This window comes from Struthio camelus, chromosome W (genome assembly GCF_040807025.1).
Source record: "Struthio camelus isolate bStrCam1 chromosome W, bStrCam1.hap1, whole genome shotgun sequence".
Taxonomy (NCBI): Eukaryota; Metazoa; Chordata; class Aves; order Struthioniformes; family Struthionidae; genus Struthio; species Struthio camelus.
Window position 1 is genome coordinate 138,357 of NC_090981.1, and position 144,179 is coordinate 282,535.

The following is a 144,179-nucleotide window of genomic DNA, read 5'->3' on the forward strand; positions in this document are numbered from 1 at the left end:
GCCGGAGTGCTGAGCATGACAGATGCCATTGATCTACAAGATCATCCAGCTTGCCATGTAAATACATGGATCTGGCTCGCACAGCGATCAGCTAATCTCTCTGCTTTCTGTATTGCAGGAGGACGATTAGTGGATGATGTCTTAACTACGTGTTACATAGGCGTACTGACTCCACTTGTGGTATTGCAGAGTTAATTTTGATATTTCTGTTACTCCCATGAATTTATATGATTTAGTTATTGTTTCCCAAAAGCTGACACCTTGGACTTACTCTTTTTGTATAGTTAACCTATCTAAAGCAGATATTTGCTTTTGCTTTGTAAATGCTACTTCTGTTCTGCGGAATGTAACCAATACCCAGTTAATTTGTAATGACACTATGAATATTGCCTATGCGTCTGCTCACCTGATGCTACCACTAGGATGGTTCCTTCTGTGGGGCACTACAACATATACATATGTGTTGGCCAATGCCACAAGTGGCCCATGCACTGCAGGTCGTGTTACTTTTGAGCATCCTTCCCTTTATGATGGAGCGACGAAGGACCCCAGGGCATGTCCTGGATGCCACTTGTAACCCCCATATAAGTTTATTTTCTCATGCAGAAGCCTTAGGCCTATTGTTAAGCCTGGTTGGGATCCCGGGGGTGGTGGCGCATAATTATAAACAGAGCATGTGGCCTACCCTTTAGCTCAAGGCTTAAATTGGACATCTAGGGCCATTGCCTCTTTAAATAAAGAGTTGGGAGCAGTATGGCAAGGAACACTGCAAAGTCGTCTAGTGATCAACTATCTCCTACTGCGACATAACCATGTCATGACTTCACTGGGATGTGCTGTTTTAACATCACTGATGAATTGGCATCTATTGAGAATATCAGGCACTTGCAAGATATTATCCAACACATCTGGCAGAACAACGGAGACGCCTGGCTGGCTAATTGGTTTGACTCCCTAATGGGACGGCTGGGCCACCTCATACAGGAGGACTCTTGTTTATCTTTGCTTTGTATCATGTTATGTTTTAATTTCGTTGCTTTATAAACTCCCTTGCCCTCACACTCCGCACCCTTCTGAAGATTGGGACGGCCTGTAACTAACTTTCCATGGCAGGGGTGGAGTGTATGGGAAAATGCAGAAGAATGTGGAGGAGATAGGCAATGGAAGCTAGCCAGACAGTTCTGTGGGAAAAGGAGCATCAACAGGGCATGGTGACCCATAGTCATGCGGCTGAGCCCGTGCCAGTGTCACGTTATACCTGGGCTTTGAATCGGAAGTAGCGATGAGCTCAATATGCTTACTGCGCATGTGTGTAGGCCATTAAAACCTCACATAGTGCCCCCCCCCCCCGGTGTTCCTTGCAATGGACTGAAGCTCAGCGGTGCCAGGGACTCTTCCACTCCGTTATTGCCTCAATCGGGAATTCACTGGGGAAGCCCCACTCAGACGCAGAGGTAATAAATGCTCAATATTGACCCTAGTGTGCCTTGTGTTTGTGTATCTGTCCCTGCTGGGAGTCCAGGCGGTACCCCTGCCTTACCCTTACATGTCCCCAGTACAAGAGAGCCATGGAGCTCCTGGAGTGACTCCACCAAAGAGCTACGACAATGATCAGGGGACTGGAGCATCTCTCATATGAGGCAAGGCTGAGAGAGCTGGGACTGTTCAGCCTGGAGAAGAGAAGACTGAGGGGGGGGGATCTCATCAATGTATACAAATATCTAAAGGGAGAGTGTCAAGAGGATGGGGCTAGACTCTTCTCACTGGTGCCCAGTGACAGGACAGGAGGCAACGGGCACAAACTGAAACACAGGCAGTTCCATCTGAACCTGAGGAAAAACTTTTTTACTGTGAGGGTGACAGAGCACTGGAACAGGTTGCCCAGAGTGGTAGTGGAGTCTCCTTCCCTGGAGATACTCAAAAGCCATCTGGACACAATCCTGGGTAATATGTTCTATGTGACCCTGCTTGAGCAGGGAGGTTGGACTAGATGATCTCCAGAGGTCCCTTCCAACCTAAACCATTCTGTGATTCTGTGATAAGGACAAGGAAAGGGCAAGAACGGTCATTGTACTGTGCATCCATAGTTTAACCATAGAGCTCTGATATGTGTATTCTATTTTTAGTTCTTTACTATATTTTTTAGCTTTGTTATACTTGTAGATTGTCTGCTGTTAATTGTTTAGTGTTGTCCAGTGTCCGTCATATGTGTAGAACTGCTTAGCTCTAATAGATTTTCATACTTGACAAATGATGATCTCTTGAGTTCAGTGCAACTAACCCTGGAATCTGAAAGAATCCCAGACGCCCCTCTAGTGTTGTGTCACAGCTACACTGACATTCAAACCTGCAAAACAAGCAGTACCTAAAACTACATTGAGTAAATTACATGAGGTTGCGCCTACTGGAAGAAATTAATGACCCCTAATTCTTCTGTGGTGCCTTTTTAGATTTGCCTTATGGTAGACTCTGATAGGAGTAACAAGGGTCAGTGTGTTGCCTTAATCCTTTTTTAAGTTATCATGACAATTTTCTATGCAGTTTACAAAGTTGTTAATATTGTAATAGCTTTAGCTGAGATCAAAGTATATAGAAATGTTTATTAATGATAATTACACTTTTTTACACTGATTAATAATTGCATTTAAAAAAAATAGATGTGTGAAACTATCACTGTTCTCTTGTCAGTGTCTGCCCTTTCTAGTGAACAATTTACTAGGAAAGAAGCATGAGATTCCCTGGAAACATGTTGTTAACAGAGGTAATTAACACTCAGAATATGCAGAGGTAGAAGACACCACTCTGGAGTAAAGTAATTAGATATTTATTACCTTGAAATCCCTGAATCACAAGGGGAACCCCAGGAACCTTGTGGGGAAGCGACTGGGCTGTCCCAGGCACCGCAGAGCATCGGCCCATGGTGAGGTTTGGGGGGGGGGGGACATGGGTTTAAGGTGAATTAATAGACTACAATGTGGGGATGTAGGGTACTGCGCATGCGCTACAGATAACAAGGGAAGCCATAATTCTTTAGGTATACACACGTCCAGACTGGCACCTATGTGGTTTAAGTCTAAGGGTCGCGATCTGCTGTTTCTCATGGATTCTACACACCAAATGTTTTTGCAGCTGGAGTAATTGATTGATCAGCATGCTCCTGTCTCCTCACCAATCTTCCACTGTTTACCCACTACAAAGGCAAAGAAGGAATTTGGATCTTCAATTAATATCATTTATCAGATTCCATTCTTAATACTGATGGTATGATCAAGGTGCAGTGTAGTTTACCTGTGTGAAGTCATAATAAGTTATTTACTCTCAGCAGACTAGTTTCTCTACTTGACTCTCTGTAAAAGACCTTGAAAATGAAACAAAGAGCATCTCTGACTGCTAAAATATGACCATGAAGAAAAAAAATCAAATCATGCCTTTGTACTAATCTTCTGATATAAAGCCATGAAAATATCAAAACTTAAATGAATGCATCTAATTGTCAAAACTTAACTTGCCTGGTCAAGAAATCTTATAAGACACCATTTCTTACTTCCAGATGGAACAGATGTATGGCAAAAATAACTTCTCTCATGAAATTTGGCTGACCTTTTTTCATCTCACTAACATTACTGTAAATATAGGCAGTGCATGATTTATTCTTTCTGTCCCAAGGAGCAGAGACAAATGAAAATCTAAATAAAAAATGTTAAGTTTAGCTAAAAGGGTTCATTCAGGTTATAGGAAAAGAGATATTTTATCAAAATAGGTTTCCATCATTTAAATTCATCATGCAACTACAGACCTGTGGATAAAATCTGGGAAAGAAGTACCTCACTGATAAGGAATCTGGCTCTGAACTGACATGCACTGAGAATTAGAAGAGTTCATTTGGGCTGCACACAGTTAATGCAGCAAGGGCTGTCTGTTCCCTAAAGGACAAGGAGTTGGGAGCCAAGTGTGGTAACAAGGTCAGCAGGGCAGGGGCCTCACCAGCCAGGGCCCAGTCCCACAGTACTCAAATGAGGTGAACAGGGCAGGCCCAGGGGCAGCAGCTGGGGTCAACCAAGAGTCCAGATCATGAGACAAGTTTGTGATGACAAGGCAGGTCAAGATCAGGTGTAGTGACAGTAACCAGAGTCAGACACAGTCCAGAGATCATCAGGCATGTCCACAACAACGACAATGAAGATACACCCAAGGTCAAACTGGGAAGTCAGTCCACAGATTAAGATCTGGATGAACAGAGTCTACAACTAGGCACAAGCATGGCTGCAGCTGAGCTAGAGCCAAATACACCTACAACATAGCTCAGGCAGGACTGAAGACTTAAGGCTTCAGTCTGAGCTTAAATGGAGCTCCTGGGCCCATGGGCAGGGTGTGTGGGTGGAGGCCCCAGGTGAAACCAGTCAGGGTTATTAAGGCCTATTAGTGCACTCAGGGTCCTGACAGTATCAAATGGAACTGAATGAAATATAAATAAGAGTATAGTATGGTGAACCAAATCCAGTGTGTGTGTGTGTGTGTGTGTGTGTGTGTGTGTGTGCGCGCGCGTGCATATACATGCATGTGTGTTTGTGTATAAAGTTTAATATACGTATTTATACACACAAATAAAATTATGTTAGGTATATGGCAGGAGGATGAGAGACAACAGATATAAGCTGAAACAAGAGAGGTTCTGACTGCATATAAGGAGAAATTTTTTCATCATGAGGACAGTCAAGCATTGGAACAAGTTGCCCCGAGTTTGTGCAGTCCCCATTCCCCAGAGGTTTTCAAGACCAGACTGGACAAAGCCCTGAGCAACCTGGTGTGACCTCATAGCTCATCCTACTTTGAGCAGGAGGTTGGACTAGAGATTGCCTGAGGTCCTCCCCAACCTGAATTATTCTATGGGTATAGATACATATTATATACATATGTCCTTCCTTTTCTGATCTGTTACTTTTTCAGATCTTTGTTTTCATACCTGTTAAGTTTTATTCAGATAAAAGCATGTGTGAGGTTGAATAGACCTTCCGCCCAAAAAACATTTTGCAAATTTGTTCCTTTATTCTAATCATAAAATCCATTGTGAATTACCCTCATTTTAGCTAATCCAGCTCTTCTCTATTCTTTGCAGGCTATAATTCTTTTTCATTAGAAAATATTTGGAGGAATATGTTTTCTGAGATGCAGAGACGGACAGAAAGACAGAGTGACAGAGAGACAGAGAAAGCCAGTGAGACAGAGATACAGAAAGAGAGACAGTGAGAGACAGAGGGAGAGAGAGAGAGACAGAGAGATGGATATAGGCAGTCCAAGACACAGAGAAACTGAGAGAGACAGAGACATATATATGTATATATAGAGAGAGAAACACAAAGAAAGACTGAAAGAGAGAGAGAGAGAGGTGGAGATGGAGAGAGAGCCAGAGCCAGAGTAAAAGAGACAGGGAGAGAAAGACAGAAACAGAGAGAAAGAGAGAGAAAGAGAGAGAGAGAGAGAGAGAGGGAAAGAGAAAGACAGAAATGGACTGTGACAGAGGCAGAGAGAGAGAGAGAGAAAGACCTAAAGGGGGGGAGAGAGAAAGAGGGAGAGAGACAGGAAAAATACCTAGAGAGATTGAGAGATGGATAGAAAGATACAGGTAAAGACAAAGACAGAGAGTCAGACAGAGAGGGAAAGAGACAAAGAGACAGAAGGAGACAGAGACAGGGAGAGAGAGACAGAGACACACACACACACAGAGGCAGAGAGACACAGAGAGATAATGCTTGAGTGCTTGTCAATCTAGAGAGTGAGGGCATGTGTGTTTTCACTACTGAACTTCAATCCTGACCCACCAGAGAGGAGGAACAGCACTGGGCTATCTGTACTTATGTTTATGTGATTGTTGTTGGTGTTTATGTGGGTGCTGGTAAAGTCATTGCTCTGTCTGTGGCAATCTGTGTGACTGGCCGTGTTAGTATCCTGTGTGTGTGTGCACACGCACATGCGCACCTCTCTGGGATACATGCTCAGCATTGCTACGGGGGGTTGAGCCTGCAAATCAGAACAGCATCAGCTCAGACTGGGATGAAAAGACCTCCTGGGATTCAGAGTGCACTGGGCTGGGCTTCAGTGACCAGAAAAGAGGAATCCCAGGGTCGCAGAGTCTGTGGGATTTGTCGGCTACTGTAACATCCTTAACATCTGGCACAGCAAGCAGGGCCCAGTAGAGCTGTGAGCATTCCTGAGATGATTGCTATAAGCTCCTGATGTGATGATGGGACTGATCTTTTTTGCAAATGTACCCAAAGCATTAAAATTTCTAACCAAACTTATAGATCATTATGGGTGCACCCAAATGGGACCTGCTTCAGGAACCTCTTGGAATAATTGGTGTAACTGAATTGAAAACATATATTAACAGAATAGAAGAAGAATGAGAAGAAGCATAAAGTGGACTTGCTGCCGGGTCTAGTGGATGAGATTTGTACCTTATGGAATGAAAGTAGTCACTTAACATATGTACAAGACCTCCTGGAAGCAATAGCTAACCACAAATTATTAAATTTACAAATTATATTGGCTATAGAGCAGGCAGAAAACCAAGAGAAGCACACAGGCAAGCGTGGGATTCTGGATAGTGCAGCCCATAGAAGAGAGGTTTGCTCTGGGGTGCTCCCCAAGAGTTAACGAACCCCGGGTGCACCACGACTGGAGTCACCACACTGTGGGGTTGCTGTAGCCTGGGGGCACACCCTCCAACGACCCCATGATTGACAAGTCCAGGCAAAGAAGAAGTGGCACTGCAGCCTCACACCATAAACACGTCGGTGTTGTGAAGCCATTCCCCACAGAATGACCTGTTAATGGGCATATTGTTACTAACTAAGCACTGTTTGTGGGCTGAGCACTAGGTCACCTGGTGATATGCACACTGTTATTGACTGAGGCCCTACTGCTTTTGTGTAACTGTGGGCTGGCATTGTTTTGACTGGCTATAAAAGAGAGTAAGCCATATAGGTTTGTTGTAGACTCCTGCGGTCAGCTGGCCTGCGGACCGAGGACCCACCCATCAGCGGGGATGGCCCTGATGTCAACAGCGTGGTGAGGAGAATCTGGGGAAAATTATACCGGAGGGGTTGCCCATAAAGGGCGAGAGCAATAAAGGGCGAGAGCGGAGGGGTTGCCCATAAAGGGCGAGAGCGGTCGCTGTACCAGGCATCCGTGATTTAACTATAGAGCTCTGATATGTATATATATTTTCAGTTCTCTTTCTAGCTTTACTTTACTTTTAGCTTTGTTATAACCTCTTATCTCTAATAAATTCTCATACTTGACAAATGATGATGTCTCAAGTTCAGTGCAACTAATCCCGGAATCTGAAAGAATCCCGGACACCCCTCTATTGGTGCATCACACTCCCCCATTTGGAGGGACTGGGATTTTTCTTCTCATCCACATTTAGGACTTGAGTTTGCTCTCTGAGGTTGTGGTTTTTCCCTTTCTCCTGGCCTGAGTGTTTATCTAAGCAGATTTCTTTTAGGTGGCATTTTCCTATGCCTTAGCCTCCCTCCTGGAGATATGAGTGTGTCTAGGGATTTGCAGCTGCCTTTACTTCTCTAATTTTGACTTGGTAATCTGCACCCTTGACTCTGTTAGGTTTTTTTTTTTTGTGGCTTTTCCTTTGTGTGAGGGTACTCAGACTGAGTCATTGGACAGCCTGATATCCCCTACAGACACTATAGTGTCTGTCAAAAATGATTACTTCTCAATTCCTGTACAGTGAATACCCTGTCTGGAATGAACATTGCAATTACTTCTAAGCCACAGTGAGTGGCAGTTGGAGAGCCCCAATGCAGCAGAATTGATGGCATTCAATTCCCATGAATCAGCTCCCACCCCAAGTCATCAAATTGGTAAACAAACAAACAAAAAAGCACCCATGAGACATTTAAAACTTTTTTTGTTTTACCTTTTCAGTCTTTTTCATGCATCTGTAGTGAACATGTGGGTTACAAATTCAAGCTTTTCTCCACAGTCACTAGGACTCTGCCTGTGTGTAGGTATATTTCCGCATGGCCTGATTCAGGACTGCCTATATGAGAAGTGTGTAGCACTGAGTGTTTTTCAGAGAAGCTTAGCTCCTAATTAAATAACAATGAGCAGATTAGGTCTGAAATCTGTTTTGAGTAACTGAAATTCTGCTAAAGAATGGAAATCTTTACCTAATTGAATTAAATTCATTCCTTAAATTAGCTTGAGAAAACATTTTATTGGAGTAAAATTAAAGCATCAATGCATTTCAGCTTAAATCCAGTGTATTAAATGCACTATGCCAAATGCTTTTCTGGCTCCATGTCCCTGTATGTTCAACCATCAAGAAGACATGCTTCATGAAAAGCCTATTGAAATACAAGCACACCTATTGACTTGAGATAGTACTTGAGTCTGCATAACAGGAATGTTTACCTTATGCCTAAGCATTAAGGATGAGGCTACTGCTTTGCACTGGAATGCTCTATTAGTCTTGCATCCTGATGACAAAGAATGTTAAAACTAATAAATTCAGGCCTCTCTGCTATAATGTGCTGAAGTGCACAGCCCTGCCTTGATAAGGGGAGATTTAGGCACATCCTCTTTCATCAGTGCTAATGGCAGTCATTCTTCACTATGTCAGGATTTTCTAAAGTAACTACCAATTATGGATATCCAACTTGACATATTTCAGAAAAGTCTAAAAGACCTGTCCTCCAAAAAGTCAGGTCCCTGCAGCTGTATCAGGTTGATCATCCAAAGGGCACTCATCTAGACAGTACTTTGGAAATCTCATACACAATACTCCAGCCTGCCAGGATGAGAATATGACCCTTGGGTCACAGAGTTGTTTGATCTGGGAGGGATAAATGCAAAAGAAAATGTCTGCAATTAACTCTGAACATAGAACTCTAGATCTGGGAGTCCTGGTGGACAACAAGTTGACCATGGGCCAGCAATGTGCCCTTGTGGCCAAGAAGGCCAATGGTATCCTGGGGTGCATGAGGCAGAGTGTTGCCAGCAGGTGGAGGGAGGTGATCCTGCCCCTCTACTCAGCCCTGGTGAGGCCTCACCTGGAGTCCTGTGTCCAGTTCTGGGCTCCCCAGTACAAGAGAGACATGGAGCTCCTGGAGAGAGTCCAGCAAAGCACTACTAAGATGATTAAGGGACTGGAGCATCTCTCATATGAGGCAAGGCTGAGGGAGCTGGGCCTGTTTAGCCTGGAGAAGAGAAGACTGAGGGGGGATCTGATCAATATGTACAAGTATCCGAAGGGAAGGTGTCAAGAGGATGGGGCCAGACTCTTCTCAGTCATGCCCAGTGACAGGACGAGAGTCCACAGGCACAAACTGAAACACAGGAAGTTCCATCTGAACATGGGGAGAAACTTCTTTCCTGTGAGGGTGACAGAGCACTGGCACAAGTTGCCCAGGAGAGGTTGTGGAGTCTCCTTCCCTGGAGATATTGAAAACCCACCTAGACACGATCCTGTGCAATGTGCTCTAGAGGACCCTGCTTGAGCAGGGAGGTTGGACTAGATGATCTCCAGAGGTCTCTTCCAACCTTGGCCATTCTGTATTCTGTATATATGCATGAAACAAATATCTACAGCTAAACCTGGATCTAGCTTGGATCTAGATCCAGATTTCCCCAAACATCAGTCATTTAGATCCACAGACACCTATGATAGACGGGGACCTCCAGTAAATTTCTAATGTGGTTTGCCTCAAATTTAGCAGTGTTTGCACTGCAACACCAGAGGGATGCTTGATTCAGTTCTATTTCTACTCTCTAGCTGTCAAATCAACATGAATGCATCAACATGCTTGTGGACAAGGGCCAGTGTGGAAGACCCATGCTTGAGGCTTCTTCATACTCTGCCTGCTTCCAGGCCTCTACCCAAACTTTGTTTCTGAATAACCTTGGAGTCTTGGAAAGAAGCTGCATGTTTGTCTAATCACCTGAGAAGCAATGAAAACCCTATGGTACAAGGGTGCCAGGATAGAACTGACCTATTTGACTGGCTGTCACTTCTTTCACACCAACAGTAGAAGTCCAGTCTCGGAAAAAGCAGGTGAATTCTTGTCCTCTTTGAAGTGAATGAAGGTTTTACCACTGGGAGTCTCAGTGTATGCAGATGTCTGACCTACAGTTTAGACTTTAGACTGTACTTTTCCAGTAATGCTCTAGCTGTGAAAACTTTCCAGTCCTCCCTTGCATTGAGACATACTTAAAACTCCACAAATCTCTTAAAAGAGAGAATTAAACTGATTATAGTGAGGTGCTTACAGTAACAGGAGGAAAGGAGAGACAATATTGCCCTCAATTCCTCTAATCTGAGAATTGAGAAAAAAAAAAAATCAGAAAAAAAAATCCCCCAGCATTTTCTTTGTATGATCACAGTATTTATTTGAGCCATCAAATGTCACTATCACATACAGACTCAATTGATTTGCTGACACAGGGTTTAATTCAAGGCTCTCTGCAAATGCCTTGCAGAGGACACAGAAGACTGCAAGTTTATATAGCAGCAGGCTTCCTACAGGAGAAGAAACTTTAGAACTTAAAATTAGACTTCTTGACTTCAGGAGTCAAAGGGGGATGAAAAGCATTTGGCAATCAAATGTTCTATCACATCTGACATTCATCTACTGCTCCTAGCAGGTTCAGCATGCACTGTCTTTACTCTCTATACCACCAAAACTTTACTTCATCCAACTGCAGCCTTGCATTCCATCACACCATCACTAATCTGGCAATGCTGAAGCATGCCTCCAGTGTCTTTCAAGGAGACAGCTCATCTCATCCTTATATATTGAATACTAGTATCTGACATGCCTCTTAGTGCTCTAAAAAGTCTCTGTTGTCATACTGAAAATGTTGGTCACACTTCTCTCCTCTTTTTCCTTTTATTTTCTTCAGCCAAGAAAATGTCTTAGATCAACCTAAGAAACCCACTTAGTTTTAAAAATGTGAGTAGCCCCACAGGATTAAAGGCAAGCACAGGGCTTATGTACTTCACTGGGTGGGGGCCTCAGGTACAGCTCTTATTTCGGTGTCTAACTCATTTTGATGGGAATGAAGTCTCTAAATGATGTGTGGATTTGAGTTTCAGTGGCTGGCTTTCAGAACAGAAATCATGCCCCATGAGGGATAAGCAGTATATTCTTCGGATAATGACAAAAAAATCTTGTCACATGGCAACATTATAAGGACAGGGTTTGGCAAAAAAGTTACATGCCCAGAACTCTTTTGTGTCAGTGTGGATTTCCAGGGTACTGGGTCAGGCCCAAAGCCAACAAGACATAAGCTAGAAAAGATTATAGCTTCATAAGAGAAACTTGGACGGTCCCTGAGACCATGAGAACCTAAAGGCTCAACTCCCATATTTTTTCAACCCTACTTCTTTGAACTTTATGACAACTTAATTTGACTAGAGGAGCTGGCTCCAGCCACTCCAAACAGCATTTTGCTAGGTTTGTTGACCTTGGTGATGTCCATGTAACCCTTGATTCCTTTGGTCATGCACCAGTATCTCCACGCATTGCGAGCATAAATGGTAACCTTGGTAGTTTTGGGGCTCACAGCACTGATGCAGTTGAGGTCATCATCAAAATTAAAGATGGGAAACTTGAGTTTAGTCAAGTATGCTAGAAACCAAAAAAGGGGATAAAAAATGTCAGCCTTGTGACACTGTCATAAACTCTGGCTAATAGCAACTTGGAATTGTTCACAAAGCACAAGGAATGTCAAAACAAAAAAAAACCCAAATCAAAGTCCCCTGAAGCTCTTAAAAGCTTGTTCATTGGAATGCTAGAGTGTGTGTGGGGGGCAGAATTGACATGGAGTCATCCTGAGGTCACCTCAGAATTAAAAACATTGAGCTGAAAAAACAGGGAACCCTTTATTTAGATAAGGAAGAAAAACAGTGAGAGAATGACAATGGCAAGAGTTTTTACTTTATGTGTCACCTCAGGAGGATGGGAAAAAACTTGGCCTATTGCATGTATAGCCTGATTCTGTGTTGTATATCTCACACTGTCACAAGTATCTGTGCAAATTGGATATGCAACATTAACCAAATACAATTTTCCACTCACTCTCACTTTGTACTCCCTGCAAGACAGTACAGGATCAGGTCCTGTTGTTTCAGTGGGCCAAAGGTAGGCATGACTTGATCAACAGCATGAGCTACAGGAGGTATAAAGATACTCAGTGTATATTTCTTAAATGGAGAACCTCAGCCTCACAGGATGGAACTGAGTTTAAGTCATTACTAAAGCTTGAAATCTCAGCCATTTCAGAAATTGATAACTGTGAGCATAATGTGCAGCTCAAATATTTGCAAGAAAAAAGTGTATGTGTAATAAAATAAAATAAAAATGAAACGATAAGATAGCAAAGAGATGGCAGGTGTGTATCAGCTACCATCTGTAAGAGTGCTGTATCATCAGACAGTTGGAAAAAGAATCACATGATGTTCCACTATTGGGGGTATAGATCATTCTTGCTTCTATTTTTTTATTGATATAATCAATATTTGCTTTCTCCTGCCCTATTTTCCAGGAGAAAGCAATTTATTCTATTCATTCTGGGAGAAAACAGAAAAGGAAAAAAGGAAAGGGCTAGGACTCTGATTTAAAACTATGCTAAAGCACATGCTCAATTTAAACATAAAAGTATTCCTATCCTTTATTCAGCACTAACTTTACTGTCTATGGACAAACCCACAAAGTTCTTTAGCATGTTTGTATCCAAGTTAGACACATGTTGGAGTGCTTTTTTGAATCCTGCCTACCTCAGGAGATGCCTATAGCTGTAAGAAGACAGTTTATCTGTTTTCCTCTGTATCACTGTGACATGCCACTAGAGAGGCGTCTGGGATTCTTTCAGATTCCGGAATTAGTTGCACTGAACTTGAGAGATAATCATTTGTCAAGTATAAGAATTTATTAGAGCTAGGCGGTTCTACACATATGACGGACACTGGACAACACTAAACAATTAACACCAGACAATCTGCAAGTATAACAAAGCTAAAAAGTATAGTAAATCTAGAAATATATCAGAACTAAACATAGAATACACGTATCAGAGCTCTACAGTTAAGCCACGGATGCACGGTACAATGACTGTTCTCACCCTTTCTTTGTCCTTATGGGGGTCACCCTTCCAGTATAGTTTTCCCCGGATTGTTCTCACCATGCTTGAGCTGTGCCAAGATGATTCAGGTTCTCCCTGGCAGTTGGCATCAGGGGCGTCCCTGCTGATGGGTGGGTTGTCGGGTCCACAGGCCAGCTGACAGTGAGTCCGAGTCCACACCAGAGGTATGTGGCTTACTTTCTTTTATCTTCCCCAAGCTTAGTTCATTATCCATTCAAACAATGCCAGACCACAGTTACACAACAGAACAGATGGCCTCAGTATGGTCAACAGATAGCAGTATGGATGTTCAACAGATAACAATGCATATATTCAACAGATAACCCAGTGCAAAGTTCTACAGTACCTAGATGCTTACAGTGTGAGTCTGCAGTGTCACTTCTCCTTTGCTGACCAGGTTTGCTCAGTAATCATGGGGTCATAGGAGGGCTACAGCAACCCCACAGTGTGGTGACTCCAGCCATGGTACACCCGGGGTCCTTTAACTCTTGGGGAGCACCCTAGAGCAAAGCCCTCTACTATGGGCTGCACCATCCTGAGTCCCATGCTTGCCTGTGTGGCGCCTATCCATCACATAGACCAAATCCTCCTTGCTTTCATCACTCTCAAACCTCAGTGATTTTGTGTACTTTTATTCCCTAACCGCCTGTCAACAATAGGAGGATGCTTTAAGAGTTTAAAATGCTATTTGAACACCTCATGGAACACATGAAGGGTTTCAGGCACTGGAAGGAAACACTAACAAACTCTAGACGCAACACAGTGAGCAGACAGGAATTCTTACTGGGACCTTTCAGACAGAATTTGGAAGATCACCAAGTGGCCTGGAGCCACATACCATTTTCAGAAGTGCCTTAGGAACAATGAACCTGAAAAAGCATACTCCAAAGTATAAGCACATTGATCCTTTGAGGTTCTGGATCTGAGTTTCAGTGAGACTGCATTTTCATGCATATGACACATAGATCATCTGAGAAAGGAAACAAGTTCTGATTTATTAGCATTGTAGATAAGACATGAATGTGTGACACGCACAGATGCTATCCTGCCCTTGGGCCTCTCTGTCTGTTCCCTCTCCCCTAATACGTATTTTGCCTCCATTTTCCTGGAAGTTATTTCATGACTTACTTTTAAGGAACAATACTTTGCAGAGGCTATACAGGCTCTATGTGTGAAAATGCAGCACTTGAATTTCTCAGTAATCATGGTTCCTTTGGAAAAAGTCACCCTTATTTGATTCACCCAATAGCATTCCAACAATGCTTATATTTCTTACAGTACCTTGCAAAATTATACAGAACAGACACCTGTGCAGACACAGAACCTAATTGCCAAATTACTATCACCAAGATGATACGTTCTATAAGGGAAAGCTATATTTGTTATTTCTTACCAAAAACATGTACATGCCCTAGGTCTAGCCAGACAGCTGGATAGTTCACAGGTGCCACATGCCAGAGCATTTAATTTTAAATACACATCCTGGATGTCTAGACACCTAATGTTCTGCTCTACACTGGGGTGGAGAGTTGTCTTACGTGTTTTAGGTGAGGGAGGAAGCAGAGTGTTGCTAGACAGGTTAGTAAAATGCTACCAGAACTGGTGAATTCTCAAACTTGATTTCTTTTTTAAATCTCTGCATTCCTTCTAACCTCAAAAGAAAATATAGTTCCTCACCATCTCATGTTGCCATTCACCCTGCAAATTAACAATCACAGTCTCAGGTAGAACTACATCAACAAAGCCAAGGCACTGTTTTCATGCTCTCTCAAAGAAAGCAGACATACTAATCTACCACCCATCTACCCTAAATACAAGTGAGCAAAAGCTCTGCTGGGCAGTTTGGCAACCATAGAGAGGCACGGATCTACATACATGTAAAGAACCCCATTTCCAGAAAGGTCTCAAAACCCTGCATGCACTGGGCTATGTGGAAGAGGTGAAAAGAAAGTGCCATCAGGTAGCACTGCAGAGTACCTACTGCTTAGGTATTGTGTTTTGTAGGATCAGTAATACTTGTGTGAACAGCTTTCTCAGAGCAGATCTTTATATTAGAGCAGCATCTGGCAGCACCACCCCTGAGCCTCCACAGATATTTATGAGTGTCCCTTGTCAAGGTCCAGACACACAGAAATCTTTTTCCAAATGCAGATGAATAGCATCATGTTGTATTTACCAGGTTAACTGCTTCATGACTGATAGAATCCTTCCTGCCTGATATTTAAAACTTCTGTCTGCTTTTCCCAGGGTATAAGTTTTAAGCAGCATTGCTGTCATAACAGCTTTTCTTGCATCTTTTTTCTTTTCCCTGCCACCACAGTTTTTATTTCCTATTTTGCACCAGGACAAAAATAATTTAGAAAAATGACCGAAATATGAAAATACAAGAAGAGCTAAAGTAAATAATCATACTATACCTAGGATTTTGCTTTCAGACTTTTCTCAGGAATGCTCTTGCCATGATAGGTACCTAGTATAGTTTCTCCACAGCTTTTGGAGGGTTAGCAGTAGTAAGTGTGTGTCCTATGCTTCCAACCTATTTTCTGTCAGGCAACTACAAGAATTTAGCTCTACAAACAGAACATTTGCATACAAATGGCCATAATTATTTATGTTTTGAATTTTTTTAAAGCATTTTCCTCAATAGGTAACCTGCACTGGAAATAGCTAAGGTTATTACACAGAAAACCATTGGGTTATTCTAGTTTTGCATAGCTTCCCAGGGATAGCTGCCAAGTTACGCTGTTTTTACCATAAATTACAAAGTAAACCGCCAACTAGTTTCAAACCCCACTTCGACAATGTGTGAGTTGCCATTTCCTGAGCATGTCTGAAGAAGTATTGTGTCATAACACATCTGAGCAACTTCCACATGAATTATAGCAATGTGTCAGGGTACAGCAAGGGATGCTGCTCCCTAAAGGATGAGGAGCCAAGCACAATAACAAGGCCAGCAGAGCAGGGGCCTCACCCAGCCATGGCTCAGTCCCACAGTACTAGAAAGAGGTGAGCAGGGCAGACCTGGGGGTGGTAGCCAGGTTCAAACAAAAGTTCAGCTCATCAGGCAAGTTTGTGGTGATGAGGCAGGTCCAAGGTCAAGCTGGGAACACAAGTCAGGAAATCAAGATCAGAGCCAGTGAGGGTAATCAGTACTGATCAGTAATCAGTCCACTAATTGCCAAGCAAGACCATAGTGACAAGACAAGTCTAGGGTCAGGTCAGGAAGTTTTCAAACCTTTTAATTTTAAAGCCTCATATTTAACAGGGAAAGATCAAACTTGGGAAGCAACTGTCTTACAAGATTTCTATCCCTAGATGCAAGTTTAATTTGACTGTAGGCTGAAATCAAAATACAATTTTGTGAAGGGCAGACCTTACTATTGAAAATCTAAATAGAACATTTGAAGCCAAAATATGCCTTGAAATTCATGTAAACCAACCCCAGGTCCAGATTCAGGAAAATATCTTTATTCCAAAAAGGGCCTTAGAATGTAGGCTTTCAGTCTTACTGAAGTCAAAATTAAATAAGCCCATAGTTAAAGTCAAGCTTGCTCTTAAGTACATTCCTGAACAGGGACTTAAGCAATTGCCTAAATGTTTTCCTGAATCAGGGCCCTAGAAGTTAAACAGAGGACAGCAACTATTTCTTGATGTGCATATTTCTACTTTGCTACACAAAATGGTTCACAGGCCAACAGGAACTTTCTAACTATGCTGAAATTCATACTTGAAAAACATGAAAGTGTTGGATTCTTTTCTATATTGTGTTTCAAAATGTCAAATAAATTATTTTCATTTGACTAAAGAAAGCAGTCAACTTCAGAGAATACAGTTTATTAAATAAATGAGAATTGGTCACTAAACCTAATTACAGACAAAATACTGACTAAAGCATGCACTTATCACAGATATCGATGATTTTATCAGTTAATTACTTCTGAAATGGTATTTTAATGCTATAAGTTTAATTCTGTACCAATACAATTATTTAAAAACAATAAAAGGTCACATTACAGTAGTAGTAAACATTTTGCAAACAGTGAAATTAATCTTGTAAGTGTATGTGAAATGTGAGAGCATCTGCTTCATTAAGGTTATCTGATCAAGGATCTTTTCAGTGCAAAAGGATAAGAAGTAAAGGGGGGGGAGCAGAAACAAAGGAAGGAGAAACAAAACACACAGAGACACAAGCATGCTAGACAAGGGATAACAGAGACACTAACAAAGACCAGAAGGCTCCAGTCACTAATTGATGGGCCATTAGGCAACTACAAGTATAGTTTTGGAGGGGGCCAACCTGGACTTTGTAAGTGATAAAAAGGCAGACATGATGATTTCCAATTGTTCGTGGGGAGAGACTGTGGGACTATGCAAAACTTTCTAAGGAATGTTTGGGGAAGGGGATTGGTGAGGAACAAAGAGAAGAATAGAGAGGAGGAGGTATAAAATGGGCTGGTTGCATATAAGCAGTTGCTGGTCAGTACACTTATCTGACTGGGCCCCGTGCCTGATCACTGAAGTCTATTCTATCTTCTTATTAAATCCTTTCTTAACGCTCTTTCCATGTAATCTCACTCTCTACCCCATGTGTAAGTGCTGTAAGGACTAGGTGCCAGCAACTGGAGAGACAAGAGCGAGTGAATTCAGACCAGCAACTGGAGTCAGACTCTGAGTGTGGGGGCCCTTGTGTCTGTGGTGCCAGCAACTGGAGCAAGTGGGAGTCTCAGCGCCAGCAACTGGAGCAGGTGAGGATCTCAGTGTCAGCCACTAGAGTGGGACCAGGGGTCATAGGGCCTGTGTATCTTGCGTGCCAGCTACTGGGGGAGCCGAAGTGAGTGAAGTGAGGGTCTCAGCATCAGCAATTGGAGTGAGGACCATGGGTCATAGGGCCTATGTGCCTGGGCACCAGCTACTGGGGGGAACAGAGTGTTTGCATTTTTCCTGGTGTGCACAGAGGTGTGCATGTGTAATTCACTAGCAAACTTCAAGCTGGACTGGCAAAAAAGTAGGAAGCCCAGGGTCCAGGCAGGGATATCAGATGGACAGAGGGGCCATGCTGATATTTGAGGGATCCATGAGTGTGGGGATGCTTGTGAAGTAGAGTGAAGGTGTGATCACAAGGCAGGAAAAGGAGGGTTGAATACTGGCATAGAGAGACACTCAAGATATCTTACATCATGTAGTTCTTGGAGTAGGCGCATCATCTTCTGGACATCAGGTTAAATGTGCTTACTGCAATGTTGTTGGCATTCCAACTACCGTCAGTGTACAGAGTTAGGATGGAGAGCAGCAATGTCATGGCTCCACTCAGCACGTTCATCAGGTCACGGTTCTCTGGGAGAGAGTCTCTTAGAGGGAATATAGACTGGGACACTTTCTCCTTTGATTAGTACCAGGTGGCTGTCCTCTCAAAATAGTAACAGCCATTTTAATGTATAGGGCCACTCAAAAGAAATGGGACCCCACTGAGTATTTATTGTTTTTCCCCAGAGTATACCGATGCCTAAAATACACTCAGATAGGGGCCACCAACACCATTATTCACTGTTGTCCCCCATGAGTCCAGTAAATTTCAATTGGGACAAAAGGGCAATGGTTCCCCATTATATATTGTCTAATTTGGACAGGGGATGGGGGGGACCTGCCCCCCCCCAAAATATTGATCTGGCAGCTTCCACTCTGTGCACACTGCTGGCGGGGCAGTAGGTGTTGTGGGTTCCCCCTTGTGCTCGCCAGACTGCTCGCTGTGCTCCCCCACCCCCAGGGGCTGGGTGCGCTGCTCCAGCTGAAGCTGTGGTTTTCCGTCCACCTCCTGCCATGGCATGCCTGTGCACAGCAGGTCTTGTAACAGTGCCACAACGCACCCTTTCTTCCTTTTCCACGTTTACCCGCCTGTTTCCCGACTTCCCATCTCTGCTAACAGAAGACACCTCTGCTAACTGAGATAGCAGCACTGTGACTTCCCCCACTGTACCCGCCCCTCACCAATCACAGGTAGCACCATCGCTTTAAGATGAGGGCAGTTCACAGCATCTTAGTTTGGATGGTTTTGCTCATGGGTATCTGATTCGGCCTGGGAAACTCAGGGGAGTAAATTCCGGACAACATTCCTAATTGCCGCAGCTGACTTATTCCTGCTGCAACAGTAGTCCACCCAGTGAGCCTGTCATTGATGTCCGCGGCAGCCGGCCAGGTTAACCACGCCGCGCCCAGCATCCACTCCATTAGGGAGGGGGAAACGCTTTGATTTTGCTGCTGCAGGGTACAGAGGGTGTTGCGCAGCCTGGGATCCTGGGATCCTGGGATCCTGGGACCCTGGGATCCTGGGACAGAGCCCCCATTCTGTTGAGCTCCTCTTTGGTCAGATAAACTGCATCTGCACCATCTGCAACCCCCCACTGTACCCACTCCCCCCCCCCAATCATAGATAGTACCATCACTTTAAGATGGGAATTGTTAAGCCACATGTTAAAAGCACTGCTCAAGATATTGCAAAAAACATGTTTGGACATATTTCCAAGGCTGTCCTGGACAAGTTGGAAACACCAGCAAATCAGGATGGCTCAGGGCTTGTTTATATTCAAAGAAAAAGCCTTAAAAGAGAGAGTCATGTCACACCCCCAGAGGCAAGGCCTGCCCTGGCCCTTTAAAAGAAAAAGGCCCTTTAAAAGAAAAAGGATGGGGGTTGCCAGATAACAGTCTAGCAAGGACAAGAAGAAGAAAAAGAACAACAAACCAGGCTGAACAGTGCAAAAGAAACAGAAAACCAAGAGAAAGAGGGTCCATTCTACTGCTAGAAAAGGAAATATATTTTAACAGGGTTGGCTTTTTTTCATGGCTGCTCAGAAGAATGTACCGAATCCAAGCAGGATTTGTTTGAAGCAGGCCCGATGCAGGCCAGCACTGAGAAAAGCCTGTTTATTGAGGTGCCCCCACTTTCCAGTATTGCAGAGTCTGCACCTCTGGACTTTTTCATAGCTTTGAATGGGGAAGATGACATAGAGTTGAACAACACTGCTGTACCTTTGCTGTAATCTTGTAAAAGCTGACGGGTCCAACCTCGGTGCTGGTGAGTCCATGGACCTTGTGAATTACCCACTGGCTTCTGTTTTCAGCCAGCTGGACGTTACACTAGGGGACTGACTGATAAGCCAGAGCAACAATTGCTACCCTTACTGCGCCTTCACTGAGTTGCTTCTCAATCACAGCTATGACACACTGTCCATGCATTTCTCCACAGGTCTGTTCTACAAAGACAAAGCCAGTCAGCAGGAAGCAGTCACACTGGATGGCCTCAGTAATCAGGGATTTAGGCAACGCTTGAGTCTAACGGCCCAGAGTAGGAGGATCAAACATTTGGGACCCCTCCACAGTGATCTGTTCTTTCAAGACAAGCTTCTGCTGAACGGCGTGGATGTAAAAATTAAGCTGACGCACAGCAAAAACAACTTTTGTTTGATGAGCTCCCTGGCAGCGTCTGCAAGCTGGTTATTACCTATGACTTGCTGTTTGCGAATAAGTGGCAGCTGGAGTGCATTTGTGCAAAGCTGAGGTATTACGGTCAACACTAAAGACCTGGTGGACTGGGTGGGCATTCTCCTCAAGCCTGCCAGTGAGGGGGAAGGATGGGAAGAGGAGTAGATGGATTTTCCAAGTTAACAACTGGCTGCACTGCTGGTGCTGGCAGCAGGGTTTTGGTTTCTATGATCATGGGGCCCTGTTTGAAGGTCGACAACTGATGGGGAAAGATGGGATCCACCTCACTAAGTGGGGCATGCGTGTCTTTGCCAACAGGTTGGCCAGCCTGGTAAGGAGGGCTTTAAACTAGGGAAGATGGGGGAAGGGGAGTGTTATAGAGACAGCAAAACGCAGCTCAACTGGGGATGCCTCCAGCGGGTGCATGCAGCCAAGGAAGTGTGCATGGGGCATGGCTATGGAGGATCCTCTTGCACCCCTCCTGGGAAACCTGCATGCTCGATTACCTCTCTGAAATGCCTGTACACCGATGCACGCAGCATGGGGAATAAACAGGAAGAACTAGAGATCTGTGTGTGGTTGCAGGGCCATGATCTTGTTGCGGTTACAGAGACATGGTGGGATAGCTCACATGACTGGAATGCTGTCATGGATGGCTATGTGCTTTTTAGGAAAGACAGGCCAAGAAGACGAGGTGGTGGAGTTGCCCTTTATGTGAGGGAGCAACTAGAATGTGTGGAGCTCTGCCTAGGAGGTGGATGAAGAGCAAGTTGAGAGCCTATGGCTAAGGATTAAAGGACAGGCTAACATGGGTGACACAGTTGTGGGGGTTTACTACAGGCCACCTGATCAGGAAGAAGTAGTCAATGAGGCCTTCTACAGGCAGCTGGAAGTAGCCTCACGATCACAGGCCCTGGTCCTCATGGGGGACTTGAACCACCCTGACATCTGCTGGAAAGAAAGCACAGCTAGGCACAAACAGTCAAAGAGGTTCCTGCAGAGGATTGATGATCATTTCTTGACCCAGGTGGTGGAGAAGCCAAGGAGGAGAGGTGTGCTGCTGGGCCCTGTACTAACAAACAAAGAAGGGCTGGTTGGAGATGTGCAGGTTGGGGGCAGCCTTGGCTGCAGTGACCATGAGATGGTGGAGTTCAGGATCCTGAGAGCAGGAAGCAGGGCAATAAGTAGGATCGCAGCCCTGCACTTGAGGAAAGCAAACTCTGGCCTCTTCAGGGACCTACTTGTAGGAATCCCATGAGTTAGGGCCCTAGGAGGAAGGGGGATACAAGAAAGCTGGTGATGAAGGAAGTATACAGAATGTGGAAAAGGGGACAGGCCACTTGGGAGGAATACTGGGACATTGTCACAGTATGCAGGGATGCGACAAGGAAGGCTAAGGCCCATTTGGAATTAAATCTGGCAAGGTATGTCAAGGACAACAAGAAGGGCTTCTTCAAATACCTCAGTAGCAAAAGGAAGACTAGGGGAAATGTGGGCCCGCTGCTGAATGGGGCGGGTGCCCTGGTGGCAAAGGATACAGAGAAGGCAGAGTTGCTGAATGCTGCCTTTGCTTCAGTCTTTACTGCTAAGGCCAGCCCTCAGGAATTCCAGACCCTGGGGACAAAAGAGGAAGGCTGGAGAAAAGAAGACTCTCCCTTGGTCGAGGAGGATTGGGTTAGAGATCATTTGGGCAAACTCGACATCCACAAATCCATGGGCCCTGATGGGATGCACCCACGAGTGCTGAGGGAGCTGACAGACATCATTGCTAGGCCACTCTCCATCATCTTTGAAAGGTCCTGGAGAACAGGAGAGGTGCCTGAGGACTGGAAGAAAGCCAAGGTGATTCCAGTCTTCAGAAAGGGCAAGAAGGAGGACCCAGGGAACTGCAGGCCTGTCAGCCTCACCTCCATCCCTGGAAAGGTGATGGAACAGCTCCTCCTGAAGGTCATCACTAAGCATCTGGAGGACAAGAAGGTGATCAGGAGTAGTCAGCATGGATTCACCAAAGGGAAATCATGCTTGACCAATCTGATAGCCTTCTATGACGGAATGACTGGCTGGGTAGATGAGGGCAGAGCAGTGGATGTTGTCTCCCTGGACTTCAGCAAGGCTTTTGACACTGTCTCCCATCACATCCTCCTAGGTAAGCTCAGGAAGTGTGGGTTGGATGAGTGGACAGTGAGGTGGATTGAGAACTGGCTGGATGGCCGAGCTCAGAGGGTTGTGGTGAATGGCGCAGAGTCAAGTTGGAGGCCTGTGGCTAGTGGTGTCCCCCAGGGGTCAGTCCTGGGTCCAGTCTTGTTCAATATATTCATCAATGACCTGGAGGAAGGGACAGAGTGCACCCTCAGCAAGTTTGCTGATGATACTAAACTGGGGGGAGAGGCTAACACACCAGAAGACTGTGCTGCCATTCAGAGGGACCTGGACAGGCTGGAGAGCTGGGCGGAGAGGAACCTCATGAAGTTCCACAAAGGCAAGTGCAAGGTCCTGCACCTAGGCAGGAATAATCCCATGCACCAGTACAGGCTGGGGGTTGACCTGTTGGAAAGTAGCTCTGCCGAGAAGGACCTGGGTGTCCTGGTGGACAACAAGTTAAACATGAGCCAGCAGTGTGCCCTTGTGGCCAAGAAGGCCAATGGTCTCCTGGGGTGCATTAGGCAGAGTGTTGCCAGCAGGTCGAGGGAGGTGATCCTGCCCCTCTACTCAGCCCTGGTGAGGCCTCACCTGGAGTCCTGTGTCCAGTTCTGGGCTCCCCACTACAAGGGGGATGTGCCACTACTGGAGAGAGTCCAGCGGAGGGCTACGAAGATGATGAGGGGACTGGAGCATCTCTCATAGGAGGCAAGGCTGAGGGAGCTGGGACTGTTCATCCTGGAGAAGAGAAGACTGAGAGGGAATCTCATCAATGTGTACAAGTATCTGAAGGGAAGGTGTCAAGAGGATGGGGCCAGGCTCTTCTCAGTGGTGCCCAGGGACAGGACAAGAGGCAACGAGCACAAACTGAAACACGGGAAGTTTCATCTGAACCTGAGGAAAAACTTCTTTGCTGTGAGGATGACAGAGCTCTGGAACAGGTTGCCCAGAGAGGTTGTGGAGTCTCCTTCCCTGGAGATATTCAAAACCCACCTGGGCGCAATCTGCTCTAGAGGACCCTGCTTGAGCAGGGAGGTTGGACTAGATGATCTCCAGAGGTCTCTTCCAACCTTGGCCATTCTGTGATTCTGTGATTCTGTGATGAAAGTGTTCAGCATACCAGCCAGAAGCTATGTCAGCAACCCGGAAAATTTCTTTCCGGGACACGTCCCCAGGCTTGTTGTTATTGGGTTTTTAAATAACAACTCTTTTATCCACAATTTTGCTAAGAACCCTTTCAACTTTAAGCATTACGATATAAATTAAACCAGTGAAATTACTACAGCCTGATTTTCAAAACAGCTGCTGTGTGAGAGAATACATGCAGTTCGTTCAGGCAATCGGGAGACTTAAAAAAGATCATTCCCTGCTGTTTGACAGGGAAGAGTTCGCCTGTGGCTATACCCCATTCGCCTTCGTCCTGTCTCCAGACCAAGAATGTGCTGATCACTATTCCCTGATTAAAACAGGAAATCTGAGAGCAGAAGTACGCTTTGCAGGGACCTTGACCACCACCGTTAATGTGATCATCTACATATTTGACAACGTGATAGAGGGAAAGCGGAAGAGATGCATGCTCTTCGACTACATGTGATGGTGGACACCAAACAGCTCTCCTGTTTTTTTTCAGCAGACCCCTATGGGAGAGAACTATATCTAGGTGTGCACCTGAGTTACTGGCTCCCTAAGGCCTGTGTTTCTCGAAGACCAGCAAGCATGGTTGTGAATGCACATCCACATAACTAACCTGGAGAGCAATGGCTAGCAATTTTCCTGGCAGATCAGAACCACAGAGTTTTTTGACTTGTACGGCTACCCCCAAACAGTGCTCTCTTTCCTGAAAGCATCATATCCTTTTCAAAACACAACGCTATGGATATTGCTTTCCAGAGGAAGCAACTGCAGTATCCCCTCTCCACGGCCTGTGGATACCACTGCGTCTTTTTCCTACATCACCGTAACAAGGCACTACCTTTTGAATAGCTTTTAAAACTGTATTCTAACAATCTAGTGCAAAATGACGAGATGGTGATGCATTTTGTAAAAAATGAAAATGGAGCTTTCCCCGTGACCAGGGCTACTCAAAATGTACTTCAAAAGACCCAGACCTGCATCTCTTGTAATGATTTTCATAAATATATCATGTAAATAAAACTGACAACCCAACTGAAGGGCTCTGTGAGTGTTCTTCAATCATTCCCCTCCCTGCGTCCCCCCAACATGTTATTTTTTTTTAATGGACACTGCAGACAACAAGGTTGAAAGATATTTATGAATATTTATTTCCAACAGTAAACTTTATAAGGGGAACCACTGGGCTTTAGGTATCTTTCCCTTCTTAGGTGGTGTGTGTGGTGCTTATTGGTCCTTCTCAGTCTTTTTTAGTTGTTCCAAGAGATCCCAGTTCCCTGTATTACTCATGACAGAAGATGAGACATTCACTTCAGGCATGGCTTTCATGAAAACATTCCAGCCTTTAGGTGTTCTCAGGCTAGAAGAGGCATGAGTCTGAAGGGTAGGAGGGTCGGATACCAGCGTAGAGACACTCGGGGCATGTGAAGGATTAAACAGAGTAGATTTTATGAAGAACTTGCACTCTAAACTGTGCGAGGAGCCCCAGGAACCGCATAGAGGGGTTGCTGATGGGAGGCTACTGGACACACAGGTCAGATGCCCAGACAGAACTCACTTTGTTGTATCCTAAGGGCCCCTTTTATCTGCTAGAGCTATTTCCTTATCTTGATTGTGCTAAGCTTGAGTAGTTACTGGCTGCAAAGCAGCTAGACATTTTGACAAAATGAAATATGCATGTCTGGCCTTGACGGGAATTCTGTCAGCATGTAGAGAGCACGCTCTGGGGCTGCTATCATGTACTCTGCCAGTCACCTGACTCCTCATCAGATCTTCCACAGATGTTCTTGCTACAGGGTTGAATATCTCTTTTTCTTCTGATGATAGCCATCTGGAAGGAGGAGTGCTACCATCTTAGGTTTAAGGATCATAAACCGGTATGTGGACATGCAAGTAGAGGCCAGTGTAGTGTACTGAAAGGGGTCTATACAGTGATAAGCCTTCACCTTTTCATTGTCCTTTTCTCATAGAATGTGTGACAGGTCATCACCATAACCTCATTCCTACATGATCTGAAGTCCTCCCTCACAATTTTTACATCTTACTGACAATGCTTAACAACAAAATAATGTTCATCGTGTAAAAGGAGGAAATAGGTCTTGGGATATCTAAGGCTGCCATTTGGCTTAAAAATCCCCCAACCCTTTTTTCCCCATATATAGGAGGCTGATGCATGTATTAACATGTAGCAGATCCTCAAGCAAGGGAATGTCACTCAGCGTGTACAGACTACTCCAGTTTGACATGTAGCTCTTTTGGTCCACTTAACAATTCTGCATCTGCCAGATGCCTCACTGCTGTAAGTACCATGAGACTCCCAGAGATTGTCAGTGTTATTTAGATCAATTAAATAGCGCCGCTTTTTGTCTTATTTATATAATAGTGTATCTATGTATAAATAAAGAAATTATTTATACATATTTGTACAATCCTTTAGGTAAATATATTTCCATATATGAATATACTAAATGTATGTATTTTTATATCTGAGCACTTCCTGGTCCTAAAGAAGTGGGCATCCAATCACAGGGGACTGAAACAAAATGGCAGCCCCTGTGTATGTAGCGGGAAAGGACTTCCAGATAAACTTCCAGATAAACAGGAAGGAGCGAATGGTCCTGTCGGCCAATCCCAGGGCTGTCTGTGAACACGTTGGGTATGACATTTTATAACATGGTGACCCCCCCAGGGGCCAAAAAGAGGTGGGGTATACAGACTATGTGACCGGAAAATGAGGGGGGACTTCCAGGGCAAGTGGGACATATGACCACCAGTAGAGGGCAGGGCTTCCACTGGAAATGGAGGGGGCAGGGCAGCTGACACTTCTCACCTTGGTAAAAGTTTTCCTTATAATACTACTGTCCCTCACATATTCACAGGCACAACAGTCTCAACTTTGTAATTTTTACTTAATTTGAATTATTACCAATTAACACCAAGTTCTGTTCACTGATTCGGGTATTGGGAAAAAAACCCAACATAAACAATTGAACAACCAATTCAGTAAACACCTCCTCCCCCTTCTTTTCTCAACTTCCCTTGTTTTCACTGTGCATTATACTGAGTTCATCCCAGTTCCTTCAGTGAAATGATGGGTGGCACAGGAGGTTGGGTTCATGTGTATAATGGCTGTTTTCTGTTGCTCTCACAGAATCACAGAATGGCCAAGGTTGGAAGGGACCTCTGGAGATCATCTAGTCCAACCCCCCTGCTCAAGCAAGGTCATCTAGAGCACATTGCACAGGATTGCGCCCAGGCGGGTTTTGGATACGTCCAAGGATTGAGACTCCACAACCTCTCTGGGCAGCCTGTGTCAGTGCTCTGTCACCCCCACAGGAAAGAAGTTTCTCCTCATGTTCAGATGGAACTTCCTGTGTTTCAATTTGTGCCCGTTGCCTCTTGTCCTGTCGCTGGGCACCACGGAGAAGAGTCTGGCCCCATCCTCTTGACACCCTCCCTTCAGATACTTGTACACATTGATGAGATTCCCCTCTCAGTCTTCTCTTCTCCAGACTGAACAGGCCCAGCTCCCTCAGCCTTTCTTCATAGGAGAGATGCTCCAGTCCCCTAATCATCTCCACCCAGCTCTCCAGCCTGTCCAGGTCCCTCTGAATGGCAGCACAGCCTTCTGGTGTGTCAGCCACTCCTCCCAGTTTTCTATCATCAGCAAACTTGCTGAGGGTGCACTCTGTCCCTTCATTCAGGTCATGGATGAATATGTTGAACAGGCTTGGACCCAGTACTGACCCCCTGGGGGACACCGCTAGCTACAGGCCTCCATCTTGACTCTGCGCCGCTGACCACAAACCTCTGAGCTCTGCCATCCAGCCAGTCCTCATAGGGCTCTGGAAAGGAACAATATAGGTATAGTTGTCCGTGCCTTGGGGCAGGGTAAGGTAGTAGAGAGATGAACATCTTAATTTCCCTTCCAGCCCATTTTATTATATGTTTACAATAGGGTATGATTTCAGCCTGTCAAAATCCTTTCAAAAATGAGTTCAGCTGTGTTGTGTGTTTATTCATCATATTGCCAATTTCTTAACAGAGGGTGGAAAAGGAGCTGAATGAGAATGAAATGTCAGAATTATGATAAACAGGGTCTGTCTGGCATGAAAACATTTGCAAAGAATTAAGCCAAAAATCTTAGGCTTGAATTTGATTGATGGTTAGTTTCGCAGCAATGAAATTCCACTGAGTTCAGTAGAAATGTAAAACTGAACAGAATCTACCAGCTTCAGTAAATTGCTGCTTATTAGAGCAGAATCACAACCATTATGATAGCTAACAGTTTCTTATGTTAATCAAAGGATCACTTTTATTTAAAGACTTTTTAGAATATTCTTCAATTACTTGAAATGGCTTGACTAATCATTGGATTTGATACTAAAAGGAACACTTGGGTTCCATGCAATCCTTACCCTGTACATTCACAGTTGTATGACTGCTGGAATAGGTATAAGCTTGGGAATGCATTTTTTTTTCCACTTCTATCAAGTTTTTTTCAAATTAATATTAATGAGAAGACACTTTTAAGAAAGATGGAGGATTTTTTTTTGGAGGGGGAGAAGGTTAGCATTAACCTGATGAGTGATTCCCTGTGCAAAGCAGGATATTGGTAGTTTGGCACCTCCCATCTGCCACAACTTATTCTTTCCTTCTACAGAAGGCACTAAGCACTGGCCCATAATAGGAAATAAACACCAGAAGGCACATTTTTATCATGGCATACATAAACCTGTCACAGCATCTTTAGCATAGTTTTCAGTTAACTACAATGGTGATTATAGTAGCAATGGTTAAGATTTCTACAAGTATCACAAATACAGAGATTTCAGAGCATCTATGAAACATACAAAATCTCAACAGCAACATTACAGAATCACAAAATGTATAGAAAACTTATTGTTATTATTTGTAAAGACAATGTTGTTTTAAAAATATTTTTGATGAAACACACAAAAAAGCAAAGTTTACCTTTTTTAAATTGTTTTTAAAAAACAGCTGTGATTATAATGGTGACAGAGTTAGAAAAATCAGTGTTTCAAAGTTAGCTTTAGAGTGAGATTTAACACTGAGAATGGTTTGGTCACTTAGGAGAATTCACATTGTTAGTATTAGGGCTGTAGGCTGCTGACTAGGCCTTGGTTTGAGGTTCAGCTAACTAACTGAACAGGATGTGAGAATCTACTGGCCATGACATGAGAAATTGCTAGACATGACAGATAACAGTGTGTGAAGCTGACAAAAGTTACAGGCAGTGCCTTGAGGGATGTCTGGATTTCACAGGTGGTTAAGAGGGAGCTGTGTGAGAGATGTTTGAACTTCACAGACACCTGACAGGGAGCATTGGGGACCTTTTGGGGAGTGTAACCTTGCAAGGCCAGCAGTGCCTGGGTAACCATATCAGTAATAGCATGCAAGGCCAAGAGTGCCTAGGGACTAGTAACAGAAATACTGAATTTGGGTACAGATATAGCAAGGGAAGAGACCTTGTAATCAGTAAAACAGGGCTGAAAGGGGCCCACCTTAAGTGTATGTGCATAAATAAGGAAGTGCCGAGAGGACAGTATTATGGGGGAAGCGCTCATACCTTTTCTAGGAAATCAGCATGACGGTGCCTCTCTGAAGTGCTTGTATAGTAATGCACACAGCACGGGGAACAAATAGGAGGAATTAGAGGTTGATGTGCAATTGCAGGGCTACGATCTCATTCGGATCCCAGAGATGTTGTGGGATACCTCACATGACTGGGGTGCTGCAATAGATGGATACAGGCTCTTTGGGAAGGACAGACTGGGAAGGCGAGGAGAAGGAGTTGCCCTTTATGTGAGAGAGCAGCTAGGATGCATGGAGCTCTCCCTAGGGATGGATAATGAGCCAGTCGAGAGTTTATGGGTTAGGATTAGAGGGCAGACCAACATGGTCAACACTGTTGTGGTGTGTGTATCTGCTACAGACCACCTGATCAGGAAGAAGAAGAAGAGGCCTTCATCAGACAACTGGAAGAAGCCTCACATTCATAGGTCCTGGCCCTCATGGGGGACTTGAACCACCCTGATATCTGCTGGAAGGGCAACACAGCAAGGCACAAGCAATCCAGGAGATTTCTGGAATGCACTGCTGCTGCTAACTTCCTGACACAGGTGACTGAGGAGCTGATGAGGGGAGGTGCTCTACTGGACCTCATACTTATAATCAAGGAAGAACTGGTCAGAAATGTGAAGGTCAGGGCAGCCTTGGTTGCAGTGACCATGAGATGGTGGAGTTCGGGATTCTGAGAGGAGGAAGCAGGGCAAAAAGCAGGATCACAACCCTGGACTTGAGGAGAGCAAACTTTGGCCTGTTCATTGATCTACTTGGAAGAATCCCATGGGAGACAGTCCTAGAGAGAAGAAAGGTCCAGGAGAGCTGGTTCATTTTCAAGGCTCACCTCCTCCAAGCTCATGAAGAGTCTGTCCTGATATGCAGGTAGTCAAGGTGGCAGGAGGCCTGCATGGATGAACAAGGAGCTCCTGGCTAATCTCAAACATAAAAAGGAAGCATTCAGGAGGTGACAGGTGACCCAGGAGGAATATAAAGACACTGTTCGAGTGTGCAGGGATGGGGTTAGGAAAGCTGAAGCCCACTTGGAGTTGAATCTGGTGAGGGACATGAAGGGCAACAAGAAGGGCTTCTACAGGTATATCAGCAACAAAAGAAAGACTAGGGAAATATGGGACGGCTGCTGAATGGGGCAAGGGACCTGGTGACAAAGGACATGGAAAAGGCTGAGGTACTCAATGCCTTCTTCGCTTCAGTCTTTACTGGTAAGACTGGCCTTCAGAAATCCCAGGTCCCTGAGACCAGTGGGAAAGTCTGAAGTAAGGAAGACTTACCCTTGGTGGAGGAGGATCAGGTTAGGGAACATTTAAACAAAGTCCATGGGCCGTGATATGATACACCCATGAGAGCTGAGGGAGCTGGCTAATGTCACTGAGAGGCTACTCTCAATCATCTTTGAAAGGACATGGCAATCGGGGATAATCCTGAGGACCAGAGGAAAGCAAATGTCACTCCTATCTTCAAAAAGGAAGATCCAGGAAACTACAGGTGGGTCAGCCTCACTTTGATCCCTGGGAAGGTAGAACAACTAATCCTGGAAACCATTTCCAAACACATGAAAGACAAGAAGGTGATTGGGAGTAGTCAGCATGGATTTATGAAGGGGAAATTGTACCTTCACCAACCTGATGAAGCCTAGTGAACTTGAAGCCTGATTAGCTGAAGGAGGAGCTGGATCAGGCCAGCTGTGTTGTTCATTTTATGCAAATACTGTTTGTGTTTATATGGGTGCCTGTAAAGGTACCGTTCTCTCTTTGTGTTGGTCTGTGTGGCCGGTCATGGCTGTAGTGTGTGCGTGTGTGTGTGCTTATTGGCAATACATGCTCAGCCCTGCTACTGGCTGGTCATAGAATAGGGAACAGCAGCAGCCTTGCATCTAGTAGACTGATGGGAAGAATCCCCTGGGTATTACAGGTCTAACAGTTAGGTGGAAATTTTGTTACACTGAAGCAACATATGTTTTTAAACTGCTGTTTTGAGGGAAACAGTGCTAATCTTGCCAATTTATAAGATGGGAGAAAACACATCCACATTAAAAGATTAAAGAGATTAAACTTAGTATGCAGGGAAAGATAGAAATATTTTTTTAATTTTTTTTCCCTAGTACTGCTCACCATGAGATTAAGGGTTGTCATAGCAAAAATGCTTTTCAAAGGCAAAATTAAAGCCAGCAGATGATTAAAACAAATGGAAAATATTTTCTCATTCCTGCGTTAAAAAAAGCAAGATATTAAGATATTAAAAGACTGCTTAAAGACCAGGATTATTCTTGCATTCTTTAGAAAGAAGACAAACAGCTCTATTGTGTTTGCCAGGTTTTTCCATTGCCTTTCAACTGTCTTAATTTCACTTATCCTGCCATTTCTTTCTCTTATACCTTGAATACTCTGGTCTACTCTGACAGTTCTCAAGATGACACTGAGATATATAGATCACCAAGACAAAAACAAATACTGACAAAACTATAATCAAGCGAAGCACTTCACCATGTATTTAACTTTAGACAGATCACAGAATCATAGATTTGTTCCATTGGGGCTTGTCGCATGTTTAAAGCTAAATATATTGTTGACAGGTTGTGCTGGATGGAAAAATAAAGCATGTGGCTAAGTCCCACAGTGCTCTGCAAATTTGGCACCAAATTCTATTCTATACAATTGCACCCCTGGCTTGCAGGCACTCCCATAAGCCATATCAAAATCAGGTTCCCACCACTTCCTCACATGCCATTCAGAATCCCTTAAAGACATTTCATGTCATATTTTGTCTTCATATCTGTGAATGCTCTGGATGCACAGTAAATGCCACATGTCTATATCTGTATTTCACATTCATGCACACAAACTCATGTAAAGCAACTCAGTCTTGCAGGCAGTTCAGATAGATAGAACTCCAGATAGAGCAAAGCTTGTAAGGTCTGAACTATAAATAACATGCAGGAAAAAAGGAGCTCCATAAGATAATTTCCACCACAATCATAACTCAATGGATGTTTGGCCTCATATTCCCTAGGAACAGCTTTGTCTTCTTGCATGAAGGTTTTCAAAATAATTCCAAAGCTAGTTTCCCTTCATTTCTAAACTTTGCTTCCACTCTTCAAGATGTAGAGCCTGGGGAGTGATTTCCTTCATTGGTCTGTTTTTAGGCTGGCAGTTTGATACATAATAAGTACATTAAATACATGATGGAACTGAAGGGGAGGAGGAATTCAGGTAGGAGCAATGCAGAACAGACCAGGGATTACTTCAGGCTCACAATTGCATAGTCATTTCACATTCCAGTGCACCTATAAGGTTCAAGAAGCCACATAAAATATGAGAATCTGTAACCAAATAGGAAGGAAGCAAGTGCAACCCATCCACATGCTTAACAGAAAACATTTAAACCAACTTGTTTCTATCTTTGCAGCGTTTTCTGTTAAAACACACAAAGCTTGAAAGACAAAGAATAGGATGTCCCCAAATCCTGTATTCATATAAAATGAAACAGTTCTAGGATCTATTTCCAATTCACTGAGCAAACTGTAGTCCCAGTCTCAGAGAAACCTGGGCTGGTTTGTGGTTTCTGGTTGAAACAGAATTTTTTTAAAATGCACTTTTGTATCATTTTGAGAAACAAATCAAGAGAAATTACGCTGTTCTGTGTAGTTTTGAACCAAGTTGCTGGATTTACTTTTAAGAATGCAGAGCAAAGCTCGGATGAGGAAAAGGAAGGAAAACCCTTCTAGGTCCACTGTAAAATAGGTGTAATGTGCATTGTTAAACCTTCCTCTATAAGCTGGACCACAGAAGGTAGGAGTCCTTCAAAGAAAATCAAGATGTTATTTTAATCATATGGCCCAGGCAGGTTGTTTGGGGATAAAAACTCTCGACTTTGAGCTCTGCCAGCACTAGAGTCTGTAGCTATCTCAATGTAAGTGCCTCAGGCTACCTGTTCAGCATTCCTTTCCTGTCCCACTTAGCCACGAGCCATCTGACTGCCATAAAGAGGAGCAATATAGACACAGCAAACTCCCTCCATTAGGAATGCCTCTGAGTTGTCCTCAAGCTATCTCATAAACTGCCACATGCCAAATAGTCTGAAACAGAAGCAGTATTGGTTGCTAATAAAATGAAGCCGATGTGAGAATGGAAATATTCTCTTTCCCTTTATCAACTGGCATCATAGCTTTAAGTCACTTCTGACTTTCTAACCAGTAGCAAGTACATCAATCTTTCTTTCAAGCACCTCTGTCTAAGATGAAGACTCCAAAAATAGTTTGGAGTTTTTGGCACTGCCCTGAAGCACAGACTTGTAGCATCATCTGATGTGGTCACAGCTCAGGGCTGCAGAGGCCCAGCTTTACTGTGTAAAATAGCAGTAATTTCAATACCAAATCCCATGAATGCAATGGATAAAGGCTGGGATTTCCAAGGGGGCATAGAAGAGCTAAATACCTCTTTGAATTCTCAGCAAAATTCTATCCCATTGAATTTTAGTGTTAGCATCTATTTCTCTAGACTCTTAAAAATCCCACACACTGTGAATTATGCTTCCATTAACTACTGAAGATCCAATCCAAATATGAAAAACTGATGATTTTTTCCAGATACTACATGCTGCTGCATAATGAACTCCAAATACCAGTATAAGAGATTAGGCAATAACCTTCTAATGCCTTTGAAACAGTAGTCCTGTTTTCAATGCACAGCAAGTTCATTTAATGGTGTGACTGCAAGGTGGAAAAGGGAGGGTCAGATACTGGCATAGAGAGACACTCAAGGTTCATGAGGGGTTAAACAGAGTAGATTTAATAAAGGACTTACTTACACTCCAAACTGCACGGGGAGCCCCGGGAACCGCACAGAGGGGTCACTGATGGGAGGCTGCTGGATGCACTATTTGGACCCCCAGGCAGGACTCACTTTGTTGTATCCTAAGGGCCCCTTAAATCTATTAGAACTATTTCCTTATCTCAGCTGTGCTAACCTTGGGTAGCTACTGGCTGGGAAACAGCTAGACATTGTTGTCAAAACAGAATATTCATGCCTGGCCTTGATGGGTTTCAGTCAGTGTGCAGAGAGCACACTCTGGGGCTGCTGTCACGTACTGTGCCAGTCACTGGCTCCTTGCCAGATCTTCCGCACGTGTTCTTACTACAAATGACATTTGCATAAAAGAATGTATTTGACTGTATTACCCACTAAAATTAACCCGTTCAATGAGAAAACAGACAAGAAAGCTCTAGAGACCGTCTTTAAAACCATCAGTTTACATAACAAGCAAATTGTGTGCCAAACTGATTTTTTTTTCCCATCAGCATACAAGTTAAAGCTTTAGACCTCACTGAACATTTTCCAGTGAATGGCTATTGTCAAGCTTTTCTACAAGTTCACCAATGTTGCTAAGCTGTTGGGATTTTTAATTTTCCGATATTGTACTACCATAAATGCAGACCTGTTGGTTTCAGGTAAAGTGGAGGTGCTGGAGCAGGACTTCACTACAACTTTGCAGGACCCTGCTCCCCTCAGTTATAGAGAACATGGTGATTAAACAGACTGACAGCTGATTTGCATGAGTGGAGGTAGTAGCAATGCAACACTTCTTGGTGGACTCCAACACACACGACTGTTCTGCTTTTCCTCAGAAGGGTAACTCCATCACTTGCTACAGTTACGCTGCTCTAAAAGAGGTGGAACAGCCTGGGGAATCAGTTCCCAATGTCCATGGTGACCTGTACCTTTGTAAAACCCTATAATGCAGATTTGTCTGTCTGTCATACATTGTCCATCAACCACCATGGTGGAAGTACTGTCATTTAATTGTGCTTAGGGCCTTCTCTGCTCATGCTCTGATGAACTGGATGAAATGCGTCCGTACGTTGCGAATTAAAGGGATCTCCTATATGAAATATATTGATAAATATCACTCTAAATCAATGAGCTACAAATGGTAGGGATTGAGCATTACTGAAGAGAAGTAGTCATGTTCCACACATCTATCAATCTAACTTTGCCTTTCCCTTCTTCACTCACCCTTCTACACCTTAGGATGCCCCCCTGCCCTCCCCCATCTCCTTGGTCACACTGGAACTGCTACCACCAAGAGTAGACTAATTCATGTAGGTGCCCCTGCCCAGCTTTAAAAGGAACTTGCTTTAAAAAGTGTTGATCCATTTTCAGACATATTTAATGGGGTACAATTGAGTCCCTGTCCATATGAACATGTTCAGACTTTTACTACTAGTGTCACAGTAGAAGCTCTTCTTGTTGCCCTTGATGTCCCTTGCACATGAAGGAGAAGGTGGTGATTGGAAACAGTCAGTATGGATTTACCAAGGGTAAATCATGTCTGACCAACCTGATTGCCTTCTATGATAAAATGATTAGGTTTGTGGATAAGGGGAGAGCAGTGCATGTCATTTACCTCAACTTTAGCAAGGCTTTTGACAGTCACACAGAATCACACACAGAATCATTTAGGTTGGATGGGACCTCTGGAGATCATCTAGTCCAACCTCCCTGTTCAAGCAGGGTCACCTAGAGCATATTGCCCAGGATCACATCCAGACGGCTTTTGAATATCTCCAGCGAAGGAGACTCCACCACCTCTCTGGGCAACCTGTTCCAATGCTCTGTCACCCTCACAGTGAAGAAGTTTTTTCTCAGGTTCAGATGGAACTTCCTGTGTTTCAGTTTCTGCCCATTGCCTCTTGTCCTATTGCTGGGCACCACGGAGAAGAGGCTGGCCTCATCCTTTCTCCTCAATCTTGCCTGTGAGGGGAAAGGACAGGAGGAGGAGTAGACGAATTTTCCAAGTTAACAGCTGGCTGCGCCGCTGGTGTTGGCAACAGGGCTTTGGTTTCTATGACCATGGGACCCTGTTTGAAGATCAACAGCTCATAGGGAGTGATGGGATCCACCTTACCAAGCGGGGCACGCGTGTCTTTGCCAACAGATTGGCCAGCCTGGTACGGAGGGCTTTAAACTAGGCAAGATGGGGGAAGGGGAGTGGTATAGTGGCAGGGGAGTCAGTAAAACACCGCTCAAGTCAGGATGCCTCCAGCGGGTGCATACAACCAGGGGAGACAGCATGCAACGTGGCTATGGAGGATCCTCTTGCACCTCTTCTGGGAAGCCTGCGTGCTTGACTGGCTCTCTGAAATGCCTGTATACCAATGCATGCAGCATGGGGAATAAGCAGGAAGAGTTAGAGATCTGTGTGCGGTCACAGGGCCATGATCTCATTGCGGTTGCAGAGACATGGTGGGATAGTTCACATGACTGGGATGCGGTCATGGATGGCTATGTGCTTTTTAGGAAAGACAGGCCAGGAAGGCGAGGTGGTGGAGTTGCTCTTTATGTGAGGGAGCAACTAGAATGTATGGAGCTCTGCCTCGGGGTGGATGAAGAGCAAGTTGAGAGCCTATGGGTAAGGATTAAAGGGCAGGGTAACATGGGTGACACTGTGGTGGGGGTCTGCTACAGGTCACCTGATCAGGAGGAAGCCATAGATGAGGCCTTCTACAGAAAGCTGGAAGAAGCCTCACGATCACAGGCCCTGGTTCTCATGGGAGACTTCAACCACCCTGATATCTGTTGGGAAGACAGCACAGCTAGGCACAAACAGTCAAAGAGGTTCCTGCAAAGCATTGATGATAATTTCTTGACTCAGGTGGTGGAGACGCCAATGAGGAGAGGTGCAATGCTAGACCTTGTACTAACGAACAAAGAAGGTCTAGTTGGAGATGTGAAGGTTGGGGGCAGCCTTGGCTGCAGTGACCATGAGATGGTGGAGTTCAGGATCCTACGAGGAGGGAGCAGGGCAATGAGTAGGATTGCAACGCTGGACTTCAGGAGAGCTGACTTGGGCCTCTTCAGGGACCTACTTAGGGGAATCTCCTGGGATAGGGCCCTGGAGGGAAGAGGGGTCCAAGAAAGCTGGTTAATATTCAAGCGTCACTTCCTCCAGGCTCAGGATCAGTGCATCCCTCTGAGGAAGAAGTCCAGCAAAGCGGGCAGGAGACCTGCATGGATGAGCAAGGAACTCCTGGCAGAACTCCAACAGAAGAAGGAAGTGTACAGAATGTGGAAAAGGGGACAGGCCACTTGGGAGGAATACAGGGACATTGTCAGAGCGTGCAGGGATGCGACAAGAAAGGCTAAGGCCCAGTTGGAATTAAATCTGGCAAGGGATGTCAAGGACAACAAGAAGGCCTTCTTCAAATACATCAATAGCAAAAGGAAGACTAGGGGAAATGTGGGCCCGCTGCTGAATGGGGCGGGTGCCCTGGTGACAAAAGATACAGAGAAGGCAGAGTTATTGAATGCTGCCTTTGTTTCAGTCTTCACTGCTAAGGCCAGTCCTGAGGAATTCCAGACCTTGGAGACAAGAGAGGAAGGCTGGAGAAAGGAAGACTCTCCCTTGGTTGAGGAGGATCAGGTTAGAGATCTTTTGTCTAAACTTGACATCCATAAATCCATGGGCCCCGATGGGATGCACCCACGAGTGCTGAGGGAGCTGGCGGATGTTATCGCTAGGCCACTCTCCATCATCTTTGAAAGGTCATGGCAATTAGGAGAGGTGCCTGAGGACTGGAAGAAAGCCAAGGTGATTCCAGTCTTCAGAAAGGGCAAGAAGGAGGAGCCAGGAAACTACAGGCCTGTCAGCCTCACCTCCATCCCTGGAAAGGTGATGGAACAGCTCCTCCTGAAGGTCATCACTAAGCATCTGGAGGACAAGAAGGTGATCAGGAGTAGTCAGCATGGATTCACCAAAGGGAAATCATGCTTGACCAATCTGATAGCCTTCTATGACGGAATGACTGGCTGGGTAGATGAGGGCAGAGCAGTGGATGTTGTCTCCCTGGACTTCAGCAAGGCTTTTGACACTGTCTCCCATCACATCCTCCTAGGTAAGCTCAGGAAGTGTGGGTTGGATGAGTGGACAGTGAGGTGGATTGAGAACTGGCTGGATGGCCGAGCTCAGAGGGTTGTGGTGAATGGCGCAGAGTCAAGTTGGAGGCCTGTGGCTAGTGGTGTCCCCCAGGGGTCAGTCCTGGGTCCAGTCTTGTTCAATATATTCATCAATGACCTGGAGGAAGGGACAGAGTGCACCCTCAGCAAGTTTGCTGATGATACTAAACTGGGGGGAGAGGCTAACACACCAGAAGACTGTGCTGCCATTCAGAGGGACCTGGACAGGCTGGAGAGGTGGGCGGAGAGGAACCTCCTGAAGTTCCACAAAGGCAAGTGCAAGGTCCTGCACCTAGGCAGGAATAATCCCATGCACCAGTACAGGCTGGGGGTTGACCTGTTGGAAAGTAGCTCTGCCGAGAAGGACCTGGGTGTCCTGGTGGACAACAAGTTAAACATGAGCCAGCAGTGTGCCCTTGTGGCCAAGAAGGCCAATGGTCTCCTGGGGTGCATTAGGCAGAGTGTTGCCAGCAGGACGAGGGAGGTGATCCTGCCCCTCTACTCAGCCCTGGTGAGGCCTCACCTGGAGTACTGTGTCCAGTGCTGGGCTCCCCAGTACAAGAGAGACATGGCACTACTGGAGAGAGTCCAGCGGAGGGCTACCAAGATGATTAGAGGGCTGGAGCATCTCTCCTATGAAGAAAGATTGCAAGAGCTGGGCCTGTTCAGCCTGGAGAAGAGAAGATTGAGAGGCGATCTCATCAATGTGTACAAGTATCTGAAGGGAAGGTGTCAAGAGGATGGGGCCAGTCTCTTCTCCGTGGTGCCCAGCAACAGGACAAGAGGCAATGGGCAGAAACTGAACCACAGGAAGTTCCATCTGAACCTGAGAAAAAACTTCTTCACTGTGAGGGTGACAGAGCATTGGAACAGGTTGCCCAGCGAGGTGGTGGAGTCTCCTTCCCTGGAGATATTCAAAAGCCGTCTGGATGTGATCCTGGGCAATATGCTCTAGGTGACCCTGCTTGAACAGGGAGGTTGGACTAGATGATCTCCAGAGGTCCCTTCCAACCTAAACGATTCTGTGATTCTGTGATCCTCTTGACACTCCCCCTTCAGATACTTGTACACGTTGATGAGATCCCCTCTCAATCTTCTCTTCTCCAGGCTGAACAGGCCCAGCTCTTGCAGTCTTTCTTCATAGGAGAGATGCTCCAGCCCTCTAATCATCTTGGTAGCCCTCCGCTGGACTCTCTCCAGGAGTGCCATGTCTCTCTTGTACTGGGGAGCCCAGCACTGGACACAGTACTCCAGGTGAGGCCTCACCAGGGCTGAGTAGAGGGGCAGGATCACCTCCCTCCACCTGCTGGCAACACTCTGCCTAATGCACCCCAGGATACCCTTGGCCTTCTTGGCCACAAGGGCACACTGCTGGCTCATGCTTAACTTGTCCACCAGGACACCCAGGTCCTTCTCTGCAGAACTACTTTCCAACAGGTCAACCCCCAGCCTGTACTGGTGCATGGGATTATTCCTGCCTAGGTGCAGGACCTTGCACTTGCCTTTGTGGAACTTCAGGAGGTTCCTCTCCGCCCACCTCTCCAGCCTGTCCAGGTCCCTCTGAATGGCAGCACAGTCTTCTGGTGTGTTAGCCTCTCCTCCCAGTTTTCTATCATCAGCAAACTTGCTGAGGGTGCACTCTGTCCCTTCCTCCAGGTCATTGATGAATATATTGAACAAGACTGGACCCAGGACTGACCCCTGGGGGACACCACTAGCCACAGGCCTCCAACTTGACTCTGCGCCATTCACCACAACCCTCTGAGCTCGGCCATCCAGCCAGTTCTCAAGCCACCTCACCGTCCACTCATCTAGCCCACACTTCCTGAGCTTACCTAGGAGGATGTGATGGGAGACAGTGTCAAAAGCCTTCCTGAAGTCCAGGGAGACAACATCCACTGCTCTGCCCTCATCTACCCAGCCAGTCATTCCGTCATAGAAGGCTATCAGATTGGTCAAGCATGAATTCCCTTTGGTGAATCCATGCTGACTACTCCTGATCACCTTCTTGTCCTCCAGATGCTTAGTGATGACCTTCAGGAGGAGCTGTTCCATCACCTTCCCAGGGATGGAGGTGAGGCTGACAGGCCTGCAGTTCCCTGGGTCCTCCTTCTTGCCCTTTCTGAAGACTGGAATCACCTTGGCTTTCTTCCAGTCCTCAGGCACCTCTCCTGATCTCTAGGACCTTTCAAAGATGATGGAGAGTGGCCTAGCGATAACATCCGCCAGCTCCCTCAGCACTCGTGGGTGCATCCCATCAGGGCCCAGTCTCCCACAATATTCTTGTATCCAAGTTAGGGCATTACAGTCTGGATAAATGGACAACTAGATGGGTAAAAAAATTGGTTGGATGATTGGGCTCAGAGGGTAGTGTTTAATGGGTCATACTCTACCTGGAGGTTGGTAACAAGTGGAGTACCACAGGGATCTATCCTGAGACCTGTGCCATTCAACAGCTTTATCAACGACCTGGAGGAGGCAATGGAGCGCACTCTTGTCAAGTTTGCAGATAACACCAAATTGGAGGAACAGTCAATACACTGGAAGGCAGGGCTGCCATTCAGAGAGACCTGGACAAGTTGGAGGAACAGGGCAACAGGAACCTCATGAAATTCAACAGGGACCAATGCCAAGTTCTGTACCTGGGAGGGAATAATCCCTTGCACCAATACAGTCTGCGGACTGACTGGCTAGGGAGCAGCTCTGCTGATAAGGACCTGGGGGTCTTGGTGGACAGCAAGCTGAACATGAACCAGCAATGTGCCCTGGCAGCAAAGAAAACCAACAGTATCCTCGGCTGTATTGACAGGAGCATAGCCAGCAGATCAAGGGAAGTGTTTATCCCCCTTGGCACTTGTTAGACTACATCTAGAATACTGCATCCAGTGTTGGGCTCCCCAATACAGGAAAGACGTTGATAAACTGCAGTGAGTCCAGTAGAGGGCCACCAAGATGGTCAGAGGGCTGGAGCACATAGTCCATGAGGAGAGGCTGAGGGAACTGGGCTTGTTCAGCCTGGAGAAGAGAAGGCTTCGAGAAGACCTAAAAGCAGCCTTCCAGTACCCACGTGGAGGTTACCAAGAAGATGGAGCCAGGCTCTTCACAGTGGTGCATGGTGGGAGGGCAAGAGATGCCAGACATGAACTGATACAAGAGAGGTTCAGACTGGCTCTAAGGGAAAATTTCACCATGAGGACAGGCAAGTAGTCGAACAGGGGCCCAGAGAGGTTGTGCAGTCTCCATCCTTGGAGATTTTCAAGCCCTGACTGGACAAAGGCCTGAGTGACCTGGTCTGACCTCATAGTTGACCCTGCTTTGAGCAGGATGTTGGACTAGAGACCTCCTGAGGTCCCTTCCAGCTTGAATTCTCTTATGATCCTATGAAAGGAGAGGAAGAGTTAGGGATGGGAGAGAACATGCCATCAATCACAGTCCTTTCCAATTTATTCTCAGGGAGAGGAAAGAATGACTAACCTCATTCACATAGAATACAGGCTGGTGCACCTGGAGTCTGCCTGGAGTCTGGCTCTTTTTCTTAAGGGAACATGAATGGCCTTAAAATTTATAGGGCTAAATTTTGTTCTTAGTTACACTCAGAGAATCTCACTGAAGTCATCAGATGGAAATGAAGGCAACCAACATGACTGAAGACTACACAGAAGACTTTCAATTTGTGTTATTTTTCTTCATCTGTTTCCAAGGCTGCAGTTTCACATACAGTTGAGCTAGTCTAATAGCTTTCTGCTATTTTAAGGGGAGGTCTTACAATCCTTCTTCAGTCCTTCATCTCCACCACTGGCTCTTGGTTCTCATTTTGGACTCTTCTTTGAGCAGATTCAACAGAGTAACCTGGCAGAAAATGATTTTCCCTCTTTTTTTTCTTTTTTTTTCCGCAATATTTTTCTGGTGGGCTAGTGAGTTGAACTCACTCACTGAGGGGATCTGATGAGCACCAGATCAGAGCAGGGAAAAATAGCATAGAAAAGGTAAGGGAAAGTGGCAGGGAAAAGTCAGGGGAAAGGTAGGGGAAAGAAGGGGATGGAGCAGGACTTCCTCTCTTTTGAGAACAGCTACCCCCATCTTATGAAAATCACAATCTGTGTTGTAGGGCAAAAGCCTAGGTTTTACATCAGAGCAGAATTAGTCAGGAGCACGGACAACCACCCTCAGTGTACCTCTAGAAGCGAACTCAGACAGCACCACCTTTTATGCTCTGTCTGTTGGACAGGAGTATGTTGTTTTGCAAGTTGCCCTTTTGATTCCATGTGAAAAGGTAATGATCATCTAGTGTAAGGGTAGGAAAGCGCAGACCCTTGTTTAGACAGAGGAAGGATTAAAAGGCTTGTAAGAGTTTGCAGAACTACCTTGACCATGCTGTTGTGCTTTATCAACAGGAAAGCTTCACATCTCCATGGTGATAATGTTCACTTTTAACAATCAAATTATCTACTGAAAAACTTGCAACTCTACTTGTGGAGCAGGTTCTGATACCTTCAGTCAGGGCATAGAGAGACAGTTACAATCAACTGCATTACTGTCTGTCAACTGAACCACAGTAAATGAGACATCTACTCTTAGCCTCCTATCAACATGAAACAAAAATATGGAAATGGTTTAAACCAGTAGTCTCCCCTCCCAGTAGGCTAAGAGCACTCCCAGTGACTGAATACAAATGATAACTCATTAAGCTGTGGTCACTCAATTGCTTGCAATTGTCCACAAATGGAGATTCAATAATATGTTGTTCTAAATGCCCTTCAAAGCTAATGCCTTTATTTTTGGAGCATGATACTACTATCATATTCTGGACATATGTGTTTAATTACCTCAACAAGCAGTTAAGGCTACCCTGTCAGAACTTGCCAGGCAATCTGCTATCAGCACCAACTGGAAGTTGGAGTTACTAGAGCTGTCATAAAGCAAAACAGAAACATCTCTTTAGAAATAAAACTCTTGCAGGAAGCATGCGTATTACATAGCCTATACACTAAATAAACAAGCAAAAAACGCTGATATGCCTTGCTAAGTCAAGTTTACCAGAGACATTACCTTTCCCAGAGCATATAGGCTAGGCATTAACACAAACCATCTAAAGGCTATAGAAAATGGCTGGGGGGACAGTATGTGGGCTGAGAACCCAGAAGTAATGGAAATGCTTTTTACTCCCTCACAGATGAAAAGCACATCTTTTCTTCCTTATAAGTCACCCTGAGTATTTTTGGTTCCTGTTGGATGGAGTAAAGATATGTGGTGAGGCTGAATTACAGTCCTGATGTGAACCAGCATTTCCAAGTCCTGTTTGTGGCACTGTACATTTGCTGCCAGTGATCTGGGGCTGATCAAGGAGACAAAGACAAGAAGGACTTTTCAGCAGGAGTTAAGAGCAGAGCCCTATCAGGAAACTGTGGGAAGAGGAGGAATTGCCACATTAAATAGACCAATCTGAAGCAATACAATCTAGATCCTACCCACAGAGGTTCTGTACCACTGCCAAGTCCCAAGACTTGTAACTATGGGAGAAATGATTTGGTTAGAAGACCTGAATTTCTGCTCTGTGGGGCTTGAAGAAAGAAGCAAGGAGGCTACACCATGAGGCGGCTTCTTTCACCCTACAAGACAAGCTCAATGGCAATTCTCCCCACCAAAGTGGGGTGGGTGGGCAGAGAAAGGAGAGGGAGGGGCACCATCATAAAGGCAAGCATAGACCTAACTTAGTACCTAACTTAGTACTATAGCATAGGAAAAGTGAAGGTGGGGAATAGGCAGATCCTGCAATAGCTGCTGTGGAGAAGCTGTGGGATGTGTACAGACTGGGGAGGAACAGAGAGCACATCTTTTCTAGCAGCTGAAGTGAGGCTGAGCTCTCACCAAGCATCACTTGCAATCCGGACAAGAGAATCCCATGAAGCAACTACTAAATGTAGCTGAACGAATTCTCACCGACAGACAACAGGAATACAATTCCAGAGAGAGCAACACTAGCCCTGCAGAACTATTTTTAACTGCAGCATATGAGAGTTATTGCCATAAAAAGATGGGACTATGCTAAAAGCAGCCAATTGGCTGGCATCATTTGGAAGCTGGGCAGCAGCACTGCTGGTTGCATGCCAAAGTCCATGACTGTAGTTTTGTCTTTCCTCCTCCTTCACTGAAGAGTCAGATTTCCCATCCCACTGAAGCCAATGGTACAACTTGCATTGATTTAAAAGGCAGCATTATTTAGCTTCAAGCCCGATATCCAAGTCACAAGCTCTTGTGGAGCTTGGAAGAACTTGCAATATCAATGAGCAGTTATGTCTACCAAACCACTACCTATCCTAGAGCCCTGAGAGGTAAGTGTCAGCAATCCAGGGGCTGGAGAGAAGCAAAGGCTTTTGGCGATTTTACCCTGGTGCCATGCAAAACCTTGGGATAGCATGTACACAGGAGATCAAGCCTTTGCAATAGGTAATGGCACAAGGAGATCAGAGTCAGATGGTGTCACCTGCAAGCAACTGTAAAGAGGCGTTAGTTGTTCATTACAGTGGAAATCTCTGCACTGAGAACCGTCAGTGTCACATCTGCTATCAAACTCCCCAAAACAGATCTTAAATGAGGCTTAAATGAGGCACACACTTTCTGCTATCTCCTCCACACATAGGAACATTTAATCCTAACAACACACAAAGTATATTTTAAATGGCTCCAGATAGGCTTTTTTTCTTAAACGTCTTTTTGCTACCTTTATTTCACACTTTCTTTTCCATTAGTGATAAACTCCCTGCAGAACTACAGATCTAAAGAATGGAAAGGAATAGACACAAGTAAGCAAAAAGGAAAAATCAAACAATCAAAAATAAAAAAGATAAAATCCTCAATTCTAGTTTGATCCAACACCCATTGCAATTCATCTAAGGCTGACTCCCTCATTAACTTAGACAGACATCAGATCACCTCAGTGGGTCTGTCAAACTTCTCATCTTCACAGTCCTAGGATATCTTAGTGGGGCATTTTCATCTGTAATGTTGAATAAACTCAGTCCAATTACTTCACTGTAAAGGTCAAAAATTAAAATGGATCATTGAAATGTTAAATTTATCAGTGTCTTCACTGTACTTAGAGAATAGTTATGCTGCAAAGTTAAATGATTGGAAAGAAAACAGTCATTATTTCAAGTCTTTAAGGATCAAATTCTGCCCTCAGATTCACATGCACAATTTCTATCGTCTCCAGTGGAAATAGGTTGTGTGCAGCTGACTAGCTCAATGTATTTTCCAAAACTTTAAGAGTTCAGATTTTTCATTTCCAATAGTAAATAAAAAATTTATAATTATATTCTCTATTTTCTATGGCTGTCAGTTGATGAATTAGGAAATTTGATGGAGCTGGTTTTTTTGCTGTATGATTTGGGATAAGATTACAGATTTTTCTACACTGCTGCATTCCCTGGGGTATTGAAGGAATGGCTGTGATTCTATGCGAGTAGAATTTTACATTGCATATATCCACAATAACAAAATACTAATGACCAGTTGTAACGAGAACACCTGCAGAGGATCTGACAAGGAGTCAGGTGACTGGCAGAGTATGTGATAGCAGCCACAGAGTGTGTTCACTACACACTGACTGAAACCCATCAAGGCCAGACACGCATATTCTGTTTTGTCAGCAATGTCTAGCTGCTTCAAAGCCAGTAGTGACTCAAGCTTAGCACAACTGAGAAATAGTTTAAAGAGATAAAAGGAGCCCATAGGACACAATGAGTGGAGTCCCGTCTGGGTGTCCAACACGTGAGTCCAGCAGCCTCCCATCAGAGACCCCTCCAAGTGGTTCCTGGGGGCTCCCTGCACAGTTTGGAGTGTAAGTAAGTCCTTCATTAACTCTTCCCTGTTTAACCCCTAATGAAATGTCTCTCTATGCCGATATCCAATCCTCCTTTTTTTCCCTCTGTGCGGTCACATCAGTGCTTACTTTAAAACAGTTTAAATTCACAGAATCACAGAATCACAAAATGGTTGAGATTGGAAGGCATCTCCTGGAGATCACCTAGTCCAATGTCTTTGCTCAAGTAGAGTCACCTAGAGCACGTTGCACAGGATTGTGTCCAGACGGGTTTTGAATATCTCCAGGGAAGGAGACTCCACAACGTCTCTGGGCAACCTGTTCCAGAGCTCCATCACCCTCACAGTAAAGAAGTTCTTCCTTAGATTCAGATGGAACTTCCTGTGTTTCAGTTTGTGCTCGTTGCCTCTCGTCCTATTGCTGGGCACCACTGAGAAGAGTCTGGCCCCATCCGCCTTTCAGATACTTATGCACATTGATGAGATCCTCCTTGAGCATTCTCTTCTCCAGGCTGGACAGGCCCAGCTCCCTCAGCCTTTCTCATATGAGAGATGCTCCAGTCCCTTCATCATCTCAGTAATCCTTCACTGGACTCGCTCCAGGAGCTCCATCTCTCTCTTGTACTGGGGAGCCCAGCACTAGACACAGGACTCCAGCTGGGGCCTCACCAGGGCTGGGTAGAGGGGGAGGATCACCTCCCTCGACCTGCTGGCAACACTCTGCCTAATGCAGCCCAGGAGACCATTGGCCTTCTTGGCCACAAGGGCACATTGCTGGCCCATGGTTGTCCAGCAGGACCCCCCCAGGTCCTTCTCTGCAGAGCTGCTCTGCAGCAGGTCAACCCCCAACTGGTGCATGGGGGTTATTCCTCCCCAGGTGCAGGACCCTGCACTTGCCTTTGTGGAACTTCAGGAGGTTCTTCTCTGCCCATCTCTCCAGCCTGTCCAGGTCCCTCTGAATGGCAGCACAGTCTTCTGGTGTGTCAGCCACTCCTCCCAGTTTCCTATCATCAGCAAACTTGCTGAGGGTGCACTCTGTCCCTTCCTCCAGGTCATGGATGAATATGTTGAACAGGTTTGGACCCAGTCCTGACCCCTGCGGGACACCGCTAGCTACAGGCCTCCATCTTGACTCTGCGCCACTGACCACAACCCTCTGAGCTCGGCCATCCAGCCAGTTCTCAAGCCACCTCACCGTCCACTCATCTAGCCCACACTTCCTGAGCTTACCTAGGAGGATGTGATGGGAGACAGTGTCAAAAGCCTTCCTGAAGTCTAGGGAGACAACATCCACTGCTCTCCCCTCATCTACCCAGCCAGTCATTCCATCACAGAAGGCTATCAGAGTGGTCAAGCATGATTTCCCTTTGGTGAATCCATGCTGACTACTCCTGATCACCTTCTTGTCCTCCATATGCTTAGTGATGACCTTCAGGAGGAGCTGTTCCATCACCTTTCCAGGGATGGAGGTGAGGCTGACAGGCCTGCAGTTCCCTGGGTCCTCCTTCTTGCCCTTTCTGAAGACTGGAATCACCTTGGCTTTCTTCCAGTCCTCAGGCACCTCTCCTGTTCTCCAGGACCTTTCAAAGATGATGGAGAGTGGCCTAGCAATGATGTCTGTCAGCTCCCTCAGCACTCGTGGGTGCATCCCATCAGGGCCCATGGATTTGTGGATGTCGAGTTTGCCCAAATGATCTCTAACCCGATCCTCCTGGACCAAGGGAGAGTCTTCCTTTCTCCAGACTTTCCCTCTTGTCCCCAATTCCTGAGGGCTGGCCTTAGCAGTAAAGACTGAAGCAAAGGCAGCATTCAGCAACTCTGCCTTCTCTTTATCCTTCGTCACCAGGACACCCACCCTGTTCAGCAGTGGGTCCACGTTTCCCCTAGTCTTCCTTTTGCTATTGATGTATTTGATGAAGCCCTTCTTGTTGTCCTTGACATCCCTTGCCAGATTAAACTCCAAATGGGCCTTGGAAATTATTTGTATAAGTAAGTGCTTTTTGCCATTACATCTTTGCATATTGTTGAAAACAGTGCGTCATAATCTAAAGACTAGTGACATTTTGATCACAGAACAGCATCATCAATGCAAAAAATTGTTTAAACTAGTCTATAGTTGTCATTAGGATTTTTTTTTCCAGCTGGCATAAATGAGTCTCAGGAAACAAACTTAAAAAAACAGATTAAAAATTGTTGTAAATGATTACGCAAACTTGTATTGATGCATCTCCTATTTCCCGGTTTTGCTGAACAAGAACAAGCCAACAGGTAAGAAGCAGCAGCCAGTGATAAGCTTGTCTCCTTCAGTGTAGAAGGTCATGTTGTTAAAATAAGAAGTTAAAAAAAAAAACAAACAGTTTAAAATAGAACTAGTACGTAATCCCCTGGGGATTTACAGTCACAGATGTGTGTATGTTAAAATTGTATTTCCAGTCTATCTTGTGCCACCTGAGAACCATTTTTGCCCTTGTAAAAGCTGTAATTATATTTAACCCATAAGTAGCTTTCATTTTTGTATTAATACTATAAATACTATGTTAGCCAATGCTAAACTATTTCTAATGATTTATTTGTAAAAATAAAAATATATTATATATTTATATATATTTATAAAGTGAATTAACACCGAAGAGAGGATGTGGAGGAATAGTATACAATCACAGTTGATGTGCATTATTGGGCACAAATTCAGTGCTTGAAAGAAAAAGGAAAAGAAAACAGTGTTCAAGTTAAATCCCCCTTTCAAGCCATGTCAGAGGAAGAGTCATAGGAAGCTGACACTATGAAATTGCTAGTATTGGAGTGACTTGCCATGGACTGGGCAGCTTGCTGACTCAAGTTATTACAGATCAGCACCAGCTGATTGCTCTGTGCTTCTGACAGGGTACTACAGCTCTGGTAGACGCTGAAGTTGGTCTTCCTGCCAGGGATGTTGCCTTTCACGCACATTGTCTTTACCATCTTGGCAAGCTTGTTTTTCCCCAGGGCTTGACAATTGTACCAGTGAAGTGCAGCCAAGTTAACAACTGGTTTGATGGATAGATAAAAAGGAGCATCTTCGTATCGCATTGCTGGGGGCCGCCGCTGTGCATATTCCTTGTAGTCTTGCACTGGGCAGGTCTGTGGAGAGTGCTGGATGGCATACACCCTGGAATCAGTCCCTCCTTTCTTGCTTTTGGCGTTTGTGTCACTGTTGTCTGGCCCCATCCACTCCAAGTATTCCAACCCACTTTCTGTCACCCGGAGCCGGATGTCTCCCCATTTGAGGGTGGACCCATGAAAACCCGTGCAGTGTCCAAATGCCTTAGTGTTATTTAGCCAGACAAGGTTCAGCAGCCCCTCAGGATTGTATCTGCTCAACAAACCTCTTTTGCGTAGTATAAGCTCATCAGCAAAGGTAAGTTTCATGGATTTGTGTGGTTTGTTTCCTTTCCCTTTACACCTCAGCTCAATTTGCTTTTGCTTCAGAGCTTCTTGTGACCTCTTGAACTCTTTATCCCTGGTAATACTGTATCCATACCTGTGCTCTTTGAGATACCGCTCCAGCCCACACTGATAGTTGGCCAAGCTGTTTGGCTCATATTCTGAACCATCCTTCTGTCTAGCATCCACAAAGAAGGAAGCAAGGTAGGCATCAAGCTCTTTGCAGGGGATGACATAGATTTCTCGGGTCTCAGAGGGGTACTTGGAAATGAGGAACTCTCGGAAGTTCCGGAGAGCTGTCTGAGTGCTGCGAATGGTTTTCTCATTCTGCTCCCTGCTGAGCTCCGCTACTCTATCATCCTGGTCTGAAAGAAGGAGAAGGAAAAAAAACAAAGCAAAACAAAACAAAAGAAGCAGTGAGTTTGTGCAACATGTCTTCCCCCAAAATAAATTTTCTTTAAAAAATTAATTTCACAAAGAGCACAGGAAAACATTTTTTACATACCTGTCACGATTGAAAAGCCAACTTCAATTTCAAAAATTATGTTACTTGAGTATGGCAAAAACAATCAAAATGAGCTCCTCATGTCACTGGGGAGATTTGTGGAAAACTCTGGGATTAGAGGCAATCTGCTTTTTAGAACAAATACAAGATAGAAAACTTTTCTATGGATTCCACTGTTGTATGCAGGGCCCAATCCAAGTAATAAATCCATTCTGAATTGGTTCATTTGTGAAACCAGGGGTTGTACTGGTTCCAATTTTTTTTTCAAAAATAACTAAAGCATCATATTTATTATAGTAAAAAGTATCTTTAATTGGATGCATTGTTAAGATGTTAAATAAATACAGTCAGAAACATACAGTACAAAATAATGCAGCATATACCAACAGAGAAGGTTTGCAGGTAAATGTACTACAGTGCAATGTTTAATTTACACATGTACAAGAATAAAAACATAGAATATATTTTAATATTAGAAAATATGGGGAAAATAATCAGTATTTAACATGGTTACATAGTCTCACTACATAATCACATTGTTCCTTGACAGTGGAAGTGGCAGATTTGACCATCAGTTTTCATTTTGCAGAAAAATCAAAACCTGGAAACAACATTATATTGCTCTACAAGGCTATTTTCATAGGTCCTTATGATCAGTGACATATCAAACCACAGTTGTTAGTCAACGGTCAAATGTTATGACTAAGATGATTCTTGTTGACCACTAATTTTTTGGCTGATCATAACATGAGAAGCATAACAAGGAAAAAAATCTTTACATGTAAGTGATGTGTGATACTGAAAGACCCTTTTCTTGGTATGAACAAACTATCCATCTATATAAGGATGCAATTTACAAGCACAAAGGTGGAATTGTCATTACATGCATATGATAAACCTTAATGGTTTTAGAAAACAATGATCAGGAAATGCAAAGAAACAAAATTTCAATGAATTGACTATGTGCCATTCTGGTTAATGGGGCTTTCTTCTTCTTTATTCCACTTACTAAGCAGAAGAGGAAAAAAAAAGCCAGGTTCATTTTTGCTCTATATCATTACAAAAAATACATGTTATTGTCCTTTTTCAGCTTTAAATCCCCTCATTTATAGTCAGAGGGAACACCAGAATCTGTATTTCAATGGAGCCACGCTAACACTTGCCAGGCACTTGCCACCCAACATACATACTGCAAATGTTGTATGAGACAAGGTGCATTCCTCCTCTGTCACTCAGGCCAAGCTCATGTCAAGCCACTTAACTCACCTATGCTTTATGGGTGGTACTCACACATTCTTTCTCACCTGCTCACTCCCACTCTTCATATCCAAATTCTGAAGTGTTTTGGAAGACAAGAAAGATTTTTAAGATGATCAAAAGCTACAAGTCATCTGAAGTGTAACTCCTGGCAAGAGGAGAACTGGAACTGGCAACTTTCACATTTAGCAAGCCTAGAAGGTATGCATCCCTCATGACAAATGCTCCCAGTACCTCCTGCAGCCTCTATCCAGTTAGCCTCTGCAGAAGAGAAGAATGTGCCATATTGAATCTAAGTGCTTATTCTTCCTAGGAAAACACTGCTGCACCCCAGAGCATTTTATTGCCCACAGTTTTTTTTCCATCTTAATACAGCAAATGGAGACCCATGAATTTTAAAAGAATCAGGACCAGAGAATTGATCATATTTCCTTCCTCATTCCCCACCTCTGATTGCTATCCATCATTTTCCTTTTCGCCCTGAAATGTTGACAAGTATGTAACCAAAGTGTGAGGTGTATAAATTTGACAAGGGGGGTCATATTTACATGCTTCCTATGATCACTTTGGCATGGGTAAAATACATATACATTTAACAAAGATGGAATATAACTCAAGCCAGTTAGTCTTCAGTGATTCAACATGGTTTTTTGAGATTTCAATGAGAAATCCCAAATTCAGCATTTCACCTATTCTTTTTTAAATATAAACAGAGCCATTTTAACCTGTATTCAAACATCAGTTAAAAAAAAAAAAACAAGAAAGACATAATGTAGTTACCATACAGTGTACAGTATCATGCCAAGACTGGGATTAGGGTTGGCCTAAACATGCTTCCACATTTATTCGCCTTTAACTGTTTCCATATTGAATTTGCTCTAGTATATAAGGAAAAAAAAAAAACCTTATTTTCCCAACAGACTGCCAAAGAAGATCCCTGTACAGTTTGCATCTCATCCTCCTCACAGCAAAAGACTTGGAAACAGAACTCAGTGGGAAGTTTTGCTGACTGAGAATGTTTAACACTTAGTGTGCAGCTTGTTTTACAGTCACTGGATTGGCTATTGGATGTTAGCATTGGTAAAACAGTATCATTTTTTTGTTGGACTGCAAGATGAACGGTTCTAAGCCCTGTTGTGTTTGTCATAGTAAGGTAAGAAAATGTGTTACCCTTTTCTTCCATGTCTGTGTTTATGAGGTGTAGCCATGCTGAGGGGATGAAAGCCTTAATTCAACTGACTTTAACTACAAGTAAATCCCTTGCCTTAAAGTTTCTCCTATGTTTCAGCACTTTGCCTAAATAGAGTCTGAGCACAACACTGGCCTCTCTGCCTGTTTCTCTGAAGTGTAGAGTTTCTACAGCAGAGCTTATGCATGAAGATGAATGCAATCCACAGTACTTCACTCTATGGCAAGGCCAACTATGCCTCCATCCAAAGATCTGCTCCTTTGGTTTCACCTCCTATTCTGTATTCAGTACAACCTGCATGGAAAAGAGGGGAGAGATTCCCCCAGGGCCACATGTGAGAGGTGCTTAGCCTTTAGGAGATACAGCCCTTCAGTCACCTGCATGCTGCTCCCTGTCTCTATATAATCCTCATATAGGTTCTTCACACTAGATAAAAGTCCAAGGCCATGCAGTTTGAAGACATTGATAAACTGGAATGAGTCCAGTGGAGGGCCACCAAGATGGTCAGGGGGCTGGAGCACTTGACCTATAAGGAGGCTGAGGGAATTGGGCTTGTTCAGTCTGGAGAAGAGAAGGCTTTGGGGGACCTAATAGCAGCTCCCCCAATACCTACCAGGAGGTTAGCAAGAAGATGGAGCCAGGCTCTTCACAGCAGTGCATGGCAGGAGGATGAGAGACAATGAGCATAAGTTGAAACAAGAGAGGTTCAGCCGCCTGGATATAAGAAAAAACTTTTTCACCATGAGGACAGTTAAGCAGTGGAACAGGTTGTGCAGTCTCCATCCTTGGAGGTTTTCAGAACCTGACTGGACAAAGCCCTGAGCAACGTGGGCTGATCTCATATCTGTCTTTGCTTTGAGCAGGAGATTGGACCTCCCAAGGTCATTTCCGATCTGAATGGTTCTATGAGTCTAAGGCCCCCCAAAACAACATTTACAAATAGGGGAAGATTCCTCTAACAACAAATGCTAAAACTACCATCTGTCATTCCCCTTTTCAGAGTACTGGAGTAGGACCTTGCCAGAGCCAGGGATGGAAGCAAAAGAGAGTGTGACAGTGGGGGTGCAGGACACTGCTTCCCAGAAGCCACCTAGCTTCTCAGTCCATCTCCATTGGGATGTGAGTTCATATGGTGCAGAACCTCACTCCAGAGCCTTTGTGTGTTTCTCCTGTTCTGCAGGAAGGAGGTGTGTTCACTCTCCCTCCCCAGTAAAGGAGCTCAGAATTACTCAATTTACTATGGGCATACATATCATATCAATGTATCATCAGAACATTTCACCGACAGAAAAGAATTCAGCCTTGTAACTTCACTTAACATAAAGCACAAGCAGATCTGCTGGTAGGGAAGAAAGCAGGGAAGGGAAAATGGCTCTATCTCCTCCCCTAACCCCTTTGCACTGTCTCATGTGGTGCACACACTTCAGGTGATATTAGAGGGGAATAACCACACACCTGGGCAACTTCCTCTCCCACCCATCTACATACTGGCTGCATCCAGGCCTGAAGAGAGTTCATCCCATCATCCCCATCTTATAGCTGAAGAAATGCAGGCAGACCAGAAACAGAGTTGAGCTCAGATCCCCTGGGACCAGTTGCCGCATGTTCAGCACAGAGCTGTCCACTCCATGAACACTCAGTGGAACCCACTGGGGAGGGTCTCATCCCCCTTGCAAAGTGAAAAGAACTGGAGGTCTGCAGCCCAGCCCTGTAGAGGCTTCTGCAGACATGAAAAATGCTGCTAGAGCAACACTTAGGTTTGCACCAACTGTACACAAGCGGGGAAAAAAGTTAACCAGTCTATTTCAAAAGCTAACCTTAATATTGAGGTCAATATCAAAGAACCCCAGCAGTCTTCAATGTAGTCTTAGGCTTTGGTCAATGAATAAGATAAATACTATTATTATGGCTAAATACATGCTGTAAATAAAGAGCCAATGATGTTTGAAGCTCAGAAACAAACATTTACTTCAGTATGTTGTTCAGTGCACCCACCACCATTTATTATAGCACTGTGCAAGTAATCAGCACTTTGACTGACAACCCACATTTTAAATACTGCTTCTGTATAAACAGCACATATAATGGCTTGATTTTAAACATGTCAATCACAACTTCTTAGAGGATGGCCTGTCACTACACAAAAGTGACACTCAGTCATTTGTGTTATGGCATCTCTTTTTAATTTCCAACTGCTATATCTGCAACTAAACAGTTATAAAATCCATGCTGAATTAAAGACTCCTTGGAGCTACATGAACATATCAGTGCCCCTGGCAACACTATCCAGATTTCTCTCTTTACTGCTCTACCTTCTGATATATGCTCTGCAAGGCAGGCGGGGAATGTTAAATATAACAGGTCAGATTCTCAGCCAGATATAGCAGAGCTACATCAATTTATACTAAAAATCCAGCCTGAATTACTAGTGAATTATTCCCTTTTTATGAGAGATGTCCAATAACATGGAAATCTCATAACAGTAAAGCAGTGAGGAAGTGAGCCCTGATGGACTGGAGTCTGAGACAATCAATTGCTAAGTTATCACATATGAATTGAGCCACTGTAATTATCTGTACAATGCTCTTAGTCCACAGCAAAAGCAGGTGATGAAGTTTAGCCTTATCTTAGCAAGGATAACTTATGATTTGATTGCTTTTTATAACCTAAGATAGCTTAGGGTTTGGTTGCAAACTCTGTGTCCTTGGAAGGTGACAAATAATTTTTCACATCATTAAAATCTTACTTCTGCCATCTAACCAAGAGAAAAACATAGAGCTGGAAGAAGTCATCTAATCCATCTCCAACTACCAAGGCAGAATAAATTATAGCCCAACACCCTTTTAGTCTCTCCAACTTTGTGTCTTCTGCTCATTTCATGAACTTATTCTCTATTCTGCCATCGGGATCATTAATGAAAATATCAACCAGGACTGGGCCCATGTTGTATCCCCTTCCATACATCCTTTGATTGGACAATGAACCCTTAATTACTTTCTGAATGCAGTTTGCAAACTTGCTTTCCACAAATCTTATAATAGTCTTATCTAGATTACATTTCTCCAGTTTGCTTATGGGAATGCCATGTGAAGCAGCATCAAATGCCTTACCATTGTCAAGATATCTTATCACAGGAGGAAATTAGATGTGATTTTGTTCTTGATAAAGCCACATTAGCTGAGAGATAATGAAAGGCTAAATAAGAGTTAATTCAATCACTAAGAACTCAAGACTGAAAGGGACCCCATTGGTCATCACACTGAATTCCTGATAAGTGTACAGGCCTTTTATAATAATGATCTGAGAAACCGGGAGTACTGTTAAGGCACTGGACTTCGTTCTTGCCCCCAAATAGGGTTTGATATCCACAGAGTCTAGCTTCCAATGCAACAATTTCCAGACTGCTTGCAGGATCTCACCTTACTACATCATGTTGAATGGAGACTATAATCTAATCAGGGTTTGCCCTTTCACTTGTTCTTTGAAGTCCTGCTGGTAACAACCCAAAACACAGCCAGATATGTACAAATCCCAAACTAGTGCAAACATAGACCTGTTCATTCTGTGGATCTATATGTCAGGGTCCTGAGTGCACTAATAGACCTTAATAGCCCTGATCAGCCTCACCTGGGGCCTCCACCCATACCCTCTGCCCATGGGCTCAGAAGCCCCATTTAAGCTTAGGCCTGGGCCTTCAGTCCTTGCCTGAGCTATGTTGTAGGAGTACCAGTTTCCAGCTGAGCTACACTCAAACCTGTACTAGACCATGGACCCTGTTGATCCTGACCTATGGGCTGACCTTTCTGGCTTGGCCTTGGACCTGTCTCATCACTATGGACCTGCCTGGCAATCACTGGGCTGTGTTTAACCCTGGCTACCCTTGCCAGACCTGATCCTAATCCTGACCCTGACCTGCAAATTGATTTCCTGGCTTGACATCAGACCTGTCTCATCACCACAAACTTGCTTGATGATCTGGACTCTTGGTTGAACCTGACTACCCTCCCTGGGTCTGCCCTGCTCACCTTGCTTGGGTATTGTGGGGCTGGGCCCTGGCTGGTGAGGCCCCTGCCCTGTCAACTATGTTATTGAGCATGGCTCCCGGCTCCCCATCCCTTAGGGAGCTGCTGCTCCCTGACACAACATCACTTGCGTTAGTATCAACTCCTCGGTATATGTGGATTCAAAGAGTGACTGGATAAATTCACAGAAGAAAAATCATTAAGGACTCCTAAATATAAGATGCCACCTCTGAATCAGGATGTCTCTGAGCTGCAAACTGCTGGAGAGTAGAAGAGTGAGGAAGTGTCACATATGCCTGAACTGTTCTTATAGTCTTCCCTAGACATCTGTTGTTAGCCACTATTGGAGAAACCATACTGGGACAAATTGTCCTTTGATCTGACCCAACATGGCTGTCCTCATGTTATGGTCTAATTTGTCTTGGTTAGTAAAGTGGTCTGAAATGACCAATCAACAAATGTTGTCAACAAAAAAGTAATAAGATCTCCCCTTTGTCGTCTTTCCTTAAGGCTGAACAAACCCAGCTCCCTCAGCCTCTCCTCATATGTCATGTGCTCCAGCCCCCTAATTGTCTTGGCAGCCTCTGCTGGACTTACTCCAGCATGTCCATGTCTGTCTTGTACTGAGGAGCCCAAAAGTAGACAGAGTACTCCAGATGCAGTCTCACAAGTGCCAAATAGAGGGAAATAATCACTTCCCTAGCCCTGCTGGCTACATTCATGATACTACCACCCAGTATGGGGTTAGCCTTTGCTGCAAAGGCATGCTGCTGATTCAGGTTCAACTTGTTGCCCACCAGGACCCCTAGGTCCTTTTCTGAAAAGCTGCTTTCTAGATAGTCAGCCCCCAGTCTGTATTGTTGCATGGGGTTATTCTGTTCCAGGCACAGGACTTTGCTGCTCTGAATGGCAGTCTCGCATATCAACTACTCCCTCCAAATTGGTATTGTCCATGAACTTGCTGAGAGCACATTCTGTCCCATCATCCAGCTCATTGATAAACACATTAAACAACATTGTCCCCAGTATCGATCCCTGAGGGATGCCACTAGGAACCAGCTGCCAGATGGACTTTGCACTGCTGGTCACACCCTTTGAGCCTGGTGATCCAGTCAATTTTCCACCCACCTTATAGTCCACCTCTCCAGTCCATATTTCACCAATTTGGTGATAAGTATCTATAGAGGAACATATCAAAGGTCTTGCTAAAGTCAAGGTAAATAGCATCCACTGCTCTCACCTTGTCCAAACAGCCAATCATCAAAGGTGGCAATCACACTGGTTAGGTACAATTTCTCCTTGGTAAATGCATGCTGTTTGTTCCCAATCGCCTTCTTGTCCTTTGTGTGCTTGAAAATGGCATCCAGGATTTGCTCTATAACCTTCCCAGGAACTGAGTTTAGGCTGCCTTTGGTTCCCCAGATCCTTCTTCTTGCCTTTCTTGAAGATGGCTTTGATGTTTGCCTTTTCCCAGTCATCAGGAACCTCCTCCCCGATTGCCATGACTTTTCAAAGATGATAGTGACCTTACAATGACATCAGTTCTCTCAGCACCCTTAGATGCATCCCATGGACTTGTGTATGTCCAGTTGGCTTAAGTGCTCCCTAACTCAATCTTCCTCTACTGTGGGTAATGCTTTACTCCCCCCCCCCAGGCTCTAGGGTCAGGGGCCTGGGAGGCCTGAGGGCAGATCTTACCAGTGAAAACTGAGAAAAAAAGGCATCAAGTACCTCAACCTTTTCCATGTCCTTGATCATTAGGTTCCCTGTCCTGTTGAGCAGTGGGCCCTCATTTTCCTTAGGCTTCCTTTTGCTGCCAGTGTCCTTCTAGAAGCCCTTCTTCTTGCCATTCATACCCTTCACTAGTTCCAACTTCAGCTGAGCTTTGGCTTTGCTAACTCCATCCCTGCATGCTTGGGAGTCTATATTCTTCCTGGGTAGCCCATCTCTGCTTCCACCTTCTGTGTACTTCCTTTTTATGTTTGAGCTCAGTCAGGAGTTCCCTGCTGGCCTTCTGCCATGCTTGCTGAACTTCCTGCACATGGGAATGGACTGTTCTTGTGCTTTGAGGAGGTTGTCCTTGAAGATCCTGGACCCCTTTGCCCTCCAAGGCAGTTTCCCATGGGATCCTGCCAAGCAGATCCTGAACAAGCAGAAATATGATTTCCTGAGGTCCTGGATTGTAATTCTATTATTTGTCTCTCTCACTTCTCTAAGGATCCTGAATTCCATCATCTCATGGTCACTGCTGCCAAAGCTGCCCTCAACCTCTGCATCCTCAACCAGTTCTTCCTTGTTTGTGAGTAGCAGTACAGCAGAGCATCTCCCCTAGTTAGCTCGTTGATCACTTGTGTCAATAAATTGTCTTCATCAACTGGACATAAGTCATAATATGCTTAGATGGCGGAAGAGGGACATGACTGAATAAGATTGTATGAGAAAATCACAGAATCACAGAATCGTTTAGGTTGGAAGGGACCTCTGGAGATCATCTAGTCCAACCCCCCTGCTCAAGCAGGGTCACCTAGAGCATATTTCCCAGGATCACATCCAGACGGGTTTTGAATATCTCCAGGTAAGGAGACTCCACTACCTCTCTGGGCAACCTGTTCCAATGCTCTGTCACCCTCACAGTGAAGAAGTTTTTCCTCAGGTTCAGATGGAACTTCCTGTGGTTCAGTTTCTGCCCATTGCCTCTTGTCCTGTTGCTGGGCACCACGGAGAAGAGGCTGGCCTCATCCTCTTGACACTCCCCCTTCAGATACTTGTACACATTGATGAGATCCCCCCTCAGTCTTCTCTTCTCCAGGCTGAACAGGCCCAGCTCTTGCAGTCTTTCTTCATAGGAGAGGTGCGCCAGCCCTCTAATCATCTTGGTAGCCCTCCGCTGGACTCTCTCCAGGAGTGCCATGTCTCTCTTGTACAGGGGAGCCCAGCACTGGACACAGGACTCCAGGTGAGGCCTCACCAGGGCTGAGTAGAGGGGGAGGATCACCTCCCTCGACCTGCTGGCAACACTCTGCCTAATGCAGCCCAGGAGACCATTGGCCTTCTTGGCCACAAGGGCACACTGCTGGCTCATGTTTAACTTGTTGTCCACCAGCACTCCCAGGTCCTTCTCGGCAGAGCTACTTTCCAGCAGGTCAACCCCCAGCCTGTACTGGTGCATGGGATTATTCCTGCCTAGGTGCAGGACCTTGCACTTGCCTTTGTGGAACTTCAGGAGGTTCCTCTCCGCCCAGCTCTCCAGCCTGTCCAGGTCCCTCTAAATGGCAGCACAGTCTTCTGGTGTGTCAGCCACTCCTCCCAGTTTAGTATCATCAGCAAACTTGCTGAGGGTACACTCTGTCCCTTCCTCCAGGTCATTGATGAATATATTGAACAAGACTGGACCCAGTACTGACCCCTGGGGGGCACCACTAGCCACAGGCCTCCAACTTGACTCTGCGCCATTCACCACAACCCTCTGAGCTCGGCCATCCAGCCAGTTCTCAATCCACCTCACTGTCCACTCATCCAACCCACACTTCCTGAGCTTACCTAGGAGGATGTGATGGGAGACAGTGTCAAAAGCCTTGCTGAAAATGCGGAAGAATGTTGAGGAGACAGGTGATGGAAGCTAGTCTGACCATTCCGTGGGAAAAGGAGCATCTACAGGGCATGCTGACCCATAGTCATGCGGCTGAGCCTGTGCCAGTGTGGCGCTACACCTGAGCTTAGAATCGAGATTAGCGAGGAGCTCAATATGCTTACTGCACATGCATGTAGTCCATAAAAATCTCATATAGTGCCCCCCCCCCAGCATTCCTTGCCATGGACTGACACTCAGCAGTTCCAAGGACTCTCCCGCTCCATTAATGCCTCGATCGGGAAATCGCTGGGGAATCCCCGCTCAGATGCAGAGGTAATAAACACTAACTATTGATCATAGTGTGCCTAGTGTTTGTGTATCTGTCCCTGCTGGGAGTCCAGGCACTGCCCCCACCTTACCCTTACAAGCATTCATGTGTATAATTTGACTGTACTCAAGATTTGCTAAGAGAAAAAGCAAAAATAAAGATTCAAAATGAGGAGTGAAAGACTATTAATGATCTCCTGAGAAATACCTCCTTTACTGGATTACATTTCTTTTTAAAAAATGAATCAAGAGCCTGGGAGAAAATACAAATTCTCATGGCAAAAAGCCCCTTTGTTATAAGTAGAACTAGTGGCCACATTTTCCATAAGGTTTCAACTTTTAAATGATCATACTCAAAAAGCCAAATTTACATGTGTAAATAAACCTTGCAAAAGCCAATTGCTCAAGCAGAAATCTTACTGACAAGTTTACTTTTACAAAACCACAGGAACAGATTTAGAAGGCACTTTGGAAAATTTGGCTCAATGTCATTTTGTGCCAAAGCAGTCCCTAAGCTGATGGTACTTCTATTCATTACAGATCCTGTACAATATCATTATAATGTTATTTCTCAGGGCGATCTCTGGGGCAGGGAGTGTCTAAGACTAGTCTCTTTGTAGTAGGACTAACATGAAAAAGGAACTGCATGTGCAATCATGACAATATACTGAGTAGAGTCAGTTACTGAAGAGACTTCTTCCAAGTCCCTTTAATGCTATGGGCTAAACCAGGTAGCAAGTATGCAGTGTCACTACCTATTTCCTGTATGCTTTAGCAAGCCCTGAAGGAAGGGGAGTGGGAGACAGGACACAAATATAGTTTAGTCTTCCCTTATGGTTTAGTCTTGTCTCTACATCCCACACTGTGTCTGGCAAGGGATGTCAAGGATAACAAGAAGGGCTTCTTCAAATACATCAATAGCAAAAGGAAGACTAGGGGAAATGTGGGCCTGCTACTGAATGGGACAGGGGCCCTGGTGATGAAGGATACAGAGAAGGCAGAGTTGCTGAATGCTGCCTTTGCCTCAGTCTATACTGCATAGGCCCGCCCTCAGGAATCCTGGACCCTGGAGACCAGGGAGGAAGTCTGGAGAAAGGAAGACTCTCCCTTGGTCGAGGAGGATCGGGTGAGAGATCATGTGGGCAAACTCGACACCCACAAGTCCATGGGCCCCAATGGGACGCGCCCACGAGTGCTGAGGGAGCTGGTGGATGTTATCGCTAGGCCACTCTCCATCATCTCTGAAAGGTCCTGGAGAACAGGAGAGGTGCCTGAGGACTGGAAGAAAGCCAATGTCACGCCAGTCTTCAAAAAGGGCAAGAAGGAGGAGCCAGGAAACTACAGGCCTGTCAGCCTCACCTCCATCCCTGGGAAGGTGATGGAACAGCTCCTCCTGGAGGTCATCACTAAGCATCTGGAGGACAAGAAGGTGATCAGGAGTAGTCAGCATGGATTCACCAAAGGGAATTCATGCTTGACCACTCTGATAGCCTTCTATGATGGAATGACTGGCTGGGTAGATGAGGGCAGAGCAGTGGATGTTGTCTCCCTGGACTTCAGCAAGGCTTTTGACACTGTCTCCCATCACATCCTCCTAGGTAAGCTCAGGAAGTGTGGGCTGGATGAGTGGCCGGTGAGGTGGGTTGAGAACTGGCTGGATGGCCAAGCTCAGAGGGTTGTGGTCAGTGGCGCAGAGTCTAGTTGGAGGCCTGTAGCTAGCGGTGTCCCCCAGGGGTCAGTGCTGGGTCCAGTCTTGTTCAATGTACTCATCAATGACCTGGAGGAAGGGACAGAGTGCACCCTCAGCAAGTTTGCTGATGATACTCAACTGGGAGGAGTGGCTGACACACCAGAAGACTGTGCTGCCATTCAGAGGGACCTGGACAGGCTGGAGAGGTGGGCGGAGAGGAACCTCCTGAAGTTCCACAAAGGCAAGTTCAAGGTCCTGCACTTAGGGAGAAATAATCCCATGCACCAGGACAGGCTGGGGGTTGACCTGCTGCAGAGCAGCTCTGCGGAGAAAGACCTGGGAGTGCTGGTGGACAACAAGTTGACCATGGGCCAGCAATGTGCCCTTGTGGCCAAGAAGGCCAATGGTATCCTGGGGTGCATTAGGCAGAGTGTTGCCAGCAGGTCGAGGGAGGTGACCCTGCTCCTCTACTCAGCCCTGGTGAGGCCTCACCTGGAGTCCTGTGTCCAATTCTGGGCTCCCCAGTACAAGAGAGGTGTGGCACTACTGGAGAGAGTCCAGTGGAGGGCTACTAAGATGATTAGGAGACTAGAGCATCTCTCATAGGAGGAAAGGCTGAGGAAGCTGGGCATGTTTAGCCTGGAAAAGAGAAGACTGAGAGGGGGGATCTGATCAATGTGTAGAAATATCTGAAAGGAGGATGTCAAGAGGATGGGGCCAGGCTCTTCTCACTGGTGCCAAGTGACAGGACAAGAGGCAACGAGCACAAACGGAAACACAGGAAGTTTGGTCTGAACATGAGGAGAAAATTCTTTGCTGTGAGGATGACAGAGCACTGGAACAGGTTGCCCAGAGTGGTTGTGGGTCTCCTTCCCTGGAGATATTCAAAACCCGCCTGGGCGCAATCCTGTGCAATGTGCTCTAGGTTTGGACTAGATGATCTCCAGAGGTCTCTTCCAACCTTGGCCATTCTGTGAGTCTGTGATTCTGTGCTTCTTCCTTTATGTATCAATATCATAAAATACTCTGCATTTTGCAAAGAAAAAACTTTGTTTGAGAAACGCTTCTGTGAGGGAGAACACAGCAGGTGATTTACAGTGGTCTTACAAAAAAGATTCCTTTCTGCTCTTGCTCACTTCTTATTTCTCTCCTTCTTGCCTTTCATGTTTGAGGAATGGGGAAGGGCAGATATTTTTGAGTTTGACATGGGCAGTGATGCTCTTGAACACAACTGTATATTGAAATGACCCATATGATGTACCAGTTTAACACTTGTGCTGGGATGTTTTAAATTGAAAATATTTATTACCTTGAGGAGGTGAAGGTTGCAATCCATTACACTGGATCCCAACCCCTGTGATGTACGCAGGGAGACTAAATAGCCCAACTAATATGTGAGCGGATAGGGGTCCCCACTATCCAGGAAATAGATTTCTTGCAGCCCACTCAGCAACCAGGCGGCTTCAGGTCTACAGGGCATGCTGTGTGGGTGCATGATCTGACTAAACCCAGTCTGAAAGGGAAATCATTGCTGATGGGCCAGGAGACACCCACCTGGTACTAATCAAAGGGGAAAATGTCCCAGTCCATGTCCCCTCTAGGAGACTCTCGCCCAGAGAACCCAGACCTGATGAATATGCCAAGCGGAATGGCAACATTGCTGCTCTCCATCCTAGCCCTGTACACTGATGGCAGTTGGGACACCAACAGAGCTGCAGTGAGCACATTGAACCCAAGATCCACAAGATAATGAGCCTACTTCAAGAACTACATGATGTAAGATCCAAAGAATCAGCACAGGACAGCCCCTAGCAGTGACTGTCATCATGGCTGTTGAATTTAGGACTACGGGGAAAACACATTATACTCCTGGTCTTCTGGGCTGATTAGTTTTGCGTGCATATATGTTATAATTTACTATATATATATGTTCACTATTATTTAATTGCTTGTACACCTTAGCTGTTAGTTAAGCCAATGCCTGAAAGGCATATCTGAACCTTATCTACACACTGGTGGCACCAACACCACATCTCTGTCAGTCGGGGGATGGAGTGTAGTGAGAACACCCGCAGAAGATCTGGCGAGAAGTCAGTGCCTGGCAGAGTATGTGACAGCAGCTCCAGAGTGTGCTCTCTACACAATGACTGAAACTGGTCAAGGCTGGACATGCATATTCCTTTTTGTCAACAATGTCTAGCTACTTCCCGGACAGTAGTCTCTCAAGGTTAGCACAGCTGAGATGAGGAAATAGTTCTAGTGGATTTAAGGGGTCCTTAGGATACAATGAGTTGAGTCCCGCCTGGGTGTCCGACCTGTGCGTCTAGCAGCCTCCCATCAGTGACCCTTCCATGCAGTTCCCGGGGCTCCCTGTGCAGCTTAGAGTGAAAGTCCTTTATTAAATCTATCCTGTTTAACCGCTCAGGAACCTTGAGTGTCTCTCTCCGCTGGTATCCAATCCTCCCTTTTCCCGCCTTGTGGTCACACCTACTTTCTCCCTGCTGGTTCTTGGATATGAGAGACAGACTAAATATTAGCAAAAGGAAAAGCTAGAAAAGCTATTTAGGAAGTAGAGAGTATGGAAAAGATCTATTCTCCACTATTACAAACTCTCTCTCTTCTCTGATGTTTGACCTTTTATTTATTCCACATAAAAATCTTGATATTACCTATTTCTTACATTCTTGGGGGCTTGATTAATGAAGTGGTAAAAGAAAAAAAATTCTTTTTTGGGGGGGAGAGGGACCTGTAAATTCACAAATCAATGTTCATACATTAGGGCTTAACTATAAAATTTAAGAAAGTAATTCAATATATTCTACAATTCTCAAATGGAGACCTGAAGCCAACAGAAATTTTTGTTTAAACTTGCTGAATTTTCATTGGGATGCCATTTATTTTCAAAGACATGAAAATACCTTTACAGAGGCCCTGTTTAAACACAGAGTTGCCACAGTTTAATTAAAAATAACTTTAACAAATTTTTTAAAGAGAAACTAGTGCAAAACCATAGTGTGAACATTCTTAAATTGTTCTAAGCTGACATATATCAATATAGTTCTAATTTCTTGGGGCATCTCACTCAAAATTTAATGGCCTAACAGATTACCATGCATTAACTAAGTCATGGTAACTACCAGTTATGTGTCACACGTGTACAAGGAAATATGACAGCTTAAATCTCAATGTAATATTTTTTTGCTGGTTTGACTACATCCTGTAACTACAGCTAACCAGTTATGGTGCTGATCCCACAAATACTATACGTACACAGACAGTTCTACTGGCACTAAGACTAAGAATTTAGATATTATTTTGGAATTAAGCAACATTTTGTAGGGGAGAAGACAATTTAAATTCCCTGCTCATTTTCAACAGTATTCCTTGTTTGTTTGTCAATCATCAAGCACTACAACTAAGTCTATAAAAATGGTATAGGTTCCTTTTTAAAAATTATTCCCTGCCCTCTTCTCAGTAAGAATTATATTCATCATTGTTTAAATGTGTTCAGGATAGAAACATTTCCATGTAAGATAGCTAAGCCTCCTCTTGTAGGTCAGTGGTGCTCAAACTTTATATATCATGCATCACTTCCTGTAAATCACTCTTTGTGATCTACCCTAGTCTTTAATCAGACCTGACATTTTAGCTGTAAGAATTTACTGTGCAGAACTACATACTTGTAATACAATCACTTGCCAACATGAACTTGTTTGTGGCTCAAAGATTTATTAATGCCAACATTTCTTTCCCACAGGAGTTTTCTTTGTTGAATTCAAAGATTTTACTGACATGAGCATCAAGTTTTAGGTATATATCAGTCATTTTATCCTTGCTGAAATGCAGCTACCTCTCAAGATAGTACATAACAGTATATTACAATACTATACCAGAGATAGCACAGGAAATGCACAGCAGTCACTTAGAACAACACAGGTAATTTAACTATTCAGAACATAATTAACTGGATTGGAATTTAGGAAACACACTGAGATAACACCACTGTCTTTGTGAGAAGCACTGAGAGATTTTTAGGGTTAGTTTATACAATGGGTTTCATGCAGAAATGACCTCACTTTGTCTTCACACTGAGCTACTGAACAAGGGCCAGCCTTGCTCTGGAAACAGTATAAATGTGTAAGTAAGTGTGACACTGTGCCCATCCTCGTAAGACACTCAGCAGAAATAACTACTGACCTTGTTTGTTTCCTGAGAGCTGAGAGCACTCTTCAAGGTAAAATCTTTGCCCTCTGTTAACCACTGACAACAGCAAACTGGAGATTCTTTTTTTTTTTTTAACTAATCTATCGAAAACAAAGAACTCTCAAAGGTAACACACATGCACACAGCCACACATCCCCACTTGCAAATTTGAGGTTCAGCACAGAGGATGTCAGAATCTACCACTGGTATATGCAACAGTAATATCCATGTGATAAAATAAGGAAGCACAGAGTAAATGTGTTTACTGGGCAGTTCAGACTGATGTCTGGCATCCTGTATCTTTCAGACTTAGCCTATCTGAATCAGGTCTAAATTATTTGGAGTTTTGGAAGGGCATTTCCATGGGGGATGTTATACAACAGGACTACCGTGAGATAATGTCACGGAAGTAGCCATGCAGAACTGAGGGTCCAAATGAGCATTTTGCTTTACTGCTGCTAAGATGAAGTCTGCATTTTCTATCTTATACTTCTCTGTGGGGATTTACTGAGAATATTTTATTATGCCCAGTACTTTATTTGGCAACAGGATCTACAGGCTCTCACTAATTAATAGACTTCCAGGTTTGACCAAGTTTCAGGGACTTCACAGGTGTGCAGATTGAATTGCCAGCAGAACTATTAAAAGTCATTGTCATCATGGCTTGCAGTAGCTATCGCGTGGATTGCACACAGGCAAATGCTTTATTCCACTATTTGGCTCTGGGTGCTCCAACCAGTGAGAGCACATCCAGAACTCATCCCTGCTTTAGTCTGCTCCTCTAGATGACACCACTGATGGGGCTGAAAAGGCAAAGCTAGTGCTGTCTGAATTTAGGTCCAAAGAGAATTGACAAGTCTACTCAAGAAACAGATTTCCTCCATGCAAAGCCTATGGCCAAAATTTGGTTTTCCTGTAGGACTAGCACAAGGCAATCATTCAATTGGAATGTGCTGTTTCACAACATTATTTGATAATGTTGATTTCATTATGCCAATTGTCATTGTGTAAGATAAGTGTAATGAACCTTTAACTTCAAGATGAACTTTGGATGCAAGTTGGAAGAACAGAACTGATGACACAGAAGAATTGAGTTTAGAATGTTCTAAAGGAAGAAGATGTAAGCAGGAACAGCACCAAAGAGAATGCACTCAACTTAGAACAAACAGAACTGAAACTAAACATTGATAAGGACGAAAAACATCTGTCACTAAATAATCTAATGTAATCAGCAATGTCAAGAATGGCACTAATCAGCATTATGTATTAACCAATAGATTTGTTTAATCAACAATGATGTAATGCTAGCAAACATATAAAAGAGGGAAATAAAAAATCGATGGGGTCCCTCTTCGGAGGCACCCAGCTCAAGCTGCTTTTCACTATGAGTCCAACTCTTTATTCCCAAGATCCCAAATTTTTCTATTACACATTGCCTTGGCAGCAGCGGGAGATACAAACATACACCAAAAATCTTAAGGACATTTTATATAAGTTTTTTCACTAAGAATGGGATAAAGATTGTTTTCGCTTGGATTAAAGTTTAAGTGATATTAATTTCAGGGTTAAGGATATAGTTATCCTTCTCCAATATCTCCCGGCTGCTGGGATTTACGGGTTAGGGAAATTGCATAATAAAGATTTAGAATAATATAAACTTCTCTCCAGACATTCTTCTTGTGCCCTCCTTTGCTTCTGCATTTCAAACATCACTCTTCTGGCTGCATTAAGGAAAGAAAAACCCTGATCTCCTACTCTAGATTGCTCTTGCTAAGACTATTTCTGATTTTTCAAATGAATGCAAGAGGACAAGGGTCAATTTTTTTTCCTCAACATCCCTTACATATAACAATATGACTGCACACTCTCTCATGTATAGTTCCCATATAGAATTATGCAACCATTACATATAACCAACTGTGAAATATGTCTTAAAAGATTGCTTCCTTTATGAAGTATAGCTAGAGTAGCACTCTCTTATATTGAGTACTTGTGGCCTTTATTCAATAAAAGTCTTCCAAATCCTCTTCCAAATTAGAGAGGCTATCTATCTACTGATTTATGTACCCATTACTTCCCATAAGCAAGTGTGGACAAGATGTCTTCATATGACTTTACCCTCCTTTCCCAAGTCAGTAGGAGCTCAGTTGTCCCTGGGCAGGGGAATGACAGCTGGCTGTAATTCTTGACAAGTATTTACATTCACTCATCCACCCTGGAAAAGCAGTGTTGTAATTAAAAGTATTTACCAGTTCCATGGTTAGTAACTATAGTCAGCACACTAACAGTCAGTAACCATCGCTTATCCTCAATTACTTGCCCTGGAGAACTGAGCTCCTGCCACTACTGCCACCTAACACTTTGCAAGCCCCTTGAACCCTCCCGTGACCCCACTCAGAGCATCATGACAAGTAGTTTGAGAAACACTAAGGTGACTAGGATAGTATTGCACTTTCTCAGCTCCAATTCAGTGTTTGGAAGGTGTTGTCTTAGAAATATGTCCCATTAGGGTGGTAGTGAATTCCCTGTGTGACAGTGCATGTGTATGGATGAGGGAGGGGTTCCAAGCTCTCATACCTGTTATTGATTGTGCTGTTGCTTTGGTGGTGATTGTAGGAACAGTGTTTGGTTGCTGCTGGCTAGAGCTGACTTCTGGTTCTGCACTCACAGAAGGGGAGGATGTCACTTCGCAGGCTGGGACCTGATTTGTTACAGATTGGAGGATTTCTTCTGAGGCAGCTTGCTCTTCTTGCCCAGGGAGCTGCAGGGCTGACAAAGGAATGCTAATCTGTTTACTGGCATTGGGACTGCTGACAGGCATCTGAAGGGCTACCTGCTGTCTGTTTGCAGGAGTACTAGCTCTCCCTCTAGCTGGGGAAGCCATAGTTACCCTGACAGGCTTCTGAACAGCAGGCCATGACAGGACTGGTGGAGAAGCAGATGTGTTCTGTAGGTCTAGAGAAGGTGTTACAAGGGGAGTAGACTTCAATGGGCCAGCGCAGGAGGGCCCAGCATGAGTCTGAGGCTTGGGCTTTGACATCTGTGTCGAGGAGAGCACAGATCCCTCAACACTGCCAGTCAGTTCTGCATTAGCCACGCTATAGTAATCTTCTGAGATCTCCTGTTTAATTTTCTTGACTATCACATCATTACTACCTTCATTGGTGATCTGGGCCCAGGAGCCTGACAGAGATGTTGAAGAAAGGCCTCTTGCAGGTCTTTTCTGGGAGGTGTTTTGGGTTCTTTGGGGATGAGGTTCAAAGTCACTGTCCTCATCAGTCACAGAGGACTCACAGACCATGTCAAAGAGAGTAGCTTCATCTTCATCTTCTTCCATGGTTTCACCTAGCTCCGAAGGCTCACTGCAGTAAGAGAAGTCACAGGAATCTCTGGTCCTTTTACAGTCCAGCTTTGTTTTCACTGGCTTCCCAGAGTACCGCCCCATTGGGCTGGTCTGTGTTTCCAATGGCACACCTATGATGCTGGGACTGTCTGAACTGAAGCTTCTGTTGTCTTGGAAACACACTCTTTCCTGACACTCAGCCATGCAAGTAGCAGTCAGAGGCCAGTGGTATGCATGGCCAGTGCTACAGCCCCACATCGCTGTCAGGTTACCATGAGAACCTTTGGCGAGCAAGTGCTTCAGGTTTGGAATGAGATTACATATAGTCCCATGGCTGTGAGCCCAACTGACCAGTTTGGAAAGGTTTTCAGAAGAGGTATGAAGGCAATCCTCCATGATACAGGATCAACAGCTTCTTTCCTACCAAGAAATAAATTAAAGATATGTATTAAACTGCAGGATTCCAAAATTTGCAATTGTATAGTACTAAGTTAATGTCTATTACTTGTCTACAAATAGAGGGCAAAAAACAATTTTACATATTTCTTCAAAAAAAATTGCAAAGGCAAATAAAATATGTAAGTTTAGGTAAATCATCTTACTATCATATCATTCATTGTTTTATCAGAACTTCCATTTTCCCAGATCCAAATAATGATTCCACTAAAGTCAATCATTTGTCATTTTCACCAGGAGCATCCAGAAATTTGCAGCAAAAGACATAGACACCTGAGGCCAACTTCATGAATATGAGATATTCCTGGTTAAGCATAATTTATGATATTTCACATAAAGATAGGAAATTTGTTGAAATTTAAACTTTTCTTGCCATAAACAGCTCCCCACAAGTGTGGCAAAATTAGGTTACAGACAAGGTCTCACCCTATAACAGGCTGAGTCTCCTCAACTTCTATTGTTTTTGGTAGGAAATGAATCTGTTAAGCACCTTGCAGAATCAAGCCAAATGCTACTGAGACAGGTAAGATTATTGCACCTGCCCAAACATTGAAATTTCTAGTAGACTTCATAACTGTTTCTCTGATCCCTCTTTCCTTTATAAGACACAATCAAATATGACACCAGAGATGCTTCATTCATTGAAATGAACAGAGAAAAAAAAGAAGAAAAAGGAGCAATAAATTCAGAGATTTGCAATTCTGACTCTAGACATACTAAAGAGGAGCAAGGATATGAAACATAACTGAGATAGAAATACATAAATTGTTCACAGGTAATTTCCTTGACTGTAGCTTTCTTTTTTCCTGTGCAATCTACCCAAGTATCTGATATTGAAATACCATAGTTTAAATAGTAAGCTTCTGATTGTATATCAGCATAATGATAATGGTATGTCTATGTTCTAGATTGGTGTGTTTCTGTCTGGATTCTGCCTGAAGAATCAAGATTTCAGTGGGAATGCTCAGTTTTACTATTTCTGTTAACATCTAGTATTTGCTCAAAATCCACTGTTCATGCAGGAAATTGTTCATAGAATATTTACCATTAGCAAAAATTTTTTTCATTTTAGTTTCTCTTATAACATTTGTTCTGCATGCTCACAGTCTTTCAGATTTGATCTTTAGTCAGTCTCTATTACCCTATTATCCAGGCATTTTAACATTTAATTAATATAGTAAAATTTTTTTTTTGCCATGACCAGATGAAATAGTCAAATGTCTGTACAATCCTAGACAAATGATTATTGTAGACAGATTGCACAGAATAATCTATCCAAGGAGTTCCAAATACAGATCCCACTGCTGGCAGATTGGACTGTTTTGTAATCATAATATATCTGTGAGGCAGGAAATATTATCCCCTACTATAAAGGTTCACAAGGACTATGACTGAAATTCTAGTCCCACCAAAGTCAATAACAAAGCTCCAGTTGACTTCAACAGGACCATCTGACTTATTCAAGATGACCCCAGAAATCTATGAAAGTCAGCATTTGAATAGAGGGTCACCAAGTCCTCACCAAGAGTTTTAACTAGAAGACTTTTTTCTTGGATAGAACACCCTCTCTTTTAGCTCTGTAGCCTTCTATTCCTTTCCAGAACTGAAGAACTTTTTGCTATTGCACTGTTTTAACAATGGTAAACTTTTCCAAACTGCTCAGATATTTAGCAAATTCACTGAAGCAAAAGGGGAAGACAAAATTTAAAGCTGTAAAAGTATCATCAATAAAAAAATGGACAGTCTCCTTTTTTTACACTCCTGTCTTTCTTTTAAAATCAAGATTATTTAAATTGCAAGAAAAGATCAATGAAAGAAGACCTTACATTACTTGAAATTTCATGTTTATTTGGCATGGGATGGAATTAAAATGTTCTGAGTTATTGCTCTTCTAAGGTAATAGAGGTTAATTGTACATTTATATTCCTCTGTGGATATCCATGGCATGGAAACGTCTAGATCTTTCTCAAATTTGTTTGAAATTGGCCAATGGGTTTAAACATGACTCTGGAGGGAAGCCCTGGATAACAGATGGACAGGAAGAAAGTAGCGTGCTTTGTTTTGTTAAGAAACCAAGATTCAAAATTGTTTTCGTGATTATAATGGCTCAAGACATAGTGTATGTACAGAACACAATTGTTATAATAACTCAAATTCCAACCTCTTTTATTCCCAACATGCTATGTAAGCATTGGTCCAGCTGTCACAATACCATTTGCAACGTAGAACTCCTTGCAAGACTAGCGCCTATATGCAGGATAATAAACCCAATAAGGTCCCAGCCTTGAAAGCCTTGCCTGTCAGATTACATTGTTGTCAAAATCCTCAGGACACCTGCATTTCTGTTGACTGGTATTTACAAAGCTCTGGGCATACCCCTCAACAGGAGAAACACAAAGTGGAGGAGCAGCACAGTATCCACAAAAGCTGGACAGGTCACTGAAAGCAAGCAGGGGACAAGCAAGAGACATGCTGACCAGGGCTATAGTCGTCATCTGCATCAGTGTAAAGCCATGGAAAACTATGGAGCTGCTCAATCATGGGAAGAAAAGGGATGCATCTTTGAAAAATGGTAAGCCTAGTTTGGATGAAGAAATTTTATACCCAGTGGGAAAACAAGCCAAATCAATTATCAGAGCCCAGTTTGAGTGTGTGGGGTTCAAAACCAAAAGAAAACATCAGTAGTATAAGGACAACTTTTATCCAAGATAAATAGTGACAGATGCCCCACCCCAACTTCTGGTGGAAGCCTCGCCCCTACTGACAGCCACATGTCCCACTTGCCCTGGAAATCCCCCCCTCTTCTGGCCATGTGATCTGTTTACTCCACCTCTTTTGCCCCTGGGGGTTGCCATTTTGTAAAACGTCATACCCCACATGTTCACAAACTGCCCTATGATTGGCTGGCAGGACCAGACGCGCCTTCCAGTTTATCCAGAACTATGTCAGAACAGGAAGTCCTTTCCACTCACATATACAAGGGCTGACATTTTGTTTCAGCTGCCATTTAATGGTATGGAGCCACCATTTTGTAAAATGTCATAACCAATGTGTTTTCATACTGTTCTATGATTGGCTGATGGCTGTTTCTTGACAAGATCATACCCCATGTGTTTTCAGGCAGCCCTGTGGTTGGCTGGCAGGACCAGTCACCCCTTCCTGTCTACCCCAGAAGCACATGATAGGAGGAAGGTCTCTCCCACTAAATACGCAGGTGTCAACATTTTGTAAAACATAATTACCCAGAAGTATACCAGAAGAGGAAGCCCCGGCCTACTACATGCACAGAGGCTGCCGTTTTTGACAACATCATACTGCATGTATTTTCATATTGCTCTGTCATTGGCTGGTTGTCTTTTTTTTTAAACCATCATACCTACAGGGTCTCAGAGCCCCCTCTGAATGACTGCCCACTTCCCTGGGACCAGGAAGTGCTCAGATATAAAAATATATACAATATATATAAAGAAATGTATATATACAAAAAAGTATACAAATATTTACAAATATTTATTTCATGTATTTATACATAGATACACTTTTTTAATATATATTTATATTTATTCATAAAGATATATTAATTAAATATTTATAGCTATAAAAGCATGGATATAAAACAGGTAAAACATCCTTTACTAACAGCTAATGAAATGAATAATTAAAGTATAAAGGTGAATAGAAAGCAATTAGACAAAAGTAAAAGGCAGGTTTGGGCCCCCCCCCACTTTACAAAGCTGCTGAACCCCTGACATGTCTGGGTTGAGGGGAAATTCAAGAGGGTGAGAGTGCCAAAAAGGCGAGGGGGTACAAACAAGTTGGAACATGCCTGGCAGCTATGGACTGAGGAGGCCCATCAAGTGGGCACGCGCAAACTCTGTCACGTGCAAAGAAGAGATCAATCCTTTGAGCTGGACCAAGAGGCCCCTGCATCTGGTCCCAGCCCAACAGGATGACCATGCAGTATTACTGGGACAGCCTTTGGGCTTTGCACAGTGCTGCAAGACACAGGCAACACTGTCTGCGAAAATGGAAAATGAGACCAAAATGCCAACTTCAAAAGAATGTGTGTGTGAGGGCAATATGGAAAAGCCCCAAAGGGATTCCCATAAAAGACCATGCAAACCAGCAGAACTGGCCAATGGTTCCATGAATCGCAAACTATATTTTGAGTAAGTGTCACACAGAGAAGGTAGGAGGTTGGAGGAGCTCCCTTTTCCCACGGTTGAGGGGAATCTTACAGATACCCATAAGACCATTACAGGGTGCAGGCTGGTGCTATATGTGTTTCCTTATCCTTAGGTCAATGATGTTGTGTTCCTGTCTGGGCCTGTGGCAGTCAAAGAAAGGAAAGCGGACATAGAAGAGATAGCGATGTTGGAGGAAAAAAGGAAAAAGGCTGGAGAAGCCTGACCTGGAAACAAATTCCCTCATACCCTGTTAATAAAGTTTCTCTGTACATTATTTAAATTGATTGTCCAGTGTTTCATTTCATACATGTGTGCAGTAGCAGCATATTGGTAGACATGTCTAAGCCACTGCTTCTGTTAAAAGAAATTTACTCTGCTCCTGGGGAAGTGGGAGCTTTGGGGATGTAAAGTCCCCTTTTGAAGCTGCTAAAAGGTGAATTGCCAATCCAAACAGAAGCCAAGTGGCAACTTGACTTCAAAACCAGGATGCTTACAGCTTACACAAGACAGTAAGAAAGCACTTTAAAAGAAACAGGGTGATTGTGGCAGAGGTGACTGCACAATGGCAGGCAGACTTGGTGGATATGCAATAGTTTTCCAAACACAATGATGGTGTCAAGTACATCTTAACGGTGATAGACATACCATCCAAGCATGCCTGGGCCATGGGTCTAAAAGGCAAAACAGGTTCTGAAATAGCTGGGGCTTTTAAATCAACTTTTAGCAGAGGGTGCATGCCTCAGAAATTACAGACTGACTGGGGGAAAGGATTTTTTTAAAATGGCCTTTAAACAAGCTGTTAATGCAGTATAATGTTCACCATTTTGTTACTAATAATGATGTAAAAGCCTCCATCATAGAGAGATTTAACACTCAAAACCAAGATGTGGAGATATTTTCCAGTGTGCAACACTTTTCGCTATATTGATGTGTTATCAGAGTTTATAAAGAGCTACAACCAGAGCTTCCACAGAACTATGAGCACCAGGCCTGTGGACGTGAATCCTTTAAACTCTGTGTGGGTTTGGAAAATCGTATAAAGGGATGTGTTGAAAATTAAAGAATCTGTACCGAGCATTGGCACTTCAACCACGGTAGGTTGCCTAGAACAACAGAGACATTTGAGAAAGGTTATGAGCAGATGTTCACAGATGAATTTTTCACAGTAGCTGAAATTGTGAGAAGAGGACAAATACCCAGGTAACACTTAATAGACTATGGTCACAAAGCAATCAAGGGGATGTTTTACTCTGAAGACCTTCTAAAAGTGAACCCTGACAGGGACAGAATCTACAAAATTGAGAAGATCCTCACTGCAAAAGGGAAAGGAAGGAAGAAACAGCTGCTAGTGAAGTGGTATAGTTGGCCCCAGAAATTTAAGATCTGGATAGTGTACACGTAAATGTGGAAGAATATTGAGGAGATAGGTGATGGAGGCTCGTCAGACCATTTCATGACAGAAGGAGCGTCTGCAGGGCATGCTGACCCATAGTCATGCGGTCGAGTCTGTGTCAGCATGGTGCCACACCTGGGCTTTGAATCAAGATTAGCGATGAGCTTATTATGATTACTGCACATATGTATAGTCCATAAAAACCTCAAATAGTGCCCTCCCAGGGTTCCTTGCCATGGATCAATGCTCAGCGGTGCCAGGGACTCTCCCACTCTATTATTGCCTCGATCGGGAAATTGCTGGGGAACCCCCTGCTCAGACGCGGAGGTAATAAACGCTCAGTCTTGACCCTAGTGTGCCTTATGTTTGTGTATCTGTCCCTGCTGGGAGTCCAGGCGGTGCCCCCACCTTACCCTTACAGTTGGTGTAGTTGGCAGGATACAAAAATGACAATGCCATGGCTGAGGGGAGCATGGGAGGAGAGCGATAGCCAAGGAGGGACTGCTCGCCTGCGGCTGCCAGGATGGCCGCAGACTGACCAGTGGGGGCGGTAGCTGCATTGCTTGCCACTCTTGCAGTCCCCGAGGACTGACCAGAGTTGGCACAGGGGGAAAACGTTACCCCGAAGGTAGCTGAATCCGCTTTACAGGCTATGCCTCTCCGCGTTGCTTCGGAAGCAGCTCAGAAGCTAGCTGGATGATTAGGGTGGGCACTGCTGATGGGCATTCGAGCCTTAGATAATGAGGTATCATCTTTGCAGCAAAGAGTAAAAGATTTGGAGAATGAGATTGGAGATTTGCATGATGCGAAGGTGGTAGCACAGGAGTTGATTACAACTCAAACTGAAAAGAATAAGGAATTAACCCATAGGGGAGAGTGATTGGCTTTTTGAGTGGCTAACAAATGCCGTGCGTGCTATGGTAAAGCCCCAGCTATAGTGGCCCAGGTGCGAGCAATGATAACTAGACCCTCCTGGGACCCTGAGGAGTGGGATGGTACTATTTGGAGCACTTCATCTGACTCGGAGGTTGAATTTGGATTAGAAGGAGAACCAGCTACTCCCCAGGTCCGACCTCTTGTGCAATTGAAGGGGGAGAGGCAAGTAGATGGGAATACAATGGAGCAATCTAGGACGTATACCCCAAAGAAATTGTGTGAATGTTTAACTACTTTCCAGCAGCAGCCCGGGGAGTCTTTGTGAGCCTGGTTAGTGAGGGCATGGGATGCAGGTGCCAGATCGCTTACTCTCTTAAGAGAGGAGCTGAATTTAATGAGCCACTTATCAACTGATGCTCAAGTACAGTATTATCTTACCCAATTAACTTCGGCGCAGGATGGGGCAGGAAATGTTATTGAAGCTCTAACATTATGTCAATGGCTATGCACCGCTGTGGTAGGTGCTTACCCATCCACAGGTGAATTAGCCGCTACAGTGGGAGCGTGGCGTACTTTTGAGGAAGGGATCAACACGTTGCGGCAGTTAGGGGTAGCTATTGGGTTAGCAGATGGAGACGGACTGGATCGTGTGGAAATAACGCGGCAGATGAAAACCCAATTATTAAAGGGGGCATCAAGTGCCTCAAAGCCGTTACTACTTGGCACAGTAATGCCTGCAGCTGGGACAGTAGGGGCGTTGGTAAACAATATAAGGGATTTGGCACTTGTTGGTGGATCAGATACTAAGGAAGTGAGAGCAGTTCAGAATTCCAAGGCGAGAAAATTGGCAGGGACTACTAAATTGAGTGGAAAGGGAACGAGGCGACAGATGTGGACTGCTTTGCTGCAGGCAGGCGTATTATGTGATGAGATAAATGTTTTTTCTACTGCTGGCTTATTTAAGCAGTGGCAGCGGTTACCTGATAATCAAGAGTATGGAACACAGCCTACCATCCCACCCACTCCAGCCACAGTGTGGAAACTGCCAGCCAAAAGACAATGAGGAGGAGGCAGGTCCCCCGCAATACAAGCGCCAGTTGCGGCTTGCCATCGGGGGGGGACCGACACCCTTATGTACCCCTGCGAATTAACTGGCACTTTGGAGGAGAAATTGCTGTGCTTGATTTAGTAGATACTGGGGCAGAAGTTACTGCATTACATAGCATGGTAGCTCCAGGGAAGGCCACTACCCAAATATGTGGATTGGGAGGATTGGCCACCTCAGCGGTACGGGCTGTAGTTACGTTAGCAATTGGCCTAACCCCTCCCTATTTTCTACCCCTGTTTTATTAGCACCGATTCATGAGTACATCTTGGGGATCGACGTTCTACTGGGCAGAGATATTCAGACCCTGCAAGGATTGTTCTCCTTTGGAAAAAGTCCTGCGTTACCACAGTTGCGATCCATCACTTTGATTAGAGGGTATCCAAAATGGGACCCCCCCCGTGGATTTACCGGTTCCCCCAACTGTGATGCAAGTGAAGCAATATAGGATGCCTGGTGGGGAAAAGGAGATTCAGGAAACTCTAGATGCTTTATTGCATACCCAAATCATACGCCCTGTCCTGTCAGCTTTCAGTAGTCCTATTATTTGGCCTGTTCGGAAGCCTGATGGTTCATGGCGTATGACTGTGGAATATAGGGAGCTAAATAAAATTGCCCCACCATTAGCAGCCATAGTACCTGACATGGTAACTCCACTAGAAGGAGTGGGGAAACATCTGCAGGAATGGAGAGCTGTCATTGATCTGGTGAATGCATTCTTCTCCATCGCTATATCCCTGCAATTGCAAGATCAATTTGTTTTTACATGGGAAAACAAGCAATATACTTTTCAAGTCCTTCCTCAGGGCTATAAACATAGCCCCAGGATTTGCCACCAGATGGTCTCAGCTGATCTCCCTTCTCCCCCTTGCAGGAGGTACCATCCATCATTATAGTGATGATATTTTGATAATGGGCCCTTCTAAAGAACGAGTCCATGAACAGCTATTGTTACTAGTACAGACCCTACAGGAGCGGTGGGTGGGCTGTGAACCCTAAGAAGGTGCAGGGGCCGGACATTAGTGTGCAATTCCTAGGGATAGTCTGGAGGGGGCAGACGAAAGCCGTCCCTGAGAAAGTGCACAATACTATTCAACAGTACTCTGTTCCCACTACTGTAAAACAACTACAAGCTTTCTTGGGGCCTTTTGGGGTTCTGGCGGACCTTTATACCCCACTCAGCATATTTAATGTGGCTGCTACAGCATTTGACCAAAAAAAGTAGCCAGTGGCGATGGGCTAAAGAACAGCAGCAAGCCTTTGACCTGTGCAAGGAGGCGGTGGTCCAACACTCCGAACTATTCACTCCATATGAGGACCAACCTTTTGAGGTGGAGGTAACGGTTATGGGGGATACTGTGTCTTGGGGGTTGTGGCAGCAATGTGCCCATGCAAGGCGGGAACCTATAGGTTTCTGGTCCTGTTCCCTGCAAGGGGCCACAGCAAATTATACACCTCTGGAAAAACAGCTTTTGGCTGTGGTGTGGGCTTTGCAGGATACCAAACGAGTTACAGGATGTGACCCAGTGACTGTACACACCCCCATCCCCATTCAGGCATGGGTGACTGATGATACAGTCAGGGCCCATGTAGGGGTGGCCCAAGGTGCAACTTAATGGAAATGGAAACACTATTTACAAACCCGGTTTAGGGGAGGCAGAAAGGACATGAGTACCCCACACGCAACCTTGTTGGGGGAAGTACATTTTGAGCACATGCCTCTATTGTCGGAGTCAGAGCGGCTCCCCCTCCCTGCTCCCCCAATAGAGCCATCGCCTGTCCAAGAGGCGCCTCCTTTTGAGACATTAGCTCCTGAACAATGAGAGTGGGCCTGGTTTTCTGATGGTGGTGCAGTGTATTCCTGGGCAGGAGAGTGAGTGTGGCGCTCTGCAGCATATAATCCTGCCATGGATACTGGCCACTGTTTTGCGTCAGGAACGGGATAGTCAAGTCCTTGGGCCAAATTAAAGGCTGCAGCTATAGCTCTCGATGAGGGAGATGTACGCTACCTCTATACAGATAGCTGGGGAGTATACAAGGGTCTGCGAACCTGGTTACCAACATGGGCCACTGCACAGTGGCAGATACATGATAAGGAACTCTTGGGGAGCCCCTCGTGGGAAAGGATTTGGGACACTGTGCAAACTAAAGCTGTGTCTGTGCAATATGTTGACGTCCATCAGAAACAGGAGACCCTTGAAACTCAGCATAATACAGCAGTTGACCAGATGGCAACCCCCCCCCCCCCCGAGTTAAAGCAAGCTTGGCAAGTGCATGAATGATCAGAGCATCATGGCCCCATCACAGCTCAGGCTTGGGCTCTATCACGAGGCCATCCCATGTTAGCATTGGTATAAGACAGCATGTGTTAACTGTCCCATTTGTATGAAGATGACAAAAGTGCCTTTCACCAGCACATATGGTTGCATCCATTATTGTCTCGATCAGGAACTCGCTGGGGAATCCCCGCTCAGATGCAGAGGTAATAAACACTCAATATTGACCCTAGTGTGCCTTGTGTTTGTGTATCTGTCCCTGCCGGGAGTGTCTCCACAAGGCATGTGTCTCCTTTAAACTCCCACTCTCATTCAGTTTTCCTTTCTGCCCCTTCTTCTTCACCCCAAGAGGCACCTGGAGCTAACTCCATGGAAAAAAAATGTAATTTGGGACATGTGTCCTGGTTTCCTGCATACATTCCACATCATAGATAATATAGCCCAAGCCTGCTTCTGGATTTTTGGTCATGGGCATGAAGCACTGGTGCTAGTTTATGTTACACATCTGTCCATAGCACATTCTACACTTTCAGCCTTTACACTGGTGATGCTTTTCCACAAAGGCCTTGCACTTCTCACAGACAATCATAGCCAATCAATTTCTTCTTTAATAGCCAGGGCCTTGTGCCTCTGTAAATGTTCCCCAGACCTGCACAACAGCCTGTACCTTATCCATGTCCCCAAGTTAACTGCACAGTCGCAAGAGAAGCACAGTCAGTAATAACATTTACAGCTATGGCCATGGTTATACAAAGCTCACAGAAGTTTCTCTTCCCAAATACCTTCCTGACATCCTTAACACCAAAATAATGTTCATCGTGTAAAAGGAGGAAACAGGTCTTGGGATATCTAAGACTGTCATTTGGCTTAAAAATTCCCCAATCTGTTTTCCCCTCAGACATGATGATGATGCGTATACTAACATGTAGCAGATCCTCAAACAAGGGGATGTCACTCAGCACAACCTGCCTGTGCACAGACCACCCCAGTTCTTCATATAGCTCTTTTGCTCTGCTTAACAGTTTTGCATGTGTCAGATCCCTCACTGTTGTAAGCCTTGTGATACTCCCAGCAAAGCAGACATTATTGTTGCTGTTATTTAGATCAATCAAATAGCTCTGCTTTTTGTCTATAATTTTGGAATGGGGGATAGACTGTAGGGTTCTGTGTATCCCACCCCCCAATGGCTTTTACAATAATGATAGCCAGGTGGAAAGTCTGACCAAAACACAGCTCTCTCTCACTTTGCAGGAGAGTACTGCCCCAGTCTAAAAATTTCTCTGTATTCATATTCCTAAATTAATAGTGGGAAAATATAGAGTAATGCATGCCGACAATTTCAAGACAGAGTTGAGAGTAATCAGCAGCTTCAAACAGCTGGCATAAATGGTCAAAAATGTGCTCTGCATCCTGAACAAATGTTTCATAAGCTTCATGTAGTGATATCTGATCTAAATTAAGAAATCTGCATTCTTCTACATATCGCCTAGCCCCAAACACTGGATTGACTATACCAATTCTGAAGAAGCTCCATAGAAGTCACAGGGCAGTCTCCCCCTTCCTCTACCACCCCTGCTACATTTGAGGGTGGGGGTAAAGTTGAACTTTCAAATGACCCTTCAGGACTTGGGAATGCAGCCAGTGTCCCCCTCTGGGAAACATCCTCGTGAACCCAGGAAGTCACTTCCAGGGGGTCATCTTCTACCCAGGTAGGAGATGTTCACTGCCCCATCAGATTCACAGAATCACAGAATGGTTTAGGTTGGAAGGGACCTCTGGAGATCATCTAGTCCAACCTCCCTGCTCAAGCAGGGTCCTCTAGAGCATATTTCCCAGGATCACATCCAGACGGGTTTTGAATATCTCCAGCGAAGGAGACTCCACTACCTCTCTGGGCAACCTGTTCCAATGCTCCATCACCCTCACAGGAAAGAAGTTTTTCCTCATGTTCAGATGGAACTACCTGTGTTTCAGTTTATGCCCGTTGCCTCTTGTCCTGTCACTTGGCACCACAGAGAAGACGACTGGCCTCATCCTCTCGACACTCCCCCCTTCAGATACTTGTACACATTGATGAGATTCCCCTCTCAGTCATCTCTTCTCCAGGCTGAACAGGCCCAGCTCTCTCAGCCTTTCCTCATAGGAGAGATGCTCCAGTCCCCTCATCATCTTTGTAGCCCTCTGCTGGACTCTCTCCAGGAGTGCCATGTCTCCCTTGTACTGGGGAGCCCAGAACTGGACACAGGACTCCAGGTGAGGCCTCACCAGGGCTGAGTAGAGGGGGAGGATCACCTCCCTCGACCTGCTGGCAACACTCTGCCTAATGCAGCCCTGGATACCATTGGCCTTCTTGGCCACAAGGGCACATTGCTGCCTCATGCTTAACTTGTTATCCACCAGGACTCCCAGGTGCCTCTCGGCAGAGCTGCTTTCCAGCAGGTCAACCCCCAGCCTGTCCTGGTGCATGGGGTTATTCCTCCCTAGGGGCAGGACCCTGCACTTGCCTTTGTGGAACTTCAGGAGGTTCCTCTCTGCCCATCTCTCCAGCCTGTCCAGGTCCCTCTGAATGGCAGCACATCCTTCTGGTGTGTCAGTCGCTCCTCCCAGTTTGGTATCATCAGCAAACTTGCTGAGGGTGCACTCTGTCCCTTCATCCAGGTCATTGATGAATACATTGAACACATTCAGAAAAGCACTTTGTGTTTCAGGGCCCTTGCGGTCCCATAATCCCTTGTCAACAAGGTGCTTGCAGTGACAAAAAAAATGCATTTAGCTTTTCTAATTAGCAGTCTTTGTTGTAAGAGGTTTTTTTTTTTTTCTGTTTTGCTATGCAATAGCTGTGATGTCTAAGAGCATAGTGCTGAAGGCTGCGTCCCAAAGCCTGGGTCTTGCTATTTTCACAGTAATCATAGTCTAACAGTTCAGTCTTGATTGCATTCCTGGTTTTCTGCCTCTTATTTGCAGCATCAACCTAAGGCTAAGGAAACACATATAGCACCAGCCTGCACGCCATAATGGTCTTACAGGTAGTTATAAGATCCCCCACAAGCATGGGCAAAGGAAGCTCCTGAACTGCCTGCCCTCTCTGTGTGGTGCTTACCTCGAAATATAGTTTGCGATTCATGTGCCCATCAACCGGTTCTTCTGGTTCACATGGTCTTTTTCAGGAATCCCTTAGGGGCTTTTCTTTATTGTCCTCACGCACATGTTCTTCTGAAGTTGGCATTTTCCTCTGGTTTTCCCTTTTCACAGAGAGTGCTGCCTGAGAACAGCAGCACTGTGCAAAGCCCAAAGTCTCCCCCAATAATGGTCATCCTGTTCAGCTGGGGCCAGATGTGGGGGCCCCTCGGTCCAGCTTGCAGGATTGGTCTCATCTTTGCATGTGACAGGGTTTGTGCAGGGGGCCCCTTGGTGGGCCTCCTAGGAGGGGCCCATAGCCCTCAGTCATGTTCCAACTTCCTTGTCCCCCCCCCACCCTTTTGACACCCCCACCCTCCTGAATTTCTACCCAACCCAAACGTGTCAGTGCTTGTTCAGCCACCTTGTAAAGTAGGGGGCTCCAGTCCTGCCTTTTACTTTGTTTAATTACTTTCCATTCACCTTTATACTTTAATTATTAATTTCATTAGCTCTTAGTAAAGGATGTGTTTTCCATTTTATACCTATATTTTTATGGATGTACATATTTAATGTATATATATTTTTATATATATAATGCTATATAGACACATATAAATATATATGTGTATCTATGTATAAACACATAAAATAGATATTTATACAAATTTGTACACTTGTATATATATATTTACATTTCTATATATTGTATATAAATGTATATATTTTTATAACAGAGCACTTCCTGGACCAAAGGAAGGGAGCAGCCATTCAGAGGGGGCTCTGAGACCACATGGGTATAACAGTTTCAAAAAAAAGGCAACCAGCCAATCACAGAGCAATATGAAAACACGTGGGGTATGATGTTTTCAAAAATGACAGCTGTAGAGAGAACACCTGCAGAAGATCTGGCGAGGAGTCAGTGACTGACAGAGTACATGGTAGCAGCCCCAGAATGTGAAACTACATACTGACCAAATTCCCATCAGGGCCGGACATGCATATTCTGTTTTGTCAATAACGTCTAGCTGCTTCCCAGCCAGTAGCTACCCAAGGTTAGCACAGCTGAGATAAGGAAATAGTTCTAGAAGATTTAAGGGGCCCTTAGGATACAGCAAATTGAGTCTCGCCTGGGTGTCTGACCTGTGCGTCTAGCAGCCTCCCATCCAGCAACCCCTCTGTGCGGTTCCTGGGGCTCCCCATGCAGTTTGGAGTGTAAGTCAGTCAGTCCTTTATTAAATCTATCCTGTTTAACCTCTCATGAACCTTTAGTGTCTCTCTACACCAGTATCTGATCCTCACTTTCCTGCCTTGCGGTCACAACAGCCTCTGTGCATGTAGTAGGCAGGAGCTTCCTGTTCTGGCATTCTTCCAGGTAATGATGTTTTACAAAATGGCAGCACCTGTGTATTTAGTGGGAGAGAACTTCCTGCTCTGACGTCCTACCACGCTGGACAGGAAGGGGTGGCTGGTCCTGCCAGCCAATCACAGGGCTGCCTGAAAACACATGGGATATGATCGTGTCAGGAAACGGCCATCATCCAATCACAGAGCAGTATGAAAACACATGGATTATGATGTTTTACAAAATGGTGGCTTCCTACCATAAAATAGTGGCTGAAACAAAATGGTGGCCCCTGTTTAGGTAGGTCAAAAAGGACTTACTGTTCTGACATAGTTCTGGGTAAACCAGAAGAAGTGGCTGGTCCTGCTAGCCAGTCACAGGGCAGTCTGTGAACATGTGGGGTATGACGTTTTAAAAAATGGCAACCCTCAGGGGCAAAAAGAGGTGGCGTACATAGAATATGTGACTGGAAGAGGGACTCCTGGTGCAAGTGGGAGATGTTACTGCCAGGAGGGACGGGGCTTCCACCAGAAGTTGGGGGGGGGCGAGGCAGCTGTCACTTCTTGTCTTCGATAAAAGTTGTCTTTATAGTACTAACATCTTTTAATGAGAAAATATACCTTTGAGTCAGAAATTACAGCAGGAGTTCACAATGCCACTTTTCAAGAGTAGACTCATGCTAGGGAAGACACAGCATATAGCTAGAAAATCCTTCATGTCCTTCCTGCCTTGTCAGAGATCTTTTCATTTTATTGATTTTTATTTTATTATTCATTTTATTTATTTTATTTATATTTTCCCTTTTATTGAAGGATACAGAGAAGACAGAGTTGCTGAATGCCTTCTTTGCCTCAATCTATACTGCATAGGCCAGCCCTCAGGAATTCAGGACCCTGGGGACAACAGAGGAAGTCTGGAGAAAGGAAGACTCTCCCTTGGTCAAGGAGGATCGGGTTAGAGATAATTTAGGCAAACTCGACACCCACAAATCCATGGGCCGTGATGGGATGGACCCACAAGTGCTGAGGGAGCTGGCGGGTGTTATCGCTAGGCCACTCTCCATCATCTTGGAAAGGTCCTGGAGAACAGGAGAGGTGCCTGAGGACTGGAAGAAAGCCAGTGTCACTCCAGTCTTCAAAAAGGGCAAGAAGGAGGACCCAGGGAACTGCAGGCCTGTCAGCCTCACCTCCATCCCTGGAAAGGTGATGGAACAGCTCATCCTGGAGGTCATCACTAAGCATATGGAGAACAAGGTGATCAGGAGTAGTCAGCATGGATTCACCAAAGGGAAATCATGCTTGACCAATCTGATAGCCTTCTGTGATGGAATGACTCGCTGGGTAGATGAGGGGAGAGCAGTGGAGGCTGTCTACCTTACCTTCAGGAAGGCTTTTGACACTGTCTCCCATCACATCCTCCTAGGTAAGCTCAGGAGGTGTGGGTTGGATGAGTGGACAGTGAGGTGGGTTGAGACCGGGCTGAATGGTAGAGCTCAGAGGGCTGTGGTCAGTGGTGCAGAGTCGAGTTGGAGGCCTGTAGCTAGCAGTGTCCCCCAGGGGTCAGGACTGGGTCCAATCCTGTTCAACATATTCATCCATGACCTGGAGGAAGGGACAGAGTGCACCCTCAGCAAGTTTGCTGATGATACCAAACTGGGAGGAACGACTGACACACCAGAAGACTGTGCTGCCATTCAGAGGGACCTGGACAGGCTGGAGAGCTGGGCGGAGAGGAACCTCCTGAAGTTCCACAAAGGCAAGTGCAGGGTCCTGCCTCTAGGGAGGAATAACCCCATACACCAGTACAGGCTGGGGGTTGACCTGCTGGAGAGCAGCTCTGCAGAGAAGGACCTGGGAGTCCTGGTGGACAACAAGTTGATCATGAGCCAGCAATGTGCCCTTGTGGCCAAGAAGGCCAATGGTATCCTGGGCTGCATTAGGCAGAGTGTTGCCAGCAGGTCGAGGGAGGTGATCCTCCCCCTCTAATCAGCCCTGAGTAGAGGGGGAGTGAGCTGAGTGAGCTGAGGCTACATCTGGAGTCCTGTGTCCAGTGCTGGGCTCCCCAGTACCAGAGAGACATGGCACTACTGGAGAGTCCAGTGAAGGTCTACTAAGATGATTAAGGGACTGGAGCATCTCATATAAGGAAAGGCTGAGGAAGCTGGGCCTGTTTAGCCTGGAGAAGAGAAGACTGAGAGGGGATCTCATCTATGTGTACAAGTATCTGAAGGGAGGGTGTCAAGAGGATGGGGCCAGACTCTTCTCAGTGGTGCCTAGTGACAAGATGAGCGTCAACGGGTACAAACTGAAACACAGGAAGTTCCATCTGAACATGAGAAAAAACTTCTTTCCTGTGAGGGTGACAGAGCACTGGCACAGGTTGCCCAGAGAGGTTGTGGAGTCTCAATCCTTGGACATATTCAAAAGCTGTCTGGACAGGGTTTTGTACATCGTGTTCTAGGTGACCCTGCTTGAGCAGGGAGGTTGGACTAGATGATCTCCAGAGGTCCCTTCCAACCTCAGTCATTCTGTGATTCTTTGATTCATTTTAGGGGTGTAAAAACAACAAGTACTAAAATTATCCTGAAACTACAGCAGCCTGCAAAACAATCCCTTCTTCCATTCCTGATTCTTCTGGTTTAGCAGAGGAAAAATCTTTCACCTTGGACATTTATTTTGAAAACTACATAGAAGAAGGAAAGGGAAGGCTGATTATACTGAGTTGTCATAAAAAGATTGAAACAATTGGCTTCTGGAAAGGTGAGCTTTTCCACTCACTCAGCTTGTTGCTGGTTGACAATCCATTCTTATTTGCTAAATCACTTTTTAAAGGTTAAGTCTTACATTCAGACTGGCAGAATTCAATAAAGTGTTTTATGCTTAATATCCTGCTCCCATTAGTACTCAGAACTCATAAAATAGTTGGCAAAACTGAACTATATATTCAGTGTGAATAACTGATATTTTAACTGTATTAAAGATGACAAATACCTAATCCAGTGTGAATCATCTCTAGGTGCTGGAAATTCACTACAACTATCTGGACCGTAAATTAAGAATCAGATTTGATGGCTTGAAATGCTTAGCTTTTACAATCTCATTTACAACCTACTGCTCCAGTGATGAATGTGTGCAGAGCACATGCTATGCCAGAGTGTTACTGTTGCAAATCCATTCCTTGAGACATATATATATATAAACTGAAACACCATTTGATTTAGCAACCCTAATATTTCCTGTATCAATAACTGTGATTTTGCCATAAGAGATCTACTTAGTGACCAAACCATAATGAACAATAGGACCCTTTAAAATTCTTTCTTGTTATACTGTAGGACATGGCTTATTAAGTTTCATGCAGGCAAAATTTTTGCTGATTTTCCATACTGCAGTAGGAACAGTCCCTAAGTTATGAACACTAGAAGCAGCATTGACCCTATGCCAATCCCAGGAACAGCAGTTAATAGTGGCCACTACAAACCACTTTCTTTATCCCTTGTAGAGAAGGAATGAATATCAATGAGCCTGGGGACCAAAGCTGGCCACCTCACTTCCTTTCCTTGCTGGTGCATGAGAGTTGCTCCCACTGGTGTTTTGGGAGACTTTGGACCTCATGGGAGATTTTTCACACAATAGGGAAATCTCTGAGATGTGGCTCCACTGGAAACATGACAGTGGAGGTGAGGAGGCAGTGAAGAAGCCTAAGGTTTATACACAAAAAATGGGATGCATCTGAGATTAGCGGTGGGAAACTGAAGTGAGGTATTCCTGTACCATCAGCACCTTCTGTGTACTGGAACATGGTTTTTGATGAAACATATCTGAACCCACAGCTCAGGGGCAAAGGTGGGTACTGTCATGGCCTCCAGTGACTCCTTTGATGATAACTGGCATCTTTCCACTAGGGTGGAAGGGAGCAGGGTACACTGAGCTCCTCTGTCCACCAAGGCTTGATGTTCTTGATTCCCCTGCTTGAGCAGGGGGGTTGGACTAGATGATTTCCAGAGGTCCCTTCCAACCTCAACCATTCTGTGATTTTGTGTGATTCTATAGGTCAATGTGTGCCAAAGCCACTGGACCCACATAGTCCAGTAAATCTGGTTATCTATCTTCTTTATCTTCTTCATCATCCTTTTCCCCCACCTGGCTGGGGGCAGGGCCTCCCTACTGGAGGTTTACCAAATCCAGATCTTCTAGGAAAGGGGCATAGGAGTAATCTTCTGCTAGCAGGGCTGACAGTGTGAGGCCTTCCTCAGCCTGTTGTGGCTTAACAGATGTCTGTCAGGGAGCAGCAAGGGCCAGCTGCTCCCTAAGGGACAGGGAGCCAGGAACCAGGCATGATAAGGCTGGCAGGGAAGGGGCTGTGCCAACAGGGCCCAGTCCCATAGTACCCAAGCAAGGCAAGCAGAACAGACCTGGAGATGGTAGCCAGGTTCAACTGAGAGTCTGGATGCTCAGGTAAGTCCATGATAATGAGGCAGGTCTGCGGTCAAGCCGGGAAGTCAAGTCAGGATCAGGTCCAGTGAGGGTAAACAGGGTCAGACACAGTCCAGTGACTGTTGGGCAAGTTCATAGTGATGAGGCAGGTCCAAGGTCAAGCCAGGAAGACAGTCCATGGGTCAGGGTTCAGATCAACAAGGTCCATAGCCAGGCACAGGCATGGTTGTGATGGAGCTGTAGACAGGTACACCTACAATGTAGCTTGGGCAGGGACTGAAGGCCCAGGCCTGAGCTGAAATGGGACTCATGGGCCCATGGACAGAGGGTGTGGGTGGAGGCCCCAGGTGAGACTGCTCAGGGCCATTAAGGCCTATTAGTGCATTCAAGGCCCTGACAATGTCCTTTATTGCTGCTTGAGTTCAGGAACCAAGGTAGCCAACTCTTTGGTGATTGCACTATCCATGGCTTTGTCATTGGACATAGACCCCAGCCACCGTGCTTCCCAGCTATCTAGCTCTAAGCCTGCTCATTTGTTGCTATTTCCTTACTGCTTTGTACAGATTCCAACTGGTGGCTTCAAGAGAAAAAGCAACCTCTTACCTTAATAAAAACCACTGACTACTTCTATATTATATGATCTTGTATTATTTGTTCATCATTTTAGCAGCCCAATAAGTGATTTAGAAATAAGTAAGGATATAAAATGGGAACAAAACAAACCTTTCATGCTGATTTTCAATCTCCAGATTTCTAAGCTTACCCTGATTTTTATATCTATTTAACCATTTCTGGGTGACAAGTGCCTTTACTTTTGCATATCTCCATGCTGCTTTGCCTGTATCTTGTCCTTAACAAAGTCAGTGGGAGTTCTGCCACTAAATACAGCAGGCCAGGATGTCACCTATAATGAACCACATTTATAGCTCCTGCAACCAGTATAATCAGTTGCACTAAGAATTCTTTTCTGAAATTGGGGAGAGGTGAAGAAAAAATAGCATCTTCACACAATACTGATCTCCATTCATAAAAATCGCATGATTGTCTGCCACATTTGTTCAATCAGACCACAGCTCCTCCTCAGCTGATGGCTAGCCTCCAGGGAAGATGCTCTCCTTGCTAAGTATGGCATACTTTCAACTGCAGCTGTCAGCACAGCAAGTGTGGAAGAAGTAGCATAAACAGTTTACTGGTGAAATCCTTACAGTAGTCTGAGAAAGAAAAGGATTCAATTGGGCTGGGGGTTAAGGTTCTGATTGGATTTTACTTTGAAGACTATCACAGGGTTATTAGCTTAATGAAAGTCTGTATCATTCAGAAAATTAAATGCTCTATAAAGGGTAAGGCTGCCAGTTTTTTTTAAAGTTCTTTTCAGAACTTTGTAAATGATGTATGAAAGCAGATACTATATTCAAATACAGTTATGGAGATGTGTTATGGTTCTGGGGAACAACCTTTCTGGAGTGAACAGAAACCTCTCACATGCTGGTTCCAGGCTAGAATTTTCCCTTGGAATTTCAGTTCATTCATTAGAACTCACAGGTACTCGTACAGCATAGATGGACTTAAGATGTGAACTACTCATAGTCAGAGGGGATCCCACCAGATAGAAATGCAAATGTGTTAAAGGTGTAAAGACTTCAGTGGAAAAGTATAAGACCTCACTCTCCATTTCTATCAATCCACCATCTCTTACAAGCACTAGAAAATCTCACCTACACTATCAATTATTTCAAACTAAGTTTTATAAAAAAGATGATGTCACTCCTGAGAGTGAGTTATGGTGAAGTGAAAATGAGGACACGTTCTTCCTGAGCCAAAACAGTGTCACAGAATCACAGAATCACAGAATGGTTGAGGTTGGAAGGGACCTCTGGAGATCATCTAGTCCAACCTCCCTGCTCAAGCAGGGTCCTCTAGAGCATATTGCCCAGGATCACATCCAGGCGGGTTTTGAATATCTCCAGGGAAGGAGACTCCACTACCTCTCTGAGCAACCTGTTCCAATGCTCTGTCACCCTCACAGTGAAGAAGTTTTTTCTCAGGTTTAGGTGGAACTGCCTGTGTTTCAGTTTCTGCCCATTGCCTCTTGTCCTGTCGCTGGGCACCACGGAGAAGAGGCTGGCCTCATCCTCTTGACACTCCCCCTTCAGATACTTGTACACGTTTATGAGATCCCCTCTCAGTCTTCTCTTCTCCAGGCTGAACAGGCCCAGCTCTTGCAGTCTTTCTTCATAGGAGAGGTGCTCCAGCCCTCTAATCATCTTGGTAGCCCTCCGCTGGACTCTCTCCAGGAGTGCCATGTCTCTCTTGTACTGGGGAGCCCAGCACTGGACACAGGACTCCAGGTGAGGCCTCACCAGGGCTGAGTAGAGGGGCAGGATCACCTCCCTCGTCCTGCTGGCAACACTCTGCCTAATGCAGCCCAGGATACCATTGGCCTTCTTGGCCACAAGGGCACACTGCTGGCTCATGTTTAACTTGTTGTCCACCAGCACTCCCAGGTCCTTCTCTGCAGAGCTACTTTCCAGCAGAGCAGAGCAACCCCCAGCCTGTCCTGGTGCATGGGATTATTCCTCCCTAGGTGCAGGACCTTGCACTTGCCTTTGTTGAACTTCAGGAGGTTCCTCTCCGCCCAGCTCTCCAGCCTGTCCAGGTCCCTCTGAATGGCAGCACAGTCTTCTGGTGTGTCAGCCACTCCCCCCAGTTTAGTATCATCAGCAAACTTGCTGAGGGTGCACTCTGTCCCTTCCTCCAGGTCACTGATGAATATATTGAACAAGACTGGACCCAGCACTGACCCCTGGGGGACACCACTAGCTACAGGCCTCCAACTAGACTCTGCGCCACTGACCACAACCCTCTGAGCTCTGCCATTCAGTCAGTTCTCAATCCACCTCACTGTCCACTCATCTAGCCCACACTACCTGAGCTTACCTAGGAGGATGTGATGGGAGACAGTGTCAAAAGCATTGCTGAAGTCCAGGGAGACAACATTCACTGCTCTCCCCTCATCTACCCAGCCAGTCATTCCATCACAGAAGGCTATCAGAGTGGTCAAGCATGATTTCCCTTTGGTGAATCCATGCTGACTACTCCTGATCACCTTCTTGTCCTCCAGATGCTTAGTGATGACCTCCAGGAGGAGCTGTTCCATCACCTTTCCAGGGATGGAGGTGAGGCTGACAGGCCTGTAGTTTCCTGGCTCCTCCTTCTTCCCCTTTCTGAAGACTGGAGTGATCTTGGCTTTCTTCCAGTCCTCAGGCACCTCTCCTGATCTCCAGGACCTTTCCAAGATGATGGAGAGTGGCCTAGCGATAACATCCACCAGCTCCCTCAGCACTCTTGGGTGCATCCCATCGGGGCCCATGGATTTGTGGATGTCAAGTTTGCACAAATGATCTCTAACCCAATCCTCCTCAACCAAAGGGAGAGTCTTCCTTTCTCCAGCCTTCCTCTCTTTTCTCCAAGGTCTGGAATTCCTGAGGACTGGCCTTAGCAGTGAAGACTGAAGCAAAGGCAGCATTCAGTAACTGTGCCTTCTCTATATCCTTTGTTACCAGGGCACCCGCCCCATTCAGCAGCGGGCCCACGTTTTCCCTAGTCTTCCTTTTGCTACTGAGGTATTTGAAGAACCCCTTCTTGTTGTCCTTGACATCTCTTGCCAGATTTAATTCCAAATGGGCCTTAGCCTTCCTTGTCGCATCCCTGCACACTCTGACAACGTCCCAGTATTCCTCCCAAGTGGCCTGTCCCCTTTTCCACATTCTGTACACTTCCTTCTTCTGTTGGAGTTCTGCCAGGAGTTCCTTGCTCATCCATGCAGGTCTCCTGCCCGCTTTGCTGGACTTCTTACTCAGAGGGATGTACTTGTCTCAAGTCTGGAGGAAGTGATGCTTGAATATTAACCAGCTTTCTTGGACCCCTCTTCCTTCTAGGGCCCTACCCCATGAGATTCCCCTAAGTAGGTCCCTGAAGAGGCCAAAGTCTGCTCTCCTCAAGTCCAGCGTTGCAATCCTACTCATTGCCCTGCTCCCTCCTCGCAGGATCCTGAACTCCACCATCTCATGGTCACTGCAGCCAAGGCTGCCCCCAACCTTCACATCTCCAACTAGACCCTCTCTGTTCGTTAGTACAAGGTCTAGCATTGCACCTCTCCTCGTTGGTGCCTCCACCACCTTTGTCAAGAAATTATCATCAGTCCTCTGCAGGAACCTCTTTGACTGTTTGTGCCTAGCTGTGCTGTCTTCCCAACAGATGTCAGGGTGGTTGAAGTCTCCCATGAGAACCAGGGCCTGTGATCGTGAGGCTACTTCCAGCTGCCTGTAGAAGGCCTCATCGACAACTTCCTCCTGGTCAGGTGGCCTGTAGTAAACCCCCACCACAGTGTCACCCATGTTACCCTGCCCTTTAATCCTTACCCATAGGCTCTCAACTTGCTCTTCATCCACCCCTAGGCAGAGCTCCACACCTTCTAGTTGCTCCCTCACATAAAGGGCAACTCCACCACCTCGTCTTCCTGGCCTGTCTTTCCTAAAAAGCACATAGCCATCCATGACAGCATCCCAGTCACGTGAACTATCCCACCATGTCTCTGTCACTGCAATGAGATCATGGCCCTGCGACCGCACACAGATCTCTAACTCTTCCTGCTTATTCCCCATGCTGCGTGCATTGGCGTACAGGCATCTCAGAGAGCCAGTCAAGCATGCAAGCTTCCCAGGAGAGGTGCAAGAGGATCCTCCATAGCCATGTTGCATTCTGTCTCCCCTGGCTGTATGCACCCACTGGAGGCATCCTGACTTGAGCGGTGTTTTACTGACTCTCCTGTCACTATACCACTCCCCTTCCCCCATCTTGCCTAGTTTAAAGCCCTCCTTACCAGGCTGGCCAACCTGTTGGCAAAGACGTGCGTGCCCCGCTTGGTAAGGTGGATCCCATCGCTCCCCATCAGCTGTTGATCTTCAAACAGGGTCCCATGGTCATAGAAACCAAAGCCCTGTTGCCAACACCAGCGGCGCAGCCAGTTGTTAACTTGGAAAACTCGTCTACTCCTTCTCCCATCCTTTCCCCTCACAGGCAAGATTGAGGAGAAAACGACCTGGGCTCCCAGACCCTTGACCACCATTCCCAGAGCTCTGAAGTCCTGTTTGATGGTTTCCAGTTTGCCTTTCGTGTTGTTAGCACCCACATGGAAGATCAGCAGAGGGTAGTAGTGTCCATAGTTCACTTCTTTTTTGTCAGAATTGGCCTTCCCATAAACAAATTAGGATTCCTCAGATACATGTAGTATCTGATGCTAAGCCTTCAGGATAAAGGTTGCACTGGGAAGCCAGAAATGATAGTGTTTAGGAACTCTGAATTTGACAACTACCAGAACAGTTAAAAAGCTCCTCTGAAAGATTGTTTGGGTAAAACCTCTGTATTAATAGTGCCTCTACAAGGTTTTTTGATAGGACTCCATCAATGGCAACATCTAGATAAGTACCTTGGTATTTGTAAATATGATGGAGAGACCAGTGTATAGTCAAGTGCAACTGAAGGGCCAGACCCAGAGGAGTACTTGGGAAGGTGTCTGGAGATAGTTACCAGAAATGAATAGGGAACTTTGCTGAAGTCTCCAGTCAATATTATTTACCTTTCATATTTTACTAGCTCTGAATCCACAGGGGGGCATTTTAAAGGAAGAGCATGTTTTCTGGAAAATCATTTCTGAAAAGCATCCTGACAATAATGTGTTTTAATGATGTGATAATGTGATTTTAATGTGCTGAACATTTGAAAAAAACTAACCTTTTCCTAGCTAACAGGGGTTTTAGTTATCAAAGTTGGATTCTTTTGTGGTTTTTATTAAAGTCTGATCCAAATTTGGCTCTTTCTTTACACCATTTCACAGGATGGTTTGAATATAAAGCTGCACTGTATTAAAGATGCCAGTATTTGCCACAGCTTGTACCTAACAACCATTCCCTAATGGGTAAATGTACCACATGCTTGGAGGATCTTTAAAATATATGATTTTCTGAGTCTACAATCAAGTGTGTGTACCCTCTCTAATTTTGGGATTACAATAACAGGGATGCATACAGCCTGAAAGCAAGATGTTTTCCCTGGTCTTTCTCCTTATACATGTTCTGGAAAAATGAACATCTGCACATAATTTATGAAAAACAAAACAAGAATGCTATTGCTGATGTACATACAAGTAGTAAAGGCTAAATTCTCCCTCCTTCTTGTTTTGTGGAAAACTAATGCTGTCAGTTCCTACCCCAGACAATATGGATTATGCTATGGTATTCTTCACAAGCACATGAGAGCAAGTTTTTTCCTTGAGAGATTTTACTGTTCCAGCATTGGTTTGTATTTTTGATGTGTATGACCTCTCACTAAGGGTTTATCTAAATTAAGGAAAATTGAAATAGTGCAACTATTCCAATTTCATAAATGTATACAATATTTAGTTTAAATAGTGTCAATGCAACCACAGTTAGCTATTTACATGAAAAAATATATATATTTTTAAACAAACATCCACAGAGAACAGAAGTAGTGATGATATTGCTGGAAACAGAGTGATATTGTGAAACAGAACAACAGCGTGACCCTCTTCGTTTATAATGTTTTAGCAACTGTATTCAAAGAAAGCTAAAGACAAATTTTAATAATTACTACTAAAAAATTCAGTCTTTACCCAACTGTCTAACTCAAATATCCACTACCAGCTTCAGCAAGGCTCACATATGCCCATAACTTTCCAAATGCTTCCTCTGAGCATCTGATTGCCTCAAAAAATGTTGGTGATTCTATCATTAGGCACAGAGTAAAGGCACAGAGAGATAAGTGACATGCCTAAGACAATACAGAGAGACTGGTAGAAGTTAAGATCTGGATTTCATTCCTGGCTCAAGTCCAGTGCCTTAACCACAGGACTGTCCTCCCCTTCTGAAGAGAAAAAAAACACAGTCCCAATAGTATTAGACTTCGTTGGCTGTAGAGAGCACAAGAGAGAAGTTTCCATTCCCAGTCCTCAAGATGGGAGGAGAGCCATGTAGCTAAGGCTGTGGTAGGTCATCTCTATGGGGAGAGGAGGAGGATATGCAGTGAAACTCTAGGTTCACTTTCTCCACTTCTACTGGTAAAAGGTGGCTCAGGAAGTCCTGTAGACAGGGACTGACTAGCACCCTCCTTGTGGAGCTCCCTAAATCCAGCCCCTGCATCTTCATGTCATGTACTACAACCATGTATTTCACAGTCAATGGAAGTTATACCAGAGAGATACCAGATTCTGAGTGATATACAATGAACACACTCACTTGACTTCTCTTGCAATGAGAGGTTCTTGCAACTCCCAGTTGACATCAGGGTAAACTCTATGCTCACTTAGAGCAATATAACCAAGACTCACATCACTAATGTCATTATTTGACTGGCAGCACAGTCTCAAAATCAGTAGAGAATTCTGTTTGGAGCACATGAATTGGACTTGTGCATACTATTCATATCAGACAGCAGAGTGGGAGCGTTTCAGTGAGCTGTGCATGCACAGACATTTTTAGGATTAAATTTGCAATGCTTCTAGAATTTCTCAAGTCAACCTTAACACAGAAAAACAAGGATTATCCTTTATGGTATTTTCTAGCCAAGTTTCTCTGTTAACTGTGAAGAACAAGCTAGCAACCAGACAGGCCATGGGTTTTCATTCACAGCAGCAAAAGTTATTGAAAAACTGCTCTCAACAGTCTGCAACATCCCACTCCCAACCCACTCCATCCCCAGCATGCACTGTGGAGTCCCTTATGAACACAAAGCAAAGCAGAATAAAACAGAATTACGTTAGAACAAATGTCACGTCCAACCCCAGGGTATGCATACTCATTATTTATCTGCTTGGCTTACTGTGTGTTCCCCCACTGTAACAAGTAAATACATATATTACACTGTAAATAGCCAACCAAGAGTCTCATTATGCAATCTGTGAAGTATATTTGTTTTTTAGGAAACAAAATAAAGCATTGGTACATGATAATTTCTGTCTTGCAAGAGAATTCTCCAGTTCTCCAATCTTGCTGGTAAATAAAGTTCATAAATCAACAAATCGAACCCAAGGTCAAGTAAAAGAAGATGAAGCAGTTATGCTCCATAGGTCTTTGTTATTATCATTATTAATAATAATATAGAACACTTTCAAGTTCCTTTGAGCTATTATGCAGATATAGCAAAGAAACATTTCAGTTTAAACATCTTCCATAAAAAAGAATCAGATAAAACTGCTGAAAATTTGCACTCCTTTAAAATCACTGCGGTTCACTTTTTTCTCACCTTTACCTCACCCTATTTTACTTTGCAAAAAGCAACATGGCAATAGCATTTGAAAGCAAAGCCTTATGTTCAGACACTTACACTTGCATTACGAGATGCATAATAAGCCTACAGAGGATTAATTTCCAGATATGCTTCTTTGAAGTGTCTTACAAACATTAGCTAATTTTCACACCACTTCTGTGAATTATGTAAGGAAGGATTATCACCTGAATAGTACAGATGAAGAAAAACAGTGGCAAAGCAAAAGCAGTGCTACAACTGAGATTACAATCTTCCTGGCTCCCAGTCCTGTGCTCAGATCCTTAGCGCATACCCCTTCCTTCTGGATTATAACTAACTGACATATATGGAAGGTAAAGAGGCATCTCAAGAGAGTGGAAATATCAAGAGACTGCATTGCTAAAACTCTCCAATTTTCCATTGAGTTGGAATGATTTGCAATGCTACTCATTTAAAATGTCTAATTAAACTAACATCAAGATGAAATTCAATGTCCATTTTACTAAAGGTGCAGCTGATGATTGCCAGATATGAAATGCTAACAAACTAAACTGCTAATGCTTTCCAAATTCAGTGACTATAAATACATTATCTTTGTGTGAATAAAAGAATTATACTGTGCTTTCGTCATATCCAATAAATTCAGCTGTAGGAAACTTCCTACTCTAGTATAGGTATATTGGAAACTACCAGCACATAGATACACTAATACAGGAATAAATAGAAGATGACAAAAAAACCAAGACAACTGCATATTTCCTTTTAAGAAAAATCAGCTTGCTATTAACAGCTAGAGAAGTAGTCAAGGTGTTACAGTTTTTGCATAAGATTTAGATTAGCTTATGGAAATTAACTATTTTAAATAGAATACAAAGAAGACCTGTGTAACACTGTTTAGATAAGAATTGAGTTACTGACAACACTATAAAGAATAACTATGCTACATATCACAGAATCACAGAATGGCCAAGGTTGGAAGGGACCTCTGGAGATCATCTAGTCCAACTCCCCTGCTCAAGTATGCAAACTACCAATTCACTTAGTTTACCTTTGATAAGACTTTAAAAAGCAGATAAATTTCATCACAATGTTGAAAAATATATTATTGCTGAATGGCACAGGCAAGGAGGAAAGAGGGAGCATGGGTATTATTTATCCAGGTTGTGTAGTAGATTCAACAAAGGACTGCAGGTAAGTATGTGAATTGTTTGACTTCTGAAATTTATTTTTGTGTGGCTTTAAAAGTGGGTAAAAATAGGTTATCCATGCCTGAACTCACATTCAAACAAATTAACCTTAGACAACTGGCAGATTTGGATCCCAAGGCATTTTTATTTGGCTCCTACTAATTCAGGTCAGCTGACTGAACTGATACACATGTGTTGTGGGGCATGAATGCACACCCAGAGTGATACTAGCAGAGGTTATTAGTTTAATTGCAACAGCACACAAATGTGGCCATGTTGGTCTAAGCTCTGAATTATATAGATGGGAACAAAGGCAGCCCAGGGCAAACAAGAAATGGTCACCCCGACCTAAAATGAGCTATTTAGGATAGTTTGTTTTTTTTGTTGTGTTCGTCTAGTCTCTGTCTACATTCCTGCACTTTAGTCCAATTCACTCTTAATTCGCTACATGCTCTAATAGCTTCTACTAAGTTCCGGAGTGCTGTCCAGCAAGCGGCTCTGTCCCCTATATCACATTGTAATCCCAAATTTGATCATTTACTGGCCATGGAGTCCGACCTCCCCTGGCCCATTGTGCTAATTCAATATCCTTATTAACTATTTTATCTCGCTCGTCTGGTCCAAACAACTCCCTCAAGAGTAATTGGGTATCTTCCCAGTTTGGATTATACCCAGTGCATATATTAGAAAATAATTGAGCGCACTTTTCCACGTCCTCCCTCAACCTGGGCATTTTGATTCCCCATAAAGCCAAATCACTCAGACTCCAGGGCTGTTTAGTAAACACCTGCAATACTGGGTAAGCCCCCAGGACGCCTGCTATTGCTACTGGATTAGGTAAAATGTTAGGAACCATAAGATAGAGTCTTGTCACGGGAGTAGGGGAAGTCGGAGAAAGAGAAGAGTTAGTGACAGACAGATCTTCAGTATGTGACTCCAGAGGAGCGTAAGGTGGAGCAGGAGCTCCTGGGACATTATTCACACAGAATCACAGAATGGTTGAGGTTGGAAGGGACCTCTGGAGATCATCTAGTCCAACCTCCCTGCTCAAGCAGGGTCACATAGAACATATTACCCAGGATCACGTCCAGGCGAGTTTTGAATATCTCCAGCGAAGGAGGCTCCACAATTTCTCTGGGCAACCTATTCCAATGCTCTGTCACCCTCACAGGAAAGAAGTTTTTCCTCATGCTCAGATGGAACTGCCTGTGTTTCAGTTTGTGCCCGTTGCCTCTTGTCCTGTCCCTGGGCACCACTGAGAAGAGTCTGGCCCCATCCTCTCGACGCCCTCCTTTCAGATACTTGTACACATTGATGAGATCCCCTCTCAGTCTTCTCTTCTCCAGACTGAACAGGCCCAGCTCCCTCAGCCTTGCCTCATAGGAGAGATGCTCCAGTCCCCTAATCATCTTTGTAGCCCTCCACTGGACTCTCTCCAGGAGGGCCACGTCTCTCTTGTAATGGGGAGCCCAGCACTGGACACAGGACTCCAGGTGAGGCCTCACCAGGGCTGAGTAGAGGGGCAGGATCACCTCCCTCGACCTGCTGGCAACACTCTGCCTAATGCAGCCCAGGATACCATTGGCCTTCTTGGCCACAAGGGCACATTGCTGCCTCATGCTTAACTTGTTGTCCACCAGCACTCCCAGGTCCTTCTCGGCAGAGCTGCTCTGCAGCAGGTTAACCCCCAGCCTGTACTGGTGCATGGGGGTTATTCCTCCCCAGGTGCAGGACCCTGCACTTGCCTTTGTGGAACTTCAGGAGGTTCCTCTCCGCCCAGCTCTCCAGCCTGTCCAGGTCCCTCTGAATGGCAGCACAGTCTTCTGGTGTGTCAGCCACTCCCCCCAGTTTAGTATCATCAGCAATCTTGCTGAGGGTGCACTCTGTCCCTTCACCCAGGTCATTGATGAATACATTGAACAAGACTGGACCCAGGGCTGACCCTGGGGGACACTGCTAGCTACAGGCCTCCAACTAGACTCTGCGCCACTGACCACAACCCTCTGAGCTCTGCCATTCAGTCAGTTCTCAATCCACCTCACTGTCCACTCATCCAACCCACACTTCCTGAGCTTGCCTAGGAGGATGTGATGGGAGACAGTGTCAAAAGCCTTCCTGAAGTCCAGGGAGACAACATCCACTGCTCTGCCCTCATCTACCCAGCCAGTCATCCCATCATAGAAGGCTATCAGAGTGGTCAAGCATGATTTCCCTTTGGTGAATCCATGCTGACTCCTCCTGATCACCTTCTTGTCCTCCAGATGCTTAGTGATGACCTCCAGGAGGAGCTGTTCCATCACCTTCCCAGGGATGGAGGTGAGGCTGACAGGCCTGCAGTTCCCTGGGTCCTCCTTCTTGCCCTTTTTGAAGACTGGAGTGACACTGGCTTTCTTCCAGTCCTCAGGCACCTCTCCTGTTCTCCAGGACCTTTCAAAGATGATGGAGAGTGGCCTTGCAATAACATCCAACAGCTCCCTCAGCACTCAGGGATGCATCCCATCAGGGCCCATGGATTTGTGGATGTCAAGTTTGCACAAATGATCTCTAACCCGATCCTCCTCGACCAAGGGAGAGTCTTCCTTTCTCCAGACTTTCTCTCTTGTCCCCAGAGTCTGGAATTCCTCAGGACTGGCCTTAGCAGTAAAGACTGAAGCAAAGGCAGCATTCAGCAACTCTGCCTTCTCTGTATCCTTCGTCACCAGGACACCCACCCCATTCAGCAGTGGGCCCACATTTCCCCTAGTCTTCCTTTTGCTACTGAGGTATTTGAAGAAGCCCTTCTTGTTGTCCTTGACATCCCTTGCCAAATGGGCCTTAGCCTTCCTTGTCGCATCCCTGCATACTGTGACAATGTCCCTGTATTCCTCCCAAGTGGCCTGTCCCCTTTTCCACATTCTGTACACTTCCTTCTTCTGTTGGAGTTTTGCCAGGAGTTCCTTGCTCATCCATGCAGGTCTCCTGCCCGCTTTGCTCGACTTCTTACTCAGAGGGACGCACTGATCTTGAGCCTGGAGGAAGTGATGCTTGAATATTAACCAGCTCTCCTGGACCCCTCTTCCTTCTAGGGCCCTACCCCATGAGATTCCCCTAAGTAGGTCCCTGAAGAGGCCAAAGTTAGCTCTCCTGAAGTCCAGGGTTGCGATCCTACTTATTGCCCTGCTTCCCCCTCACAGGATCCTGAATTCTACCATCTCATGGTCACTGCAGCCAAGGCTGCCCCCAACCTTCACATCTCCAACCAGCCCTTCTTTGTTTGTTAGTACAAGGTCCAGCAGCACACCTCTCCTCCTTGGCTTCTCCACCGCCTTTGTCAAGAAATGATCATCAGTCCTCTGCAGGAACCTCTTTGACTGATTGTGCCTAGCTGTGCTTTCTTTCCAGCAGATGTCAGGGTGGTTCAAGTCCCCCATGAGGACCAGGGCCTGTGATCGTGAGGCTACTTCCAGCTGTCTGTAGAAGGCCTCATTGACTACTTCTTCCTGATCAGGTGGCCTGTAGTAAATCCCCACAACTGTGTCACCCATGTTAGCCTGCCCTTTAATCCTTACCCATGGGCTCTCAACTTGCTCTTCATCCACCCCTAGGCAGAGCTCCACACATTCTAGTTGCTTCCTCACATAAAGGGCAACTCCACCACCTCGCCTTCCTGGCCTGTCTTTCCTAAAAAGCACATAGCCATCCATGACAGCATTCCAGTCATGTGAGCTATCCCACCATGTCTCTGTAACTGCAATGAGATCATGGCACACAGATCTCTAATTCTTCCTATTTAGGATACTTGTATCTGCTGCAGCAAGGGTAGTTTCACGCGGGGTGCCTTTTTTCCTCCTTGGAGATCACCAATCCCACGTCCAATTATCCCACACATACCAATAATCCATTTGTCCTGGGAATTGGTCCTTTAAGTGACGTTGTAAGAAAAACAGCTTTTGATTGTCGAATGTTCTCTGCAGTGGCCACCGTTCTGCCAGACTGCCATCTTTATTCAGAAAAGGTCAGTCCTCTTGACATAAAGTAATTGTGCACTTTTGGGATAAACCCACTGTACCGTCAATCTTTTTCCAATTTTCCAAAACCTCGGCCAAGAGTGTCCCCTTTTTTTATGCTGGGTACATTTCCTATAATCAATCGATTATGTGTGCCTTACGCTGATCAGGCTGCACACCCTGCCAAGTGGCTATAACAAGGGAGGGACTTGAACCCACCCTGATGCCCTGGGGGGACTCGAACCCACCGTAATGTCGGGGCTCGAACCCGTCCTACTAGATCTGCTCAAGGAAATTTAACACTCACCCTTCGGCACCTCCCTCTTCAAAGGTTCCCAGGTGAACTCACCCACTGCCAGCAGTTGGACGTTTGGAGACGGGAGGGTCCGATGGTGGTTGCCTAGGGTACCATCTGGGGTGCCAAACTGTTGTAGAAACAGTTTGACCCTAGGTTTCTGAGGAGCAGAGTCTCACGCATGTACAACAGCTAAATTTATTATTTATTTAAATGACAGTATGGCAAAGTAACAGCTCAAGCTGGGTGCCTCCAGGGAAGGACCCAGAACAAAAGAATTCTTAAGTAATTATACTTTTTACAGTCTTATTTCCCCGCCTGCCAGTGACAGTCTCTTCCAATCTTCTTTACTGAGCCAGTGGTCTCTTTCCCTCTGATTGGTTCATGTCTACATCCCAGGACGGTTGCTAGACAGTTGCTATGTTCCTGCTCCACAGTACCTTATTTTATCTGAAGGTCAGTGTTACCTCTGTTCATTCTGGTCACTCTGTTCTGTATCCTTGAGGGCTGGTTCTAGCTGATATTGCAGTTGCATCGTCAGCAATGTTCTTCAGGTTACAGTTCAGTCCCGTGGCCTGCAGGCTTCACCTACTTTAGGCACTCATGCTAAGCAAGAGTCAGACTTATGCTAAGCAGAAGCTAAGTTGGCTACAATTCCCTTCTCTAACAGTTTAAAAAAGAAAAAGTTAAGAAAAAAATAAACCTAATCACTGATCTGAAAAACTGCAACCAAAAAAAAATCAAAGGAATGTAAAATTTAGTTTATGCAAATTCTCACTGATGTTAACATACTTACTAAGGGCTTGATCCTTTTTCTCTTCAAATCAACAGAAGAAAAAAATCTATTATTTTTAGTGGTTCACAGTCAAACCTTAGCATCTATCACAATTCTAACATTACAGCACTACTTACAGAGCTTATATCTCTAAGAAGGATAGTGGGGGGATGGCAGAGAAAACAGGCAAAAGCAAGCTTCATATGTTAAAAAAATCAAATATTGGAAATGAACCTTATAGAGAACCTTTTATTTTTACTGATCGTATTTTTTATTTTCTTTAACAGATTATCTTGATTCTTTTTGAAGGAAACAACATTAATTTGCATCTAGTGCTACTTATTGCCAACTACATTCGGGGATATTTATAACCATTAGCACTGTAGATAGAAGGTGAGTTTTAATATATGTGTCATAGTTACTCATTTGGCTGGAAAGAGTTTCTACTTTTAACAGCTGAAATTAAATTATAGAAGGGCTGATATATTTTTCCACTACAAAATGTTTCATTATTATATATCTAAGTACTAGATGGGCCAAACAGGGGTGATGCACAGCTGGATCTGCTATTCATTAACAAGAAAGAATTGGTTGAAAATGTGGTAATCGATGGCAGCCTTGGCTGTAATGACCATGAAATAGTGGAGCTCAAAATCTTGAGGGGAATGAGGAAGGAGAGTAGCAGAGCACAGACACTGGGCTTCAGGAGAGCAGACTTCATCCTATTCAGGAGACTGGTAGGTGGGATCCCATGGGAGGCAGCTCTGAAGGGCAAAGGAGCTCAGGAAAGCTGGTGGGTCTTTAAGGACAACCTCCTCCAAGGGCAAGAATGGTCCATCTCGATGCTCAGAAAAACAAGTAAACATATTGGGAGACTGACTTGGCTAAGCAGGGAACAGGAAGGCAGGAGGTAGAAGTGAGAACAGGCTACAAAGGAGGAATACAGAAACATTGCCCAGGCATGATGGGATGGTGTTAGAAAAGCCAAAACTCACCTTGTGTTGACACTTCCAAGGGACATCAAGGACAACAAGAGCTTCTACCACTACATTTGTAGTAAAAGGCTGAAGAAGGAAAATATGGGCTCCTTGCTAAGTAGGGTGGGTAATTTAGTGACAGCAGACACAGATAAGACTGAGGTACTCACTGTCGTCTTTGTCTCAGTTGTCATCAAAGGCCCCTTCCGTATGAGTATGTGTGTGTGAATGAGCTCTATAGGCACCTATTGGTGTGGATGGAGAAATAGTTACCAGAAAAGAGCAGGCCAAAGAGGAGAAAAGTACATGCTGAGAAGTAGCATGTGAAAGTCTCCCAAGGACTGATAAACTCTGGAAAATAGTGGTTCTGTTGAATCTGAAAGAACTGATAAACTCAGTCTGCAAAATCTGTCCAAGGCCATCAGCACACACTGGCATTAACAACAGAATGTGTAACTTGTAACTCAGACCACATCCAAGAGGGTAGTGGTTGCTATACTCAGATGAAGGCCAAAGGATTATATATACATCTGATGAAACAAGGGATCTCTGAGGGACTTTCTGAACACCTACCTGGAAGCCAATACACTTGAGGTCCCAGCTACCTCAGAGGGACCTAGACAGGCCAGAGGAATGGGCTTTGTGAAATTCAACAAGGACCAATGCCAAGTCCTACACCTGGGAAGGAAGAACCCCTGGCATCAATACAGGCTGGGGACAGACTGGCTGAGGAGTAGCTCTGCTGAAAATAACCTGGGGGTCTTGGTAAGCAGCAACCTGAACATGAGCCAGCAGCGTGCCCTGACAGCAAAGGACAACAGCATCCTAGGCTGTATTAACAGGAGCATAGTGAGTAGATTGAGGGAAGTGATTATGCCCCTCTACTCAGCAGTCATTAAGTCACATCTAGATACTGTGTCCAGTTTTGGGCCCTGCAATACAGGAAAGATGTTGATAAACTGGAGCGAGTTCAGTGAAGGGCCACCAAGATGGTCAGGGGGCTGGAGCACCTGCCCTATGAGAAGAGGCTGAGGGAACTGAGCTTGTTCAGCCTGGAGAAGAGAGGGCTTGGGGGGGAACTAATAGCCCCCCAATACCTATGAGGAGGTTAGCAAGAAGATGGAGCCAGGCTCTTCACAGTGGTGCACAGTGGGAGAATGAGAGGCAACAGGCATGAATTGAAACAAGAGAGGTTCAGACTGGATATAAGGAAAAGCTTTTTTTCATCATGAGGACACAAGCACTGGAAAAGGGGCCCAGAGAAGTTGTGCAGTCTCTGTGCTTGGAGGATTTCAAGATCAAACTGGATAAAGCCCTGAGCAACCTAGTCTGACCTCATAGCTGACCCTGCTTTGAGCAGGAGATTGGACTAGAGACCAGGGGCTAGAGGTCCCTTCCAGCCTGAATGGTTCTGTGAGTCTATGACTATTTTCTTTTACACGTAACCATCTTTCTCCACTTGTTTTACAGTTTTCTGGCTTCTTTCATCATTCTTGATTTGTCTCTTTGACAAGGCAAGTTTGAGATGGGTTATATTTTTAATGGTTACAGTGACCATTCATTACTGAATAGTATTATGTTCCATAATGACCTTATTGCAGGAAATGCAATCATTTAAGAAGTATTTCCAATGCATGTTATATGGAGCTTACTAAAAATATATAATGTGATTACAGAATTCTGCTCCTGAATTAATCAACAATTGGGAAAAAACAAGCCATTTAAATACTGCATCCATATAACCATATCTGCAGCTGCAAACTTAAACTGAAGTAAATGCATGATTGATCATACTCTGAAGATAAACAGCTAAATTCACTTTAACTGCTAATAGCTTCTACATGTGCTCAAGATACCACAATTAATATTATATTTTTTATCTAAATGCCCTATAATTTCCAGAGAGAAGTTATATTTTGTCCTAATAAAAACATGTCTAGACTTTTCCCTGATACACAGATACCTCTGTGTCTACTTCTAAACATATACAAATAACAGTTTGCTAGCTTTCACTTAAATAAACCAGCTATGCAAAGGTGAGAGGTGAGCAGAAGGTCATTTTACAGAGCCAAATGCAAAACCTTGTGTCCAAAACAAGCCTATCAAAAGCCAACAAAACCCAAGAAGTTTAGCCCATCCAAAAGCAAAGCAGGCTCCCCTCGCTGCTCTGGAATTTCAGCCTAGAGACTCTGTTCTGACTTCTGCCAGCAAGCAAACCCGGGATGGGTTTGATACCAAACACCTGTTCCCGTGTGCAACCTCATAGAGAGACAGGGTAGCTCCTTCTCCCTCCCTCCCCCTTACAAACAATAAATAATGCACCAAGAGGAGTCTGTGTGTGTGTGTAAGTAAGTGTAAGGGTAAGAGAACACAGACAAAAATAAGTAAGAAGAGAAATCGGCTCCCTCCCCAGCACACACACAGCCAAGTCCCCAATTTTTTGCCTTCTCTAGCTCCCACAGTTGCTCCCACTTGGGAAAGTAAAAGGCTGGGATGGAAACTCTTCCCCCTCAAGCACACTGTTCCCCCTCTCTTTCTTCTTTTTAGGTCAGAGAGTCAAAAAGAGAGGTTTATTTTTGCAGGAGGATGTGACCAGAGAAATAAAACCGTTTCCAGTAGTTTGCTAATCCATCTCACGCACACAGAGAAACTGCCTCTGTCCCTTTATTTACACACACACACGGGAAATTCCATTCAACCACACCTCTCTCAGCAACACACACACACAGAGCCCCTTCCCCACTCAACCATTCTGCCATTAAAACACACAACCTTTCCATGCAACACGTATACTCACTCCTCACACAACTATTTCTCTCCCCCAAGACAGGCACACAGCTAATCCCCCTCACGCATTTCCCCGCCCCCAGCAATACACACACTGCCCCCCCCCCCCCCCCCCGCGCACACACACACGCTGCCACCCCAAACACAGACGGGAAGATAGGACAGAAAGGTGAGTTCAGCTCCTGCATTCGTACACTAATAAATTAACACAAATATAACGACCATCTAATAAAAAGCAACACAGCCAGCACTACTTCTGTTCCACTCCACCTCCACTAATCTCTCCACCCACTCACACAAAAAGAGACACTGAACATATAACTCCTTTTATCTTTACTTTCCCCTCCCCATACACACATTCAGTAACCATTTATCTCCTAATCATCCTCGCACAAAGAGAGATACACTGCATGTGCATACACGCATACCCCTGATATTTCATAACTGCCCCTGCACAAAGGCAAGGATACTGAGTGTCTATTCACATAGGTTTCATAAACAGCCTTTCCTCCCCTACACACAGAGAGATACATTGAATATAAACCCCTCCCCCATAGGCAAATCCATACACACCACACACGCACCCTTCCCTGGTAATTCACCTACCTGCAGGTGTCTGTCCATAGGAATATGGGGCAGGGGGGAGTCTGTGGTCTATCCCTTGTATTGGATGATGGGATTACTATGATATTGTTAGGTGTGTTGTGCATAGGGGAAGGGGAAGTGTCTCTGATCCCCCAATCATTGACTTCTGTCCTCTTCCTCTTCCACCAGCCCCCACTGTGTGTATGGGTGTACAAAGTTCCTCTACTCCTCTGCACAGTGATATTAAATTCTCAGGGAGAGAGAGACACACACACAGAGCTAGTATCAGCTACCGGAAATTGAAGTCCTGGTCATAAATACACCACAGGAAGTGTGCAATAACACACACACACCCCACCTCCTGTTACCCACAGAAGTAGCCCTGCCCCTCCCCAAAAAACTCACACCCTCCCTCCCTCCTTCTCTGCTCCTGCCAGCCCAGACTCAGCAGGATGGGATGGGAGGAACAGGATGGGGTCTCGCATGTGGCTGAAATAAAAACCTCAGCTGTATATTATTCCTTGTATATGCAGGTGAGGAGAGCTCATCCTATATCTGTCTGTGTATCTGTTATAAATACACGAGAGGCAGGAATGCCATAGATGCATGCTATATGGGTATGTGAGTGTGTGCACATACTGCAATGTGTATACTGTGTGTGTCTGTGCATAGATAGGACAGACAGGCTCTCACTCATATATACAGCAGTCACCTAACGCACATCTGTGTATGTGCTATAACAACGATATTCACGTATGCACAAAAGTGCTCCTATGTGCTGCCATGCAGAGCATACCAGTTAAACAGTATATTTTATCTCTGCAAGGTGCTTGTATCACACCCACATTGCAATTGAGGGTGGTACATACTTCCATGTATGTGCACTTCACAAGCAAGCATGCACACACTTCCACGACTGGTGAATCTCCCAGGAAATCCTGATCTTCGAGCATCTGAAATGCCCCCCCTGCCCCCCTCCCCGCGGCCACCACAGAGGCAGGCAACATCTTAGCCATGGTTCTAAGCATGAATTCCCAAACCCAGAGAGCTGACCCCCCCCACACACACAGCCCAGGCAAACTCCTAGACGGAAGGCTCGCCCTGTCACGTTGTCTGCCCTTTTCATTGGGTGTATGAATAGCTCCCCATGCTAATTAACATGAGCTCTCGCCAGCTAAAAATCCTCTTCCGCTGGGAAATGCATACCAACATCTTAAAACACTCGCAAACTAACCAACCAACCCAGCCTCAAACACACCATGTTATTTTAGAGGAGGGTCAAAGTTACGGAGACTACAGCAAATGGTCGTGCTTGGCAGGCAGGGTTTTCACTGGCAGTGTCCACCCCTCCCCGGTGCACAGGACTGCAGCGGCTCCTACATCACCGACAAGGGAGAAAGATGGGAGGAGCTGAAGGGCGCTTGTTATTCAATGACGAGGAGATTACACATTAAACACTAAACCAGCTGAAAAAAACCTCCTACTTTCCCCAGTCCAAGGCAGCAGAACTGTGCTCTCACTTGGATGAAAAGAAAACATTTCTGACCATTTTGTTTGCAGCTTTTATGGGGGGGGGGGGGAGGGGGGAATTGCACTGAGTGGGGATAGTGGTTTAACAGCAATTTATTAATCCTTGCTGGATTGACTGGAAATTGCAGAGAACTTTTATTCCAAGCCAGGCTCTCAGGGGCTGGCTAGTGGGAGAGGGTCGTGCTGGGAAATCAGACTGATGCAACTGGCCAGGCAAGTTGTTGGGGCGGGGGGGAAGAGACATGTCCACACTCAAGCAAAAAAGGCTGCGTGTTGCATAGGTACTAGAAACACCTAGAGTGTTCAAATCCCAGTGTAGATTAGTAAACTTCAACCTGCATTGGGTGATTTAGGTAAATCTGAGCAAGTGTTTCCTAGAGCCTGTTCACACTGCAGTCCTACCAGAATCTGCTCAGCAGTACAAATACAGCTGGACTTGCACAGCCAGCACCCTCCCCACTGTAGAGTGGAGCTCAGCAGGACTTGCAAGAAGGCAAGTAAAATAGCACCAGTTGTTACCTGCCCTCTACTGCAAAACTGTATGGGGAGACCTATGCTGGAGGCCCTTCTCTGCTAGCACCTGTTAAAGCAACACCTGACTCAGCCCTTCCTAGGATGATAATACATGTGAGCTCCATACATTAGCTGTGTCTGCAAGCAGAACCAAGTAACAGCTCTAGAACACCCTACAGAGATGCAAACAAAATTATACAACCAAAACAGCTCTGGTAGATTTAAACTCCTTTATTGAAATGTTACCCTAGATCCTGCAGACCACACCTAACCTTCAATCATAGTTCATCCCAATCAATGAAACTGATCCCTTAAATGAGATACATAGGATAGGCAAGCCCTAAGGTCTAATTCATGGAGTCATACACCCAATTATACACAGGGTTGATTTTGAGCACAAGAGTCACTTAAATCATCTGAACTATTCATATGCAAAAGTGCTTTGTTGAATCAAAATTGGAATGACTAATAAAACTATAGGGTACCTGGCTCTGTGAAGTTTTGGTTTTGAAAATCATGTCCTTACGCCTACAGAGAATACCAGTACCATCTCATTTCTACACATGACAACAAACAAAACTTGGCTTTGTGACTATAACCATACATAATGAAAACATTCAGACATGCTTGCTGCTTTATCAGAATGCATAATATTCATCTTTGAAAACAAGTAGAGATATGTTCACACAAACAGGATTGTATGGTTATTACTGAAATATTTTAGATATAGAAAAGAAAGGAACTCCAAAATTAAGGAACAGATTCTCAACTGATATAGATCAATATAATTCTACTGACTCTGATGAAGTTCTGTTGACTTACATCAGTTGAGTTAACCAAAGCAGTTGGTTCCAAGCAACTGTTACTCAACTGTTCTATGCATATATAGATATATACCATAATTATTTCATGTGTGTTATGTCATAGGTACAAAAAGTATGTATATTAAATTTCTGACACATATATATGCATATACATGCCTAACTACAACTGCATATGGAGTAATAAAAAGACTGCAGACATCCAAGAAAGCAATTTATATCTGTTGCAAAAAACCATTAGATTTGATCTCTTGATTTGTCTGCAACTAAAGAACTAAAAAACAACATTACTCATCTTAGGGTGGGTGGGATTTTGTTGTGGGGCTTTTTTTGCATTTAATTAGTGGAGGACTCAGCATGCACTTGCAGCATTATCTCTGCCTGTTTGGTTTCTCTAACAATAAGCAAGATGCTTGCCAAAGTGAAATCTCCATTTCTTGAGTTGGACTTTCTTCCCTTCCTTGTTGCATCACTCCAGAAGGAGACAGGCCTAGCTACTGCTGAAAGAATAACAACATTCCAAGCCGACTGCTCCATGCCCCAGAGGTTTCCTTCTCTCATCTTCCTTATGCCAACATTTACAAAACTTGAATGAGCTAATATCTTACTAGCTACAGTTACAACAATGCTTATGCAATAGTGTAATAGAGACAATCTGGAAGTATATTCATGCCAAAATAATGCCCTTTCCAGGTTTGCCTATGATGCAGCAGTGGTAATTTGATAACAATGTTAATCTTGTTTGGGGAAGGTTTTAACTTCCATTGCTGCTATTATTTTCAGTAAGATGTCATTGTTGTGTTACTGTAATTCAGTAGAAGTCTTTAAAAGCTTAATTTTAAGTGTTCGGATTTAGAATCCTAAAAGGAAGAAATCATTCCTCAAGGGAGTCAATCTTGGGTCTCTTTCCATTAATAATAATCAAATATATGACACCTTGTTTCCATACCTTCTTGCTTTTAGTGCAGGAGTCTGGAGTAAAAGCACTTGTTATATATAGGATGAGATAACAGATTCCCTGGAATCTGTTGTTTTCAAAGGTACCTGCCAGGGGTTGCTATGGGCTGCTGTTCAGGGGTATGACATACATACCAGTACTCCTCAGAACACCAACCACCTATACTTGCACTTTCCAGACATGGGCTGAAGGAGTCCTACATTTCAGATCAAACTCTGTTTATTTCCAAGGTGACACTGCTAAATTTCCTCTCCACTATACAAGTAGGTCTTTATTCAAAAGTGACATCAAAGAGCAATTACTAAAGTGAGGAATTGCTTTTTTTAACTTTCCTTTTCTCTGAGACACAGGGTATTTGATTATCTTCTGAAGCAATAACTTAAAATCAGACTGGTAGTACGCACTCAGACAACTAACAGTGAACACTGTGCTAATAGTTTTCAAAATTTTTTTTTTTTGACTGATGGGCCCCTTACTTTTTTCCTATGGAGATGTGGACTCCATTAGCAGTGTCCTTTATGTAGATTGCTGAGTTGCATATATGAACTTGCTTTCCTCAGTCACCCTTGCAGACCACTTAGAAGCAGCCTGCAGGTCACAGGTTGAAAGTCACTACCTATGCTATTTCTATGGCTTCTTAATTCTCATTTTCAGAGAATTCATGGTGCAATTTCAGCATGAAGTTACAATTTCAGATGAAATCACAGAATCACAGAATAGTTGGGATTGGAAGGGACCTCTCATTTTAGCCCACTGCTTATATTAGTAACTGAACTGGAAGGGCAGCATGTTGCCTGCATCAGTGTCCTTTCCAACAGCAAACCTTGACCTAGGAAGGACAATTACCTTGCATTACTGCTACCTGATGGGATTACTCCTTTCACTCAAGTGTGAGAAGTCAGTTCTTAATGTCAGAGTGCCACATTTAAGCACTGCCAAGGAAATACTTTAGCTGAGATAATATTATTGCTGGCCATTTTGCCTCATATTCTTCAGTTTGCATTAAATGGATTGAGGCAGAGCTCTGGCTGCCTACATAAATTCTGACCTCAATCCTGTCAGAGATGCTAGGCATCTCTTAATAGATGGTACAGGTACATGTGCTGAAATGAAACAGCAAGATCCTGTCATTAATTTAGTAGGCTGAGAAGGAAGGACTATCACATCCTAGTCCCAGACCTAAAATAGACTTTCTTCTGTGACCTTGGGCAAGTCACTTAACCTGTTTCCTCATCTGTACTATGAATATTATTTTTCAATCTTCCCAGGGCAGAGTGTTACAAGGAAGAATTTGTTCACTGAGGTGAAGCACCACAGTGCTACCACAAAAACTGCTGCTCCTTGTGCTCAGTGGCAACTCCTCTCCTGAAGCGCTTGGCAGCTTGCAAGATTAAATCCCATTTCAGTAACACCAATACAACAACAACAACAACAACAAACAACCTGAAAAAATAGACACATTCAAAACTATCACAAATCCCACAGAAACTAGATTTTTCTGCAGGGGAAGACTGGCTGAACCAGTAGAAAAAGGAATCATCCTCTCCCACACATGCACTTTGGAAACACCCCGTCTTCTGCTTAAAGCAAGAGTCTTCTTGGTGAAGCATGCCTAGCCATATGTTAGAAGTGAAATTAGAGCATAGGTAGGATGTCCTTCTAGAAGACATGGGGTCATCCAAGTACTGAATGGCTTCATTATGTGTTAACTCAACTTTCTTAGCACCCTTCAAATACAGTCACAGAAGTAGCTAATCTGCACTTGAAAAGAGCACACCTTCCTTGGGCAACGGCTAAGGACTCACCAACAGCTTCATAAATAACAAAGCAAGGGTTGGCTTCCCTACTGAAGTCTCTTACTGTTTCTTTTGGGGGGAGGGAGGAGCAGAGTATCCAATTCAGCTGATGGCCTGGGGAAGATTCTGTTTCATTGTGGGGGAAACTTGCACAGGACTAACAGGCAAGTTGGATTTTACAGAGAGAGGTTTGATTCTGCTGTTCAGTTCTGCCACCTCCACTCTCATTTCCATTGTGAATGTGGAGCTGCTGCTAGATTCTGGTTTGCTCCCCAATTCCTGATATGCAGGATTTCCTCTTCCATTTGGTTCAGCCAGCAAGGAAGCAGTGATGAGGCAGGTCTCTGTTCTGTGCACCAGAACCTAAGAGGATTGGTGCCAGGCCTTGGAAATTTGGTAGGGTTTGAGGATCCTTAGTCCACCTAGATGGACAGACATTTCTTACTTAAACATAGAGGTAGGGTATTACAACACTCTTTAATGATACTGAGGGCCAGTGAATGGGGATGCTGAGGCAGTGTCTACTGTGGGTTCTGCAGAGGGCTTCATATCCCTGCATTTTCAGTAATGGTATAGTAGAATTACACTGCAGTAGGTAAGAATATCAAGCCCTGGTCTAAAATAAAAAAAACCCAAAACTCAGCAGTGACAGAACTCAACTGTTAAAATTTAAATTATACTAATAATAAATTCTTGACTTTACACATAAGATGTGTTTCCTTTTTGCCCATAACAAGATTCTGAGAATAACACATGCAAACCCTCTGTGGAATCCATGTACCTGCAGTATCTTCCTCAGTGCAGCACAACTGTTGTGCATCTTGTCCTAACAATGAACAGGAGCCCTGTGTGTTTCTTAGCCTTGTCTTTGTTTGCAACAGATAGTCCAGAAATGGTGTAACATGGGAAGTTCATAACACAAGGCTCAAATGCCTGTAATTCCCAGCAACACCAGTGCCTGGCTATCCACAGTAGCCATCCCACAACACAGCCCCAATTATTCTGATGCTGACTCCAGTCTCTCAGTGCGGAAGGCACTGGGATACCTACCCACACCTTCAGTGATTTCAGCTTCCAGGACTGAGACCCACCCCAGAACAAGTGGCATAGTATGAATACACATAAGACAGAGAAAACAGGTACTGTTGCAGTTTGTCTGGTTCTCTTACAATGGTGGTGTTGGGAAGACTTCATCTCTGTCCAAATTTTCCCCCACAGAGAATTTTAAAACAGTTTTTCAATTTGGCATTTGGCACAGTTTTCCTTAATATGTTCAGACTGGAAAGCAATGTCCTTTTTCTGCCTGCAATCTTTCATGTATTTTGCTTGTTTGTCAGCATCGATGTGCCACGTTCCTGTGTTTTATTTCTGTGAAATAAGACTCTGAATTTCTGAATATCATGATCTGTTTGCGAGTCTCATTGGGAATTTGGACCTTAGCCTGCATGCTTGCTACCCTTGACCTTAGAGATTCCAAATGTGTAGGCACCATTTGAACTAATTTCCCCAAATCGGTTTCATTTTTGTCCTCTCTTTGAGTGTACATACGGCTCCTAGTCACATGCAAAAGTCCTACATGTAACAAAGCTGAACGAGTTGTCAGAACAGAACTGAGCTGAATAATGCATATTCTACCAGTTTCTATTTCTCTCAACTAAAGAGAGTTCCTTCCACTATAATTTCTGTAATTCCCTCTTTGACATGCTTGCAGTGTCATCTAGCCAGATTCACATGCTGGGAAAGCACCTTTGGTTTGAGTTTTACTTTGACCTTTTGTTAAGTGCAAATGTGTTAGTGGCTGACTAAGGGCTCCATTCTTCTTTGCAAAGGCTGTCCTTTCCTTAAATCATCTAGACATATCTAATTATTTATGTGGCATGGATGGACTCTCCCTTGGCTGTCAGAATGGTTCCTTCCAGCAGTGTATGTGTCATAGATACGAAAGATGAGGATTTGCAGACCACAAAGGGGAAGTTAACTTGCTTGAAATTTGATATTAGGCCTTGACACAGCCACTCAGTTGCATCAGGCTACCACAAATATGAAATGGCACGAGCAACATCTGATAGTGCTACTGTAATGAAGGCTGAACAGCTGCTATCTTTTCATTTTCTTTTTCTGGAGTTGATTTTTGAGCTTTAGAACATTCTCTGTCTGTACTAAATAGTCATTAATAATTTTTTTTCTTTTTTTTTCCTTCAGATGAAGATATTTTTAAATAGAAGTTTCACTGGATTATTTTGGGGACTAGCTTTTTGCCCCTTTTGTACTGAGTGATAATCTTAGTGGTCCAGGCTAGGCCTCTGTTTTAGTCAATTGAGTAGAAGAACAAGAGGGATGACATTACTCCTGTAATGTCATCTGACCTGCCCAGAGCTGTTACAGGTGCAGCCTCTGTTCTCTGCCTGCACCTTGCTGGAAAGGAGCAGGTGGGGAGGGAATCTTGTCTCTGTCTCCCTGCTTGTGAGGCAGGGTACTGTGACAGAGATGCACCTCAAAAATGTCTTCAGGGACTTTTATGTTCCCTGGAATCAGAAGGGAGGCGGGGAAGATACTACAATCCCTTCCCAAGACTGCTCTTGCCAAAGGAGAACTTAGGTATCAGTGTGTGACCTTTTTGCACTCATCCTTTGTACAAACCTAGACTGCTGGTCTCAGTGGCACTAATCTTTGCATAGGTAATACTCAGCTTGTGTTAAGGTGGTAAAGAATAACCTTCAGATAGCTAAGTAAACTTACCAGATAACTGTTTGACTGCAAAGTGAATGTTCAGGACAGTCTACCCTCACTATATGTGTCTGTCTGTCTTGGCAGGAGCTGCTGTTGTAATGCTCCCCAGCAGGAAGTGTAGTCTGGTCATGTAGAGAAGGTCCTGAAGTGAGATGCAAAAATGTATAGTGTAACTGTGAGGGCATGGCTGTATTTTTTACATACACTACATGGTGTGGGTTGATCCAGGGACAGGTTTTTTTTTTTGGAGAACACACCTACAGCTCACATCAACGGGGTCTTTTTCTCCAAGTGAATGCTACGCAGCTATCAAAGTGGTGTTTTGTGAGCAAGATTCATGAACTAATTAGTCACTAAGTCCATTATTCAGAAAAACTAGAATAGTTCAGCAGAATTCAAGCTGTCAGCAAGGGTGAGAAAAGCCCTCTCTATGACAGCTTACTCTGTATTTTGATCAGTAGGAAATTCAGTTTAACCCTTCAAACTTGTTTATGTGCCCTCAGGGGAAAATAATTCCTGCATCCAAGCCATCTTGAAGAGTCTAAAATGTAAACATATTTTTGCTTCTGTCAGTAAAATATCAAATGGGTACATTTGGATGTGAGTATTGACACACATAACAGTGCTGATGCCTTTTTTTTTAATGTATGGTATTAGGAAAAGTGAGGGGTGGCTTGAACACAAACGTCACTAAAAAAATAGATTGAAACATGTTAATCATTCCTAGCAGCATTCCCAAGGCAAGCCAAAGGCATTCCCCAGTGTAACGCCACCTTTCTGTGTCTTGGGTGACGTTTCTTTACATGTGCTTGAGTAAGAGATACAGTTTGTATGGGTAAATGCCCAAGAATGTCGAGGAGATAGGTGATGGAAGCTAGCCAGACTGTTCCGTGGGAAAAGGAGCATCTACAGGGCATGCTGACCCATAGTCATGCAGTTGAGCCTGTGCCAGTGTGGTGCTACACCTGAGCTTTGATTAGCAATGAGCTCAATATGCTTACTGTGCATGTATATAGTACATAAAAACCTCATATAGTGCCCCCCCGGTGTTCCTCGCCATGGACCAATGCTCAGCGGTGCCAGGGACTCGCCTGCTCCATTATTGCCTTGATTGGGAAATCACTGGGGAACCCCCACTCAGACGCAGAGGTAATAAACGCTCAATATCGACCCTAGTGTGCCTTGTGTTTGTGTATCTGTCCCTGTCGGGAGTCCAGGAGTTTCCTCCACCTTACCCTTACACTATATATACTATATATAATATATATACTTTCAGTTCTGTTATATTTCTAGCTTTACTTTACTTTTAGCTTTGTTTTAACCTCTTAGCTCTAGTAAATTCTCATACTTGACAAATTATGATCTCTCAAGTTCAGTGCAGCTAATCCCAGAATCCAAAAGACTCCCGGACACCCCTCTATTGGCATGTCACACCTCCCTTGATATCTAATTGCAGGGAAAGGGTCAAGCACAAGATATAGCTTGTGGATATATAGATCCACAGGAGCAGGAACAGCGGGGAGACAGAGGCTTTCATAAAAATGCACACAAAAGACATGTCTATCCTTTCATGGGGACATCAATCTTCAGCTGGGTGAAGCTTGGCACAACTTCTGCTTAGCTCTTCAGAGGATCTGAATGGACAGGCTCAGAGAGGCTGTTTTGGGTATAAAACAAGAGACTGTGTCATTAACCTGTATAGAAGGAATTTATGAACTGCCATATATTAGTCAGAAGCAATTCAAGCTGGTCCTAAAATGGATGAAACAACTGGAGAATCTAGTATGTGCCGAGTGTATAACCCTCATCAATCAATCGGGGTGGATGCCATGGTTCGAATCAACCAATCGGGGCAGACACTATGGTTTGAATCAACCAGTCAGGGATGGACGAGGTGCATGGTGCCCCTGCTCAAACATATTTGAGAAAAGAACCCGCAGCTGTTCAGGGAGCATTCTCAGAGGTACTGCCGCCTGGGGCCAACACCACACCAGAGCAGGGATCACAAAGGAATGGAGTGCCAGGAACAGGGGAGACAGCATGGAACAGCATGGAACATGGCTATGGAGGATCCTCTTGCACCTCTCCTGGGAAGCTTGCATGCTTGACTGGCTCTCTGAAATGCCTGTACACCAATGCACGCAGCATGGGGAATAAACAGGAAGAGTTAAGATATCTGTGTGTGGTCGCAGGGCCATGATCTCATTGCAGTTACAGAGACATGGTGGGATAGCTCACATGACTGGAATGCTGTCATGGATGGCTATGTGCTTTTTAGGAAAGACAGGCCAGGAAGGCGAGGTGGTGGAGTTGCCCTTTATGTGAGGGAGCAACTAGAATGTGTGGAGCTCTGCCTAGGGGTGGATGAAGAGCAAGTTGAGAGCCCATGGGTAAGGATTAAAGGGCAGGCTAACATGGGTGACACAGTTGTGGGGATTTACTACAGGCCACCTGATCAGGAAGAAGTAGTCAATGAGGCCTTCTACAGACAGCTGGAAGTAGCCTCACGATCACAGGCCCTGGTCCTCATGGGGGACTTGAACCACCCTGACATCTGCTGGAAAGAAAGCACAGCTAGGCACAATCAGTCAAAGAGGTTCCTGCAGAGGACTGATGATCATTTCTTGACAAAGGCGGTGGAGAAGCCAAGGAGGAGAGGTGTGCTGCTGGACCTTGTACTAACAAACAAAGAAGGGCTGGTTGGAGATGTGAAGGTTGGGGGCAGCCTTGGCTGCAGTGACCATGAGATGGTAGAATTCAGGATCCTGTGAGGGGGGAGCAGGGCAATAAGTAGGATCGCAACCCTGGACTTCAGGAGAGCTAACTTTGGCCTCTTCAGGGACCTACTTAGGGGAATCTCATGGGGTAGGGCCCTAGAAGGAAGAGGGGTCCAGGAGAGCTGGTTAATATTCAAGCATCACTTCCTCCAGGCTCAAGATCAGTGCGTCCCTCTGAGTAAGAAGTCCAGCAAAGCGGGCAGGAGACCTGCATGGATGAGCAAGGAACTCCTGGCAAAACTCCAACAGAAGAAGGAAGTACACAGAATGTGGAAAAGGGGACAGGCCACTTGGGAGGAATACAGGGACATTGTCACAGTATGCAGGGATGCGACAAGGAAGGCTAAGGCCCATTTGGCAAGGGATGTCAAGGACAACAAGAAGGGCTTCTTCAAATACCTCAGTAGCAAAAGGAAGACTAGGGGAAATGTGGGCCCACTGCTGAATGGGGTGGGTGTCCTGGTGACGAAGGATACAGAGAAGGCAGAGTTGCTGAATGCTGCCTTTGCTTCAGTCTTTACTGCTAAGGCCAGTCCTGAGGAATTCCAGACTCTGGGGACAAGAGAGAAAGTCTGGAGAAAGGAAGACTCTCCCTTGGTCGAGGAGGATCGGGTTAGAGATCATTTGTGCAAACTTGACATCCACAAATCCATGGGCCCTGATGGGATGCATCCCTGAGTGCTGAGGGAGCTGGTGGATGTTATTGCAAGGCCACTCTCCATCATCTTTGAAAGGTCCTGGAGAACAGGAGAGGTGCCTGAGGACTGGAAGAAAGCCAGTGTCACTCCAGTCTTCAAAAAGGGCAAGAAGGAGGACCCAGGGAACTGCAGGCCTGTCAGCCTCACCTCCATCCCTGGAAAGGTGATGGAACAGCTCCTCCTGGAGGTCATCACTAAGCATCTGGAGGACAAGAAGGTGATCAGGAGGAGTCAGCATGGATTCACCAAAGGGAAATCATGCTTGACCACTCTGATAGCCTTCTATGATGGAATGACTGGCTGGGTAGATGAGGGTAGAGCAGTGGATGTTGTCTCCCTGGACTTCAGGAAGGCTTTTGACACTGTCTCCCATCACATCCTCCTAAGCAAGCTCAGGAAGTGTGGGCTAGATGAGTGGACAGTGAGGTGGGTTGAGAACTGGCTGGATGGCAGAGCTCAGAGGGTTGTGGTCAGTGGCGCAGAGTCAAGTTGGAGGCCTGTAGCTAGCAGTGTCCCCCAGGGTCAGCCCTGGGTCCAGTCAATGTATTCATCAATGACCTGGATGAAGGGACAGAGTGCACCCTCAGCAAGTTTGCAGATGATACTAAACTGGGGGGAGTGGCTGACACACCAGAAGACTGTGCTGCCATTCAGAGGGACCTGGACAGGCTGGAGAAATGGGTGGAGAGGAACCTCCTGAAGTTCCACAAAGGCAAGTGCAGGGTCCTGCACCTGGGGAGGAATAACCCCCATGCACCAGTATGGGCTGGGGGTTGACCTGCTGGAAAGTAGCTCTGCAGAGAAGGACCTGGGAGTGCTGGTGGACAACAAGTTAAGCATGAGGCAGCAATGTGCCCTTGTGGCCAAGAAGGCCAATGGTCTCCTGGGGTGCATTAGGCAGAGTGTTGCCAGCAGGTCGAGGGAGGTGATCCTGCCCCTCTACTCAGCCCTGGTGAGGCCTCACCTGGAGTCCTGTGTCCAGTGCTGGGCTCCCCATTACAAGAGAGACATGGCACACTACTGGAGAGAGTCCAGTGGAGGGCTACAAAGATGATTAGGGGACTGGAGCATCTCTCCTATGAAGAAAGGCTGAGGGAGCTGGGACTGTTCAGTCTGGAGAAGAGAAGACTGAGGGGGGTCTGATCAACGTGTATATGTATCTGAAGGGGGGGGTGTCAAGAGGATGAGGCCAGCCTCTTCTCCGTGGTGCCCAGCAACAGGACAAGAGGCAATGGGCAGAAACTGAAACACAGGAAGTTCCATCTGAACCTGAGGAAAAACTTCTTTCCTGTGAGGGTGACAGAGCATTGGAACAGGTTGCCCAGAGAGGTAGTGGAGCCTCCTTCGCTGGAGATATGCAAAACCCATCTGGATGTGATCCTGGGAAATATGCTCTAGAGGACCCTGCTTGAGCAGGGAGGTTGGACTAGATGATCTCCAGAGGTCCCTTCCAACCTAAACCATTCTGTGAACCATAATGCTTAAGATGGTAGGAACCATAACACTCAAGACAGCAAAACAGCAGAAATCATAATGCTCAAAATGTCAGGAACCACTATGCTTACTGCCTCAACCTCCCATGCCACCCATTGCCCATCTCCTTGTCAGAGGAATTCAGACAAAGTGTGCCCTGTGGCAGAACAAGGGAAATTGTGATGGGGGGGTGTGATGGTTGGAGGGTAATAGTTAGTGACTTAATTGATTATTTTATATTCCCAAATACTTGAATCAAGGTTTAAAAGTCAATATCAATTAACCAATAAATTCTTCTAAAATGAAATTCCCTGACTTTAGACTGTTTAACCCTCAACAGTAATTGATGGAGAATGTGGGCAATTGCAGACCCATCATAGCCCGGAATTGGAATGATTGGCATGGCTATGAGTCTCTGGAAGGAACTTTTGATTCTTGTATTAAGAATTTTTGTTTGGTTGGTTTTGTGTGTGGTGTGTCTTTATATGTGTGTCAATGTTAATCATAACCAGCAGAATTGCTGGCGAGCCGCTGGGATTGGTGTGAGTTGGGGGGGTGGGGGGGGCAGGCAGTGTGTGTGTTTGGGTGTGAGTGTGAATAGTGTGTGAATGGCATGGTGTGGCTGCAAAAACAGAAGGGTCTGAAGGGATCCAAGAAAACCATCCTGGGATGGGAAGATGATTGGGAGGAGATGGCATGGTGCCTGGTTCAAGGCCATGCTCCGGTGGCTTGGAGCCTGGACCACCTTCATGTGCAGGGTCCAAAGGAATTAGCTTGGGAGCTGCAAAAGGGATATGATGTATATAAAACACTGGGAGAGAGATATGCTGCTTTGCTGTGGGGGGTTTGCTGGTACATATCGTATGCTTCTCATGGAGCTCCAGAAATCTCAGGACCACTTAACTAAGGCTGAGGATTGAGCTGATGTTCTCTCTCAAAATAATAGTTTATTGAAAGAGGCATTAACAAATGCTCATAGTGTAAGAGGGAGACCCTTAGTCAGTAATTGGTAGTTAGTGGTGTTAAAGTAACCAAATTGAAAACTGTGCACCAAGATGCCCAAGCCACTATGGGGAACAGTCAGTGAGCTCAAAGTGCTTGCTGTGACAGGGAACCTGATGGTGATATTTGGGATTCTGATGCTGAAGAAGGAATGAAAACTTATCAAGCAGACCCAGTTACTGTAGTTAAGCAGACTCACAGCAATGGGAGTACCATTCTCCAGTATGTGTCTACTCAATGGTCCTTTACTCAGAGCAAGAATAAGGCTATGCAGGAAACTTACAGCTGATGCCCTCAGGAAACCACCTTGCAGTGACTATGGAAGTGCTGGGAAAATGGAGCAGGCAGATTACAGCTGGTTACTTCAGGAGGCAGAATTCTTAGGAGTTTGGGACCTATGCCACTTGTAAATGCTGCACTACACAACAGGGGTGGACTTTGGGATCAGTTGGTGGAGGGATATATGGAGCAGCGGCCCAATCCTGCCAACCCTGTGAATGAGATATCACCATGGAGGGACTGGGAAGAAGGGGGTAATTAACTTGAGTTACTGGAATGTGTCTACAGGTGAGGGGGTAGGAACCCCAAAAAGGTCATGATCACTAATGCCATGGCCCAAAAACTCCAATGCTTAGGCACAGCTACTAATGCCCCTTTGTTATTGCCTGATAACCTGGTGGGGCATCTGATTGATCAAGGAGTAACTTGTATGAACAAGACAGGGCAGGGGGAGACAGTATGCCAGAGGATCGGCATAAGGTCAGCAGTATGGCCAAAAATAATACTAAAGATCTAGCAGCATATTCAACCCAACAAGGTATATCCAGAGGGAATGTGAATCCCTTGCATCCTCATCCTACATGCTGGGACATATGGATGTTCCTGAAGGAAAAGGGGGCGAATATGGACAAGTAGGATGGAAAGCCCTTCAAAGATCTAGTGCTGCAAGTCAAGGAATTACAAGGATAGGGGAAAGGTCAGAGATCAATGGAACCATCGGTCCTTCCTGCCCTGGCTTTAGGGCCACATACCACTTGGGTGGCTGAATTGGACTTACTGTGCTTGGGGGCCCACCGCTGGCAAATAAGCCAAATTTATTGGACTGTCTGGGTGAGGTAGCCAGGTACCTCTATGCCTCAACAACATCACACCCTAGTGGACACTGGTCTCCAGGTACACCTTATTGTCCTCATTGTGTACCAGCAATAAGCCAGTAATAATACACAAAGCAATTGTGGGATAAACCCACCTGACCAGTAGGCAGGAGTCTTAGTTTGACTAGATGGGAATGGTGCCCCCTAACTATTGCTACTGGCCCTGACCCTCCTGCCATTCTTGGGATTAACTTTCTTGATCAGCATAGATGGACTCATAAAGGGGTCTTTGGAGTAGGCAACATAGTCTGTACAGGGGACGACCAACTACAGGATGACCTGGGACTCTCTACTGACCCTGACATTGTAGGGTGTGCTCAGATAGACCCGATTGTTGTTTCCTTGGTGACTCAAGTAATTTGTTATAAGTAGTATCAAATTGACCAAGGAGCCAGTGGTGAAATTCAAAAATTGATTCTCTCAAAAAACAAGAGGTGGTCTCTAAAATGCATTTACCTTAAAACAGTCCTATTTGGCCTGTACAGAAGCCCACCAGAGAGTGGTGGCTAACAAAAAATGTTAGAGTACTGAAGGAAGTCATGTCCCCATTAGCTGCTGCAGTTCCAGACATGTTACAACTTTTATATGAGCTAGAGGCTAAAGAATATATTTGGCATGCTATGACTGATGCTGCCAATAACTTTTTTTCAATCTCCCTGGCCAAGGAAGTGAGACCCTCAGTTTGCCTTCACCTGAAGTGGTGTGCAATAAACCTGGAACCAACTGCCCTAGGGATGGAAATGTAGCCTTACTATCTGCCATGGTGCAGTGAGAACACCTGCGGAAGATCTGGCGAGGAGTCAGTGACTGGCAGAGTACATGGTAGCAGGCCCAGTGTGTGCTCTCTATGCAATGACTGAATTCCCATCAAGGCTGGACATGCATATTCCGTTTTGTCACCAATGTCTAGCTGCTTCCCAGTCAGTAGTCTCTCAAGGTTAGCACAGCTGAGATAAGGAAATAGTTCTAGTAGATAAAAGGGGGCCTTTGGGATAAGCAGGAGGAGTCCTACCTGGGTGTCTGACCCATGCATCCGACCCGTGCATCCAGCAGCCTCCCATCGGCAACCCCTCTGTGTGGTTCCCGGGGCTCCTTGTGCAGCTTGGAGTGAAAGTCCTTTATTAAATCTATCCCATTTAGCCCCTTACGAACTTTGAGCGTCTCTCTTTGCTGTTATCCGACCCTCTCTTGCCTGCCTTGTGGTCACACATGGCATCATCCACAAAACCTTGAAGCAACAGATCTCTGGAGAACTCTTTTATTATATTGATAATGCGTTGGTTGGCGGGATCACCCTAGGCAAGGTGCTGAGAAGGGGCAACAAGTGATTATCGCCCTCTTCAACACCAGATTTGCCATCAAACATAACAAGATAAAAAGGCCCACTCAGCAAATACAATTCTTTGGAGTACAATGGCAAGATGGACATAGACATATCCCAGCTGACCAGATTGCTCAGATAACCGCCAGGGACCCACTGTGCACAAAACAAGAAATGCAGTCATTTCTGGATATAGTTGACTTTTGACACATGCATATTCCAGGTTATGGTCAGCTGGTTAAACCACTATGTCAAGTAACATGCAGGAAAAGGCAGTTTGAATGGGAGGAAGAGCAACAACAGGCCTTTTTAACAAATCAAGCAAGAAGTAGCCCACACAATGGCTCTAGGACTCATTCGGGAGGAAGGGGATGATGTAAAGAATCTGTTGTACACTAGCACTGGGGAAAAAAATGTTGAGTGAAGCCTGTGGCAACAAGTCCCTGGAGAAATGCAAGGAAGACCTCTGCGGTTCTGGAGCTGTAGCTTCAAGGCGGCAGAAAACAACCATACCCCTTTGAAGCAAAAACTTTTGGCTGCATATAAGAAGGTCCTAGCAGCAACTGAAATATTGGGGATTGACCAGCTGCTGTGGTTTTGCCCCTGTCTACCTATCCTGAATGCCATATTTAAGAACCCAAAATCTGAAAAGGAGAAAATTACTATGTCCACTTGGCAAAAGTGGATGTTAACCTCCACCCAATGGGTTTGCATTGGTTCCAGTCTGAGGCAGGACTGGTCAAGTAAGTAAACCAGTGGCCAGTAACTCAGTCAGGTCAAGAAGAGCAGATGCCTCAAGTGACTGACACATCTGCATACGATCTATTAAATGAAGAAGATAAATTGAGTTTGTTCACTGATGGATCCTGTAGAGTCACCACAGGAGGAAGGAAATGGAAGGCCATAGCCTGGAATCCAGTCACAGGAGAAGTTGCTACCTGTGAGGGGGCTGGAGGTTCCAGCCAATTTGCTGAAGTGATGGCCTTAAAAATTGCTTTGGAGAGTTCCCAGAAACATCAACGGCCACAGGCACACATATATACTGATTCCTGGATGATGGCTAACGCCATATGGGAGTGGCTCAAACAATAGAGATGTGATAACTGGCAAAGACTAGGAAGACCCATTTGGGCATCAGAAGAATGGAAGGCCATATTACTGCTGCTTGAGAAGAGGCTCGCTCTGGTACGACATATTAATGCTCATGTACCAATTCCAAGAGCAACAGAGGAGGAAAATTATAATAACAAATAAATTGGCTCAAATTGCTAACATTGACTTAGGGTGACAGCATAAAGGGGAATATTTTTAGCTAGATGGGCCCATGAAACTGCTGGACATGTTGCTGGGTGTAGTGAGAACACCTGCAGAAGATCTGGTGAGGAGTGAGGTGACTGGCAGAGTATGTGATAGCAGCCCCAGAGTGTGCTCTCTACACAGTGACCGAAAATCCATCAAGGCCAGACATACATGTTCCATTTTGTCAAGGATGTCTAGCTGCTTCCCGGACAGGAGTCTCTCAAGGTTAGCACAGCGGAGATAAGGAAATAGTTCTAGTAGATTTAAGGGGCCCTTAGGATACAACGAGATGAGTCCCACCTGGGCGTCTGACCCATGCATCTGACCTGTCTGTCCAGCAGCCTCCCAGCCTCCCATTGGTGACCCCTTCACATGGTTCCCGGGGCTCCCTGCACAGTTTGGAGTATAAGTCCTTTATTAAATCTATCCTGTTTAACCCCTCATGAACCTTGAGTGTCTCTCTTCGCTGGTATTTGACCCTCCCTTTCCCGCCTTGTGGTCACATTTGGTGTAGTCAGCAGGATACCAGTGTGGAGATGCCTCTTTGGGGGCAAAAGGACAAGGGGGAGGTGGGGAACCGCATTCCCAGGTGGCCTGCTATGGGTTGATGGGCATCTATGTCTTGCAAACTTGTGGGGTGAGTCACCCCTGCAGCATGGCCAGAGCTAGAGAGTGAGCCGGGGGTAACCCCAGAGCAGCTAGTGGAACTAGTTTCCAAAGTCTGACTGGAAAAAGCAGGGCTGGTGGTGCGAAAGGCAGCGCAGGATCTGGGGCGGATCTTACTGACTGCACTCTGCAGCCTGGACGAGGCGTTGGTGCAGCACCCGCAAAATGGGCTGTTGGAAAGTGATCTCAAAGCCCCTAAGGAGGCTCGCCAACTGACCCAAGTGGTTGTAATTGCAACAGTGGATTGAGCGGAGAAGCTGGAGCAGCGATGTCCCCTTTTGGCCACCCGCATTGCAAATCACCGGCAGTGACAGCAGGGGCAGCGAGATGTCTGTCCCCTGGCTGTGCGGGCACTCTTCTCAAGCGGCTTGGGATCTGGAAACTTGGAATGGCAATATCTTGGACTCCGACAAGCCCCCCAGCTCAGAGTCAGACATACAGCATGAGGGGGAGGTAGCTGCCTAGCCAGTAGCAGAGCAGCAGCTTACTGGACTAAATGCAGCCAATTTGCAAGGGACCACAAATATTGGCGATTTAAAATTTTCAGAGCTGCAGGATATGCAGGGGCACTACAGGCAGCAGCCCTGTGAAGGGTTGTTAGAGTGACAGTCGAGGTTGTGGAATGATGGGGCAGAGAGAGTTTATTTTACTAGAGAGGAACTCAATAGGATGGGGGCTCTGCCCCAGGATCCCAGGCTGCGCAACACTCTCTGTACCCTGCAGCCGCAAAACCAAAACGTTTTCCCCTCCCTGGTGGAGTGGGTGATGGGCATGGCATGGTTAACCTGCCCAACTGCTGTGGATATTGATGACGGGCTCACTGAGTGGACTACTATCACAGTAGGAATAAGCCAGCTGTGGCAATTAGGAATGTTGTTCAGGATTTACTCCCCTGAGTTTACTGGACCGGATCAGATCCCCATGAGCAAAACCATCCGGACTAAGACGCTGTGAACCATCCCCTGCATCTTAAATGGATGGTGCTGCCTGTGGGTGGTGGGGGACGGGGACGGTGAGGGAAGTCACAGTGCTACTAGCTCAGTTAGCAGAGGTGTCCTCTGTTAACAGAGATGGGAAGTCGGGAAACAGGCAGGTAAATGTGAAACAGAAAGAAAGGGCGAGTCGCGGCACTATGTTCCAAGATCTGCTGCGAGCGGGCATGCCACGGCGGGAGGCGGACGGCGAACCCAGCGCAGAGCTGCTCGAGCGGTAGCTGCAGCCGGAGCAGTGCACACCGCCCCCGGGGGTGGGGGCACATGGCGAGCAGCCTGGAGAGCACAAGGGGGGGGGGGGGACTCGCAACACCCACCATCCCACCAGCAGCGTGTGCAGAGGGGGAGCTGCCAGCGGCACAAACAGGGGCCGGGCAGCGTTGTCCCCGTTGTACCCGCTCAACTCCACAGCAGTTGCAGACTGAAAAGTGTTATATTCGCAGAGGACAAAAGCCTAGGGCAATGTGGCAAACTGTTTCTATTGGATCCTTACTGGAGAGCCAGCAACGCAGATATGTCCTGACTGCTGTAGATACCTGCTCTGGTCTGTTGTCCAGCCACTCCTGTGCCACAGCTACCCAGGCTCACACCATTAAGGCATTAGAAGACTTGATTGGGTTATATGGTTCCCTGGTGGAAATCCAAAGTGATCAGGGCACTTGTTTTACAGGGAATGGTGTTCAAAATTGGACTGGAGAGCGAGGAATAGCCTGGACATATCACATGACCTACCATCCACAAGGGGCAGGATTGATAGAAGGAATGAACTGGCTGCTCAAAGAGCAGCTGTGCAAATTGTCCCCTACTGGTACCCTCACGGGTTGGAGCAAAAACATTTGTCAGGCAGCTGCCTGCCTCAATGACCACCCACAGCTTGGCTCTACCCCATATGCTCATTGCAAAGGGGAATCCATTGAGCAGCCACATGTGCTTAGAGTGCAACGGCTGCAGCCCCAAGCCTGTCTCCCCGTGCGAGCCACACCTGGGAGTGCAGGGTTGGGTCTGCAATTGCCACACAAAGAAATAACCCTGGAACCGGAGAGCCGTCATCTTGTGAGTATGGGGTTGGTGGTTGCTATACCTCAGGGGTATTAGGTCGCTTGGTGCCCTGTCATAGTTTAGCTCTCCGTGGGGATGGACAATGTTTCAGGGGTCATTGACTCAAACTACCTTGAGGCAGTGAAGGTTGTGATGCACTACACCAGATCCCAACCCCTGCGATGTACGCAGGGAGACCAAATGGCTGAACTGATTTGTGAGCGGATAGGGGTCCCCACTATCCAGGAAATAGATTCCTTGCAGCCCACTCAGCAACCAGACAGCTTCAGGTCTGCAGGGCATGCTGTGTGGGTGCATGATCTGACTAAACCCAGTCTGAAAGGGAAATCATTGCTGATGGGCCAGGAGACACCCACCTGGTACTAATCAAAGGGGAAAATGTCCCAGTCCATGTCCCCTCTAGGAGACTCTCGCCCAGAGAACCCAGACCTGATGAATATGCCGAGCGGAGCCACGACATTGCTGCTCTCCATCCTAGCTCTCTGCACTGATGATAGCTGGGACACCAACAGAGCTGCAGTGAGCACATCGAATCCAACATCCACAAGATAGAGAGCCTACTCCAAGTACTATATGATGTAAAGGCTGAAGAATCAGCACAGGACAGCCCCTGGCAGTGACTGTCATCATGGCTGTTGAATTTAGGACTACGGGGAAAATGCATTATGCTCCTGGTCTTCTGGGCTGATTAGTTTTGTGTGCATATATGTTATAATTTACTATATATATATATATTCACTATGATTTAGTTTCTTGTACACCTCAGCTGTTAGTTAGGCTAATACCAGAAAGGCATGTCTGAACCTTGTCCACACACTGGTGGCACCAATACCACATCTCTGTCAGTCAGGGGGTGGAGTGTAGTGAGCACACCTGCAGAAGATCTGGCGAGAAGTCAGTGACTGGCAGATTACGTGATTGCAGGCCCAGAGTGTGAAACTACACACTGACCAAATTCCCATCAGGGCCAGGCATGCATATTCTGTTTTGTCAACAATGTCTAGCTGCTTCCCAGCTGGTAGCTACCCAAGGTTAGCACAGCTGAGATAAGGAAATAGTTCTAGTAGACTTAGGAGGCCCTTAGGATATGAGTCAAGTCCCGCCTGGGCGTCCAACCCATGCGTCCAGCAGCCTCCCATCAGTGACCCCTCTGTGCGGTTCCCGAGGCTCCCTGTGCAGCTTGGAGTGCAAGTCCTTTATTAAATCTACTTTGTTTAACCCCTCATGAACTCTTGAGTGTCTCTCTACACCAGTATGTGACCCTCCCTTTCCTGCTTTGTGGTCACAGGTGCTGTCTGGACCACAGTAGGACAGGATTTAAGACAAAGAGATGTCTGAGAGTGCTGAAGTGTGCTTGCAAAATGCAAACTTGCACTTCTGCACTTGGCTGCTGTGAGGGCATGCAAAGGGCAGGCTGTGTTTGCATATAACTTAAATACCTTGCATGTAAACACTCCTCTGTGAACTACGGCTAGCAACGGGAAATTTAAAACAAAACAAACACACACGCTGTACTAGAACCATTTTTGATGCCTTTCCCTTTTCTTCACCCTTCCCCTCCCCATGTTTCTCAGCCAGGTACATTGTTCACACCAAGCGCAGAGAAGTATAGGTGGATGGTATCTACATCCTCTATGTTATTTATTTATCTGTCTTAAGATTCCATTGCGTTTTTCACATGTGTAACAATAATAGCTGTGTCCTGTTCTGACTCCAGCTCAGGTAACTATATCCTGCCTTGCTAACTCCCCAGAGCTTTTCTTGGATGTAGATGTTCTTTTTTAACTTCCTGTCCTAAACCGTCTCTCTTCCTACGGTACAAACCTAGTGCTTATACCACATGATTTTACATAAGATTAGGAGTTTGTCCCGCCGCTTTTTTTTTTTTAATTGACTTATTTGTGAAGATAGACCTCAACATTTGCATTTAATTTCAGTGTAAAGTCCCTGATGTTTGTATCTAGCAAAGTTAATCCCGGGGGCAGGGGGCAACACTTCATTGTATAGGTGGACAACAGCAGCTGCTTACCTCAGAGCTACTTCATAAAGATTAAGTAAGCACCTTCAGATAATCAGAAGTATAATGCTATAAATAAAATACTTTTCTCCAGAACGCTCATCTGCTGTCTCCCTTCTCTGTTACTCCTATGCACCATTGCTGATTCTCTATCACGAGTCCATTCTTATCAGATCTGGTATGGATAGTTTGTTAAATGGACTCTGCACAACTGATCTTTCTGGATGGCTAAATAACCCAAATGTTTGGGTTCCTGATGTACTATGTTCAGCTTACTGCTTGTCAGTTAGCCATGTTCCCTTCCTTGGCTTAATGCACAGTGTATGTAACCTCTTCTCATGTAATGCCTCATACTGATCTCAAGTTTGAATGTTTTACATGACCTTCAGAAGGTCAAACTCTTGGCCATATTAATAAAAAAGAACAGGCTGAAATTTGTGCAAAATCCATGTTTTAAGAAAACTTTTGTCAAATATAAACTCTGAGCACAGGGTAAAGAAAAATCCCCCCCCCCTTTTTTTTCTCTAAACAGTTCCAAAAATAACATTGAAAAACTGGTAGGTAGACCTCAGTATTTACTGTGTATGTGGGCAGTTCCCATGGGTTAAGAAGAAAGCATTCTATGTTCTGTGCATTGTGGAGATTTTGCCCTCCAATTATTGACTTGCTATTAGCCTATATTTGAATCTTCAAAAAGGGCAAGGAGGACCTGGGGAACTACAGGCCAGTCAGCCTCACCTTGATCCCTGGGAGGGTGATGGAGCAGCTAATCCTGGATACCATTTCCAGACATGTAAAGGACAGGAAGGAGTTTGGTAGTAGTCGGCATGGATTTACGAAGGAGAAATCATGCTTAACCAATCTTCAGCCCTCTTTGAGATGACTGGCTTGGCGAATGAGGGGAGAGCAGTGGATGTTGTTTACCTTGACTTTAATAAGGCTTTTGACACAGTCTCCCATAACATCCTGATAGATAACGTGATGAAGTATGGGCTCAATAAGTGGACAGTGAGGTGGACTGAAAACTGGCTGAACTGCTGGGCTCATAGGGTTGTGATCAGCAGCATGAAATTCCATCTGGAGGTTAATCTCTAGTGGTGTCCCCCAGGGGTCAATCCTGAGGCCCAATACTACTAAACATCTTCGTTACTGACCTGGATGATGGGACCGAATGTACCTTCAGCATGTTTACAGATGATAGAAAACTATGAGGAGTGGCTGACACAGCAGATGGTTGCACTGCTATTCAAAGGGACCTGGACAGCCTGGAGAAATGATCAGAGAGAGGAACCGCATGCATTTCCACAAAAGGAAGTGCAAAGTCCTGCACCTGGGGAGAAATAACCCCTTGCATCAGTACAGGCTGGGGGCTGACCAGCTGGAGAGCAGCTCTGCAGAGAAAGTCCTGGGAGTCCTGGTGGACAACAAGTTGACCATGAGTCAGCAACGTGCCCTTGTGGCCAAGAAGGCCAATGGTATCCTGGGCTGCATTAGGCAGAGTGTTGCCAGCAGGTTGAGGGAGGTGATCCTCCCCCTCTACTCAGCCCTGGTGAGGCCACATCTGGAGTCCTGTGTCCAATTCTGGGCTCCCTGATACAAGAGTGATATGGAGCTCCTGGAGCAAGTCCAGCAAAGGGCTACTAAGATGATGAAGGGACTAGAGGAAAGGTTGAGAGAGCTGGGCCTGTTTAGCCTGGAGAAGAGAAGACTGAGGGGGGGATCTTATCAATCTGTAAAAATATCTGAAGGGATAGTGTCAAGAGGATGGGGTGGGGCTCTTTTCAGTGGTGCCCAGTGACAGGACAAGAGGCAGTGGGCACAAACTAAAACACAGGAAGTTCTGTTTGAGCATGAGGAAAAACTTCTTTACTGTGAGGATGAGTGAGCACTGGAATAGGTTGCCCAGAGAGGTTGTGGAGTCTCCATCCTTGGAGATATTTAAAACCTGACTGGACAGGGTCCTGTGCAACATGCTCTAGGTGACCCTGCTTGAGCAGGGGGGGTTGGACTAGACAATCTGCAGAGGTCCCTTTGAACCTCAGTCATTCTGTGATTTGTTTGCACATTGGCTGTGTTTAGGAGAAATGTCTTATCGAAACAAATTGATTTATATAAAGCAGTTAATTCTGTATAAAAAAGAAAGAAGACAGAGACGTAATAAAAAAGGAATATAGATTAGGCCATATTAATATCAGCAGTAGAGACAGCCTGGGAAGCTATTTTAAGAACTTTAGAGAAAAAAAATTTAGAAAAGCATGAGTTGATTAAGAACAGGCAGTGTGAATATCTAGAAAAAGAGGTCAAGTCTCACTTGCTGGAATTCACTAAGAATTGTCACTCAGGTCCAAAAACATTGCATAATTGGAACAGTAGTGAGGTCTGCTGTCATCTCCACACAAGCACATACACACCCTGGACCAATTTATGGCCTGAGCTGAATCCGAGACTTCCTAGCTCCTGCAGGAAGGTAATCACACAGTAAAGAACTTGATTCTGTGGCTAGAAAATCCCTTCTGTATTAAACTCAGAGAGCAAGAGGAAACTGCTTCAGAATGCCTTAATGCTCTTTGATGCACAGCCAAAGATCATTCTTCCTCTTCATAGTTCCAGCACATTTAGTTCTAGGCTGTTCAGTTTGCATTTTTCATATAAGTGGTCCCTATAAATGAAGGAATAGGCTGTGACTACTGCTTTTCAGGCAGGGGCTAGCATGGCTGCAGAAGCAGCATATCTAGCTTGTGAGGAAACAAAGTATACATTTGCCTGCCAGCAGACATGCAAGTAGCTGATAGGTTAAAAAGTAAGGCTATCTCATCCTTCTCAGATAAGGCTGAGCTAGACTGCAGCTCATGCAAATCTACATGACTCCATTGATTTCAATTCAGTTGTGCCTAGTTAGGGAGTGAGGACTTGGCAAACAACTGGCACAGTTAGACTGAAATCAAGAACATGGATTGAGTAGCACTAGCTGAGGATCTTGTATTGTGAAAAGACCAGGAGAACTCTGCTTGGATCACTTTAAATCTTATAAATGAACATCCCAGCAGACTCCAATGTCCATGGCCAGAATCCGTTAAAAAACAAAAAAGCCTGTTTGCAAAAAAAAGAGATTCAGACATGTTTGTCCTTTCTTTGTGAAGAGTGTTGGCAAGGAGAACTGGGTGTCTGTGTTCATCTATGTGTCTGTGAGAAGGAAAGGTCACCACAGTCCAGATACTCCTGCTCAGTAAGTCTCTTTTCCTCTTAAATGCAGGTCCTAATAGATGTCCAGCAGTGATAGTCACATTGGCACAGAGAAGACAGCACAGCATAAGTGGCATAGCTGGAATCAGCCACTCATTGACTGATTATAAGGGATATTTGAATGGGGCAGATTTTAGCAAGGAATCTGTACAGGCTCCTCTAGTTCACCTGTGCCTAGCTGCTTCCTAAGCACAAAAACATAGGAATCAGACCTATGAGTTCATCTAGACTCTTTCCCTGTTCTGGTATTTGCTACTTCAGGGAGAAGTGCAAGATTCCACCCAGGAACCTACAACCTTTCCATTCAACCATTCTTACATAAGTCACTCATTATTTTGTAACCCTTTACCCAGTGTTCCCCTTTTCTCCTCCTTTTGTAAATGATCAGTCCTGACCTTTTCATCATGCTGATCCAGTTGCAACTAATGGCTTTTCTTAAGTCTCTTAAAATTAATGCATCAAACTCTTGGAAACTAGAATATATTTGTATTTGAGAGGAACTTTGCAGCCCACTTGAGTTAGGGAAGAACTTTGCACACTTCTTGGAGAGGAAAGGGGTCAGGAAATGGAAGGGCTGATGCTGATGTAATTCCATGGATCCCTTGTGTAAAAAAGGAGGAGAGGGGTAGAGATGGTGTTCTTATGGAGAAAAAGGTGAGGTGGAGTCTGTATACCAGTGCTGTCATCTCAGATGCTCGTAGAGAAGAAACAATAAATACTAGATAAAGTGCTTAAAAGTTAAGAACTTCAAGGGGATAGCCTGCACAGTATCAAAGAAGAGATAATAAAAAGCCTGTAACACTAGATCCAGCCTCTATGTAAAGATAATCTACTCGCTAGGGGCTTAATCCTAGCAAGGGCTCTATAAAGTCTGGGGAAAAAAGGGGGTATAAAATGGACCCTGAATAGTCTAATTGATCCCAAAAGTATAGTCCTTTTTTATATGTACATCTCCCTTCTCTCTTTGCCTCCCCCCACTCCTGATCATTCAGGGTCTAATCAAGGTGCTTCCAAAAAGACATCTGCTGTCAGTAGAAAAAGCCATCCCCTTGTATTTAAGAGAAAGCTCTTCTCTCTCAGCAAAGATTTTCAGCTGTGTCTCCCCTTATTGCACTGTAGTCTCAAGAGTTCATGCTGCTGATGTGGTCATCCTTTGGAGCAGAACTGCCACTGAGCAACCAGGCAGTTTGGGGTCTACAGGGTGTACTGTGTGGGTGCATGATCTGACTAAACTACAGAAGGTGGAAGCAGGGACAGGCCACTTGGGAGGAATATAGGGCTATCATCCGAGTATACAGGGATGTGACTAGGAAGGCCAAGTCCCATTTGGAGTTTAATCTGTCAAGGGATGTAAAGGAGAACAAGAAGGGCTTCTACAAGAACATCAGTAACAAAAGGAAGACTAGGGGAAATGTGGGCCCACTACTGAATGGGGCAGAGGCAGTGGTGACAAAAGATACAGAAAAGACAGAGCTACTGAATGCCTTCGGTGACCAAAAGGCGGGAAAGGGAGTAACACCACTAGAGGATGAATCAATAGGTTCATGATTCCAACAGTCATGGGACTCCATCCTGTGAAAATATCTATCCAATGGGCTGTACCTCATTTTGTATTTCTTGAGCGACTTTTAGTATCTGTTGCCCTTGATGTAAAACATGCAATTCTGCACCTAGGTGCCTCTCTCTAGCAGTAATCATTAATTGGTGTAATTGGGTTTGCATCTTAAGCACTGAGCAAAAGGAGGTCCCTATGGTTTGCTCAGACCATATTAACCATAAGATTTTTAGTCATGCTTGCTGTAGGGTTGGGTGTTCGCAAGGTGGGCAAGAGAGGGTTGGATACCAGCGGAGAGAGACACTCAAAGTTTGTGAGGGGTTAAACAGGATAGATTTAATAAAGGACACTCCAAGCTGTATGGGGAGCCCCAGGAACTGCACAGAGGGGTCATCGATGGGAGGCTGGGAGGCATGGGTTGGACACCCAGGCGGGACTCAAATCATTGTATCCTAAGGGCCCCTTAAATCTACTAGAACTATTTCCTTATCTCAGCTGTGCTAACCTTGAGAAACTACTATCTGGGAAGCAGCTAGACATTGTTGACAAAATGGAATATGCATGCCTGGCCCTGATGGGAATTTGGTCAGTGTGTAGTTTCACACTCTTGGCCTGCTACCACATACTCTGCCAGTCACCTGACTCCTCGCCAGATCTTCCGCAGGTGTTCCTGCTACACCTTTTTTGTTTCATTCTTTGCTGATAAGACCGGGCCTCAGGATTCCCGGACCCTGGAGACCAAGGAGAAAGTCTGGAGAAAGGAAGACTTTCCCTTGGTCGAGGAGGATCAGGTTAGAGATCATTTAGGCAAACTTGACACCCACAAGTTCATGGCTCCTGATGAGATGCACCCACGAGTGCTGAGGAAGCTGGTGGATGTCATTGATAGGCCACTCTCGATCATCTTTGAAAGGTCATGGAGATCAGGAGAGGTGCCTGGAGACTGGAAGAAACCAAATGTCACTCCAGTCTTCAAAAAGGGAACTGCAGGTCAGTCAGCCTCACCGTGATCCCTGGAAAGGTGATGGAGCAGTTCATCCTGGATGCCATCTCCAAGTATGTGAAGGATAAGAGGGTGATCAGGAGTAGTCAGCATGGATTCACCAAAGGGAAATCATGCTTGACCACTCTGATAGCCTTCTATGATGGAAAGACTGGCTGGGTAGATGAGGGGCGAGCAGTGGATGTTGTCTCCCTGGACTTCAGCAAGGCTTTTGACACTGTCTCCCATCACATCCTCCTAGGCAAGTTCAGGAAACGTGGGCTAGATGAGTGGACAGTGAGGTGGATTGAGAACTGGCTGGATGGCAGAGCTCAGAGGGTTGTGGTGAATGGCGCAGAGTCTAGTTGGAGGCCTGTGGCTAGTGGTGTCCCCCAGGGGTCAGTCCTGGGTCCAGTCTTGTTCAATGTATTCATCGATGACCTGGATGAAGGGACAGAGTGCACCCTCAGCAAGATTGCTGATGATACTAAACTGGGGGGAGAGGCTAACACAGCAGAAGACTGTGCTGCCATTAAGAGGGACCTGGACAGGCTGGAGAGTTGGGCAGAGAGGAACCTCCTGAAGTTCCACAAAGGCAAGTGCAGGGTCCTGCACCTGGGGAGGAAGAACCCCATGCACCAGGACAGGCTGGGGGTTGACCTGCTGGAGAGCAGCTCTGCAGAGAAGGACCTGGGAGTCCTGCTGGACAACAAGTTGACCATGAGCCAGCAATGTGCCCTTGTGGCCAAGAAGGCCAATGGTATCCTGGGCTGCATTAGGCAGAGTGTTGCCAGCAGGTCGAGGGAGGTGATCCTGCCCCTCTACTCAGCCCTGGTGAGGCCTCACCTGGAGTCCTGTGTCCAGTGCTGGGCTCCCCAGTACAAGAGAGACATGCAGCTACTGGAGAGAGTCCAGCGGAGGGCTACAAAGATGATTAAGGGACTGGAGCATCTCTCATGAGGAAAGGCTGAGAGCTGGGAATCTTCACTCTGGAGAAGAGAAGACTGAGGGGGGATCTCATCAATGTGCATAAGTATTTGAAGGGAAGGTGTCAAGAGGATGGGGCCAGACTCTTCTCAGTGGTGTCCAGTGACAGGACAAGAGGCAACGGACACAAACTAAAACACAGGAAGTTCTGTTTGAGCATGAGGAGAAACTACTTTCCTGTAAGGGTGACAGAGCACTGGCACAGGTTGCCCAGAGAGGTCGTGGAGTCTCCATCCTTAGAGATATTCAAAAGCCATCTGGACACAATGCTGGGCAGCCTGCTCTAGGTGATGCTGCTTGAGCAGGAGGATTGGACTAGATGATCTCCAGAGGTCCCTTCCAACCTCAACCATTCTGTGATTCTGTGATTCTGTGGCTATCAAATGTAGGATTATGGGAAAAAACGCATTATACTCCTGGTCTTCTGAGCTGATTAGTTTTGCGTGCATATATGTTATAATTTACTATATTTATTCACTATAATTTAGTTGCTTGTACACCTTAGCTGTTAGTTAAGCTAATGCATGAAAGGCACGTCCAAACCTTGTCTACACACTGGTGGTACCAACACCACGTCTTTGTCAGTCACAGGGTGGAGTGTAGTGAGAACACCTGTGGAAGATCTGGTGAGGAGCCAGGGACTGGCAGAGTACATGATAGCAACCCCAGTATGGTTTCTGCACGCTGACCGAAACCCGTCAAGACCGGACATGCACATTCCCTTTTTTCAACAATGTCTAGCTGCTTCCCAGCCAGTAGCTACCCAAGGTTAGCACAGCTGAGATAAGGAAATAGTTCTAGTAGATTTAAGGGGCCCTTAGGATACAAGTTGAGTCCCACCTTTGCATCCGACCTGTCTATCCAGCAGCCTCCCATCAGCGACCCCTCCGCGTGGTTCCTGGGGCTCCCTGTGCAGTTTGGAGTTTAAGTCCTTTATTAAATCTACTGTGTTGAACCCCTCACGAACCTTGAGTGTTTCTCTACACCAGTATCCGACCCTCACTTTCCCGCCTTGTGGTCACACCTACTATACGTGGTTGGGTAAGTGCTTGCATACCTAGCTATTAGCCCTAGCTTGGTATTATTGGATAGCTGGGTTTATTGCTTTTTTTACTGGAATCACAATAATATTTGTTTGCCTTTATTATTATTCTGTAATTTCACAGTAAACTAGCTAGCCTTAAACTGCTAGTGTCAGTGTCTGTTATCGTATCCTGAACCAATATTGTAACTAAACCTTCCATACACTTTCCATCCATCTTCTTTGGCCAAGGCTTAGATAGCATCTCTTCACCCTTTCAGCAGGTACCGGAGGAATGCAACTCACTGCTAAATATGCAAATAAAGGGTGGGAGGTATTTTCATCTGCTTTGGAATGCTGTCTATTATGCTGACTCTTGTGCATGTATATACACACACACATTCATGGATATACATACAAAGAGATTGAGAATGAGATGGGGGGAAGATTTTCTGCCTTACACTATACATCACGAACTGAATGAATTCACTGTGTGAACAGTAAAGATTTGGAGGAAGAAGCCAACTGAAACTCATGTTTCATGTTTGTGTTGGTGCTCATTTTTCACATTAAAATTGCAAGTTAGAAAGGAGTCCATTTTGTCTGCTCATCATTTGATCAAATCACCAGATTTGTCAAGGAAGAAAATAAATAAGATCAACTCCAGACTCAATGCTTGCTCAAGATCTGAAATATATTCACACGAGGTACCAAAAGGCCATACACGTTTTTAATCAAAACCTGCTCTTTCTGATTCCTTTCATTAAATAAATGTCCTGACTTGCTAGAACACAAAAACCTCATTAAACTGCAGTCAACTCACTACAAAAGGTGGAAAATGGCATTGCCATTTAAACTATTGCAACTGTACACATGCTGTGTTAGACAATTCATTCTCAAGTTCAAGGATACACATGGCATCACAAGGAATTCACCTACTCCTCTGCCCCCCCTTTCAGCTCTAAACAGGGTTGGATTCTTGCCAGCACAAAAGCATCTGCGGTCAATTCCTTCAAGAATAAAAAATAAATTTTTTTTTTTCCTTGCAGTAAAACAAAAACTGAAGAAAAGCAGACAGGTGCTAAATAGTTGTCTATCTAGCTATTTGTGGACATTTTCTTTCATCTTGTCATACCTTTTGTGCTGTTTGAAATATTTGGAGCTTGGACTTGAAGAATACTCAGTGGATTCCAGACTCATATTACAAAAAAGAAAAAAAAGGCATAAAAGTTCTGACAACGAATGTATGTGTTTGTGTGTTGGGGCCAAATCATTCCAAGTATCAACTAGAGCACTGATTTTATTTTCAGCAGAGAGGAAATTTTTCAGACAAGAAAATATACAGTAATAATGCAATTTGTAAGAAAAACACATATCTAGGTTGCAAGCTATAGGGATATGCTGTGAGACCTTCTCAGAACAAGGAGAGGCCATTCAGTCAATCATATCTGCTCTTTTTGCTGTTCTGTTTTCACAGAATGGGTAAATTCAAGCTCTTGCTAGATAGTTTCCCTTCGCTTTGCCATGTAAACAATTAGAAGGAAGTAAGTGAAAAAAACTAATCTAAAGTCTAATTAATATTAGTGGACTTCAATGAGCTTTGGATCAGGCCTCAAGTGTGCAGAATTTGATAACTTTACCTCCACCTACCTTATTGGCTTCTTCAGTATGCAAACATTGGACACAGGAGGGGATTGGCTCTCACTCTGGCTTCCAGATTTATCTCTATAGCTTCTCATTTCCCTCAGCTTACTTCTTTCTCCAACATAAAGGAGCAAACTAAAATAGCTGATGAGTCAGCAAAGGCTAGAAGGAACCAAGTGAAATGATTCCCCTATGGTGAGGAACTCCTCTGGTCCCATTCTGTCTGCTCTTCCTGGCACTCTAAAGTAAAGAACTCCCCTCAGACATCCTGTTTCCTCAGGAGGAACAAGCATATGCAGCCTTCAGCAAGTCCTAGGCTACAGTCTGACAAAAGAGGACTTACTTGCAGGAACCTGAGAATTCCTATCCCCATTCCCAGTGGTGTCTGTCAGGTTTTGTGTTAGACAAGGAACAATATCTCCTCTGCTCTTCTTCATACCAAGAATCTGTTATAACTGAAAAGCTCTAGCTGTCTGTGCCTACATCCTGTGACCCATCTGATCGCATTTCTTTACCAATGGGGCAGGTTGGAGAGGTGGCACAGTCACCAACCTTAACCTTTCTGCTTCTCTGGTGATGTTCCCAGCTGTTTGAGGTACTGTGAGCATGGTAATCCTTGACTTCTCAGATTAGGAATGTCTGAGAGGAGGTTCTTGTCTACTCTGTGTTTTGACCAACTCTACCAACAGTCTCTCTTCTGCCTCTTTTTATATTCTCTGAAATCTCAGTTGTAAGGACAACAAACTAAATTATGCTATTTTCCATCACCTGAGAAGGCTTGGTATCCCAGATAACATTTATTGGTTCTGCCACATAGATGGCCAATTGACAAAGGTGTGAAGCCTTCATTTAAAATGGCTTCTGTCACAGTGTCTTCTGTCTCTTTCAACAGAAGAGAATGCAAAAAAAACCATCTTGAAGCAATCCTGTGAGTTCTCATGTGTCCCTCAGCATTGCCTCTCATCACACTGTACCTGTCAGCACCCATGGAGTGTGACTGGCAGAGTTCCATTCATTTGCATTGAGAACCCCATCACCTGCTCCAAAGGATGACCACATCAGCAGCATGAACTCTTGAGACTACAGTGCAATAAGGGGAGACACAGCTGAAAATCTTTGCTGAGAGAGAAGAGCTTTCTCTTAAATACAAGGGGATGGCTTTTTCTACTGACAGCAGATGTCTTTTTGGAAGCACCTTGATTAGACCCTGAATGATCAGGAGTGGGGGGAGGCAAAGAGAGAAGGGAGATGTACATATAAAAAAGGACTATACTTTTGGGATCAATTAGACTATTCAGGGTCCATTTTATACCCCCTTTTTTCCCCAGACTTTATAGAGCCCTTGCTAGGATTAAGCCCCTAGCGAGTAGATTATCTTTACATAGAGGCTGGATCTAGTGTTACAGGCTTTTTATTATCTCTTCTTTGATACTGTGCAGGCTATCCCCTTGAAGTTCTTAACTTTTAAGCACTTTATCTAGTATTTATTGTTTCTTCTCTACGAGCATCTGAGATGACAGCACTGGTATACAGACTCCACCTCACCTTTTTCTCCATAAGAACACCATCTCTACCCCTCTCCTCCTTTTTTACACAAGGGATCCATGGAATTACATCAGCATCAGCCCTTCCATTTCCTGACCCCTTTCCTCTCCAAGAAGTGAGAGGTGGTGGAGTCTCCTTCGCTGGAGATATTCAAAAACCGTCTGGATGTGATCCTGGGCAATATGCTCTAGGTGACCCTGCTTGAGCAGGGAGGTTGGACTAGATGATCTCCAGAGGTCCCTTCCAACCTAAACGATTCTGTGATTCTGTGATTCTGTGAAGTGTGCAAAGTTCTTCCCTAACTCAAGTGGGCTGCAAAGTTCCTCTCAAATACAAATATATTCTAGTTTCCAAGAGTTTGATGCATTAATTTTAAGAGACTTAAGAAAAGCCATTAGTTGCAACTGGATCAGCATGATGAAAAGGTCAGGACTGATCATTTACAAAAGGAGGAGAAAAGGGGAACACTGGGTAAAGGGTTACAAAATAATGAGTGACTTATGTAAGAATGGTTGAATGGAAAGGTTGTAGGTTCCTGGGTGGAATCTTGCACTTCTCCCTGAAGTAGCAAATACCAGAACAGGGAAAGAGTCTAGATGAACTCATAGGTCTGATTCCTATGTTTTTGTGCTTAGGAAGCAGCTAGGCACAGGTGAACTAGAGGAGCCTGTACAGATTCCTTGCTAAAATCTGCCCCATTCAAATATCCCTTATAATCAGTCAATGAGTGGCTGATTCCAGCTATGCCACTTATGCTGTGCTGTCTTCTCTGTGCCAATGTGACTATCACTGCTGGACATCTATTAGGACCTGCATTTAAGAGGAAAAGAGACTTACTGAGCAGGAGTATCTGGACTGTGGTGACCTTTCCTTCTCACAGACACATAGATGAACACAGACACCCAGTTCTCCTTGCCAACACTCTTCACAAAGAAAGGACAAACATGTCTGAATCTCTTTTTTTTGCAAACAGGCTTTTTTGTTTTTTAACGGATTCTGGCCATGGACATTGGAGTCTGCTGGGATGTTCATTTATAAGATTTAAAGTGATCCAAGCAGAGTTCTCCTGGTCTTTTCACAATACAAGATCCTCAGCTAGTGCTACTCAATCCATGTTCTTGATTTCAGTCTAACTGTGCCAGTTGTTTGCCAAGTCCTCACTCCCTAACTAGGCACAACTGAATTGAAATCAATGGAGTCATGTAGATTTGCATGAGCTGCAGTCTAGCTCAGCCTTATCTGAGAAGGATGAGATAGCCTTACTTTTTAACCTATCAGCTACTTGCATGTCTGCTGGCAGGCAAATGTATACTTTGTTTCCTCACAAGCTAGATATGCTGCTTCTGCAGCCATGCTAGCCCCTGCCTGAAAAGCAGTAGTCACAGCCTATTCCTTCATTTATAGGGACCACTTATATGAAAAATGCAAACTGAACAGCCTAGAACTAAATGTGCTGGAACTATGAAGAGGAAGAATGATCTTTGGCTGTGCATCAAAGAGCATTAAGGCATTCTGAAGCAGTTTCCTCTTGCTCTCTGAGTTTAATACAGAAGGGATTTTCTAGCCACAGAATCAAGTTCTTTACTGTGTGATTACCTTCCTGCAGGAGCTAGGAAGTCTCGGATTCAGCTCAGGCCATAAATTGGTCCAGGGTGTGTATGTGCTTGTGTGGAGATGACAGCAGACCTCACTACTGTTCCAATTATGCAATGTTTTTGGACCTGAGTGACAATTCTTAGTGAATTCCAGCAAGTGAGACTTGACCTCTTTTTCTAGATATTCACACTGCCTGTTCTTAATCAACTCATGCTTTTCTAAATTTTTTTTCTCTAAAGTTCTTAAAATAGCTTCCCAGGCTGTCTCTACTGCTGATATTAATATGGCCTAATCTATATTCCTTTTTTATTACGTCTCTGTCTTCTTTCTTTTTTATACAGAATTAACTGCTTTATATAAATCAATTTGTTTCGATAAGACATTTCTCCTAAACACAGCCAATGTGCAAACAAATCACAGAATGACTGAGGTTCAAAGGGACCTCTGCAGATTGTCTAGTCCAACCCCCCCTGCTCAAGCAGGGTCACCTAGAGCATGTTGCACAGGACCCTGTCCAGTCAGGTTTTAAATATCTCCAAGGATGGAGACTCCACAACCTCTCTGGGCAACCTATTCCAGTGCTCACTCATCCTCACAGTAAAGAAGTTTTTCCTCATGCTCAAACAGAACTTCCTGTGTTTTAGTTTGTGCCCACTGCCTCTTGTCCTGTCACTGGGCACCACTGAAAAGAGCCCCACCCCATCCTCTTGACACTATCCCTTCAGATATTTTTACAGATTGATAAGATCCCCCCCTCAGTCTTCTCTTCTCCAGGCTAAACAGGCCCAGCTCTCTCAACCTTTCCTCTAGTCCCTTCATCATCTTAGTAGCCCTTTGCTGGACTTGCTCCAGGAGCTCCATATCACTCTTGTATCAGGGAGC

At 44.9% G+C, this 144,179-nt stretch overlaps 1 protein-coding gene across 1 annotated transcript; it reads right to left on the reverse strand.

Annotated features, from left to right (window-relative positions):
- Window positions 1–48,931: 48,931 nt before the first annotated feature.
- On the reverse strand, window positions 48,932–108,205 carry LOC104147875 (uncharacterized protein KIAA1958). The gene is made up of 3 exons (XM_068925996.1): window positions 107,940–108,205; window positions 69,048–70,233; window positions 48,932–50,071 (listed from the first exon to the last, which is right to left on the reverse strand). The coding sequence occupies exons 2-3, from the start codon at window positions 70,207–70,209 to the stop codon at window positions 49,026–49,028; spliced, it is 2,208 nt and encodes a 735-aa protein (XP_068782097.1). The 5' UTR covers window positions 70,210–70,233; window positions 107,940–108,205; the 3' UTR covers window positions 48,932–49,025.
- Between the last annotated feature and the right edge of the window lie 35,974 nt (window positions 108,206–144,179).

Excerpts from the sequence above, each read along its gene's own strand:
- LOC104147875 (XM_068925996.1), bottom strand. The coding sequence starts at position 70,209 with ATGGAGGATTGCCTTCATACCTCTTCTGAAAACCTTTCCAAACTGGTC. Across the intron at positions 50,072-69,047 it reads AACAGCACAATCAATAACAG|ACCAGGATGATAGAGTAGCG; the intron begins GTATGAGAGCTT and ends TCCTTCTTTCAG.